Source organism: Rosa rugosa, chromosome 4, assembly GCF_958449725.1.
Source record: "Rosa rugosa chromosome 4, drRosRugo1.1, whole genome shotgun sequence".
NCBI lineage: Eukaryota > Viridiplantae > Streptophyta > Magnoliopsida > Rosales > Rosaceae > Rosa > Rosa rugosa.
In genome coordinates, this window is record NC_084823.1 from 36,916,834 (window position 1) to 37,039,702 (window position 122,869).

A 122,869-nucleotide genomic window follows, 5' to 3' on the forward strand; every position below is an offset into this window, starting at 1 on the left:
ATAGTCAATTACCATTCCAGCTTTTCCTCTAATATTTTCTGCATGATTTCTCACGTAGAATGCTGGAGCATGATAGGGGCTAGTGGATGGATGAATTAATCTCTTGTTCAGGAGATCTTCAATGTCTTTTCTGAATTCTTTTTTATCTTCCTCTTTGTACTGAGGAATGACTTTGACATGACAGATAGCATTCATATCATGTAATCTTAATTCACAAACCACTTGGTCTTTTTCCCAAAATTTCTGAGGGTCGACATCTATATTCTGTTCTAGCATTTTCTTGATTTTATCAAGAGTAGGAATTTTCTGAGACTCAAGCTTATTCTGGAAGTGCTTGAGGTTATGCTCATGGATGAAACTAGCTTCTTCATCTTCACTAGTTTCTTCTTCTTCAGAAGATTCTTCAACAAGTAATTCCTCTTGTTGTTTTATTTGTAGCACAGGTTCAAATCTGGGCTTGTAAGCCTTATAATCACCACTATTTTGTTGCGATCTCTGATATTGAGTTGTAAAGTTTGGACCTACTACACTTTTTGCTTGGGTTAGTCTATCGGCCCAAAACATTCTGTCTCCTTTTTCTAAAGCTCATAGCTTCTTCATCTTGAACAAATCTCTGTTGGAGAAGGAAATCATTTCCCAACAAGAAATCTGATTGTTGGCCTTCTGATTGCCAAAGAGTATTGATGATAAATGTTCCTCCACCAATGGTGATATGAACATCTCTAGCTACCTTTTTCATGGTTAAATGGCTCCCATCAAACTGGACACCAGTAGCTATTATTTTATTATCTTCTTTCCAGAGTTCTTCTAGAATTGCAAATCTCTTTGCAACTGTGAATCCTGATCCATTATCTACAAATGCATGTAGATGATATTTTCTGTGATTAGAGAATTTTAATCCAATCTCTATGTAATTGCTGTATTTACTGGTAGAGATGATTTTCAATTGTTGAAGCTCGTTTTCATGAGCTTGTTTTTGTGGAATGAATGGTTTACATTCTTCTGGAATATTTTCTGGTGGTTCAACTAGTTCTATATTATCGATTTTTTTCTTCCTTTATTTCTGAGGAAGATTCAACAATTTCTTGGAACAAAGTTTCTACTTCTTTCTCTTTTTGTTCACTGAAATATTCTTCATATTCTTGTTCTACCAATTGGCTGATAAGGCTATTCTTGGCTTTTCTTCTTGCTTCAGCTATGAAACATTCTTTGCGATAAGTCTTTTTTGACTCTTCACAGAACATAGGAAGTCCATCCTTTTCATGACATAGGCAGTAGTCACAAATGAATGTACCAGGGTTCACCTGATATGAAGACATTATTGCTTCTGTCTTACTTTCTTCCCAGTTTTTGACTTTAAGAACGTTCATCAATCTAGATTTTGATGATTCTTCTTTTTCTTGAAGAATTTCTTTTTTGGATCTTCATCTTGTTGTTTCTTGGAGTTGGAACTTTTCTTAAATTTCCAATCCTTTTTCTTATTACTCTTTCTGAACCGCTTTGAGTAATATTTTTCATTTTTCTTACGGAATTTGGATTCATGACATCCCCAGTTGGTAGACATATCCAGTATTCCATAACAGAAGTTTTCAACTCTTTTGAGTTGTTTCTTGGCCATTTTGGCTCTAAGATTTGTTTTGCATTGTTCTTTTAGTAATTGCCTGATTCTGTCGGCAATTCCCCTCCAACTGAAAATCTTTCAATTGGTTTTTCAGCTATGCTTTCTCTCACAGCTGTTCTCCATGGTTTAGGAAGTTTTCTGTGTAACAGGTTTACTAGATCAGGATTTTCTAGTTCACCTATCGTACAGTAGTATTCTTGAAATTCATTTAAGTATTCTTCAAAATATCTCATGTCACAAATTTTGAGAGCATAGATATTTGATTTGGCCGTTTCTTTAGCCTTTTCACTCAGATTTGAGAGATCTCCACAAAATTGATCGTACAGGGGTACTGCAAAATCATACGGAGATTTTGAATTTTTTATTTCTTCTAGCCAGTCTCTTCCTCTGGCAGTCTCTTTAAAAGACAAATAGTACTTTTTGGCTACTTCGGTGAGAGTAGTTTCATAGTACACCTGAAGATCTGGTACTTCAAATTTTCCAAGGGTAAGAGCAGAAGCCATCATGAGGCTATCTACCCATTGGTCAATAGCTTTTCTTTTATCTAGAGCCTTGTCTAGATTTAGCCATATACCATAATTTGTGATTGGCACCCTAGGCATATTGTCTTCTGGGACAAATCTTTGAGAATTTCTTTCTTCTTTTCTGCCTGTAGGAGCTTTCTATACAGGAAGTTTCAGTTTTCCCTTTTCTCTAATGATGAAAGTTTTGGAGCTTTCTCCATCTTCCATTTATATACCTTGATAAGGAAGGATTTTTCTTACCTTTCTTGTTTTAAAGTTTTTAATCTCTTCGATTAGTTGTTCTAATCGTTCAGTATTTTCGCAGGATTCTGCTTCATCATAGAGTAATTCGTAGAGCTTTTTTGCTCTAAGCATATTTACTGGTCTATTTAGATCAGCTTCTAATTCTTCTTCCGTAATAGGATCTGTTGGTTCTTCAACAGTGAATTTGGTACCACTAACACTAGCTTCTCTAGTGTTGTAGCATCTTCTGAGATGATTTTTGTTTATCTTGACATTTTCAGGACATACGTCACTTTTTCTGTGATCGTCAAATTTTAGACTAATATCAACGGTCTTTCTACTTTGGGCTAAATATTGTTTAGTACCCTGTGGTTTGGGTCCAAAATCAATTCAGTCCCTAGACTTTCAATTTCATCAAAAACACCCTTACACTATCATTTCTCATCCAATATACCCCTTCGTCATGATTCCGTTAAATTGAGCCGTTAAGTAGCTGATGTGGCATGCCAACTTGGCACTGGTGGGGCCCACATGGCAGGCAAAATTTCAAAATTCTAGACTAAAATTTCAGAATTTCTTTTTTAATGACAATTGCAGAAAATTTGAAATAACAAATTTGATTCCCTCTCTCTCTCTCCCCCCCCCCCTTCGGTTTCTCAGCAATCTCATCCTTAGATCTGCTGAACCAACCAATCTCACCACTCTGGTTTCTCCGTCGGCTGCTCCCATACCGGAAACAAAGCTCTTCGTAATAGTCTCACGCTCCATACCCACTACTCTAGTCATCATTTCGTCTGTAGTGAAAGCCCCAAATGGATCGAAAACCGGCGACTCTGATTAGCAATCGGACTCGGATTCAGAGTGGATGCTATCGCAATCAGAATCGGAATCTTTGAGTTTGGGTATTCTCTAGCGTCATCGGGACTTCATTGGCGTCGATCTGGATGTAATCTATGAGGATTGATTCTGGGTTTTTGCAATTTTTAATTTCCCAGAATTGCAGAGATGAGGGCTTGTCATCAGAGGCCTTGAACGGTGCGATCTGATGAGGCTCCGATTCCATCCATTCCGCCCCGATCCGCGTACGTCATCATGTTTTTCTTCGACTGGTTCTACGGCGTGCTTGCTTCCCTCGGTCTGTGGCAGAAGGAGGCCAAGGTCTTGTTCCTCGGGCTCGATAATGCCGGCAAGACCTTGCTTCACATGCTCAAAGATGAGGTTAGCCCCCCCCCCCCCAATCCCCTTATTCCTATTCCATTTTTTCCTTTACTTCAATTTCAATACATAGATTAGATTCTTCATTTATGTTTGAGATGAATTGGAAGTTAAGCTAGATTTACTAGATCTATAATTTTTATGCTAAAAACTAAATAGCTTCACAAACTGCTGGAGCTTGAAGCTGATGGGGTTTTGGATAGGTTAGATGATCTGGGAGACCAATTTGATATGAAAGCTTTGGTCTTTCACATTTCTGGAGTCTTGGGTTTTCTCAGTGTTTAAAAAATTTCGTGAAATATGTGAAATTGATGGTCTAAATTTGTGGTAGAGAGGGTGTGTTAAAAATTTAGATGAGAATGAATAGACTTCAGGTTTAATCTGTTGGTTTGGATAGAGAAAGATACTAACTTTGAAACTGGGTTTTCTGTTTTGATTAGAGTTCTGATAAATTAGGGAAATCCATCATGGATCTGAGATTCTCAGATCTATCCATCTAGGACTATTCATTTTATGTTTGCTAGGATTATTCATTTATGTTTGATCCATTTCCCGTTTATGAAGGTGCATGATTTTTGAATTTTTCCTTACTTGTGCAGTTTGAAAGGTTCGATTGATTGGACATCTTGATCTCAACTTCTCAAGGGCTGTTCATTAGTCTTCGAAAACACAAGAACCTACTCTCCAGCAACTAAGGTGTTAGCAGACTTAACAGAAAAAGAAATATGGCCTATAGTTTCTGTAACAATTCAATTTTCACAGATTGGTGTTATACATGTAGTACTTCTTACTTTAGCATTGTCTACTTTAGTTTAGTTTCTCATGGTTCATGTAATCTTGACTTCAGGTTGTTTATGAATACAAATGGCTATAGTCTCGCAGTGGATATATGGAGCTTGGGATGTACTATTCTTCAAATGGCGAGTTCAAAACCCCCATGGAGCCAATATGAAGGGGTGAGAAATACCGTTCAGAACCTATTCCTTTACAAAATTTCTTTTCCATTACTAGCATAATGAAAATACAAAATTCCTTTTTTACAATGTATATTTCATTATTTTATTTTGGAATTGTCGTAGAACTCACAAGCTGTAGCTGTTACACAAGCTCCGGTAGCATACTTATTTTGATTTATAGTGTAACAAATCCCACCTTCCATGAGTGACTAGGAGCAGTTGACATGTCTTTTTAGGAGCAACTCCATGAAAAGGAGCAGGCCATGCATGCAGGATTTGGAGATGAAATTACAAGAAAAATATAGAGAGCTGCATCCTACCAAATTAGATAATGAAGCAGTTAGTTATATGTTTATGAATTTTCTCTTGGTTGCTTTAGCTGAGCAATTTCTAAGTTTTACCCACTTTCGTAATTTATATATATATGAGTTCAGAAGACAAAGGAAGTTGCAGATGAAGTTTTGTTCATGGCAATCTTATCAACTTTGAGTCACCAATTATGATACTGTTGAACATCTGTAGAAGAGTTCCTGCTACAACATATTTGAATTCGACTAAACTACTATACCTTTTCCTCAATATTTCCTATCCATGTGTACGTTTCCTGTTTTCCTCCACAAATAAACTCCTACAACTTCCAACAAAATCAACATCTTGCACACACACCAGTCAATGATCATTTCCCTGTTCAATACCAAACATTAGGTTATGTTTTCAGTGTTATGTTCTTTCTTGGAAAATTTGATCTACAATTGTAGTAAACTATAGTAAGCTCTAACATGCCTAAATCAAAGTCTGAAAGAAATGACCCTTGCTTAGATCTAGACCATTAGCTATCATGGAATCTTCGTGCTTTATCTCAATGATATGTAGCTATAAATCACATTGCCCCTTTGTTCTCAACTGGAATAAAAAAAAAATTGCAAATCTGCTTTGTGTTCTGGAACCATTCCTTTACTCTTCTTTTCTGTCTGTTAGTTTTTATTTTGTGATGACTTACTACTGTTATGACTTGCAGTGAACCAGTCACAGCCAACCCCAGAGCCAACCGTGGACAGCTCCGAAGAACTAATGTAAAACTTTTGGTTAAGATTACAAATGTAATATATTTTTCTTAAGACCAACTATTTTTGTAACCAACATAAAAAACACAATGTTGGTTAGAATAGCAATTTTTCAAAAAATGTAAATAGATAAGCTTGGTTAGCATACCGGGTCTTGCTAAGAATTTCAATTTTTGGAATATGTAAATATACTGTTCAATTCAAGAAAAAAAAGAACCTGCGGCATCGCGCGGGGGAATGATCTAGTTGAATCTATTTGTCTTTGGATTTGTGTGGAAGGAAATATCAATGTCACTGCTTTGTAAAATTTAAAAAAAAATCCCAGAAATTGTTATTTCAAATTTTCTGCAATTTTGTCATCAAAAAAAAATTCTGAAATTTTATTTTAGAATTTTAGAATTTTGCCTGCCATATGGGCCCCACCAGTGCCAAGTTGGCATGCCACATCAGCTACTTAACAGTACTATTTGACGGAATCATGACGGAGAGGTCTATTGGATGAGAAATGATAGTATGAGGGTGTTTTTGATGAAATTGAAAGTCCAAGGACTGAATTGATTTTGGACCCAAACCACAGGGTACTAAACAGTATTTAGCCCTTCTGCTTTCATAAATTGCCACTTTAGCACTTTCTGGTGGTCTTTTTGGACCAGATAATTTCCATTCAATAGGAAAAGTTACTTCATTCCAAGTAACCTTGTGAATCTGTTGTGAATGGTTCTTCTAACTAGAGAGGAATCCAGTAGTAAGACCTGGGATGTTCGATATCCTTGTCTTAGATTCTACTGTGGTACTCATCAGTTTATAGTATATTATGTATATTATTGCAAGTTCTTGTATATTTTCTTTCATTGATATACCGTCTGTCTTGACTCTCAGTCTTAGACAGTAGGCTGCATCTTTCAAGCTGATTGCATAAAGATGCTGCTTCAAGTGTTCCCAACAGACTAGCTTGAAAATTTGTTAGTCTATTATCTTGTAAGACACATAGAACTGAACAATTTATGCCTTCTCGAGCCAGTAGTTTTATGCCAACTTGGACTGCTCCAATATGCATAAATTGATAATTTTTTGCCTTTGCTCTGGCAACTTCTTGAGGGGTGATCATCAAGAGATCTGTTTCTCCTGTTGTAGAGGAAGTTGTAAATTCCAATAATTTGAAATGATGGCTGTCCATCAGTTCAAACTTTCCTCTTTTATAGATTTGTTTGAAATCTAATTTTGGAATTGCGGAGTTTTTCACCTCCTGTTCTATTTCATTATATTCAAATTCTTTAGCATTTAGGAGTTGTACTCCTTTCTTTTTTCCAAAGATGCTCATCATCTTGACATCTCTTGCTACCAAGTGCTTTGGCTTTTCATATCTGATACTAGACAGACTAGTAGAAGGTTCTAGAAAAATCATGTTCGGAGCAGGATTCTTCTCAGGTTTTTCTAATGGTTTGAATCTATTAGCATTCTTTGATTTTACTGGAGGCTTTTTCTTATCCTTCAGTATATTTTTCATAGAATCCAACATTTCTCGCTGTTCATTGATTTTTCTGCCAAAACTTGTTAGCTGTTGTTCTTCCATTTTAGGAAGTTCTTTGATATAATCTATTTTGTTTTCCAATTTTTCTAATTGGTAGATTGTATCTGGTAACTTTTCTAGATGATCGTGACATCTAGATACTTCTTGTATCAGGTTCTGATGTTTCTCATCAGAAGATTTTAGTAGAGAATTCAACTTCTCTAATATCAATTCAGACATTGTCCCCATTAGGGATTCCCCTTTTGAGCTTTTTCAGCAAGCTCTGATACCAGTGATGTGCGGATCTAACCGATGCTCAAATAATCAAGAGGTTTTTGTTCCTCTTTAAGGATGAATTTCAGTTCTTCAATATTTTTCTCAATTCTATAAATTTTTTTTTTCTTTTTTTTTAGAGAAGCGAGAGGAGGACTAACTCATTGTCCTCTCTCGAAATTTTATTAATGCTCAAAGAAAATAATACAAACGGGATGGAGGACTCAGCCAAGGCCAAACCCAAACAAAGGTACATGAACAAATGAAAAACCAAACATAAAAAGGAACTTTCTAGAAACTCCATGCAAGTACATAAGTGATCAAGCAAAATAAACTCAAAAACCTAGAACAAAGACATGAGACGTCCATGATGAACCTGGGAACATAATTAAGAGAATCTATATGCTGGCCTTGAAGAGAAATCACGTCCAAAATCAGCAACCAAGAACGAGGGTAGAGACAACCACATATTCCCTCCGTCATGAGAGGCACCATAATTAGCCAAAGTGTCAGCAGGGGCATTTTCTTCCCTGAATATGTGTGAAACATGCAGATGCAAACCCTTTGCAAGAGCCAAACAATTGGACCACTGAACACAGAGCCGCCAAGGAACCAATTTTGGTGAAGCAAAATACCTTAAAACAGTTGTTGAATCCGTTTCGACCCATACGTATTGCCACTCTTTCAGCTTGGCCACCCTGATAGCCTCAATAAATGCCAATACCTCAGCATCAAGAGCACTAGGATCCCGCACACGTGAAGCAAAAGCCAGAACAAACGCACCGTCATTGTTCCGGGCAATGCCACCAAAGCCTGCGTGATCCCGATTTCTAAAAGACCCATCAATATTTATTTTTATCCATGGGGACGGCGGAGGCACCCATGTAACTCGAGTAAATTTAGGAGCACATGGTCGCAACGGCGACAAATGCAAGAAGCCAAACATAGGAACCCCCAGATTGAGAATTTGACGATGCAAAGATCAACCCAGCTGACTCCTTTAAAGCCAATAGTAGAAAGTGCATGAATTTGTGCCAATTAAACATACCTCCATCATGCCGCAAACGGTTCCTCTCTGACCAAAAACACCACAAAACATTGCACACATTAATACGCCAAAGTAGCTTTGAAGAAGTAGAAAGATGTGACATAAACTCCGAAGTAAGTAGGTCATGCAATGAGAACAATTGGGGGAACACAATGTTGAACATGTGAAAGCACCACTTCCAGACATCCAACACAATCTCACAGCCCAAAAACAAATGACGCCACTTATCATTCCCTACACCACAGAAGCTACACCGAGAACAAAGTGAAATCCCCAACTTTTGAAGCCTCTCATCTGTCAGAATTCTCCTATGAAAAATCTTCCAAAACAAATGCTCTTTCGCGGCTGAATTGCAGGATGCCATAGCAAAGAACCCCAAGCTAACGGAGGAGATGATGGAGCCAAGGCCAGGTAAGCCTCCTTTGATGTCAAAGCGCCAGACGAAGAACCAGACCAAACCACCTGATCCTTTGTTGGCTCTAAAGGAAGTGTAGTGGAGGTAAGGGCCTCTGCAACCTCAGGAAACACCTGAACAAAGATATCAGGAAGCTCCCATTTACCATGAACAATGAACTCACTAATTGTATTATCAAGGTTAGCTAGTTCCTGGGGACTCAAGTTGAACGCCTCCCCCAAAATCTCTCCCATCTAATTGTCCTTCCAAAGCCTAACCGAATTGCCATCCCCAATAATCCAACGCAGCTTGGAAAGCAAGGTCCTCCAAACCTGTTTCAACCCAAGCCAAACTGATGATTTTTTATAATAAGTACTAGGTTGGAACCCAACTGTGAGAAACCGGCCATGCAAAAAACAAGCAGCAGTGGAAACTTTGGAGACAACATCCCATCCTTTCTTCAGAAGAAGAGCCCGATTCAAGACAAACAGATTCTTAAGACCCAAACCACCGTTATCCTTGGGTTGACAAACCTGATCCCAAGAAATCAACGCAACACCTTTTTTTAAAGGATCCCCGGTCCAAAAGAAATTACGAATCCATTTTTTCACCTCCATCAAGAGAGATCGAGGCCAGGAATAAATATGAAAGCTATAGATGAGCATACTGTGAATAACAAAATCAAGTAATTGCAACCTTGCCGCTTGAGATAACATTTTCCCCTTCCAGGAAGAGAGCTTACATCGAACCTTGTCAGCAACTGGCCTTAAGAATTCAATCTTCGGCCTACCCTGAAAGATGGGAACCCCGAGGTAGATAAAAGGAAGCTCACCAATTTTAATACCCAAGAGATTATGAATAGCCGTCTGCCGATTAAGAGCATGCTTGCCAATGAAGAGAATAGATTTATTGCGGTTTACCAACTGCCCTGAATTAGCTCCATACTCGTCCATAAACTGAATGAGAGCATTAAGACCTTTTGGCCTAGCCTGCAAGAATATCATTACATCATCCGCAAAAAGAACATGTGACGGAGGAGAGCACATACCAGGGGCAGCAATGCAATCAATCTTATTGTCAGCAACTAACGCAGATAAACCCCGACTCAACACCTCTTCTGCCAGACAAAACAGAATTGGTGAAAGGGGGTCACCTTGTCTAACACCTCGCGTGCAGGTAAAGAAACCACAAGGCTGGCCGTTAACCAAGACAGAGAGATGTGCTGACTGAAGCACGCAATGAACCCAGTGCACAAAAGTTCCATCAAAACCGAAAGCCCGGAGCACCCGGAGAAGAAAATTCCAATCCATGGTATCAAAGGCCTTAGCGATATCGAACTTAATAGCGATGTTCCCAAATTGACACCGGTGATCCAAGAGATTCATGCATTCAGAAGTAAGAATAATAGGGTCTGAAATTGACCTACCACGTATAAAAGCACTCTGATTTGGAGAAATAATTCTTGGAGCAATCTGACTTAACCGATCCGCCAACAGTTTAGTTATTATTTTGAACACAAAATTTGCTAGTGCAATAGGCCTATAATCAGAGATGCCCTCAGCTTCAAGCGTTTTTGGAATCAGAATAATTAGATTGGCATTGAAGTGCGGAGGGATGAACCTCGTTTCAAAAAAACTCTGAACTGCTAGAATTACATCACTTGAAACGACAGACCAGCAAGTTTTGAAAAAGCCCCCTCCAAATCCATCAGGACCGGGAGAGCTACTACCATCCATTGATTTGACAGCCAAAGAAATTTCCTCATCACTGGGAATAGAAACAAGGGACATATTTTCTTCATCTGTGACCAATTGTGGGATTTCTCTCTCCACAAGGCCAGAACCAATTATACTTTGATCTTGAGTAAACATATTCGTGAAGTGTTGCACAATGTGGCTAGCAATTGAATCATGATCCTGCAAAATGACCTGCCCATCAGACAAAGAAGAGATCACTTTATTTAAGCGACGCACCTTAACCATGTTGTGGAGAAAAGAAGTATTGCGGTCTCCCTCTTTAAGCCATTTCACACGAGACTTGTCCCTAAGTAGAGTATGCTGCAGTGAGAGCTCAAACTGATAACACGTATTGGCTGCATCTTCACGTAAAAATCTATCATCTGAGGGCCCCAAGGCTGCAATTTCAGCTTGAATAGCATCCAGGCCTTGCCTAGCAGTATCCACCCGTGCATGCACATTACCAAAATGATTTTTATTCCATGATTTAAGCATAACTTTGAGAGCACGTAACTTGGAACACAGATCACAAAGATTGGGCAACCATAGAAATATAAACCTTCCCAAAAGTCTTTAACAAGTTGGATAAAGTTGGGAGCCTGCAGCCACATATTCTGAAACTTGAAGGGGGTCCGATGTGATAAGGAAAACTTTGAGAATGAGAGTAGAATCGGACAATGATCAGAGGTTGATCTTGTCAAAGTACTGCACCCCATAACCTGCCATGCCTCCAACCATTCAAAATTACCCAGAGTTCTGTCTAGCCTAACATCCGTCCGACAATTGGACCAAGTATATGCAAGACCGGCAGTAGGAATGTCCACAAGACCGCATACAGTACACATTTGTTGGAAGTCCGTACAAGAAACCAAATTTGGAGGATTACCACCCCGCTTTTCATGCGCACCCAAAACACAATTAAAATCCCTTAGGACCACCCATGGGCCCTGAACATACATGTTGCGAATAGCGGTAAGCTCCTACCAGAGAGAGTGTCTGCCCACTGTAGAAGTTTTAGCATAGACAGCAGTAATTACACAGAGCACACCCTCTAGCATACAAGAAAAAGTAACATGCTGAGAGGTAGAGGAAAGAATAGCAGGCCGAAGCCCTTCCTGACAAAGAATCCATAAATTGGGGGCTTGCAGACCCCGGTCATTTGTAGCAAAAGGAAAGAGGCGTAATGACCTCCAAAACGACCAATTAATAGAACTAAGAGGAACAAAAGGCTCAGATAAAGCCACAAAACAAGGACGATGCACACGTACCAAATCCAGTAACGCCCCCTGAGTGTCATCGTTTGCGATGCCACGGGCATTCCAATAAAGAACCTTCATTAATATAATTTATGCTTCGCTCCCTTTTGCACAAGAGCGCGTCCTGTAATAGACTTACGAACTGCAACTATCAAATTAGACTTTTTAATCTGTTTTTTGGTTCTCTTTGAGACTACTGGCGTAAATTCCCCTTCTTGCCTGGTTAGGGTAGGGTCCTCAAGTATCTGGTTTGCCGGTTCCGCAATAGAGTCAGAAGATACCAAATTAGCACCACTGGTAGTGTCAACCACCGGTGAATTAGTGATGCTAGCAGATTGAACAACAAAAGTCTTTGCCTGCTTCAAATTCTCTGGGGTAACCCTCTGAAACCCAGGTGGAACACTATCAAAAGAGGAGTCTTGATCAGATGCCTGCTGCACAACCAAATTATGTTCAACCCTTTCAGTCACAACATTAGACTCTTTAATAATTTGTTCAACTGTTCCAATCACAACTTTTGTCTCCAAAGCTGCCGCAGCTTGAACAGAAGGCACTTGTTGCACATTACCATTACTAAAAGAACAATCTTCAGAGGCTGTAGGTTGGACATTCGGACTGCGAGGAACAGAAACAGAAGCTTTCACCCTCCTCCTTCTAGACCTACGAGTGGAGGAGCGACCACGCTGAGGAGATGCGTCAGCAGTGGGAGCAACAGGAACCGCTACCCTACATTTGGCACCTAAGTGCCCAACAAGGCCACACCTAGAACAAACACTTGGAAGGGCTTCATATTCAATACCCACCAAAACATGTTCTCCATTTCCACGGGTCACTCGCAGTTGCTGAAGAAGAGGCTTAGAAAGGTCGACATCAATTAGAACCCTCGGGTAGAGACCAACAGACCGATCAGCAGTTCTAGGGTCAAGTTTCATGGGCATCCCAATCCCCCTAGCAATTTCGAAGATAGTTTGTTGCTCCCAAAACGCAAAGCCCAGGTCCCAAAGTCGCACCCAGACTTGTGCAAACGTGTTTCTAAAGGTCGCAGCAGAGAAGCTTGGAGTCCACTTTATCAGACGCAGAAGCCCTTGTTTCAGCCTTACTGTACGAATAGACCAAATCCTTTGCATGTCCTCTAAGGACTGAAACTGAAGCATGAAGAACCCCCTACCCAGAGGAGAGACGGACCAGTTGCTTAAATCAGGCCAAAGAGACTTAAGCTGCGACATCAAGTCATGAGATTTTAGAGGGAGGGCTTTCGGTGGAAGAACGACGCGACCCACAAGGTAGGTCTTACAACACTCCAAACCACGAAGGTAAGAGTCTTCTGAAATTTGGATTGAGACGACGCCGTCGTCTAGAATGGGTGAAGGCAGATCATCGATGTTGAACCTAGCGGAGGGGGCAGTGTTGATAGGAGAGAGGCAAATGAGGGCTTTGGGGTAGGGTGTTGAGGCAGCGCCATGCCGCCGCCGTGAAGGGCTGGCGAACTAGTGTGACGGGGGAGGCTAGGACAATTCTATAAATATGTTTTTGTACTAGGAAAATTCTATTCCAATAGTTTGGAGTTTCTCTACTGAGTCTAGCTCGGTAGTCTTTTGGTTTTCTCAACTTTTCTTGCTCTTCTGCGAACTCTTTACTGAATCTTAGACAGTTTGTTAGTAAATCCAATCTAGATAGAATACAGTCTAAATGCGCGATTATAGATATTTAAAGATTTAACTGTTTACCTTTGAAAATTAGAGGATGAAGTCTACTTGTAATTATTATCTAAACAGATAATTTCAAGATGGGCCCACCACGTATCATAAAAAAGGACAAGTACTATTCATAATAGTGAAAACAGAAATATATTAGACAAGAAAAGGTGATGAAAGGAAAAGGGTATTGATGGGATAAATAATGAGTGGTTTGAAAAGTTGGGAGAAAAAGTGAAAAGTTTTGTGTGAGTGGGAATAAAAATAAGTTTGTGGGGTGTATGGGAAGTATATTGGTGATTTTGGGGTGTATGAGCATTTCCCCTTTTTTATAAAGAGAAAAATTCATGAATAGTACCCAAAGTAAGGCCCACTATTAATTTCAGTACACCAAGTTTCAAAACATAAACTTTGGTACATCAGATTCCAAACCCAACCCAGTAAACATACACGACGTTAATGACGCCGTTAATTGTAGTGACAGGTGTCATAATATGAAGGGTAATTTGGTCTCTTCAAACTTTTTGCTCAGAGCACCCATTTCTCTCTCTTCTCTTACTGTGGGCACCTAGTTCTGTCTTTTCTCTTACTCTGGGCACCTAGTTCTGTATCTTCTCTTACTCTAGGCACAATCTCTCTCTCTCTCTCTCTCTCTCACCTGCTTGCACAATGCAGCACCACCACCCTTTCATCATCAGTTTCTCAAACCCCTAAAAGAACTCAATCCACACCTTTAACCGCTGAACACCGCTCGACCTTCACAACTGATCTCGAACATGACCGCCGGTTGTTAGCTCCGCCGTGAACGTCAGGTCTGCCGGGAATATCATGACGCTGGTCGCCAATGCTGCAACACCCAAACCAAATGCAAAACCCATATAAAAAAATACAATCTTGCGCAAGATTCAACACAAACAAAAACCCCCAATTGAAAGAAAAAGAAAACTCCTTCCTTCAATCTTGAATCAAACATACGAATCCCAACAAGAAACCCCATTATAACCAAATTGATCATTCACCCAGATCGGGAAGCCCTTTAATTGTTCGAAATTGACTATAATTTCAATTGGGTTTACTTGAAACTTCGACGGGAACAGGGCCATGCTGCATTTCTTTGAGCTCATCTTGCTGCTGAACCGTTTTTTGTTGCTTCATGGCTCCAGTAGCAAAAACTCATTTCATGGCTACGTTGATGATTTACTATTAAAGTAAACCTTCCTTTCTCATCAATTAATCTTCTTCCTTCTTTCCCCATCCCAAAGCTCTAGGTAAAAAGATGTAAATCAGAAAAGATGTATGGATATATGAGGACACACAAAGCCATATGATCTTCTTTGAGAGGGAGGGAGAGAGTTAGAGTTTGGATGGTGATGAATAAATGAAGCCTGGGGATAATGCATGAGACGAGGATCAGCTGGGGGGAGTGAGGGAGGGAGAAGAGAGGGGGCTAAAAAATGAAAAACCAATTTTGCCCTTCATTATGTGGGTAATGGCATGCGAACTGATAGAGTCATTGACGTCGTGTATGTATATTGGGTCGGGCTTCATATTTGATGTACCAATTAAAGTTTATGTTTTGGAACTTGGTGTACTGAAATTAATAGTGGGCCTTACTTCGGGTACTATTCATGAGATTTTCCCTTTATATTTAGTAAACGTTAAACAAAGATGTTATTGTTTTACATATTACGTTTTGTAGAATTATGAAAAGAGTCTTATTCATGAAAACTCAAACCATCGTATTTTATTCGTCCATACGCAATCTCCACTTTCATTTTGATACATAGTTGAATAGTGGATTCTGGCATATATACACATCTCATAAGATAGAAGTTTTGAGCAGGAGCGGATGTTTTGACTAAGCTTGTCTATTTACTTTTTTACAGTTTTTTTTTTTTTTAAATTGTCCGTGAACTGTGAATTGTTGGTAAATTATAATCCAACATTGTAAAAGTCATGTGCTCGATTCTCATTGACATATGTAAGGGTGAGGTGGGCTAAGGTTTTTATCTTTATTTTTATTTTTTAAGTTTTCAAAAAATTACAATCAGGGACAAAAGGGTCATAGAGTAAAGAAAATTGGGGGCAAAATGGGAAGCAGACTATTGAATGAACAGTACCCGTCTTCATTTTCCTTTAGTGTGTGTAATTTGCTGTTGCCGACTTCAAATCTTTATACTTATAATTCACTGGACCTTGCAACTTGGTTGCTCACAATATGTCTCCTAGAAAAGAATTAAGGCAATGTAAATTTTTTTTGATATATTTGTCAAGGACTAAATTCAGTTTGTCCCCTCCAACCGTAGGGCAAATATCAATTTGGTCTCTGATCTATTTTTTTAATCATAATGGTCCTTACACTTCCATTTTCCATCACGCGCATCCAAAATTCAAATTTGTCTTGAAACTAGACGTCAAATGCTCCATCGACAATACACAATTTGCGAATTGCGATGAAAAGAATCATAAAAAACCTGGCAATGTTGACTTCTGACGCGGCGTTCCACTAAGAAGAAAACGCAGCGGCTCACTAAGAAGAAAACGCAGCGGCTCTGGCCGATGGTGTGACGTTAATCCCAATGGAGGCTTATGCGATTGACCGGGGAATCAGTCCCCAGGGACGTGATAGGGACATCGAGATACTTCAATTCGACAAGCACCGCCATCGTGCTTGGAATGCCGAGACCTCTCGCCGTTTGGGTCGTAGCTGGGGTTGATGAAGGCCTTTGGTTCTTCTATGATGAAGATCGTAGTCTTGTTGGCTGCCGTTGTTGGAAGCTAGAGAAACAAAAGCAACAGGGGGTTTGTTGGATGACGAAGAGGAAGATAGAGGGCTTCCTTGGGAGAGTCGCTCGGGGGGGGGGGGGGGGGGGAGAGAGTGAGAGATTAATCTGATACTTAGAAGGGTAAAGTCGTCAAGGATAAAAAAATTTGAGGATGCAAGTGGCCTTACGAAGACAAAAAAAGTTATTTGACTTTATAGCTAATTAAAATTTTAAAATAACACATATAACTAATTTTCTAAAATAATTATTATATACTTGAGTAAATTACTTCTTGTATGACCATTGAACAAGCTAGATTGATATGCTACTTAACTTGAAATTGAATTTGTGTGTGCTATGAAATTCTATACAATGTTAGGATGGATCTGAACCCAAATCTCAGTTAATTTGCAAAAGTTTTCTCAAAAATCTCCTCTTTCTCTTGTTTAACAAAAGTTCTCTCAAGTGATGTTTCATAAAATTATGCTTTGTAGCTTGTTTTCACAACTATTTTAATTATAATTTTGATGATGAAATTTAGTATGTGACAAACTATTTTTCTTAGCATCTTTGTTGTGAAAATGGCAGTTCTCTTTCTACTCTTGACCATATAAGTAGTTAGAGACACAATCCTCTCCCTAGGCTTCTTAAATTTTTCCTCAGCTTAACTATAGTTGATGGGTTATTTTGAGAGGTACTTGTATTTCCAAGATTGATCATATATACTTGGTAAAAGTATATAAATGGTGAATAAAGATATGCTTCAGAGTAGATAGTTATTACTCACTTGAGGAAATTACCAGTTGCATGACCATTAAGCTAGCTAGATTGCTAGAGGGATATCACTTGAGTCGAGCCCAAAAATCTGTTAATTATTTGCAAAAGTGTTCTAAAAAATATCTCTCTCTTTCTCTTGTTTTACAAAAGTTCTTCTCAACTGTGGGTGGATCTCCATCACTTTGCTCCCCGTCTCTGTGCTGCTAATACATTCCCTCGCTCTCTAACTCCTAGAGTGACATTATCTCACCCTTATAGGGGTGGAATTCCCTTGTGCTAGCCATCACTCTATAGAGTGGTATTCCATCACTCCAATATATTGGAGTGGTATCCCTGGCAGCTGCTTGCTGCTTATGTTGTCTGCTGGGGAGCTATGCAAGAGAGGTTGAAATTGCTCAACTCTAATGGTCTTTGGGTGTAGAAATAAAATCAGTTATGTTCAAAAGGTTGTATAACTCTTGGGGTAGAATTCTTCTATGTTGAGAGAAGATATACAAGGGGTATCCTTTTGGTTACAAAGGCTCATGTTTGGTACAAACTTGAGTGATGTAATTTTGTAATTCTCAGAAGTGAAGGTGAAAACTCTTCAAGAACGTAAGTAAAGGATTTTTAGTGCGAACCTTGTTAAATCTTTTGTCTTTGTTGGCTTGCTTATATTCTATTATTATTTGTGTGTTGAGGGATCAATTTTCCAACGGCGGTGATCAAAGAATTACCTTATTTGTAGATGAAGAAAGTAGAAAGCCAAATTAAATGGATATAATATAGGACAGGAATTGTAATTGTTACTGAAATTCAAGCAAACTTTGGTCTGGTATACCGTGGAAAGCTAGATGCTGCATTTGTTTCCTGAGCATAGTTTATGATGAAACCCTTTTTCTTATGGAAGTGGAATTCTTTACTTGCGTTGTGTAGTTGCTTTTACTAATTACTTTGGCTGCGTGTGTTCCTTTCTGAACAATCATGGAACAAAGTTACAAGGGTGTTCAAATGATTCTTAGTCTTGTTTCTTTGTTATTCTAATATCTTCAATTTAGTCAAGATCGATATTTTGCTAAAAGCTGGAGATTTTCTTGATTCCCTTCAACCTTAATCAGAACCCAAATTTCAAATGTGTGAGCAAATGCTCTCTACTAGTAAAATTACAAAAGTTTCGTAGAATCGAAAGCTTTTTCAAATCTTTACGTATGAGTTGAGAATAGAGAGATTGCACCTTCATCAAGTGAAGGTAGAGTGCCATGAAAGTATCTTGGGGGCTATACATTTGCTCACTTATATATGAAAAATCTGGGCATCAATACCAAAATCCAAATCACAAAGCATTGAAATCCTAGTTTAATAGATCAGGCCTTTACTTTTCTTAAAGAAATCTCCCACGGTTTGATCTCTACATCACAATTCAATATAGCGACCTTGTTCTTAAACCCTCATATGACTCCCACATCGAAAACGAAGTTTTATTTATCTTCTTTTATATAGCCTAGTATTACAACCAAGCTTGTGTTCGTAGAAAGGAGAGATGGTTGGCATCTCCCCTGACAGGGACGGGAACAGTCTTCGGACTTACCTGTTACCACACATCCGGTTAAGGCTACCCACCCTTGTGGTGGATCTTACCCCAATTTTTTTTATTTTTTTTTATTGACTGTTCAAATATCTAGCTACTGTTTTGCTGGGTTTTAGATAAGGGTGACAACAAACAAAAACCCATCTCTGTTAGCAAAACACAGACACACCTTCATTCTCTTATGGCTGCTACTAGTACTAGTAGCATTCACTTCACTGTGAATTCCTCAGAAACCAAGAGACCCATCTTCTTCACTTCACCAATCAAACTAATCCCACCCAAAAGATTCACCATTTCTTGCAGGTCTACCAAGTCCCCTCCAAAATCTCCACCAGATTTATCACAACCCAATAACAAGAACACCACCACCAAAACCCCATCTTTGTCTGACCAACTCAAGCCTCTAACCACCACCACTCTCTCCACCCCTCCTCCCAAAGACCAACCCCAACCCCAAGTCCTATCCAAGCCCAAGTCCATCTGGGTCAACCCGGCCAAGCCCAAACGCTCTGTGCTATCCCTCCAGAGGCAGAAGCGCTCTCTCTACTCCTACAATCCTCAGGTCAGAGACCTCAGGCTCTTTGCCCAGAAGCTCAATGACTGTGACTCCTCTCAAGAAGCATTCTTGGCTGCTCTGGAGGAAATCCCACACCCACCCACCAGAGAAAATGCCCTTTTGATTCTCAACAGCTTGAAGCCATGGCAGAAAACCCACATGTTCTTCAACTGGGTCAAGTCCCAGAACCTGTTTCCAATGGAGACCATCTTCTACAATGTCACCATGAAGTCCATGAGGTTTGGGAGGCAGTTTCAGCTCATTGAGGAGCTTGCTGAGGAGATGATAAGCAATGGGGTTGCGCTTGACAACATTACTTACTCCACTATAATCACTTGTGCCAAAAGGTCCAAGCTTTTCGACAAGGCGGTGGAGTGGTTTGAGAGGATGTACAAGACTGGTTTGATGCCTGATGAGGTGACTTACTCCGCTATTTTAGATGTATATGCCAAATTGGGCAAGGTTGAGGAGGTGCTTAGTTTATATGAGAGAGGGAGGGCTAGTGGGTGGACACCTGACCCTATTGCATTTTCTGTGTTGGGTAAGATGTTTGGTGAGGCTGGGGACTATGATGGTATAAGGTATGTCTTGCAGGAAATGGCTTCTATTGGTGTGAAGCCTAATTTGGTCGTGTACAATACGTTGTTAGAGGCAATGGGGAAGGCTGGAAAGCCTGGTTTAGCTAGGAGTTTGTTCGAAGAAATGGTTGCATCCGGGCTGAAACCGAATGAGAAAACATTGACTGCACTTGTTAAGATCTATGGCAAGGCAAGGTGGGCTAGAGACGCGTTGGAATTGTGGGAGCGGATGAGGTCGAATCAGTGGCCTATGGACTTTATTTTGTATAACACATTGTTGAATATGTGTGCTGACCTTGGCTTGGAGGATGAGGCTAAGAGGCTTTTCGAGGATATGAAGCAGTCAGAGCACTGTAGGCCGGATAGTTATAGTTACACGGCAATGTTGAACATCTTTGGGAGTGGAGGGAATGCTGATGAGGCCATGGAGTTGTTTGAAGAAATGTCCAAGAAGGGTGTGCACCTCAATGTCATGGGTTGCACTTGTTTGATACAATGCTTGGGGAGAGCTAAAAGATTTGGTGATATGGTTCGAGTCTTCAATGTTGCAGTTGAAAGAGGGGTTAAACCGGATGATAGGCTCTGTGGGTGTTTACTGTCTGTTGTGTCATTGTGTGAAAAAACTGAGGATGAGGATATGGTCTTTTCATGCTTGCAGCAGGCTAATCCGAAGTTGGTTATCCTTGTAAAAGTGCTGCAAGATGAGAAAGTAGGGTTTGAGGCAATTAAAGACGAATTCAGGGATGTTATTGGTAGCACTGCAGTTGAATCCAGAAGACCCTTCTGCAATTGCTTGATTGATATATGCAGAAACAAAAATAACCACGAGAGAGCTCATGAGCTGCTCTATCTAGGAACCCTATATGGGTTGTATCCGGGTTTACACAACAAGACAGCAAATGAGTGGTGTTTAGATGTTAGGTCACTATCCATTGGTGCTGCTCACACTGCACTTGAAGAGTGGATGGGAACTCTATACAAAATTGTTCAGCGTGAAGAGGCGCTGCCGAAGTTGTTTTCTGCTCAAACCGGTGCCGGAACTCACAAATTCTCTCAAGGACTGGCCCATTCATTTGGTTCTCATGTGAAGAAGTTGGCTGCACCATTTCGGCAGAGTGAAGAGAAAGCTGGTTGTTTTGTGGCAACTAGGGAGGATTTAGTGTCGTGGGTGCAGTCACAGGCACAATCAATCACTGCTTAATATGTTTGTACTTAACTCTGTAGTTTCCAAATGTGAAATGTATTATTTGATTTGGATCATTGTACATTTCACTATAAATTTTATATATCAGAATAGTTTGAGGCACAAATGTGAAATATATTATCTGAACGCATTTCCTAAGAACAAGAAGATTGTTTATTGGCTCCCTTCCATACTACGAATGCCAGAACACGTTTTCGACTTCATATAGTTTGCTGTTATGTTATGCCCAAACTAGTACCTGCAGAGTTGACAATGCGCAGCTAAAAAGCACATGACTGTATTTGGTTATCCAAGCAGCGTTTTGCAACTGCTCGTAATTAAAAATCCCACAATCTTCTGTAGGTAGTTTTCCATCGAAATGGGAACCAATTTCACAAGGATCAGTCCAGGGTGACCTAATGCTAAACAAAATTAACAAGTCACCACTACACAAAGATGTTGGTAAAATTTTGAACTCTTCATATCCGCAATGGGTGGAAACCCCACCTTCAAAATTACAGCTGCTCAGGTATTGACAAGGGAATGCTCAAAGTTCAGTAAGTAAATTCTGTACCCCCACCAATTTACAAAACACATTTTCGGCTCCGGAAAAGATACAAAAGAGAAAGGCACAGATGAAATGGAAAGAGGCTGCACCTATTTGCAAATTTTCTATTTTTTGTTCTTTTAAGTCTAAAAGAAATGGGACAAAAATAAAACATTTTTTTCCCCTAAAGAGCATTTCCCAACTACTCCATCTGCAGATTCTCATTTTCATCACTGAACCCAATATCTTGCATCTATTTTGATGATGATATCTAACATCAGCCTTTCGCCATTACCATCCCCTACTAGTTGTATGCTTATGCTGTGAGACAGAAAACAAAACCTAATGGACCCCCATGGACTACGGTCAGCAGCAAAGCTTTCCATACTGCTTGCAGACTATCTCTAGCTGAAATTCGAAATTGCAATATAGCTTGTATAGAAAACATTGCTTGCTTGTGTATAATGTCGTCAAAGGTACTTTCCTGATGACTTCCAAATTCTTCCTTCAAGTGATATGACCATAACAGTAACATCATCGTGATACTTCCTGCGATCTCCTTGAGGGATGTCCAGTAATTCATGGAAATCCATTCCTGCAAACCAAAAGAGTTCAGACTCCCAACAATATAAGTACAATTGCTAATTAACAATAATGTAGACTCCCATTCCAGAATCCAACTCAATCCCTCCATTGACATGAATCCTGAAATACTGTAAGAACAAACTCCTTCCCACCATTTAGAAATACAACAAATAAAAGGTTCTAGTTAGTAATTACTCTGGTGCAAAGCTTGGAACATCATGCGACAATCAATCCCAAAGTTTGAGGCTAATAGAAAAATTAACATCTTTTATCATTTTCAATTTTAACTAATTGTTTAAGTCTATGTATGTCTTAGGCCAAAGGACCCTGGGGCATAAACCTTATATGAATGTTAGGTGCATAAGAAGGCACGTTCCATAAGCTCCATTAACAGCCAAAAACCGACTGTATAGTCAGATAGAAACAGCACAGGAAATAAACTAGCTATTACTGAAATCTAAATATGCATCATCACATGCATCCACGACAACCTCATTCACTGAAAGACGCTTGCATGTGCACACAACATATATGCATATATCAGGCTATCAGCATAAAATAGTAAATACATTAGAGAAGAGAACAATAAGTACAAACCACTTTGAGATACCTTCATCTTTCTTCAAAGAATATATTAACAAGCAGTACCATTAAAATAATCAAAATCTCTTCAAATTATCAGCATTACATTTTACAACAAGAAAAAATATCAAGAATTCACAGCTGATATAAGATCCAGCAGTCCTAAAATCCACAGGAAGAAAAGAAAGAATGGATTCTATGTAAATCTATTGGGCATTGAAGGCCAAAACTCAACAATTTCACCTACTTTACCCTTGAGGACCTTGACAAGTATCGTGAGTCTCACATAGAAAAAAAAATTCATATATGTTATTCTTTCTGACCAAATTGTTCCAACAAGGAAGATCTCTTTTTGTACTCTCGCACTCCAACACTAAGACAAAGGAGTGCAAATAGTGTAGTGCATAAGAGCAAAGACCTTTGGCAATAATCAAGTATGATATTAACTAATCAATGAATCCTACCTTAGGTTATAGCTCTTCAAAAGCACAAAGTATAACCATCACATTGGGTCAGGCAATAGTTATGGAGGTCAGTGCATTTCCGTTTTTTGGCACATTATCTTATTATTAAATAAATAAAAGTATTCCAATGCTAAAGTCGTGTATGTATTTTAACACCTTGCTACTACTAAAGTTACCATTCCAAATACTTTAAAAGGAGACCAAAAAAAAAAAAAAAAAACTTATATACAATTATGAAAACATTATTGTAAGGAGAAATGACAAAACGTACCGGCTTTCTTTGCAGCACGGAAAAGAAGCTCCTCTATCAGGTGTTGTGCAGGGTCTCCCTCGGGAAACTTCTCCATAAAATTCTCCACATGAGAAACAACTTCCTGATTGCTTAGATACTGATACAGACCGTCAGATGAAAGAATCAAAAACTGATCACTAGGGCAGAGTCTGTGGTGGCGAAGAGAAGGCAAACATGAGATGTATGGTTCGGTACCAATGTACTCATTCCGAAACATTTCCAATAGCGGAGCATTGAACTTGGGCTGCATAAACAATGCAGATCACATCATTACCAACTGTAAAATATTTTTCTTATTGGACTAGGCAAAACAAGCAAGTTGTACATGGTATGCTACATGCAGCAGTCAAAACACCAAATTTTAAATCGTTTTGGCCAACCATGACAAGTTTTAGTCTGTGCTTCTCAGAGATAGTAGTAATATTCTTATATGTAGCGGGATCAAGAGTTAACAGCAAACTACGCAAAAAGTGATATATATTAGGACAATTAACAAGTACATCCATAAGACCTGTTTCAGAAAGCCTGCCCCAAACGCTCTGGTAACCTTAAGACGACCTTTCACTCTATCATTGAGAATACAGTTTTTGTCATCTGGGTGTTCATTCTTGATTCTTATCACTTCCTGCAAATTGAAAACAGAATTGTTTAAAAGGTAAGTAGAACTAAGCAAAGATGCATCCACAATATGACCAGGAAACTAAAATATGATGTAGTGACAAAAGGAAGCTTGGGCTGGATAAACAATAAGAATAGAATTGTTCAAAGAAGAAACTCAACAGTCATCGTCAATGAAATAACAAAAAAGATTGTGCCACTGCATGTTATCGTGAGAAAGTTACTCTGGACCGCCGACGTGAAAACATAGACAAGGAGAAATTAACAGAAAACACTGCATAATTAAAAATATACGTAGACAAACTATATATTCACATGGAGACATTAAGCATCCAAAGGAAAAGGACATCAGCAAGGAAGGTTCCATACATCGTCCCTGTCCATTGGGGATCAATGTTGATGAAAAAGGAAAATGACAAGACAGAAATAAATATGGAACAAGAAAAGGGAAGATTCCTCAATTCTTTCAGCCTACCATGTCCCACCACAGGCAAACAAGGTGCTGATGTGAATTGAACAGGATCAGGTTTAACCAACAGATGATACAATGGGGTAGTCTTATACACAGTTGAAACATACTGCCAATACTTTCTTCTCCTCCAGTGGGTCAACAAAATTTGAAGAAGTAGAAAGCAAAGAATAATGGAAACCAAAGGAGTTTAGCCCAAACATAATATGAGAGTTTAACATCTAGCTCTAGCAGTCTGCACTAAGCACATGGCTAAAATGTGTGCTTCAGCCTGTAAAAACTCTCAACAGAATCTAAGACCAAGATGCATGAAAGCTTGAGCAGGAGATAAAACTGCCAAGCATGCTGCTTTAAATTGTAGGGAACAGCAACTAAAGAACCAAGAACTGTGTTAAACAATCACGTATTTGGCTTAAGCCCTTGAAAAAGTTGCTTATATTGATGTTGAATCTTGTAGAGCAAAATAATCCCCAGATATAAAATGCTAAACAAACTGTATGTCAAGTAGGTGGTATCAGAAATGACTGATCAAACCATAGTAGCATGAGATAATAAAGCTACATTACATGAGGACCAGAGAACTTACTTCTTCAATGCTCGTGCTGTGATCAGTGGACAGCTGCAATGCAGCCAATCTCATTGGTTGAGTAGGAGCCTCATCGCCCACAGCTGAGGATGCCTCAGTTATGTCCTCAGCACTCAACCCATGGTCCTTCTGCCCCCCTGATTTCACGCTTGTACCAACTTCCTCCGGCTCATAATGTGCAACAATCGCCCTACTATCCCCCACATTCATCACATACACATCTTCATCCCTCATTAGCACAACCAACAAACACGACCCCATCAAAGCAAGCTCTGGATTTGTATCAATGACCTTATCAGTCATATCCAAATAAGCAAGCTCCGTCACCTGTAAAGCCCTTGACAATGCCCTCAACACCAATTCATGATCGACCGGACCCTCCTTCCTTCTCCTACCAGGCGGAGCAGACCTCTCCTCCACTCTATTCTCAACCTCAACCTTCTCTTTATCCTCCAAACCAAACCTCCACGGAAACAGCTTCTTACCAGGACCCTGGCCATCCTTATGCTTAGATAATCCCTGTTTCAATTTCGACAACAAAAGCCACCTCCTACTCTCTGCAGAGCCAGCCGAACCAGCATTGCTGACAGTGAGGGCATCATCCACAGAAAAAGCAAACCTCTCCGAACCTGAAAGGTCAAGCCCTTCTTCGGCCTCAGCCTCGCGGAGTAACTCCCACAGCCGGCGCCTCCTCCCCTCCGGTTGAAATGTCACTCTCTTTGTCCGATCACCCGCCGCCGAGGGGTCAGAATTCGAATTCGACCCATTTCCAGCATCCGAAACTTCCCCATCAATTTTAGCCTCACCCTCTGAAGCAAGGTTTGGTGAGCTAGTAGTAGCATTAACTTCTTGGGCAACATCTGGTGGGTTTGTATGATTGCCTTCTTGGGCTTCCTCATCATCATCAACCTCCCAAAACAAGCCCTGAAGCTCATTGTAAAAAGCACGGTAAAGATTCCCCATCAAGAACTCCGGCGCATCAGGGCCGTTAAACCCATCATAAATCCCAACAAAGAGCCACCCTTGCTCCTCCGAAACCACCACATGTACCCGGTCCTCCCCGGCTTTGCCGAGAGCCCACTGGACATTGGTCTCGTTATTCCTCGCCGTCTCGTGCTCCTCCCCGTTCGCCGGTGGTCCCTCCTTCCGTCCGGCGAAATTATTGAGCACCGGCACCACCCACGGCCGTTGCTTCTTCTCGAAGTTGCGGTAAAACGCCTTCCGGATCCCGGAAATGCCCTTCTTCCTCCTCTTCTTGGCGTAAAGACCGCCGAGCGGCGCCGAGAAGTGGACATCGCCGTCCGGTCCGGGCGGGTTCGAGTCGAGCGGACCGGAGAGCGCCCCACGCTCTATCGGACCGGAGAGAAAGAACCCGCCGCGCTCCATTGGGCCCGAGGGCTCGCCTCCCCGCGGCACGGGCTGGAGAGGCAGGGCACTAAACGACGACGTACTCTCGAAACCATTGACTATGCTGCCCCTGACTCCGCCGCCGAAGCCACCGTTCACACTCTCAGTGGCATCGTCGTAAATATTGTCAAGCTGGAGGACAGTCCGGGGAGTGGAGCTGTTGGCACTGACGGAGGCGCCGGAGATGGCCTTGAAGCCGGTCTCGGGGAGGCCGGGCCGGGTGCGGGTCTCGTGCGGCGGCGAGAACCGGAGGGAGTTGGAAGGGGAAAGAAAGCGATCCGACTGAGTGGGGGAGAGGAAGCGGGCGGAGGACCTTACATAGCAGAAAGAATGGCCTAGGGTTTCGTCCAAGGGCTCGGAGGCGGAGAAGACGACGTCGTTGTGGTCGGGGGTCGGGTGAGCCGATCTGAAGCAAGAGGAGAGGGTGGAGACTCCACTTCCCATCACATTTGACTCGGCTCAACTGCCTTTCACCTAGCTCTGCCCTCACACCAAAACAAAGGAGGTTCCTCTCTCTCTCTCTCTCTCGTTTACCTACGCGATTTTCCGGCAGAGCTCAACAACCCAAATAGCACCAAAGGACATTTTAAAAAAATTGAAAAATAGAAAAGAAAGAAGGAACTGAGAGAGCCAAAGTAAACAGAGAGAGAAGGAGTGCCAGTGTTTTTTTATATTTTAGTTGAGAAGTCTCACTTACCTTCGTTTTTAACTTTTATAGAGAGAGCGAAAAAAGAAACTCTGTCTGTTTTTTTATCGTGTGATGTAGCAAACTAGCTCGGTTACGTAACTTACGTTAGTAACACACTTACTAAATCTGTATTTAGCTCGAGGATAACTTAGTAAAGTTAAATTAATCTCTCTTGCAGGCACACTAACCAAACCTGTTTGGGCATAAACTTGTGAGGAGAAATTCTTAGGTAAGGCAAAATGAATACCCAAAACATCCCCTGCTACACCCTTAATTGACTAGATGTACCGGCTACGTGACATTTTTGCCCTACCTAAAATTCTCTCACTGGTGTGAGTTGGGACCAAAATGCTAGTCTTGGTGGTTCCATGCTAGATTGCTTGACTAACTTTACCACACTAAATAGTTAAATAAACTTTTTTTTTTTTTTTAATACTTTTTGGGCTTTGGTAATTTTTTTGTTGTTGACGGTTACACCTGGCGCGTTATCTAGGTGGGGTGCCACGTCGGAAGCCACGTGTGGTGGTGGAGGAAAGTGGTGTGACTAATTTGACCCTGACCGGGGGCAGCCTCACTGTTGTACTCCCTACTGTTTAGGGAAAGGGGCAAAGGAAGGGCGGGACTGTAGGGTCAATGTGGAAAACCGAGGCGGGAGAAAAAGGGTTGTCCTTTAGGGGTGCTTTTGTCCTTTTCGTTGTTTTGGGATGACTGGGACACCACCCTGTGTTTTATCGACTCCCAGCCCAAGGCCCAATCTGGGGTTGACCACTACCTTTCTCTTCCATAGTAATTACTATTCTACCCTTCTTGGTTCTTGATGCATATTTGGCAAAAGCAATTATATGACAAAACTTTCCGTTTCAGTAATCTGGTTTCCCATTCAATGGAAGCAATTATAAGCCTAGTTGGAACTAAGTGCTACTTCATTTTAGTTTTGAAATTCTGTGGACTGAATTTATGGATAGTAGTCAACATGTATTAGTGTGCATGGTTGTTACGGTAATCTCATTTAATCATTGATATTTTATTAAAGTAGTAAAATTGCAATAAATTAGATTAGAGTGGTAAAACATATCAAACTTATCATTTATGATTTTCAAATTTTATTTTTTGATAATTGAAATTACTTGTACATGTGTCGCTCGATAACTCAGAACTTATTTTCTATGTCTTATCTGTCATGAGTTTTGATTCCCTTAATTATGTATTCAGAGGCGGAAAGAAACTCAACAGCGTGAGTCGCGTTGTGTTCAGGAACAAAACGTGATTTATTTTTTGAGCTTTTGGGACCATATTACTCAATCAATGAGAATCGTCTATATATAATCTCATTCAATTCAATGTGTAAATTATTAACCAGTAAGAATGAGTGAATTTTCTGATTTCAAATTTCATTTTCAAGTAATCGAAATAACTTTTACAATGTCACTAACTTAGACTTATTGTTTATGTCTGATCTGTCACGAGTTTTGATTCCCTTAATTAGTCATCTAGAGGTGGACAAAAACTCAACAACGTGAATTGTATTGTGTTGAGCAACAAAACATCATTACTTTTGTGGGCTAGAGAACCATGCTACTCAATCAGAAAGAACCATTCATATACAAAATAAGCAACCAAAGCTTTTCCATAAAACTATTTTGAAAAAATCATCAATTGGACTTTCATTTCGCTTCCATAGTCAAATAGTACGATAATCCAACAATGTGAATCGTATTGTACTGTGGGACCGTGGCATCATATGACTCAATGACAAATATTCAACCAAAGCTTTATTTTTAATTTTTTTTATAAAACTATTGTGAAAGCATCTATTGGATTATCTTTCATGAGTTTTATTTCGCTTTTTCATGGTCAATAGTTAGCAAGGGTGTAATATGTGTATGGTAATCTCATTTGATTCAAGTTGTAATTGAACCATCATGTTGCTAATCCTCTGTATTTTTCTGATGAAACTTTACTGACTATCAAAGAATGGTAAAATACCTCTAACATATCCTTTATGATTTTAAATTTTATTTTTCAGATAATTGAATAACTTCTACATGTGTCGCTTGATAACTTAGAACGTACCATTTATATCTTATCTATCACAAATTTTAATTTCCTTAATTAGTCTTTCAAAGACAGACAAAAACTAAATAGCATGAATCGTGTTGTGTTCATCAACAAAACGTGATTGCTTTTGTGCGCTCGTGGGACCATATTACTCACAATCACAAAAAATCATCCATATACAAATATCTAGGGCTGTTAATGGGTCGTGTCGTGTTCGGTTCTTGTCGGGTTAAGGTATTTGTCGTGTTACAAAAGACAAACCCAAATCCAACCCATTTAATAATCGTGTCGAAAATTTAAACTCAAACTCAATCTATTTATTAAACGGTTTACCCGTTTCAACCCGCTTAACCCATTTAATAAATATGTCGTGTCGTGTTGGATAAAATAACTCATTTCAGGGTTAACATGTGCGACCCATTTAACTAAAAAATTGCATAAATTGATTAAATTCACTAGAGAATTTATAGTATTAATGGTGAAGTGGTAACTCTAGTTTAAAGTGAGAAAAATACTTATTCGACCTTTATATACATATAATACTACTTTTTTAAATAGGTCGTCTATGCTGGTTATATATAATATATACTCCGACTCATTTAATAAACGGGTTACATGGGTTCACTTCGTGTTGGTGGGTTGACCCGTTTATTAAAAGGGTCATGGCGGGTTGACCTGCAGCCGACCCGCTTTTTAATCGTGCGGGTTCAACCTGTTTTATTTCGTACGGGTTTCGAGTCGTGTTATCGGGTCGTATCAGAATTGACAGCCCTACAAATATCCAAGCTTTTTTCATAAGACTACTGTGAATAAAGCATCTATTGGATTATCTTTCACGAGTTTCATTTCGCTTTTCCATGGTCAATAGTTAGCAAGCGTGTAATATGTGTATGGTAATCTCATTTTATTCAAGTTGTAATTGAACCATCATGCTGCTAATCATCTGTATTTTTCTAATTAAACTTTACTGACCATCAAAGAATGGTAAAATACTTAATACCTCAATCTTATCCTTTATGATTTTAAATTTCATTTTTCAGATAATTGAATAACTTTTACATGTCTCGCTTGATAACTTAGAATGTACCATTCATGTATTATCTGTCAGAAATTTTGATTCCCTTAATTAGTCGTTCAAAAATAGACAGAAACTAAATAGCATGAATCGTGTTGTGTTCATCAACAAAACGTGATTCCTTTTGTGCGCTCGTGGGACTATATTACTCAATCACAAAAAATCATCCATATACATTCACTTTTTTCATAAGACTATTGCGAAAGCATCTATTGGATTATTTTTCACGAGTTTCATTTTGCTTTTCCATATATGGTCAATAGTTAGCTAGCATGTAATATGCAAATGGTAATCTCATTCGATTCAAGTTGTAATTGAATCATCATGCTGCTATTCATCTGTATTTTCTGATGAAACTTTACTAACCATAAAAGAATGGTAAAACACCTCAAAATTATCCTTTATGATTTTAAATTTCATTTTCAGATAATTGAAATAACTTCTACATGTGTAGCTTAATAACTTAGTACGTATCATAAATGTCTTATTTGTTACAAGTTTTGATTCCTTGAATTAGTTGTTCAGAGACATACATCAAATTCCCCTAAACTAAATAGCATGAATCATGATGTGTTCAAAAACTTGATTCCTTTTGTGCACTCGTGGGGTCATATTACTCATTCACAAAAACCCACCCATATACAAGTATCCAAGGTTTTTTCATAAGACTATTGAGAAATCATCTATTGGACTATCTTTCATGAATTTCATTTCGCTTTCCACGGCCAATAGCCAGCAAGCATGTAATATGTGTATGGTAATCTCGTTCAATTCAAGTTGTAATATCTTGTTAGGTTCCGTATTTGGGATCCCGGAGGAGTGAACCTTGATGACTTGTTTCTACTTGGAATGGTCCTTACTAGCACATTTCTGGCTAGCGTAATAATTAAGGAAACTATTGTCATTTGGAGGCCAAGGATTGATCGATGTCAAAGATGGATTAAGTTCTCTTTTAAAAAAAGCTTACTTGTTATGCTGTGTTTTTACACCAAATTGAAGAGGTCTGGATCATCACAACTGAGTGCATTGGTAATGAGATCTCGTTAAATTTTAATTTCGTGTTAGAATGTTAATCATAGTAATGTAAGTTTGCTAAATAAGTGAGCGTCATTGTAATAGTCGATGGTACTGGTCTTTCCTAACTTGCTTAGCTGATAATGAGCCGAGGAAACCATTGTAAGTGTCGTTCTAGCCTTGGGATGAATGATATCTCTATCTTTTACTAAAAAAAAAAAACTCAAAAGGGGATGGGTGGGTGGACATAAGTTAACCCCAAAAGTGGTTACGATAACCAGGATCAAAGGGGCCGAAACTATAACCACACTACTTCTCTTTCCACAGAGCTACTGATGATGAATAATCCCAAGAGTCTCAATAACACCTTATAGACAACAACCAAAAAGGCAGCGCCCTCATCCGCACTGTTCCCAAATGTTCTAAAGTGCGTGTAAGAATAGCTTGTCAACATATTGAAGATAAGAGCACACATATTTTGTGCTAAGAGCATACCGATCTGCTCTACAACCAAACTTGCGCCCTAGACGACTACACCAAAGCAAATGACAAGATCATACTCTTGGTCTGTTGGCGACATTAATTAAAGGAATGTGGCGTCGCATATAGTTACCCTACCTAGCAAAACTCCAGTTCATCAGATGGGAACTAACGCCACAACCACCATGCACTAACAAGGCAAAGAGCCAGCACCAGTGGATGAGAATCCTCAAAATGTAGCGAAGAACTAGAATAATTTTGTTGTGCATGAGGCCTGTGCTAGACAATTCTATCAAATAAAAAATGATTGACTTTATTTTACGAGGACCAAACTATTTCATTAATAACATAGTAATATTACAGAGACGTAGTGGACGAACAAAATAAGCCTCTAAGCGCAATATTAGCCTAACATTTGAAGCCCAAAAAGTAAGGCTGGCCTCGGGTCGGTGTTGCCACTTCCAGTAAAGGAACCGAAACCAAAACTGATTACTGCATCTCGGTTCGGGTTTGGCAATTTTCAGTTTTAGAACCAAGATGAAATCGAACCGACCATGCTCAGGTCGGTTCCTCGGTTTCTCGGGTTAATTTCCTCATTTCCAGAAAGCAGAAGCATACCAGCACTGAGCTGGTTTCTGGCTTTCTGCATCTGCTAAATCAGCACAATACCAGCCTTCATGCTTTCCCAGCAACAACAACTATCAAACTGACCAAATATGCACTAACAATCCACAAAATATTCACAATGTTACCAATGAAACTAAAAACTGAAAATGAAAACTGCATTATGCAGTACTACATTGAACATAACATTTCAAAACCAAAAACTATCAAACTGTCAAAACATGAACTTTCTCAGCAACACCAACTCACAAACTGACCAAATAACACTAGCAATCCACAAAAATATTCACAATGTTACCCATGAAACTAAAAACTAAAAACTGAAAATGAGAACTGCATTATGCATTACTGCATTCAACACAACATTTCAACACCAAAAACTGAAAATGAAAACTGCATTATGCATTAATGCATTCAACACAAAATTTCAACATTAAAAACTGTCAAACTGTCAAAGCATCAATCACAAAGCTTATTTCTAGCAATTCAGTCCAACTGATAGTGAAACATAATAACAATATCTAAGCAATTCAATTTGGTCAAATATAGAAATCTTCCAGAACCACAACACCACAATTCAACCAAGTGTCAATTTAAATTATAAAAGCTAGAAAAAAATAAAACAATTCCATCAGCAATAGCTCCAATGCAACAATGCAGGCATGCAGCAATGAATGAACTGCATTAAATCAGCAAATCCATCCCCAATGCTCAACTCCATCACCAAATCGGCAAATCTGCAAATCTGTATTAAAAAAAAAAAAAAAACAAAGCAATTCATGAACACTTGAATTTCAGCAACACAAAGGAAAGCAATTCATGAACACTTGAATTCTATCAAAACAAAGCAAAGCTCTGAAAACTGATCAGACCTTTCCAAAACTCATTTTTCTGTTTTCTCTGTTTTTTCTTCTTGGATGTAGAAACTGTAGCAGCAGAAGCCTCAGAACTTTTGGTGGTTCGAGGACTTGGTGCAGAAATAGATGCAGCAGCAGATTTGTTTCTGGCCTTCTCAGCTCTCTCTGTCCTCTTTTTCATGTTCTGCACAAATCAAAAACACAACACAAAACTCAGATGGTACGATTTAAAAAGGAACAACAACACAACACAAACCAAAAGCAGAATGTTGAAAACACATACCAGCTTCAATGTTTTCATAGGACTCCATCTCCTCTATAGTAGGAATGTACTCCAACCCCATAATAGCATCAGACTTCAACCAATTTTGAAGACATATAAGCTTTTCAACAGTTTTGGGATTTAAGGAGCTTCTGTATGGATCTATCACTCTTTTTCCGGTGCTGAAACTCGACTCACTTGCAACTGTGGACACTTGTATGGCTAATACATCTCTGGCCAATGCTTGCAAGTTGGGATATTTACCTCTATTCAGCTTCCACCAATCCAAAATCTTCCAATCATCTTGTTGAAGTGGTTTTTCTATAGGGTCCAGTGAATACCTATCCACCTCATGTCCAACAACAGCTTCATTATTTTGTTCTAGCTGCCGGTTCCATTCTTCTTGCATAACTATCGTCTTCCCACTGAGAGGTTTTGATCTGCTTCTAGACTTGCTAGTTGCTGTATCACTATTTGGTGCACCTTTAATTAGACTTGTTCTGCCCACTGCTTGCACCATTTTGCTGACCATACAAGTCACAAAGATCGACAACAAGCTGTTTCACTTCATCACATTTCTTCTTGATCTCCCAACTACTCAAATTCAACATTGTTTCACTCACATGAGCAATGTTTCTTAATTTATACCTAGGATCTAAGACTAAGGCAACTAGAAAAAGTTGATTCATTTCATCCAAGGAACCAAAATACTTCGAATACTTTGCCTTCATCTTAACTGCCATATTGTACAACACTTTGTCTGCTTCGGTTGAATCGGGTCCTATACCACTAGAACTGAGCTCTTCAAGCTCTGCTTCGATGCCAACAATATCATGAAATGCCTTGTGGGCAGTAGGTGTAAGTGAAGCACTAACATTAAGTGTCACATCATAAAATACCTTCAAAAACTTCACAAAGATTGCTGCATTGTCCCAATCTGTATCATTTGGTGGCCTAACCCTTTTCGTAGCAGCCTTCTTCAGTCTCTCAGCTTCATCATCTTCCTCAAATTCCTCCTCTTCATCAAAGTAGCTTTTGTACTTTGTATCCTCCTCATCAACCAACCTAACAAAACCTTTTTTCAACTCTAAAGTTGTGTCCAACATAAGAAAGGTAGAATTCCACCTTGTCGGAACATCTAATATGCAAATCTTATTGCATTCAACTTTCTCCTTCTCTGCACAACTTTTGAATTCATCTAACCTTGCACCAGAACTTCTATCATATCTCACGAGATTCCTTATGCTACACACTGACTTCTCCATCATATTCAGTCCAGATTTCACAATAAGGTTTACAATGTGACCCAAACATCTCACATGCATAAACCTGCCTCCACAGATTGGTTTTACCTCCCAATTGCACATTTTCCTCCTAAGATAATCAATGGCGTGCTTGTTGGCAGAGACATTGTCAACAAAAATGGTTAAAACCTTATCGATTGACCAATCAATCAGACAACTTTCTAAGATTTTTCCTATGGTTACACCTGTGTGGTTTGGAACAACACAAAAAGCAAGCACTCTTTTGTGCATCTGTCATCCCCGATCAATAAAATGATCAGTAACTACCATATAGTTTATATTTTGACAAGAAGTCCATGTATCAGTGGTCAAACAAACACAATGAGAATTCAATTCCCTCCTTAACTCCTCCTTCTTGGCATCATACATTCCCATAAATTTTTTGACTATCACTTTCCTACATGGGACTTTAAACAAAGGCACATCAACACTGCAAAAATAGTTAAACCCGGGTTTCTCGATGAAAGTAAAGGGAAGTTCATCCACAACTATCATATGAGTTGCAGCTTCCACACAATTCTCTTGCGACCAATTCTACTAACTAAACTCCCCTGACCACCTTTTCTTCCATCACTAGTCAAAACATGTTGTCCCGATTCTACATTAACTCTACCAGGGTATCCTTTACAAACAATCTCAATGTGTTTCCTAAGAGATGATGTGCCATTTCCATATGAATTGCAAGCCAAATGAGTCGGACGATACTTACATTGAGCTCTTTTAGTATGGCCAACCACCTTCTCAACTCCATCGATAGTCTCGATTAAGGGATGATCTTCCTTCGTGAAGTGATCCCGAACCTCAGACCTCTGCTTCCCTTTCTTCTTCTCTCCCCTTTTTCTCTTCGCAGCAGTGCTCCGAGCAGAAGGAGCTTTCGTTGATTTTGGGACAGCTGTTGGTTCAGATGGTCCTTCTCCAGATGGTTCCAAATTGTTCTTGCAACAACAAGCTCATTGCAAGCAGATGGTTCGGATTGGGATGAACAGGTTGCAGACGGTTCGGAAGAGCTAGCTTCATCTTCGGCCATGATTTGAGATTCTGAGATGATGAAATTGAAGGAAGAACATAATAGATTTTGGACGAGTGATGATTTGAGGTGATGAATTGAATCAATCGAAGGTTCTGGTAATGAAAATGACGAGTGAGAGAGATGAAGTGAGATGAAGGTTTTGGACTTTTGGTCAAGTTTTGGAGCAGTTTGAGAGGTTTTGGTTGAGGCTAAGAGTTTTTGCTGGAGGCGCTGAGAGGTTTTGGTTGAGGGCTTGAGGTTTGATCTGAAACTTTGATCGAAAGGTTCTGATTTGGGGCTAGAAAACCTAATACCACGTGTATAATACAAAACATAATCGGTTCCTCGGGTTTTTTGAGTTTCCAGAACAGAGAACCGAAACAGAACCGAATGAAGAGAACTCAGTTCGGTCCTGCAACGAAACCGAAAACTGCAGCCTAAGAACCGCACCGAATCGGCCGGTTCGGTTCTGTTTTTCCAGTTCCCGGTGCAAAAATCCCACCCCTACCAAAACGTAAGTTGAAATACACGCGGCTTTAAAAATGTTTATCCCTATCATCTCATTTCACGACCAGCCAATCTCGATCAGGCACAACCCTTTCATCTGTCTCTACCGTGAAGAGTTGAACTAGCACCACCGCGAGCATCTAGACCACTCTACCTCAGCCCGACTCCACCACTAATCGCCAGCAAGAATACCATGGACGCCAACAAACGAGAAAGAGAGAAATTTCTATACATGTAGAGGTTTCTAAAAGTGATTGACTTTGAATTAACTTGGATTATGTTTAAACATTCAACAAAGAGGCATTGGAACCTTATTTTGTTTGGGAGACATCTAAATACTAGTACATATGATTCCTTTTCTTGCCATACTGCTTTAAAGAAACTCATTGTGCTGTCACTTCTTGACAATTGGACTGCTAAATTTATACTTAATTAGGGACCATATCATCCCCAATATTTTAAGAACGACCAAGTTATCTTAATTAACTGTTAAAGTGGTCAGCATATTAAAATAAAACTCCATTACAAGGAGTTAACCCCTTCCTACTTACTTTCTCTAAGAGATCATAGTACTTGGATAGTATAATACTCTTAAACGTGTTGTTAATTATAGTTTTTGTCTTTTGGTAAGAAACTTTATGTTGTCTGAACTAAAACTCCAACTTCACAGAGCAGATGAATTTACCATATATACCAAACCAAGCTGCTCTACAGGCATTTGCTTTGATATTATATTAGTAATTTAGAACAAGTCAATGAGAAGGAAAAGCAAAACACAATTGAGAACGACTAATGTCTTATATATAATTAATAGAGAGCACAAACTCAAGTCACTCAACATAAAATATGGATCTAGAGAGCTCTCAAAAAACAAAACAGAAAAAACAGAAAATATAGATGATGCAAAAATGATAGGCATTAAACAACTAGCTCAATGAACATGACATTTAGATAAAAAAAAATTAAGAAAATTAATTAGAATAAGTAATTTAAGGGGTTTTTGTTTTTGGGTGGCAGCAATGTTTGGCTTTATAAAAGAATCTGGAGGAGAAAGTTAACATAGTTACTGCAATTCCCACTAGTTCTTGTATTGTTTCTTTGTGTTTTTTTAAAAGAGTAAGATTCAACCTCAGCTACCAGGAATATGAGAAAAGAGCAACGTTTGGTCGACGGCAGCACAGTTGGTCAACGACCGATGTCACATGGTTGGATTCGTCCAAGATAGATCCCTTCTTATAAGTGATATTATGGGATTTCATTAATCACAAGTTGCTTAGGGTATGGACCAAAGTTCTCAAACTATGAAACCATGAAAAATAGAATTTGATATTATAGTGTGGGGTTTTTGTTAATAGAAACCAACATACAAAGTTAAAATGACTCATACATTAAATTTCAAAGTTAATTTGGACCAATATTTGATGGGTCAAGCTAACTAAAAAAATCAACTAATACCCCATTTAAAAGGACTAAATGATGTAGAACGGATGGTGACTAGGATCGAAGAGCCTTTGATAGCGAAAAATGAAAAATCGGTTTGCTGGAAATTTGTCATTCGGTGTCAAAATGCTAATTGATATACCTTTCGACGTCGTTTCGGGCCTCAAAACTGCAATTTACTATTTTTCCAGCAATTTAGGTTTCCTAATTCGATTTGGATTTGTTTTGTTTTAATTCGTGGGCTTTTAGGATTCATTGTTAGACGCTCTACGGTTTCATTTCTCTTCTATAAGCAATATTAAACGGCTGCATAACCTGTCTTTCATATTACTATCAATCAAATTGAGAGTTTTCTCAAATTTCTATGGTGGACTCCAGAATTATTGTTTAGGATCTATAGCAAGTTCAGGTTAATTCCGATTGCGTCACTAAATATGCTCCTTAGAAGACAATATGTAGTAAAGACACCGAATGACAAACTAGTGAGCCTTCAACCGCAATGTACTCAATTGTGGAACTGCCGAAAATTTTTTAAACGAAAGGACCATATACTGTTCGTACCTGTTTGCTAAACCATTACATTAAGTGATAACCGCTAGTGATAAAGCACCCTCCTTTAGAGCTTAAACGATTCAGCCCAAGAGAAAAGACAACCCAAGCTTTAATTGTAACTAGCGGTGGCCGGAAAGTCAAATATTGTTATTTAGCCTAGAAATCCGACAAAACCTGAAACTTAAACTAAAACCTAGCAACGATAAGAGTCAATCACTGCGGCAATTGCACAAGCTCGATTTAGGTCTTTTGGTTTGCAATAGCTACATATTTTTGCCTCTGGTCTTCCTACATTTTGACATTTGACCTAATGTTGGGCTTGCAAATTCGATCTCAATTAAGTCCTTATGAAACATGTTTTGCTTAGGCCTATTATTCGTGCTAAGTGGACAATCATGCCACGTGACACACCAGATTCATCGATAGGACTTCAAAATCTCATATCATAATTGTCCTCATCTATCATTGTTTGAAATGTGAAAAAATCTCCTTTCATAATAATGTAATTAATAGATAAAACTTTTTACATGATACGAGATCGTGACCGCATAATTAACCGCTCACTAATGGTGATTAGAAGATACAACCAAACTTCAAAGCGTAAGAGCCAAAGCTATGATAAATAAGTAAACTATATATCTAATGAACGAAAAGTAAAATAAACTCAATCATTTGATTAATCAAGGTGTATATATATATATATATATATTGAATAGGTTTAAGTGGAGTGATGGATTTTTTTTTTTTGGCGGGAGGAGTGATGGATTTAGTGCATCAATTTTAGGAGTGATGGATTTAGTGCATCAATTTTAGGAGGAAGAAAAGGGTGATTTGTGATCGGCAGATGGTTGACTTTGATCCATGTTACGTGCCGTCAAAGATTGGCAGTGCAACAACCACTCAAAACCCACTTTGAAAATCTTGAAATCGATCAAACCACCACATTTTTCATTTTTCTTTAAAACAAATTGAAAATTTAACCTACATGCACCATTACATGTATAATGACTAATCATGCTCATGCTACGTACCTAGACAAGACAAATTTTAACAACACATTTTGAATTTTATTATTTTAGAGAATGGAATCTAGTCTCGCATTTATTGTCGGGACTAAATTTCAAAATTTTAAACAGAAATCGGTTTTAGTCTCTTTGCATGGTCAAAACATTATATGGTTGATTCGGAAATGTTGCCCCCATCTTACTTTTCGATGAAATGATTTTTTGTCTAAATGTATGTAGATGCTGACAATTTAACAACTCAAGGCTTCATTCTGTACTTCATTTTTATAGCAAATTGTTCACGCAATTGACTTATTTTGAAGGGTTTATGGTGTCAACATATCTCATGTCAAGTGTGTTTGGTTTATTTTGCGCTCATGTTAAGTGTGTTTGGTTTATTTTCCCTCATGTTAAGTGTGTTTGGTTTATTGCAACTTCAGTGACAATATATTACATTACAACCATATAGTTACAAATTTATTAAGTCATATTGCAATCCTAGTTGATCATGACTGAATTACCAAGCAACTTTGATCAAGATCCATGGTTTACTCGAACTGGACCTTAAGCCAAAATCATGGTGTTGGAAGATGGAATCCGTGCTTAAAATGTATGAGACTAAAGATGGTGTCGGAATAGATCTCCATCGAGGAAGATGCTGAAGCGACAAAGAATCAAATTATCACCATATTTATTTCTTCTTTTAAGTACAGGATGTCAATATAACCCAAAGGCGTAGCGGGTCTCAACCCTACCAAAGCGATTCTGCTAGATGCCATTTTAGATGTACCGTACAAAGATTACTTAGTTTTGAGCATTAGGGTTACTGTTAGCCTGTTAGGTTCGCCTAAGGCTTCTAATTTAACCAAAAAATTAGTTAGTAAACGTTGACGGTTTATCAACATAATAATATATTTTTTCAAAGAAAAAGGAGAAAACAATCTATACGTCAACAGTTTGACAAAGAAAAGGGATAGAATGACTACAGTGGTGCATGTAGGTTAACCAACCATGTTTAACCTACATGCACCACTACATGTATAATGACTAATCATGCTCATGCTACGTACCTAGACAAGACAAATTTTAACAACACATTTTGAATTTTATTATTTTAGAGAATAGAATCTAGTCTAGCATTTATTGTCGAAACTAAATTTCAAAATTTTAAACAAAAATCGGTTTTAGTCTCTTTGCATGGTCAAAACATTATATGGTTGATTCAGAAATGTTGCCCCCCATCTTACTTTTCGATGAAATGATTTTTGGTCTAAATGTATGTAGATGCTGACAGTTTAACAAACAAGGCTTCATTCTGTACTTCATTTTTATGGAAAATTGTCCACGCAATTGACTTATTTTGAAGGGTTTATGGTGTCAAGTAGGGCTGTCAATTCCGACACGACTCGCAACCCGCACGAAATAAAGTGGGTTGAACCCGCATGATTAAAAAGCGGGTTAGCTGTGGGTCAACCCGCCATGACCCATTTAATAAATGAGTTGGCCATGGGTCAACCCGCCAACACGAAGTGAACCCGTATAACCCGATTATGCTATACTTCATCTTGAAATTTTGGACGTTGGGAGTATTTAATCATAGGATTAGACAATTTGAAATATTTTGCTTTATAATAATTGGATTTAATTATATATGAATTATATATAATTATTTATATTCTTCGTTTTGTGGAGTTTTTAGTGAATTTAATCAATTTATGCATTTTTTAAGTTAAATGGATCGCATTGTTAACCCTTAAATGAGTCATTTTGTCTAACACGACACGACCTATTTATTAAATGGGTTAAGCGGGTTGGAAACGGGTAACCCGTTTAATAAATAGGTTGAGTTTGGGTTTAAATTTTTGACACGATTATTAAATGGGTTGTGTTTGGGTTTGTCTCATGCGACACGATAAATACCTTCACCTGACACGAACCCAACCCGACACGACCCATTGACAGCCCTAGTGTCAAGTGTCAACATATCTCATGTTAAGTGTGTTTGGTTTATTTTGCGCTCATGTTAAGTGTGTTTGGTTTATTGCAACTTCAGTGACAATATATTACATTACAACCATATAGTTACAAATTTATTAAGTCATATTGCAATCCTAGTTGATCATGACTGAATTACCAAGCAACTCTGATCAAGATCCATGGTTTACTCGAACTGGACCTTAAGCCAAAACCATGGTGTCAGAAGATGGAATCCGTGCTTAAAATGCATGGCACTAAAGATGTTGTTGGAATAGATCTCCACCGAGGAAGATGCTGAAGCGACGAAGAATCAAATTATCACCATATTTATTTCTTTTTCTACTTCGTTTTTTTAAGTGCAGGATGTCAATATAACCCAAAGGCATTGCGGGTCTCAACCCTACCAAAGCGATTCTGCTAGATGCAATTTTAGATGTACCGTACAAAGATTACTTAGTTTTGAGCATTAGGGTTACTGTTAGCCTGTTAGGTTTGCCCAAATGATGAGGGAAGACAATAAATTGGATTAGAATTAGGCTTCTAATTTAACCAAAAAATTAGTTAGTAAACGTTGACGGTTTAACAACAGAAAGAAAAAGGAGAAAACAATCTATACGTCATAACAGTTTGACAAGAAAAGTTTACCAAAGTATATACAACATATGGAGATAGACCTAGTCCAGATTCCAATCGATCTGTGTTTTATTTAAATTTGATGAGACAATGAGAGAGTGAGAGGTTTGATTTTTCTGGGTTGACGACATTTTTTCTTATTTGTCTTTGTTCTAGTGGGGGACCTTAGAGTATCAAAAGGCTCAATTTGTCCAAAGCCACTGTAGTAACGACGAAAACTCAAAAGGGAAAGAAAGGAAAAGAAGCTCAAACTTTAGTTTGAAATCATCAAAAAAGGTCAATAACCATTTCAAAACACATCGCTGCTATAACATGAGTTCGTCTACTGTACATGAATTTACTGATACGTCAAGTAAATTAGTTCGACACAAAGATAGACTAGCTCGGTACAGAGATAAATTAATTTGAAATCAAGTTAAGCTAGTCTACTTATTATGGAGTCAATCTACCTCTATATCAATTCTAATTTACTTGATGTATTTCTATACTAATGTATCGTAAAATTTTCCCTATAACATTAGCTTATATATGCAGATAGATCTTTCAATGTAGTCACATTATTACGTGACCCAGATTTGGCAATTGCCATTGCCGTCTGCTATAGGCTGAAATTAAGACAGACCCAACCAAATCTTGGTCCCATTCATATATATATGAAACATTTTCACTATAACAAACATCAAGGAATGAGACTTGTCAAGCAAAACATTTTGTGATTCATAGCAGCCTTTGTTAGTGGTTCTGCATACTTGTAAGTGGTACATCACCTATAAATCGGTAGGCCTCCAGTTTTCGGCGACCATAAATAAAGACAATCACTACACATTTCTAGTGACCACTGTGGCGGAGCCGGTATGAGTATGAGGTCAACGGGGCGAGCGACCCCGTCGTAAGAACTAATTTGTTCCGGTGCTGGCAACCTGTATGTAAGTTTATGGTTTCGGTTCACCGGTTAACCACCAGCATAGCAAAGAAAATTGCAAAAGTGATTTCGATCATGTCACGTAGGATGTGAATAGAAGGCACTGTGCCACTGCTACATTATGCATCTAGCATATCTGAAGTCAACTTTCAAGCATAAACTAACCCCATTTTGGATGTCTCCAACAATATATACAAAGCATAATTCTGAGAGGTCTATGAAAGCTAAATGCTATTTCCAAAATTGGGTTCAACCCCTTCAGTCATTTACAGAAGATATTTCACTTTGAAATTGTATATACAGACAATGTTATTGCTGCTTTTAGTTTATCAGGGGAGTTAAGTAAACAGAGACTTCTAACCTTACAATCTACTCAGAAACCATACAAAGCATAAAAAGAACATAATTGCACATATTTCCTGGTTCGATGTATAAACTTCAATACTGCAGGTGGACAACATGGGGCGATCTTAGATGAGATTCCAAATGGTCTATACCACGCTCAAATCTGCCCTGTTCGTATGTCCCCATCAAGACGTTCTGCATTAAGGGTCCCTGGAAGCTCTCTAAAATCTTCATTGAAAATCGAATATGCACTGCGTAATATACCACAGAATAAGACACAGAAAAATTAAATGAGCAATTGACATTGTTCACTTATATATTTATTGAAAGGTAAACTAATGCAAAAAGATTTTCATCTGTGTAGTGACAGCCACAGAAGATAATTACAGAGATTACATATACACACAACAGGAAAGAGGGGAAGAAAGTGATGGGATGAGGATCAAGAAAAAGAGTGCATACCTGACATCGCCAGGCTTCCGCTGTCCTAGATTCAGAAGAATGATACCAAAACCGGTGCCAAGTATCTGAATATATAGCAGTAACAAACAACGACTTAATAATAAGACAAAAAAAAGATCATTTAATGGCAGACATTCAATTCAAGTTTAGGAGTATCTGCTGTAAATAACTGTTAGAGAAAGAGGCACAGCATTAATAAACAGTAGGAACTAAAAGAAAGAGAAAACTTACATATAAAGGGCCAAGATCCCATCTGTGGGCCACAGGTGCCAATATAAACCACAGAATGATAATTACCCACATCTTCAAACTGAGAGAGAAAATGGCCATCAAAAGGATATCTAGCATTGAAAACATAAAAGAGGTTACGTCAGTAATGTGGACTGTAACAGTTTAGTTTTACAAACTGTTCAACTTGATGCCTAGTTGCCCACCAGGAAGCTTCAACTTATCATGTAGAACAGCATATACTCTCCTCTTCCACCGGCTTGATGATTGGGGAAGCTGAAACTTCTGGTAATAAACATCAAGGAAAGACCATTAAATACAGTGCTTGAACATGATATTAACTCTTTTCAGTTGGATAACCAATTCAATCAGATTTGTACCAGATCATCTTCGTCGTCGTCCTCGTCAAGTCCATCCCGAAGATGCTTAGAAGGTGGCTTTGGTTTGACAGCAACGATAAGAGAATCTAGCAAAGAACAAAAATATGATAATAAATTCACTGCCACTACTAATGCCAAAACTGCAGTCTTGACTAAGAAATTGCTGTCTCTACATTGGCCTATGCAATTTGACACCTATTTACAAACTGTTGGCAAGTACTAACTGTTGTTCCAAACGAATAAAGGAGGTGACTATATTTTTTTCCTGTGATATATATTCATTAAATCAAGATATATTTAACTTTCTTAAATCAAAATCTGAATTGTAAGTATTTTTTCTGAGAAGTAAAAATGGGGGTGCAACAAGGGATTTCCTGAACATAACCAGTACTACTCTCTTCCAAACAAGCTTGACTTTGGAGTCTTGAAGGGATCCAGGGAAGTATTGCAGGTATAATTGCACCGAAGTAGTTGATTAAGTCAAAAGGTGGTCAGTAGTTTCACAGACAACCATCTCAAATTCTAATAGAGTAGGACAAATATACTGTGAAACTCCGAGCAATTTCCACAATTAAAGAAGCAACAAAATCAAGCAAAGCTTATATTAATTATTGAGAAAAATAAATATAATCAAGGGACTACAAAAATAATAAGACCAGTACCGCCATCCTTGAGTTGGAGATTCACATCTTGCCCACTTTTGCTGTCATGCAACACATTGCCTCGCATAATAAGCCTCAACTTCTCTAATGGTAACTGATACTTTTCAGCTATCAATTTTCTCAAGTCAAGCACCTGTTAAAGACAAAAAGTGCAACCACATTATTCTGATATGCAATGACACACCCCTTTACATTTTGCACAGAAATGCTATTGGACATGTATAGTCCATATAACTACATGCAATGAAATTACAATAAACACTAAACTCTTTATACACATTAGCATTCTGACGAGAAATTCTCTCACACATTTTGGTGCTGCTACAGATCTTTCAGAAAGCATGAGAGAATAAGTCGGAACCCCAGATACAAATACTTGATAGTGTTTTGAAAGGAATAAAACCAAAGCATTATATGTTTTTTGATAGAAACAGAAGAACCTAACCTTATCCAACAAAAACAGGATACAAGAACTCACAATCACACAAAACCAGGAATAGAACCTGCCCAAGATTCAGAAAGAGAATAATCTTAACCAAAGAAAATTAACAAAGAATCATGCAGTCCATGCTAAACATCCCAGCATGAATAAAAAAGTATTAAACTAGGGAAAAGTCTCTCAAATGTTGAGAAAAATAAGACCACAATGAAGCAAAAACCTTAACCCTATCCCAAACTAACTCCTCCAGTTCTTTCTATTTGAGGAACCATTATTCCTTTTAAACACATCTATAAGTCTATAACTAAGGAGCAAAGTTATTTACAATTTAAAAAGCATATCTTAGAAGGGAAAAAAAAAATCAACTGCCTATGAACAAGCCTTCAGATTTTCAACCGTACAAGCCAGCAAGAGAATCTGTCACAAATGATGATGATGATAGCAAAAATGAGAGGAAAAGGCTCCTAACATTAACCCACAGAACCACCCCCACAAATAAGTTTTCTATCCAGGGATAATAAGAATGAGTAATATTATACTGAGGCTGCTTATCAGTTCACTTAGATATAGAATAACTACAAGCAGAACTGAAAACAAAAAGAAAAACTACCCGGCAACCACAAGCAGAACTGTAGAACATGCATAGATATAGAATACATAACACATTGCAACAATTAATAGTTTAGCAAGTACCCACTGAGAAGGATTACTGGAAAAAAGGAAGGAAGACTTGAACAGGTTCCTAAAGTCAAACAGAGACTTGAGACAGGTTACAAAAATTACGAGCATTATGTACATTTAGACAATACAGGTCGTCCATTGCCTTCACCAAAATCAAGAACCCGCATTAAGTTTTGAGCCCTCAGACCTCATATGTAACAAGTCAAAGACAGTGAAGCTTTATTGAAAGCCATTCGACATTTAGGAACACCACCAGAGCATCACCAAAAATAATAATAATAATAATAACAATGGGGACAACAACAACAACAACAAGAAGCAGCAGCAGCAGCAGCAGGCATTGGTGATAGTCATAGTGGTGCAACAAATGGAGGCTTAAAATAAATACGAAACACTGCTCGGATGAATGAGTTTCCATCATTGGGCATATAAAACAAGAATGTGCAGAAACAATCCCAAAGAAACCACCAGATGGGGCCAATCTGATTTTCCACATAATCATAACACTATCTAACTTCTAGACATGGAGATGTAAGAAACACACATAAAAGTAGAAAGACATACCGAACCAAAGTCAACCCAAATATTCAAACTGTGCCATTGTATCCCATACAGGACCCAACTACCATTTGCAGTTGACAGGAGTCCCACATATAATTGAATTAGCATTCAACAGCACCTTTGAAAACAGATCACATGTGGGCCCAACCCTAAATGCAATCAATGATCCAAACTCCGAACTTGCCACTTCTTCTCATAAAAGATCAGATCATATTTATAAGTTTTCTTATTGAAAAAAAAAAAAAACTGCTCAACAGAATGATACAATAAAAGTGGACAAGAGATCCAGAAGGTCATACTTATAAGTTATAACAGAGTAATCAAACCAGAAACCAATTAATCATCTCACTCCACCACAAAACTAGACGAGCAGAGTCTTTTTACTAAGCGCATAATTGACAATATGCAGGCACAATTCTTAAATGCAGATCTAAAACTCGGATGTATCGGATCATCAGACCACGTTGTGAGGTGGGCCCCAACAATGCCATCCCTTTTGGTTTTTGTCAAAAGGGTACCTCTTAAGCAGGAAAATCTACATATGTGAAGTCCCCCTTCCCCATATCAGGCATGATGTCTTACCACACCATGAATTGAGACAGCACAACCAAACATGATTCCAATGCAGAAAACATAATGTTCACAGTCTTGCAAGAATAATTTTCTCTTGCCAAAAATAAAAATCAGAGAACTTATATCATATATTGCTTTAATTATTAATATCAATATTATATAATACGGAAACATACTTTGATTAAAAGGAAGAAAAATACAATAAAAGAAGTAGCTCAAGACAACAATGCTAGATAACAGAAATAGACAACAACTCAAGATAGAGTCTCTTCAGAAAAAGATAGCATCGAGCAAAACAATAGTAAACCACAATCATTCTATTTATAAAGAATAGCACGGAAAGAGCTCTGTCTGAATTCCAAAGTAACCATGCAGCCATGCCCCATAGAGATACCCAAAAGCAAACACTTTCCAACAAACACCCCAACTCGTCCCCCTTCACATTCTCAAAAATTCTTATATCTCCCCATCCAAATGACCCAAAATACAGCCATTACAGTGCAATAACGCCATCAAAAAATTGCATCTTTCATGCAATAACGCCACACAATCTACTGGGTTGTCCCAACTCAGATTAGACTCCCTGATACCCTTTTCCATGGAGTTAACTCAACTGGACATTGTAAACAAATGGTTAAAATATTCAGAACCATTTCTACACACTACACACCAATCTGGGAACCAACAAACATCAGGCCTTTCTCCTCTGAACCATGTCACAGGTATTTGCCATGAGCAATAAATACAGGGTCACTCAACTAACATCCTTACCTTCGAAGGAACTTAGCATATTACGGAAGAGGGAATCAATTGAGGAACTGGTAAATTCCGTGAGAATGATTTACACAAGAACTCTTCTGATGACTCCAGCAACCACTTTCTCTTGTCTTGTCTAGATGAACCAGCACAGCACCCTTTAACCCAGATAAGAAACACATAAGCTCCTGAACTTCCTAATCTCTCATGTTCCTTCTAACCCAAAGTCCCAACTCACTGGAAGAATAGAGAGATAAGAACACACCCTAGCTATGGGTAAATGATGATGACAATGATATGATATGATATGTATATAAACGTGGAAATGAAAGAGACAAAATGCTGTCTCCCCAAACCATCTCTCTTTCCAACGCCTCGCCCATTCACCATTACGCACCAGAAATGTGTAGCAATCGTTTACATGCAACCCACATTTACTTCTAATGACAGCATAGAGCATGTGTCATGGCATAGCAAGGTATTTTGTTTAAAATATTATCAGCAGCTCCAATGGTGTAAATCAATTGAAGCAGAAGCATATGAAGCTTACAGTATGGGTTATCTCTAACATGGAATGCAAGAAATTAATGCATTCTTAATTAGTTTCTACTGTAAACTATATCTTTCACATATCACCATACTACACACAATGTCATCTGAGAGAGAGGAGCTGCTAGAAAGGTTGTAAACAAACAAGAGCAAACATGCAAGAGGAATACAATACGCCTGACTAATTGGTGTGGGAAAGTGTTTCCTTTTTCTAATTTTTTTGAACAAATATTGCTGCACTAACTGACCTACAGGGTTCAGAAAATTAAGCACAAAGTTTGACCTACACCAACCAACTGACACTTTCTGTTGTGAGATATTCCAACCACTCAACAAGATGGGAAACCCGCGATAGGCAGGCTCAACAAGTAAGAGGCTCTATTAAATTGTAAACACAAACACTCACCCAGAGCAAGAGAGTTTAGCCTCATTGTCGAGAACAACCCATATCCTTTTAGTCCCAGAGGTTTTCTATCACATCACTCAATTTTTCTATATACCCTTTTCAATTCTTAATCTTTCAACGTAAAGTTCTCTGGGCCGGTTGAAGTCTCATTGAACTAGATCCGATACAATATCTTAATGCTATCTGGCCATGTCTACACTATAGAAATCAGCAAATAGATTAACTGAGACAATATCTGAATTGCTAGACTTAGACATTGTTTCAAATTACGCAACTTTCCTGCAACCAATTGCTATCAAACTCATCAGGGAATCACACAAAGGCTTCAAGTAATTTCTAACCTGAGCATCAATCAATTAGCAGAGAAAACATAAAACCAAACGAAATTTCCAATCAAGAGCATCTGGGTCGTCATCATGATCATGATCATGCATTCATGTATAAAGAGTGAAGGGTGAAAGAGAGGGCAGGACATACGTACTCTGATAGAAGAGGGGAGCTGAAGACGAGAAGGGGGAGCTGGGCCAATGGTCCGTACAACGATCCCAACATTGTTTCTGTGATTGATTGGTATCGGTATCGGTATCAGCTCCTCTTCCTCTACAATCTCAGCCATACCATATGCCAAAACCAAGAGTTTGCACAAGAGAAAGGTCCGATTGTCGGAGCCGTGTTTTTGTTTTGGGGCCTGGGTCTGGGCTCCGTGTCGCCCTTTATTTTTGAGTTTTTTTGGTGGAAGTTCAAGTCCTTAATGTTTCAAATTTCTCAAAAGGGACTGAATATGTATCCCAAATATATAATTTAAATAGAATTACAGATGGTTAGGTACGATATATCACTTAGGGCGGTGTATTGTATATGGAATTACTGGTACTTTTAAAGAAGTTCATGGAATTTAAAAGTCTAGGGCTGTAACCGTCCATAAAAGTTTAGGTGTATGCAATTAAGATTTTAAAAAATCTTTATGAATTCCACCAAAGTTTAGGGGTATTCAATTAGGACTTTTAAAAATGAATTGAAGTTTAGGGGTATTCAAAATATCATTCATACATACGGAATTAGAAAATTATGGAAAATCGTGGACTTTGTAGTGTTCAGTATAAATACCAAACTCCAATATTTTTCCAGCCACCAGACTATTGTTGTTATTGCTATTGTAGTCCTAACTCAGACTATTCTGCAGAAGTTTCTTTTCTTCTGTTGTTTGCTGCATCCATTTCTTCTTCTTATTTATTTTTTCTCTCTAGGTTTTCTATTTCTTTTGTACTTGTTGCCGCCGTCATATATGGGCCTGGTTGTCTTTGTTTTGCTACTGCTTTGCCCTTGTGGCTCTTTAAGTTTGGGTAGATAAGCCAAATGGTGGTTTATTTTTTCTTTTTCATGCCAGACCTTATTTTCTATAACTAAAATAGTGTGTGTGATTTTACCAATATAAAAACAAACAAGTGTGGATCCAAATGTAATTGAATGAATTATGAAAAAAGAAACATTAATCAAAGAGAAGCTGCCTGGGTAATAATCAATATGAACAATGTATCAAATTTTGCTATTTTTGTCTCTATACCCAATTGTCTGAGTTAGGGGTCATCATGGGCCGGGCTAGGGCCGGCCCTACCCTAAATTTTAGGGCTTAGGGTCGGGCCGGGCCGGGCCTAGTCAAAGTCAACAAAATTTAGAGCCGGGTAGGGTCGGGCCAGGGCTTAAATATGCTAACCCTTACCCGCCCGAAAAGCCCGATCCGTTAGGGCCGAAAAGGCCGGGTCGGGCCGGCCCTCAAATAAAGCCGAAATGGGCCAAAAAAGGGCCTTATTTTGTTTAACAAAAAAAAAAACATTATTTTTTTCTTCTCAAAATATGGCTTAATGGTATATATTGGTAATAAAAGACTCATTGTTTTTTATTGAACATATTTAATACACACACCGAAGGTGGAAGTCACTGAAATTTTTACCACTACCATATATTCATATACGGACGACATCCAACGGTGCATTTAAAAAAAATTCCATTTCGTCCCCCATTTTGCTCATGGAGGATAACAAGCCTAATAAACGAGTTATACTACATTAATAGGCATATAAGGATTATGTGCGATCCAAAAATTTTGAAATGGAAATAGACCAATCTGAAAATTCTCATATGTTTATACAACATTGATAGGTATTGTGTAAAAAAATTAGGCCGATCTGCCATGAATAAGGCGCCCAACGTAGCGGTCAACGCTTTGCACAAGCAAACTTCCCTAAGGGGAGCGGCACCATGCGCGGACAAACGTTGCGGAATTTTGACATCCGTAAGTAGACCTCCTACTCATGAGAGTGTGGGAGCTGAAATATCGAAAAAAGTGAATTGCCAAGGACTGGTTAAGAGCATATTTGTTTTATGTTCTATTTAGGGTATTGAGTTGACCGGGTAGATCGAGGTCCAACCGAATGCGGAAATTGTTGAAATTTCTACCACTAACATATATTCATATTCAAACAACATCCAGCGGTTCATTTTAAAAAAATTCCATTTCGTCCCCCATTTTGCTCATGCAGGGTAACAAGCCTAATAAACTAGTTATACTACATTACAAGACATATAAGGATTATGTGCGATCCAAAAATTTTGAAATGAAAATCGATCAATCGGAAAATTCTCATATGTTTATACAATAGTGATAGGTATTGTGTAAAGAAATTAGGCTGATCCGCCATGAATAAGGCACCTAACGGAGCGGTCAACGCTTTGCACAAGCAAACTTCCCTAAGGGGAGCGGCATCATGCGCGGACAAACGTTGCGGAATTTTGACATCCATAAGTAGACCACCTACCCATGAGAGTGTGGGATCTGAAAGATCGAAAAAAGTGAATTTCCAAGGACCGGTTAAGAGCATATTTGTTTTATGTTCTATTTAGGGTATTGAGTTGACCGGGTAGATCGAGGTCCAACCGAATGTAGAAATTGTTGAAATTTCTACCACTAACATATATTCATATTCAAACAACATCCAGCGGTTCATTTTAAAAAATTCTATTTCGTCCCCCATTTTGCTCATGGAGGGTAACAAGCCTAATAAACTAGTTATACTACATTAATAGGCATATAAGGATTATTTGCGATCCAAAAATTTTGAAATGAAAATCGATCAATCGGAAAATTCTTATATGTTTATACAATAGTGATAGGTATTGTGTAAAGAAATTAGGCCGATCCGCCGTGAATAAGGCACCTAACGGAGCGGTCAACGCTTTGCACAAGCAAACTTCCCTAAGGGGAGCGGCACCATGCGCGGACAAACGTTGCGGAATTTTGATATCCATAAGTAGACCCCCTACCCATGAGAGTGTGGGAGCTGAAAGATCGAAAAAAGTGAATTGCCAAGGACCGGTTAAGAGCATATTTGTTTTATGTTCTATTTAGGGTATTGAGTTGACCGGGTAGATCGAGGTCCAAACGAAGGCGGAAATTGCTGAAATTTCTACCACTAACATATATTCATATGAAAATAACATCCAGCGGTGCATTTTAAAAAATTCTATTTCGTCCCCCATTTTGCTCATTAAGAAGTTAACATTACATTGGTAAAATGGTTTCAACTCGACCAATTGATTATTTTTAGTTATGTTGATTACTTGATTTATTTCAAAATTGGTATTACATGAATATATTGTCCAATTTGAAATAATAGCTTTGTAATTATTACAGTTAATTAGTTAACAGTAATTATTGGTAAATATTAAAATACCCATAAGATTATATTAAAACGGCGGTGTTTTTGCCGAATTAACGGTTAATTCTTTAAAAAAAATTATTTTTTTTCTTCTCAAAATATGGCTCAATTTAAAAGACTCATTTCCTAATATGGCAGATTGAAATAATTTTCTACACTTCCATAGTTTTATACATATAACACATGTAATAGAAAATAACAAAAATAAAATATAAATTTTAGGGCCGGGCTTTTAGGGCCGGGCCGGGCCTAGCCCTTACGGGCTCAATCGGGCCGGGCCGTAGGGTAGGGCCGGGCTTTATTTGTGTGACCCATACCCTACCCTAAATAAAAAAGGGTCGGGCCGGCCCGCCCTAATGGAAGGGCCGGGCCGGGCGGGCTTAGGGCCCAAGGGCCATATGATGAGGCCTAGTCTGAGTTGGTTCCTTTTGTATGCTTAATGCAAGTTTAAAGAAAAAACAAAACCATGTACACGTTGTCAAACCACAAGTCCACAACCCCATAGAACTTTGGCCTTCTTCCTTAACTGAAAGCAGAAATTACTCTTTAAGCCACCCAACTCTACCTGGCTTCCTTAAATGTTTGTGATCAATTCGACGCTATAGTACAGTGCAGAAAAACATGACCAACACTCTCTCCCTCACTTTTACACATTAGACGACAATGATAGTACTGTAAGCAGGTGAATTGCAGTAAATTTCAAGATAGAACCTGCTAATCTTGCTTGAAATTTTTTGTTTCGGGCTGGTGTTGACAAGTCTAAGATAAATAAGATGCAGGTCCACTCTGAACTGATCTCTGGTTTGTTTTCGTTGTTATTTTTTACATCGGACTATAGGAGCATATAACTACAAATATTTTTCTTAATTCATAAGAAACAATGGCGAGTTGTAAATTAAGACGTGATAAGCCTAGTTCACATGATTTGAAGAGTGATTGGTGATGAGCTAGTTTCACATTTATTGTTTCTTTATTGTGAGGTACATATGAGGCATCTGTGGTAGATTATATTTGGATGTTTTTCCTTTATTTTCTTATTAGTTTGTTTCATGACATTATTTGAGCTTCTCTGATTTCTACGCTAATTGACGTTAGTTAACATAGCTATTGCATCATATTTTTATTCCCTGACTAATAAACTAGCTTGATTTTATTTTTATAAATATTGTGAAATCTATAGAAGTCATTCATATAAAGTAGGGGTGGGTTCGGTTCGGTACCGGACATTCAAGACCAATACCATCTACCGTACCAGACACTCTTGGTACACAAAATAGGCTACCATTACCGGCCACAAAAGTCGGTATACCAACTTCTCGGTATCGGTTGGTATCGGTTGGTTGGGCCTCCAACCGAGTTTAAGATTGGGCCAGCTTTCAGCTATGGCCCAACTGAAATTGTAAAGGCTCAAACCTGTCAGCAATTTCCAAACAAAGGCCCAACCATAAGCAAAAAACCTGTCATACATTACTTCAGTTCATCAGTTCAGTTCATCTCATCAATCATTCATCACTTCATAGTTCATACAAATTATAATTCAATAATTCACAGTTCATCTCATCAATTCACAGTTCAATAATTGACAGTTCAACTCATCAATCATTCCTCACTTCATAGTTCATCAATCATTCATCACTTCAGTCAATGAATAAGAATTTAGGTAGTTTCTGCAATTTCAATCAATGAACAAGAAAGCTGAAAGCTCAAGATGTAGGCTGCGAGGGCAGCGAGGCAGTAGTTTGTGACTGTGTAGAGCTGGTATTGGTCATTGTTCCCGCCACTCCTTGATTAAAAGCATTCTCTGCAAAATAACAAAGAGGAGGTTAAAAGCATTTTCATCATATAACATATAACATTTTCATCATCTAAATTTGCAATAAAAAACTGACCTACCCTCTTTCTCCAAACTAACCAAATGATGTGCTCCTAAACCTCTTGAATTGTTGAGATTGGAGCAACACCTGAAAATTAGTAATTACAGTAAGAAAATCTCAAGTCAAATACAAGTGAATTATACATTCATACAATCACTTTGCATAATATGAATTATACCTTCAGTTGTGCAGTCACTTTGCTTTCTTAGTCCTCGGTCCTCCTGTTCCTGCAAGCACAAAAGGGAAACCATGAAACCCAGAATAAATTGGTAAAGAAACTAAGAAACTAAGAAAGAGTCCAAACTCACAGGTTTAGAACTCACATATACAAGTAAAAAATCAAGATTCCACTTCAAAGAGACTGATTCCACTTGAGATTAAGTGATTAACTGCAGCAAGATGCAAAAAAGTAAAACCATTACAATTTTAGAGATTACTCGGTCTAGAATCCAAAGATTAACCAAAGAGAAAACTCAAATCTACCAAAAATTGATACGAGAGAGAAAACTCACCGGCCGTAGGCCATGAATCGAATGAATTGATACGAGATTTCGGGGTTTGAAGCTTTGAATCGAATCGAACTTCAAAGGAGAGGTCGAGAGGCGAAGAGTTCTAGGTTAGAATCGAATCGAACTTCGGCCGTAGGCCATGAATCTCTATTAGATACGAGATTTTTTGGGTTTGAAGCTTTTATCGAATTGAACTTCAAGCCTTCGAGGCCTCGAATCGAATCGAATCGAAGAGTTCTGGGTTTGAATCGAATCGAGAGCCGGAGAGGGTTTGAGTGATTGAGTCTGAGAGAAAGGGGTCGATTTGAGCCTCAAGCCTTCGAGGCCTCGAGGGGCTGAGGGAAAGACCGAAAGAGTGGTGGGTAGTAGTCGTATTACCCCTTTAGGGTTTGGAGAGTTATAGTCTAATCGACGGTTATAATTTAATATGAAATAAAACTATTAATAATCAACGGTTTAGATCGATAGATATAAAATATATTTAAATATATAAATAATATATATAATATACGGTACGGTACGGTATACCGTATTTTTCAGAAAATCAGTACCAGTACCGTACCAATATGTTCCTCTCGGTTCGGTATTACCGTACCAATACTTCGGTAGCCAACATTTTCGGTAACCAACTTGTTTGGTTCGGTTGGTACACGGTTGGCTGGTTTGTCTCGGGAGGATTTGCCAGACCTAATATAAAGTCTGTAGATTTTTATGAATCAGTAAAAAGTCTGTGCTAAAAGTCAATGGTTTTAAGAAATTAATAGAAGTCTATGAACTTTTTATAGAGTCCATGGACTTTTAAAAAAGTCTATCATTTAAAAAAAATCCACAGAAATCCAAATACAATTCGGCCCCCTTAGAAAATAAGTAAGTAATTCCTCTATTTAGAAAGAAAAGAAATCCCTTTATTATTTTGGTGTACGAGAATTAGATATAGTTCCTCAATTCAGTTGGAAGGTGTAAGATAATTCAAATCCAGAGTCAAGTCTAGAAGTGCAGCCCAAAAATCAAACTCATCCAGGTCCCAAATGCAGATACGTCCTGGGTCTCGCATTCGAATGCCAAAACCCCTTCTGGATCTCATGTATAGATTATTAAGCCAGATCCAACAAAAACAATGAGAATGGATTGTCACCAAACAAAGAATAGGTCATCCAATCAATCCCAACGCTCGCCCACAAATAGCACTGTCCACCAAAACATGACATCCAACAACCAGTGGCGGTGTCACGTTGGGGCATGGTAGGTCCTGTGCTCCAGTGATTATATATGTACAATGTGATTGGTTTTGCGTTATGGGCGCTTGATCAGTTTCCAAGAAGGAGGTCTTGGGTTCGAGGCTTCCAAGTATTGATAACTTTTGTGGGTTTTTCGTTTTTTTGGTCTAAACGTTTATGTTTATACATAATATGATATATGTTTTGAAATCAAATCTTGATCCGCCACTGTCAACAACGAAGCACCAAACCCAAATAAGCAACACCTTCGACAAAATCACTTTTAGTTATGATATATGTTTTGAAATCAAATCTTGATCCGCCACTGTCAACAACGAAGCACCAAACCCAAATAAGCAACACTTTCGACAAAATCACTTTTAGTTCAAACAAGAACATAACTACACAATTGTTATAACAAATTCTAGGTGCAAACCTCGAGGCCATGATACCATCCAATGATTACTTGTTAATAATTCACAATGATTTACTAAACTCTCATTAATCCTTTCTCATATAAGTGAAATTATTGACACTTCCATTAATCTTTTACAACTATCTATACATGGGCTGATTTAGGCCTTAGTAGGTCCAAAAAAAATAGACAAATGAGGTCTTTGTATTGTGTCTTAGGATGAGGCTCTTGTTGCCAACCATTCATCCAAGATAAAACGACATATCCTAACTCTGTGTGCCCCTACTCTTTTCTTTCATAACAGCCTTTGAGGTTTGAGATAACCCAAGCAAACCTCACACAGACACAGAAGAGAGATAACGTAGCAAAACAATGGCAATGAAAATGTGGGTTTCTTCTACAGCAAATGCACTCAGAATCTCTGGTGCCTCCAAAGCTCAACTCTCCCCTGCATTTTCTCTCTCCAGATGCTTTTCCACCGGTACTACTTCTCAGTTTCTTTAACTTGGTCATTGGCTTTTTTTGTCTTCTTTTACTTTTAGTGCTAAGGGTCAACTAGAACTGTCGTCTAGATTATAAAGTACCTAGGTTTTTCACTGGAATCAAATAATGCTGCTAATGCATGTATGACTATTCTCTCTAGTGTGTAGGTTATAAAAATTTAGTATAGGCAATTTCAGACCTCTGAAACATAATAAGCTAAGGGTTTGGGTATGTATTCATTGGTAGACTTTGAAAGAATTGTAATGTTCTTTTTTGGGTTATGTTGGATATGCAGTTCTGGATGGGTTGAAGTATGCATCTTCACATGAATGGGTGAAGCATGAAGGCTCAGTTGCTACAATTGGTATCACTGACCATGCTCAGGTTAGTGTTATGCGTAGAAATAAATGATGTACTATATATAAGCTTTTCCACTAGTCTGAAGTCTGAACCTTATTATGGTCTGAAAAGGAAGAAAAGGTCACCAAATAATGTAGTGCAGAACCTAATCTACGAGAAATAAATGAAACTCAGAGCCGGCGTATATTCGGATATTATTTGATGAACAAACTTTTGGTAAGCCAGTTTGGCGAGTGATGTAATGTTTGAAGTAGCAGATAAGAGTGACTAGATGAATCCTTTTCGTTTCAGGACCATCTTGGTGAAGTGGTGTTTGTGGAGCTGCCAGAACCCGGTACAGCAGTCTCCCAAAGCAGCAGCTTCGGAAATGTTGAAAGTGTGAAAGCAACCAGTGATGTCAATTCCCCAATCTCTGGTGAGGTTGTTGAGGTTAACCCGAAGCTGAGTGAAACACCTGGTTTGGTAATTGCTTTTCCTTAATTTCGCAACTGTATTTTCAATAATGTGACTTGTTAAGTTGTTAGACTCTCTATCTGAACCAGCCAACCAAATAAAATTTAAGACGGTTTTCAGATTGAAAATTTGACAACATAACATAGCCAAATATTTGTATTTGACAACATATTCCTTTGTTTACACTCATTCGGTGTATTTTCTAATGAAGATCAATACAAGCCCATATGAAGATGGATGGATGATCAAGGTGAAGCCCAGCAATGCATCAGAACTAGAATCCTTGTTGGGTCCTAAAGAATACACGAAATTCTGCGAGGAAGAAGATGCAGCCCACTAGAATGTAATCAAAATCTTGCAGGCTAGGCCAAGTAATCTTGAACTGTCTGATTTTAAGAATCTTGTTTGACAAGTTCTTGTCAAAATATTATTACAGGTTCTAAGTTAAATGTGTTTTCCCTCATTTCCCTTTCAATTGTACTATGTATCATCTCTCTAGCACTTGCCTGCACTGCTTTTCTTGGATCATGCTTGATACTTGAGACTTAGCTTTAACAAAGCAAGGGGGACCATACTTGAAGAAATCTACCCTCAACAATTTATTCAAATGTCTACTACTATTATTATCGTTTTCACTAGACAAACATCGAATCAAGGGATGCAATAGGGAGATAAATACATGTTTATTATACAAATGGAAGAGAACTTATATAGATGATGATAATGGAAGCTTCTTAATGTTTGCAAGGCAATTGTCTTCTGGTCTTGTATGAGGTAAATACCTCACTTCACATCCAGGATTAAGTCGTTCGAGCCTGCACTCAAGAAGTTCAATGTCAAAGACTTTATCATTTATTGTTCATCTGGTTGCAATTTCAGTGCCATACAGAGTAAACAATAGTATCACAAGTACATTTGGATGGAAGAATTGGTTGGAGGAAAAGGATTACAAGATATTAGGATACAATGCATTTGAGACGTCTTCGATAACATATACCATTAAAAACTGAAGTGACTAGATACAACGAATCATTTGAAAGTTCATGGATTAGTATCAAGTATTAGATTATGAGTCTCACCTTCCAGATGGACCAATGCATTTTGCACTTGGATATATGAATTTAAGTGGGGAGATTGAATGTGATAATTCAACTTAAAATGACAACCCTTGATCGAAAAGCAAGGGAACTTACTCATAATTAAGGAGAAAATAGTGAAGAAATGTAGTAATTTCAAGCTTGGTCAAATCACTTCCAGGGCACTGCCTACTTCCTATTCCAAAGGGAATGTAAGTCCCTGCCTTGGCTTTACTTTCCTACAAAAACAGAAAAGAAAAAAGAACGAAACATGTTTACTTTGTGAGATGAATAACTTTGCTCAGTCATACCAGTAATGCATAAATTGATGAATATGCTATACAAAGACATCTAATTCTGTGAGTTATCTGGCTTACATTCCATCTTGAGGGATTGAACTCCTTTGGATCTTGATAAATTTCTGGATTCAAATGAATTCCTCTGAACCACATCATCACTTTCCATCCCTTTGGTATTGTGTATCCTTGAATACACAACAGTTTCTAGTAAGTTTCCTTACAAGAAACAGATGCAAAAAGAAATGGAGAAAGTAGAGAGATTAATTGCTTACCAGAGATGTTGACATCAGTTGTAGCCTCCCGGTAAGTATACAGCGAGATATTAACCACACGCATTGTTTCGTCAATTACCTTTTTGCCAAGCATTGCTACTTGTTAGTTGCTGAAGTTGAGATATGAGATTATGCGGCATATGCTTAAGATGATGATGCTAAATTTGGTAGTGTACTTATACCTTAGAAAGATATTCCATCTGTTTAGTCTCTTTGAAGCTCAATCCATTTTCTGGTGATACACTTTTAAGAATCTCCTCTTGCTCTGCCTGAAAGGTAAGTAATTTACAACAACAATGAACAAAGTCTGATAAAAAAAATCTGAAAGATAACCACAGTTCACAACTGGAAGGAAGAATGTAGCAACTGCAGACAAACTTAAAACACACTTAAGATTAACTTGGTTTCCAAGCAAATGGTCTCCACACTAACAATTTCTTTACAGACACAAAACTTAAACACCAGACACATGTTTGAGTTACTAAATCGGCACCTACACACCTTGGCTTTTTGGTAGTATTCTGGATTTTGATGTAAGAAGAGAGTAGCCCACATTGTGGCATGGGCTGAAGATTCATGACCAGCATTTAAGTACATGAGGATTATGTCTATGATCTCCTCATCATATAGTTTTCTACCAGTCTCATCTTTGGCTTCCAGTAACAAATCCATCAAATCTCTTCTTTCCCCTGATAGATTACCCTCCTTTCCTTCTCTTCTTTGATCGACAATCGCTTGAAGAGCCTTAACCAACCTTTTTCGAGCCTGATGCATGCAAGAATATCAATGAATCACGTCAAATGTTTTCATTAGACTGGATAATCAGATACATAAAATGGGGATCTGGCATGGATTCTCTGGCCTGTATTATAAATTTAGGATGGGTGAACATAAGAGTGATGGATTTGAAACACTTTGCAATATAGGACTACAATTGAAGTATACAAAAAAAAAGCATGGTAGAGAATCCATTTCCATATTAATGTGACCCTTCTTTCTCTCTTAATAAAATAATGCATTGTTTTTCTACTTCTTTAGTTTGCGATAAACTCTTATGGTATCAAACCAGATAAAAGTATCACAACAGTATTCAAAGAAAAAAGATGAAATGAAACAAAGAAATCTGACCTTGAGTGCTTTATGATAAGCAAAGCCAGGAATGTTAATGGCCATGGATCTTAGTCCATGATTGAGAATAGTATAATCGTTTTCTAAGGTCTCCAACATGGGACCAATCTCAGAGCTCAGAAAAATGTGCATGACTATTTTGAAAGTTAACTTCCTAATCTCTGTCAAGAACTCAATTGGCTCCTCAGATTTAGACCATTCATCCAATGAAGTTACTATGGCATCCTTGATGTATTCATGGTACATAGACAGTGCCTTGTGACCACTGATTGGAGCGGCGGTCAGCTTGCGAAGGCGCTTGTGTTCCTCTGCAGAACTGCCCATAAATGCCAGCTTTCCCAGTAGTTCAGTAGTGGATTTTGGCCAGCCAGCCTTGAATTGTGTATCATCAGTTAAGATCTTTCTACATACTTCAGGTGCTGTAGCAATGATGGTTGGCTTTCCAAACAAATAGGCCTTGTAAATTCCTGTCTGACCATATCTGGTGTACGGTGTACCAATAAAGAAAGTATGTATTATCATCAGAAACTCTAGGCATTAAACATAAGGACATAATAGAGTTTTGATCATTTCACGTGCTCGTTCATATGAAGATCTTGCTATATATAGCACCATGTATGTGTGTGTGTATATATATATATATATGAAAAAATTTCACTAGGCGCATGGGCCGTTACTGGGTCCGCCTGTGGATCCATATGACTATAATCAAAGAAAGACGAAGTTGGTGCTTTTCTTAACCAAAATATATATAATGGCCAATCAATCTAATCTACTGTATAGCTATTACATGTATGAAAAAATAAACAGGTGAAATCGTTAAGTCCAAACATACAAGACTGTTTAATTGACAAAGATATTTTTTTTTTTTGAAATAGGACGTCAAGCCTTTCATATATCAAATATAAGTGATTACACAACATGACTTACCCCCGAAAGGGCCACGTCAATATCAAGCCATGCAGGCTACCCTAGAGCAACCAAATGAAATCACTATGGTAATAGGACCAAGAACCAAAACCTAGATAATGTTAGGGCAAGAAAAGAAAATAAAAACCCTAACTTATTCAATGGAACCCAGGACCTCCCTATGCAGAGGGGGCATCCCCAGGATCCATAGTAACCAGACACAATGAGGTGTCCTCCTCCATAGCAGCCTCAGTCACCGTCGTAAACTCCACCATTGCTAAAGCTCTTATACCACCAAGAGCTGAAACCCAAAGCCTACGACCAAACACCAAGGCCCAAAACTGAACACCAAAAACTATAGCCCTAAGCCCAGATCCACCAGAAGGATCCAGACCCGAACCAGTCCCAGCATTGCTCAGATCAAGAGCTGCGGCAGCACCACCGCCCTTCCCCGACGTGGGATCAACTGCACCATTGCCGACGTCCGCAAAATCTGCGGATCCACCATTCTGCAATCCTGACGTGGTAGCACTACCACTTCCACCAACCTCTGAGCAGCCTACAAAGTCGTCAAAACTGGCTCGCAGGCCTCCACCACCGCCATGAGAAGCACCGCCAAGACAGCCACCATCAGGACCCAACATCATGATCAATAGATCCATACCCGCCTCAGATCCATCACCGCCAAACACAATCGTCGTACCGCCTACGACCCAAGCAGCACAACCAGCATTAGACGACGTCCTCCCAATCAAGAACAGGTCAGACCACCTCGACCCGAGTGAGAGGGAGAAGCCACTAGCATGTACAGTCCTCACCAAGCCACCACTGTCGTCCAACCCAGCCCGGTCGCCGTAAATCACAGCACCTTGGCCAGACATAAAAACGATAGAAAGGAGAAAGGCAAAGCCAACCCATGACGCCAAGAAGAGGCAACGACAGACAAGGCGACCCCCGAGGCCGGCAGTCCCAAACCCATGCACGATCAATTTGACGGCTCGGTAAAACCCTAGCAGAGCAAAGAGACGCAAAACCATATTTTTCAACGTTTAATTGACAAAGATAAAAAATAAAAAAAAATGTTGAAGATACATATTTAATTTAAATTTTTTTTTTTTTGAGGTAAAGAGTTCATATCATTAAATATAACCCTTAATCATACGCAAAGAATAGTACAAAGAAGACTACTCTACTTAGATATTGGTAGCTCAGAGTAGTCTATACTAACAAAATCAACTCGCCCTGTAGGCAATCTATTCTATCTGATCTCAAACGCCGAGCATGCCATTATGGTACGCTAAAGCCAAATATTTCTACAAAGACTTCTAGAGAAGCTTATACTAGCATAGACATTATTCTAACTAAAACACCTAGGCTATGACAATAGAGGTCAGAGCTGTCAACAGGTCCTAATAGCCCAAAATTGAGACCAAGCCCAAAAGCCGAATTCCAATCCCAGGCCCAGACAAAAGCAAAGCTAGCAGGAGGAAGACCCTGCATCTCCTGCCGATTCGTAGCCGCTGCCGCTGCCGCTGCCGCCGCCAAGCTTTCCGGCGGACAGCTTTTCCAACACCGCATCGAGGTCGGAATCCGAAAGTAGCTCCACTATCTCTCTTGTGCAAACACGATCGACAAATAAATCACCCCAAAAACCATTGCACACAACCAAACCGCAGCAACACCAAGAGCAGATCTGCTTGCCTTGAACCCACCGCCTCTGCAAAAATCTGAGTTCAACTGTTCGAAATAGTCGCGCCGCCAAACCAGCCTTCTACGCCTCCAAACCAGCTTGGATCACTCCGTTAGCACCGCCATAGTCCTTTGCAGCAGCCAGCTACCAAGAACCACCGAACTCACGAAGAAACCGTACAACGTCCTTCAAGCTAGGCTACGCAGCGGGAAACAGGAACTTCATCGCCGTTGGCTGAAGAAATCCAACCCTAGCAGAGCCTAGGATTTTCTCTCCTCTCTCGTCAAATTTATTTACGTATAATTGAAGATAGATATTTAATTGTTCATGAATGTTTTGGTAAAATTAAAGAAATGTACTTAACTTCTTTTTAAGTATTCGAAAAAATGAATTGGAAGTTTAATAAGTAGGAGAGGTCCAATTAGAAGTTTAGAACCACTCCAAAATTTTCCAAGTAAAAAGAAAAAAAATATAAATTAAATCAACTATGATAGTTGACTCACCTGTAAACTGTTGAAAACTAATCTTCAAAGTTGAGCTAATTAGTAAGTTTGTAACTGTAAAGAAAGAGATATTCTATTTCTTTGTTTAATATATGTGGGCTAGAAATTCACTTGAGCCTATGAAATTTCATATACAAAGGTCCACACTTGAATAGAGCTTTAGAGTTGGGGATTACATTGTTGTGGAGTGGGGGCAATGATATAACTAATTGTCAAAATCAGTATAGTATGTAAAGGTTTTGAAACTGATATAAGGGCATCTCCAACTCTAGTGTTAAAAGCCATTTTGGCTTCTCTAATTTAAGTCCAACATCTCCAACCCAATAGAAAAGGGAGTCAAAATGACCCCCGAGTCAAAAGCTTAGTCATATTGACTAAGTTTTGTAGAAGGAAAGCCAAAATGGAGAATAAGGGAGAGGAGGTGGGCTCATGATCCATTGAGATTATGCTATCTTTTTTGACTAAAAGGGGTTAGAGATATAGAATCTGAATAAATAGTAATGATACTAAAGGTGTCAAATTCATGAAATAGCTATGACTCTTGATGCCCCAACAAAACTAAATATTACACTTGGGGCAGTGGCCCCGTGAGCCGCCCGCCCATGACTACATGGATACATGTGACGATTTTCCTGTTCTTTATTCTGCAACAAACTAAGTAGACAATGATCAAACAGTTTATTTTTAGAATGAGAGAGAAAGGAGAGACAGACCTTTTGACATAGTTGGAGATGAATGAATCAGGATGGCCGTATTTTAGAGAATAGAGGAAGGACAAGGTGTTCCCAATGAAAGGCCACCCCATATCACCTGGAGGCAGACTTTCACCCGACCTACTCACTAAGTACCACTCATTTGCTCTCCTTAGGATCAAAGCTAGAACACCAAAGCCACCAACTGAAGCTGTGAAAACCAAACACCAGAAACCCAACTCGTCCATCTTCGATTTTCTGGGATTTTGTTTTACAAGTTTAGGCAACTGTTGAGAGTACTAATAGGACTAGCAGAGTGGTTTTTTGGAAAGAAGTAGAGGACTCTCCTCCTAGCATTTGTCCTTATTAACTTTTCAAGATACCAGGCATCTAAAAAAGGGCAAGAGGCTTTCGGCTTTCATATTATTATAAACTTCAGAGAAGAAATTGCACTTGACCAGTCATTCTAAATAATGTGAGAAATTTCCCTGCCAATACTAGAGGAGCTAGGCATGTGTCAAAGGTGGTGTGCATTAGAAAGAAATTGTTTTTTTTTTCTTTAGAAGTCATTTTAAATTTCAAGTATATGTAAAGCCATACTTCTCGCAATTAGGTACAAATGTAGTGGTATTTTATATTATGTCGAATGAAGTTCAAAGTTTGATACCTAGCCTCTTCCTTAACCCCGAAACCAAGTTTTGCAGAGAGTCTAATCGTCCATACAAGTTGAAAGGCAACTGAATTACAACACCAAAGAACACCCCCTTTTCATACAAACACCATGCCACCTGTCAAACACTAGTAAACAGTTTCGATTTTGCTAATTGATTTACAGGAACGATTCTTGCTGAGGGAAGTTCTGCAATCAATGAAATGGAGGGCTGAAGCGTGGAAGACCATTAGCTACATATTTTTTCTTTCTGCCCTACAACTTTCATTGTCTCTGCTTGACGCATGGTTATTTAAACGTAAGATCAGTCAGTCTTTTAAATTAAAAAAAAAAAAAAAAAAACGGTTGAAAGCGGGAGCCAATAAGGCCACCGGCCGGCGCTGATTTAACAAGAATAAACAAGTAATTAGCGCACACCTGCATCTGCTATTGGAAAATGACAATTTGACTAATTATATGAACATCTGAGAGAGTTTACTGGGAAGAAATTTTAGGTTTCTATATGCTGGAGAAAATGGACTCTAGCAACAGAAAACCAATCATGCATAGTTCTTGTAGTTGTTTATCTAGTGGTGGTTACATGCTAATATATAATCCTTTCTTTGCCAATAGTAGCTAGCATACTATAACTAACACGCCATTTTGCCAAAGATACACGTCATGTGAAAATTACATATCGTTGGACTTCGAAAGGTATCAGGTACTGGGCGACGAGTTCATTGTCTCATCAAGTGGTCGTAACCTCCTAATGGTAAGATTAAACAAAGTGTCGCCGGTCTCCATTCCAGTCGGCAACATAATGGCAAAGCCACACTACTTGTACTGATGCTTTGGGTTCGAGTTATCTCTCAGTTATGTCACCACTATGTCAATTCCAGTCGCCAACATAATGAGAAAGCTACACCACTTGTACTGATACTTTGGGTTCGAGTTATCTCTCCGTTATATGTCACCGCTATATCAAAGCAAATAGAGTAGTCAGTAGAGCACTCTTTGTTAGTTGGTGCATGTTAGAATACATAGATTTTGTAGAAATTCTTGATATTATTTCAGGACGTTCTCTTGTTTAGACTAGCCAAGAGTTGGTACTTAAGGACAACCACACAAACCTTTTGCCAAAAAGAAGAAGTACCAGAGTAGCAAAAAAAAGATACCATTTTAATCACATCACGAGAAAAATCAACTTATAAACTTATATAGACTAGGGAGTTGGGACATCATTCCATTTTCCATTTCAAGTGACTAATATCTGGATTGGAATCTCTGAACTAGAAAAGTTAACAAAATCAAATGGCTGTATTATGATATTGTGAAAGCTTAACCACTGCTACTAACATCTAGATAAGTAATGAGAGTAGTTTATTCATAACCATTGATAAAGAATGAACAGATGACACAAGCTCTCCAAATTAATCTGAGTTGCTTATGGGCTCTTACAATATGATAATAAAGACAGCAATAGACTCGATACATTAGGGAATAATACTAATAATTAAGTAGTAACTACTATATGAAAGTGTCAACTTAATTAGCATAGAAGCATGGAGAAACCAATAACCATTACCATTCATCATTATCCTTATAAGGTTTATCACACTAATGACACCAGGTGTCTATCAATGTAACTTATGCTTTACATTTGACATCAGAAATGACGGAAAACAATTGAAAACTTTGCAATGTAGAGTTATTCATAGTTGAAAACGGAAGGGGAACTTGGCATTGGTAATCTTTATGGTTTTCCAGTTGAAGCTCATAAGTTGTATATATCAGGGGACTCATAAGAAATAGAAATCAGGTCAGACCGGTACTGCTCCGATACATCACCATTTGACACTGCAAGCCCGTCCACAGGCACGAAACTCAAATCACGGACCTGATCTCCAACAGGGTGAGAAATCGCAATGAGCAACTCCCTAGTCGTTGCCAGCTCCTCAGAAACGTCTTTATAAGGTGCTCCGTTATCCATAAAATTTCAACTGTTGCTGCATTTCAATCCAAAAATTCTTCAAAATTTCATCACGTTGTGATAGAGGTTGCTCAATTAGATGATTAAGGAACTAGTACCTAAGGGACCCTAAATCCCATTCAAAACAACAACAAAATACTGTTCCATCTAGCAAGACTTTAGAGCTATTAGCACTCCCATCAAACTAATAGAAAGATGACCATACCAAGACCAAAGTGTCAGGACATTTGAACACTAGCATTTGGCTTATGACAATATATATACAAATCTGGTCCTTTTCAGCTAAACTTTAGAAGGGTTTTGGGTATACTTCTAGGAGGATTATGTCTACTCAATTCACAGTTTAACAACGAACATAAAGATAAAAAAAGAACATACGTCGTGCCAATCAATTTCAAAATTCTGCAAGTGATAGATGAAACAAAATAAATTTACTTGACGCCGAAGTGTTGGTGGTAATATAACCACACTACTACTCTTATGCAGCTGCCATGTGTTATCACAAATAACTATAGTTAAAATAAATCGGCAGTTGTATAACGCATGACAGTTCACATAAAGCAGTGATTGTATCACCACCAACAATTACAAATTCATTTCCGGAAACATAGTTCTAGAGATTTCATGATCTGTCAAAGATTTTACCAGCCAATTCCAATCAGATCCAGACATGAACATGTTTAGTGAGTGAACAGTCTCCAGTTCTAGTTTTAACCATAAATCAAAGCAATTCAGAAGGAATGAAATAGATGACTCACACAGTGTACAGTCCAAGATGATGATCGACGAATGAAATTGAAAGAGAGAAAGTTGGTAATAAAAATTAAATCAAAGAAAGCAATCTGGATAATCTTTGTTGTACCTGTGGGCGCCCTGCGTCCGTCTACTGTGTCTTCCTCTCTCTCTGCAACAAGTATTTGGTTTTCTTTGGACCAGTGAATTTGGTTTTGGCTTTATCTAAACTGGAAATTATTCTATATACCGACGGTGCAAGTGACCCAACCCTTATAAAATAATCTCAACCCTTGATATTTATTATCAACTTTATTTTTAATAAACAAAAAGTGTATTTAATGCAATCTAATCATTCATTTATGTTGGTGCAAGTGCACGGCGGTGCTCTGAATAATCTCTCTATCTAAACAGGGAACGAGAGTTTGTTTCCTCGATCTGCTCCGTATTTTTAGCGCCCCAATGGCGACTTTAACCATCTACAATGTAAAATTCTCTCCCCCCCCCCCTATTCCCCACTATTCCTGGGAAGCTATCTTTTAGTCAAATTTTAACAAAAATAGTTAAAATATTTTCTTTTTTGAAAGAAATGAAGTCATCTAAATGGTCTGTACGGTACCCGACGTTTGCCTCCTTATAATTTTTGGTACCTGAACTTAAAAAAATATCAATACGGTACCTGATGTTCTCTGCCCGACCGAAGATTGGTACATATGGCCGTTAGCTCCGTTAGGACGTCTGCCAGCTTGCAATTTTTTAAGGGTATTTTCGTCTTTTCATGCCTTAATTTTTTTTTTTTTAAGCATATCTATCTCTCTCTCTCTCTCCACCGCACTAGAATTCCCCCGCCTACATCTGATGAACTCAATCTGGGTCTGACCAACTTCCGTCCCAGCTCCGACCCAACTTTCTCCACTTCCTGATTCCTGATGACAGATGCGATTCCGGCGAAGCACGAGTTTCAGAAGTGTAAGGCAGCCAACGAAATTCAAGAACAGGTGAAGCTTCTGATGGTGGTGGAGATGGCAGAGGGACGAAGATCGAGTCCGCGCGCCGCTGTCGCCCATTCTCTCCCACGCACAACCCGCACTTCATTTCTCCCATCAAAGCTTTCTTCTTCAACATTCTTCTCCGGCAATGTATTTCTCCCCAAACCAAACTCATGCCTCTCACGATTTTCATTAAACAAGTTCTCTACACCATCATGCCCATCAAAGCCTTCTTGCTCAACATTCATCTCCTCAATTTTTAGATTTGATTTTTCTCGAAATTTTATGAAATTGGTACGGGGATTACTTTTGTTTCTGGGTTTTGATTGATTTTAGTTCTGGGTTGTTTTTGTTTCTCAAAATTGCATCTTGATATCAAATTTGCATAGGTTAGAAGAATTATACATGCAAGGATTTTGGAACTTTGTGGAGTGGTTTCGGGGAGAAGAAGAACATGGATGCAGATTGTATCCCAAAATATGTCGAGTTCAATCCGAATTGGGTTGAGTTTGATATACGTATCGGCACATATGAGAAGATGGTTATAAGTCAATATCCTTGAAGCTTGACACCATCAGTCGCTTACCGGACCGGGCTTTTACTACGGTGATGAAACATAGCAGATAGGCTATGGTGGGAAGGGTGCCGAAGGTTAATTGACATATTTGTGAAGGGTACATCAACTTAAGGCCACTATGCATTTCAGTACATCAAGTTCCAAAATATAAACTTTGGTACATGAGGTTTCAAAATTGACCCAGTTACATACACGACGTCAATGACGCCGTTAGTCTCGTGTCAGCTGTCGTATTTCAAGAGGTAAAACTGTCTCTTCACATTTTTTACTCTGAGCACCCAGCTATCTCTCTTCTCTTATTCTGGGCACCCATCTCTCTCTCTCTCTCTCTCTCTCTCTCTCTCTCTCTCTCTCCTCCTCTCTCTCTCTCTCTCTCTCTCTCTCTCTCTCTCTCTCTCTCTCTCTCTCTCAAAATAGAGGGCACAGCTAGATGGCTCGTAGCTCGCACCTATCTGCTTCAGACCCAATTTCTCCGCCACACCACCACGCAAACTAACCCACCTCGGTCGCCCAAAATCTCATCTTTGACAACAATTTATTGATGTAGAAATTGCCCACCATCGCCCACATCGAATTTTCCATGAACTTGCCCACCATCGTTGCCCAAAATCCCATTTATATTAATCTTGGCATGTTTTGTCTTCCAACATTTACTGGAGACTCTCCAAATGACGTTGCAGTCTTCTTCTCCAATATGAAAGCCCTCTCACTTCCTCTTCAAGCTCAACCAAATAGTTAGAATCATACACACCCACCAAATCAGGAAGAGAGAAAAAGACAGACACAATCAAATCAAAAGCAACCCATCTGAGTAAGAAAAAAGAAGAGGGCAGAGGTTTCAACCCATCACAGCCACCAATTATTCCAGATCAAGCAAACGAGAACCAAAGGAGGACGAGGAGGAAATGGAGGCGGAGCAACGACGGTGTCACGCCCCTGATTTTTAACACAATAAAAATCGATATATATAATCTCATAATTATACATGCGTGAACGTTCAACCATCAATACAAATACTTGAAATCTTTTTCCCTTTAAACTAAACACGTATTGATGCCCTGAACCCACTATGTCAATATTGACCCGCTCCGTAGAGTCATATATTACATAAACTTACAAATTAAATTGTCAACAACAAAATAAAACGTAAATGCTCCTCAGAGTTTTGCTACATAGCGGAAGTCATAACAATGGCAAGGCCAACAAAATTTGCTTCCTACCCGTAATGCTGCCAGCACGCCACCTCAGCTTCAGCCACGATTACCCTGACCTGCAGGATTAACCCCTACACAATTCCATTGAATAGTGCACCGGGTTGCCACACAACAAACCCGGTAAGCTTATGAAGCTCGTATGAGTAAACTCAAAACCACAAAGCAAAACACATTTCTTAAGTCACCTCAACCTAAATACGATATGCACATAGCTCACACCTACGACCATCAATTCCATAATCTTCCATATCGTGCCTACATAAGTCAACTGGTGACTACAGCCTCATGCTTAGATTCTCAACTAGCGTCCCATTACACAAATTCAATCAAACAAGGCTTCCTCAAGCAATGTTTGATACCATTCTAACGCCCTACGGCGAACCCCAAACCACGCTCATTCCTTCCCTACTAGGAGCTTTTGTCATCAACATGACATCAAAGGTGAAAGCAATAAATCACCTTCCTATCCTCACACAGAGTACAATCGTCATCACTATGACCTTAAAGATCAATCAAAACCATTCATAGTAACCCCTGCGTGCAATTTAGTTCAGGAAGTCACAGCAAAACAAGCAAAACAATTCATAGTAACCCCTGCGTGCAATTTAGTTCAGGAGGTCACATTAAGTCAAGCAATTCAAGTCAAAGTAGTCATCGTAATCCCACACTCTAACGTCTATAGGTAGCCCCGACCATCACAACATTCTTCTCGATTATTGTTAACTTAATAACAATTCAGCTCCGCTACCGAGTTGTCATCACACTGATCATCACATAGATTTCACCGATCATCACACAAATAGCCATCATCCTACTGATCATCACACAGATATCGCCAATCATCACACAGATAGCGATCATCCAACTAATCATCACACAGATATCACCAGTCATCACACAGATAGCGATCATCACGCATATTCATCACACAGATATCGTCGAGCATCACACAGATAGCAATCATCACATAGATTCATTGCTAGTCATCACACAGATAGCAATCATCACACAAATATCCCTACACAAGCTACACAGATATTTCTACACAATCTTTACATGACAATCATCACAAAGATTCATCATACTGATGTCATCAATTCATCACACAGATATTCCTACACAAGCTTCACATGACAATCATCACAAAGATTCATCACACTGATTTCAACGATTCATTACACAAATATTCCTACACAAGCTTCACATGGCAATCATCACAAAGATTCATCACGAAATCACTAATACATGAATACATATGTATATATATATACCCCATAATATATATATACACACACATAGTCATCCACCCAGAAATGCCACTAATACCATCTATAGTCACAGTTAATCCCATAACTCCAAGACAATACGGTAACTAGGCTCATAACACATATCGCGAGATTTACTCACCTTGAAACTCCCGCTGCGTCTTCAATACAGAACAAAGCAGCCAATCACAATAGCCGTCCACAGAATACTTCGTCAAGTACCTAAGGAAACACAACTCTGATTCAGTTAACGAATCACAAGGAATAACGTTCGAAACCCTAAATCGAACCAAAATTCCTAAGGTGACGCCAATCGAGGCGAAACCACATCCGAGACCTCCCAAAGTCTCCGGAACACTTCCACGATCGATGTGTCCAAGCCACAAGTCGATCCGATGCGTAAATCCTCAAGGATTTGAATAAATTCACCGATATGAAACGGTGAAAATCATAACAAATCCATACGAACTCCAAAATCTGCATATTATATATCAAAACGCTCGTATCGACGAGTAGAAGACATATAATACCAGAAACAGTCCCATACATGGCCGGAACACCGCCGGAACGCCGCCACAGGCGGTGGCGCACCTCTGCCGGCCAAAACTCAATATTTCACAAAACTCCCAACATCAAAAAGCTTCATCTAAGCATGATTATGAACTTTCATAACTAGCTCGAAGTCAGAAAACAAGCATAAAGGGTCGAAAACTACCTCACAAGCCGTGAACAGTAATCCAATCTGAGTTGACCCAAGTTTTACGTGAATCGATCCAAACAACCACCAAGGATCGATCAAGTATGTTGTTCTGAGCTCCCCAAGCTCAACATGAAGCCCCGCCGACGTCGGAGATAAGTTTTCCGGTCGGGTCTGATTTCCTCAACCTGTGTCGCCTTGCAGCCCCTCCGTGAAGGAGAATCGTAGCTAGAGGCCACCACAGAGACGACCGGAGCAAGGAGGCGAGTCGTTCTGGGCTGGTTTCACCGGTAGAGGTCGCCGGAGTTGCAAGTTCCGGCCGGGTCGGAAAACCGGGTTCGGGTCAGGTCAGTCGCGGGCGAGGAGAGAGAACGGAGCGTTTCTGATTTTTTTCGGAAATGGTAAATGTGAAATGTAAATAGTAAGTTTCCGAAAATGGAAACTCCTATTTATAGAACTTTCCCAAAACTTCAAATGCTCATAACTTTCACATACGAACTCCGATTGACGCGTTCCGCATGTCCACGAACTCATATCGACGCGCTCTACAACTTTCGTGAAGGAATTTTTTAGAGATACTCAATATATCAAAAGTCAACCTTGAGCCCCCCCCCCCTAAAGTCATACTTTCCGAATAAAAATTCGTCTGAAATACTTCCGCTCCATCCACGAGCCACGAAATTGTCCAATAACCACAATTTAGATTCAGGAAAATCCTCGGAAAATAAATACGAATTTCCGGGGCATCACAGACGGGGAGATTTCGGCGACGGAAATTCTGGGAATTCTTCGATTTGGGGTTAGGGTTCTTCGTTTGGGGCTTTTCCATTCTGGAAATTTTGGGGTCTGATAGAGAGTGAGAGTCATGGGCGTTCTGAAGATGGTGGAGAGATATGGCACCGACCTTCTGCAGGTGGCCTATCTCTGGCCTATTAAGCTTCCGGTCGCGGCCATGGAGGAAGAGAAAGGGGATGGGTTTGGAAGGTGGAAGAGATATGGTGGTCGTGGACATGGAGGAGAGAAAGAGGATGGGTCTGTGTACATAGAGAGAGAGAGAGAGAGAGAGAGAGAGAGAGAGGAGAGAGGAGAGTGAGTGAGTCAGAGAGCGTGTGAGAGTGAGAGTGAGAGACTGAGGAAACTGAAAGTACTAAAGTACCCTTAGACAAATGAATAATGACATAAGGGTTAACACCGTTATTGACGTCGTGTACATATATTGGGTCGGGTTTGCAATTTGATGTACTAAAGTTTATATTTTGGAACTTCATGTACAGAAATTAATAGTGGGCCAAACTTCAAGTACTAATTCTGAAATTTTCCCATTTGTGAAATATGAACATGGGAGATTACAAGAAGTGAAGCATCTCCTTTTAATTGGTTGCTATCGATACCAACCCATGAACACAATAACATGGGTTCCGAAATAACCTGTGTTAGAGAACTTGGAAACTTTGTATATGGATCTTTGATCTGGAAAGAGGGAGAAAGGAGAACACGGGGTGAGGGAGGAGGGAGAGGAACTAAGCAAAACAATAATAATAATAATAATAATAATAATAATAATAATAATAATAATAATGATAATAATAATAATAATAATAATAATAAAGGGTAAATTGGTCATTTTAAGTTTAAAATTGCCAGCTGGCAGACGCCGTAACGGAGCTAACGGCCATATGTACCAATCTTCAGTCGAGCAGAGAACCTCAGGTACCGTATTTATATTTTTTTAAGTTCAGGTACCAAAAGTTATAAGGAGACAAACGTCGAGTACCGTACGGACCATTTTCCCTAAATATAATTCAGCAAAATCTAACGACAAACTCTTATAAGGTCGTAAAAAAGAGTCGTCTTACAGTACCAAAACTTATACTACCCCAAAACTTATACTACCAAGGCAGAATAAGCCCCAACACCACCAGTAGATTCACAGTTTAAATCTTCTGCACTTTACTTCAAAAAAAAAAACAAAAAAGTCCTCCGAAGTAGAGGTAAAATGGGTGAACAGAGTGACCAGTCTTCTTGTGACCTAAAAACAAAAATTAAGCAATAATAGGAGAATATGAAACCATCTCCTCCTTCTCACCTACAATTGGAGTAGTAGTCCCCTTCCTTGTAGTCACCTCAGACGAAGCAGCAACCCTATTCATAGATGAAACAGATTCATGCTCAGTCATCTCAACTCAAGCTTAGCTTGGCTATTCCATTTCTTGTTAGTTTTTCTTTCAGTTCCTTAGCGCCAACTCTTGAGCCACTTTATGTATGTTCTTACTTCCTTTGGGTCTCCCCAATGTCCTTTTCTTCTGTGGAGAATTAAGCAATGTACCATGGTTATGCTTCAAAGCCAAACCCACCTCCTCCTCAAGCTGTAATGTTGGATCAGGCAAAGCGAGATAACCCTTGCCAGTCCTGTCTAGCTCCTCCTCAACATGGTGTTTGCTTCTAGTCAACCTGAGAGAGTCCACCATCGATACGCCTATATTCTCCACCTAATTATCCCCATCAATCACTGCCAATGGTAGTAACCTTGGGTCCCGTACCACAAATTGATGGTTAGGCCTCGGAAACACCAATCCTTTCAAAAAACATGTTGCATGAATCCCAACCTGGATCTATTTCGAGAAAGCAAGAATCCAAATGTTTTGAAAACCTGCGACACTTGGACTCCCAACGACTGTTGGGGTCCCTGAGGCTTTTGGACTCCTGATGACGACGGAATTCCATAACAAATGTGTAGCCCCTGCTTCTAACCTTGGCCTAATGACGACGGTCCAACCAAGTTACCCCGAGATGCACCCTCGAGACTACTCACAACCAAAGAGAGGTTGACTAGTGCCGCCAACGGTGGATGAGCCAGCAGCTCCTCACTTTCCTTGGCTAGGAATTTGTCACAACCTATTACATCATGCATAAACAACCCACAATCTCTACAAAAGCCTTTGATCCTTCCATGGGAAAAAGGTCAAATCTAGTTTAACAATAGGAGAAATTGAAAACCTTTTCCAAACTCTAATTCTTCTGCCAGTATCAAAGTCGAGCTTGATTCTCTGTTCTGCCTCCTTTCGCTTCAAAGCAGTGTTTGATCAAACCTGATAACATGTCCCATTGAAGATCCAACTATGGATAAGGCTGCAGAATTACACAGCGCAAGAGCCAACCCTTTCATCGAAACCCAAGTCTCTAAAGTGCGCAAAGGTACAACCTCGGCATCTCCTACACCATCATATTCTCCTAAAGCAACCATAGTATTCTTATAATACCAAGGACCTCCATGCAAAATTCGATTCCTTTCATTCTCAAGATCAAATTGAAAAATATACTTGTCTCCCACCTCACTCACAGATAGTCCCATCTTGATCCTCCAAATCGACGGAATGATACCAATGAAACTGAGGAATTTGGATTTGGGGCTAAGCAACAGACCCACCAAATAGAAGTAATCATCTTGAATTGCAGTCACACCTGCCATCCGAGATCTACATGCGCAAAATCAGAGAGTTTGGAAAGCAGCCGCGAGACTAGCTATGGCATCAGCCATAGGTTTGGGGAATTTATCGGAGAAGAGAGTTCTTCAAGGAACCTAGCAGAGAGAATGGCTAAGTCAGTAGTCCAAATTTATTGGATTAAAGTAGTTAAAATGTTATTTTGGCCGGATACTTTTGAAATACGCCTGCATCAATTCTCTTTATTTTAACTAGTTTTTAATTTATATTATTTATTAAATTAATAAAAAATAATTTAAATATATTTATAAATTACATTGAACAACTGAAAGAGAATATATATATATATATATATATATATATATATATATATATATATTTTTTTTTTTTTTGAATAAAAGCCTGGTGTGGCTGCCCTTAAGCCTTGATTAATGAAATTACCGAATACTAGGGGGGCGATATTGAGCCTAATCTCCTGATTACAACAAGCATCTAGAAATGTCCTAAAATGATATCAGGCGTCTCTACCAAGTAAATGTATTGAACCAGACACCAACTAGCAAAGAGAGTTGTACTGGCTACTCCATTTAATTTGACATAGCGGTGACATAACAAAAAGATAACTTGATTACAACGAAGCATAATTACCAAAAGCACAGCTTTCCTACTATGTTGTTGCCAAAGGATGAGTCCGAAGACACTTAGCTTTCCTACTATGTTGCTGCCAAAGGATGAGTCCGAAGACACTTAGCTTTACCCTGCCACTAGGAGGTTGCGACAATTTGATGAAGTAAAGAACTCGCTGCCTACCTAGAGTAGACAAGGCACATTGAATGCGCACACATGCAAAAAGCCTGACTTGCCCTACATAACACGTACATGTAAGGAGCCTCATCTCGCTCTTTATATTTAAGAGCGAGATAGCTAAAATCTAAAATCTAAAATAATGGGCCGGTGCAGGGATTGTCTCTCTGAAGTCTGAATCATGTCGGAGCAGCGTGTCCCCAGCAGAGCCAACAAAGTGGAGAGGTGACGCCAGAGGTTCAGGCTACTGGGGTGCGATCAAATTCGGGTTTGTCTTCGCTAGTTTTAGGGGAAACGTTATGCATACCCTCTCCACCCTGTTCTTGCGATAGAACAATGTGCTGCGCGCACTAGGTCTGAAATGGGTTGTCGTACTCAAGTAGGTTTAAAAGCGTCAATCGTCGATGGAGGTGAGGTTGCTTGTTGCTGGTGTGCGGAAGGATCGAGATGAGGAGTTGGAGACTGCTCCGAAGAGGAGCAGATTTGCCCTTGAGCTGGTTCTTTTGACCTGGGTTGCAGAGAACTTAAGATTGGCTTGAACAGATAATAGTTTGGTGGAGGTACTGGTGATAATGGCTGGTGAGAAGGAGAAGGGTCAAGGATGTCAGAATAGACAGGAGCTAACATAGGTGGTTAGTGAACCAACTATTGTACTCCATCCTCCTCCATTTCTCCTAATTTCCCATTCTCTTCAGGGAAGGGGAAAGAGAAAAGCATAGGTGTGTGGTCTTTAACTGCTTTGGCTACTATATTGTGTGGCAAACTTTGGGTGGGATGAATGGCACTTAGTACCCCAATTACGTGCATTAATTAACGAGATTTTATTTCGTCCTCCATGGAGTTGTGTAGTTAGGGTTTAGTTTGTTTTCTGTTCTTTCTAATTTTGTTTATTACTGAATAAGTGGACAGTTAGTTCTATAATGGAGTCTAGTTGCTAGGGCTCTATATCCCATTTAGGCCAAGTAACCATAACAATAGTTATTACGGAAACTTAAATTCTGATGTTTTCGTGGCAGCTTAATGAAACCGTGCAAATATATACATAAAGTCGTTCAGAAGCGGACATCCGCAGAATATAAAAAGTGCGGACGTCCATCCTCACAGCTGCATTAGGCACCGACGGCGGCGCTGCTCTTGCCAGACGGAGACCCTGGGCATCCCGGAGGGTGTCACCATGAAGATGAAGACGAAGGCGATCGAGGTCGAAGGTCTGGGCGGCTAGCCCTCATGCACCATCAAGGTCGACTGTAAACTCGTAGCAGACAAGTCCACCGACAAGAAGAAGCTGATACCAGGCTTTGATCCTCTATCTGGCAAGAGCAGCGCTGTCGTCGACGCCTGATGCAGCTGCGAGGATGGACGTCGGTACTTTTTCTGTTTTGTGGACACCCGCTTATGATCGAGCCTATATATAAATATATATATATCCACTTTCCATTAAAAAAAAAAATGGTACTGACGTAAAATTACACTCCAATTATCTATAAAAATTGTATTATTGTTTTATTTTTTATTGATTTTGAAAAGAAAACTCGCAATGTACATAAAGGTTTGTGTTTTCTCCAACAAAAAGGTTTTCAGGTCTCTACTCTGCTCACGGAATCCTAACTCAGACCTCCCCCGTCCCCTAACCCCTCTCCGATCACAGCCGACCACATAGAAATGGCTCCAAAGAAGAAGCAGCCGCAGCAGCAGCAGCCCAAGAAGCCCAGCAGTAAACCCCAACCGGCCTCGTCGGGCCAGAAGCCCCAGCCCAACACCGCCAAACCCCAAACGACGTCGTCCGGCCCCAGGCTCCAGATTTCCGCCGAGAACGAGAACCGCCTCCGCCGCCTCCTCCTCAACTCCGGCCGGTCCGCCGCGGTCCCGGTCGACGAGTCGCTCTCCAAGGCTCAGAAGGCCAAGAAGCTCAGGGCCGTGTACGAGCAGCTCTCCTGCGAAGGCTTCACCAATGATCAGATTGAACTCGCTCTCTCCGCCGTCAAGGTAACTTTGATCGATCTTCACCTTCAATTTCACTCGCTGTAACTTTTCTCTGCTTAGTTTGGTGAATTAGGTTCTTGCAGAATTTTACTGAAACCTAATTGAAATTTTGTTTGAGTAGGAGGGGGCTACATATGAGGCTGCTCTGGACTGGTTGTGCTTAAATGTGCCTGGGAATGAGCTTCCACTCAAGTTTTCGAGTGGTGTTTCGATGGCTGCAAATGAAGGTACATTTGAACTCATTGTGTTGTTTGTATATACAGTGGATTATGTTGTTTAAATGTGCTATGCGGGGTGTGGACGGGGTGTGGAAATTGGTCGTAAATCTGTTGTATGCTTCCATAGATTTAGGGTATTGAAATTGAGTGTAATTGTGCTATGTTGGATTTGATTGTGAGTTCCTATAAGCATGCTGTGTGTCAGGTGGTTCTGTTGGTATTGTACTGACTTCTCGGGACGACTGGACTCCGTCGGTGGATACGTCTGCCAAGATTGATGAGGATACGCCGGGGATTGCTATTAGGACCAAGGGGCAGTGGAATGATAAAACACTTGATTCATGTCAACCGTCTCAGGCAGATTGGATCAGACGATATGTTGAGCAGCAAGAAGAGGATGAATCGAGTACATGGGAAGATGATGTAGATGATAAGGGTATGGGTGCTAAGGTCAGTAAACCAAGGTCATATGATGTTCTAGCCAAAGAGTATCACGCTGCGCGGTTGGAAGCTGCAGAAGCCAAGCAACAAAAGGACAAGAAAAACCAGGAACGGGCAGGCAAAATGATACGTGATCTCAAGCAAGAGTTGGCTGCTCTAGGCTTATCGGATGACATCTTGGCATCAGAATTTGAGCAGGAACAGTCGATAGAACAAGCTTATTCTGCTTTTGAGGACACAGATGCTAGTTCAAAGCCTTACAAGCAGTCTGAAGGACTCCATGCTGATGAATTAAAAGTAGACGGTAATGATATGGAACACTGCAGCTCTGTTCAGCTCCCAACCAACTCTACTCCTTCAGATTTACCGGTTCAGGAAAAAATTGTTGCAGAAGAAGAGACAACTGATATGGAAATTGGTAATTTTTTCTTGGAAGATGCACCATCTAACGAATTCCTAACTCCTACTATTTTGGAACTACAGAAGAAAGAAAAGTTGAGAGAAATGCTCAGTGAGAAAAATTTGGAGAAATTAGATGGTATTTGGAAGAAGGGGGATCCTCAAAAGATTCCCAAGGCTATTTTTCAGCAATTATGTCAAAAATCAGGATGGGAAGCCCCAAAGTTTAATAAAGTGCGGGGAAAGGATAATAGTTTCTCTTATACTATCAGTGTTTTGCGTAAAGCTAGTGGAAGGGGTAAGAGCAGAAAGGCTGGGGGTTTGGTCACTCTTCAACTTCCTGATCACGATGTAACTTTTGGTTCAGCTGAGGATGCACAGAATAGAGTGGCAGCATATGCTCTTTGTCAACTGTTTCCTGATCTCCCAATCCATCTTGTAATTACTGAGCCTTATGCTTCTCTAGTTGTTCAATGGAAGGAAGGGGAAACAATAACCAATGTAGAAGATAGTGTTAAGGACCGAAGAGCTACTTTTGTGGATTCACTATTGAAAGCTGATGGTTCTACTTCAACTTCTGCTGCTAATGTTGTATATGATTCTGATTCTCTTCCTAGAGTGGTTCCACAACTCCAGGTTCAAGAACCTAGAAATGCAGAACTAAATCCTCGCAAAGATGCAGAGAGCTCTTATTTGAAACAAGAACTGGAGAATAAACAGAAAAAGCAGAAATTCAAGGAAATGTTGAGAGCTAGAGCTGCACTCCCCATTGCTGGTTTGAAGGGTGATATATTGCAACTGTTGCAGGATAATAATGTTCTAGTAGTTTGTGGGGAAACGGGATCTGGAAAAACAACTCAGGTTCCACAATTTATATTGGATGACATGATCCAGTCAGGACGTGGTGGACACTGTAACATTATATGCACACAACCAAGGAGAATAGCGGCTATTTCTGTGGCTGACAGAGTCGCTGATGAGCGTTGTGAACCTTCACCTGGTTCAAATGGTTCTTTGGTTGGTTATCAAGTACGCCTTGATAATGCAAGTAATGAAAAGACTAAGCTTCTTTTTTGCACGACAGGTATTCTTCTGAGAAAATTTGTGGGAGACAGAAACTTGACTGGAATTACTCATGTCATAGTTGATGAAGTACATGAGCGGTCTCTTTTGGGTGATTTCCTGCTCATAGTTTTGAAGAATCTGATTGAGAAGCAATCAGCTCTTAACACACCAAAACTGAAAGTTATTCTAATGTCTGCAACTGTTGATTCCAATTTGTTTTCAAATTACTTTGGTGGTTGTCCTGTGATTACTGCAGAAGGTAGAACACATCCAGTGACGACTTATTTTCTTGAGGATATTTATGAGCGCATTGATTATCGGCTTGCATCAGATTCTCCGGCTTCCATGGTCTATGGAACTTCGACCGAAGGGAAGACTGGTCCCGTAAACAACAGCAGAGGAAAGAAGAATCTTGTTTTATCTGGCTGGGGTGATGATTCTCTACTCTCCGAAGAATATATTAATCCAAATTATGTTCATGATACGTATCAATCTTACAGAGAGCAAACTAGACAAAATTTGAAAAGATTGAATGAAGATGTCATTGATTATGATCTTCTTGAAGACTTGGTGTGCCATGTTGATGAAACTTGCGGCGAAGGTGCTATTCTTGTCTTCTTGCCTGGAGTATCTGAAATTTACACCTTAGTTGATAAACTAGCTGCTTCTTACCGGTTTGGTGGAGCAGCTTCTGATTGGATCCTCCCGCTACATTCATCTGTTGCATCAGTTGATCAAAAGAAGGTGTTTTTGCAGGCTCCTGAGAACATACGAAAGATTATTGTAGCCACTAATATTGCTGAGACCAGCATAACAATAGATGATGTGGTCTATGTTATTGACTGTGGAAAGCATAAGGAGAATCGTTATAATCCTCAGAAGAAATTGTCGAGCATGGTTGAGGATTGGATTTCTAAAGCAAATGCAAGGCAACGTCGAGGACGAGCTGGCCGTGTGAAACCTGGAATTTGCTTTTGCCTGTACACCAGTTATCGATTTGAAAAGCTGATGCGCCCCTTTCAGGTTCCGGAGATGCTTCGAATGCCATTAGTAGAGTTGTGTTTACAAATTAAGTTACTTTCTCTGGGCCACATAAAACCATTTTTGTCCCAGGCTTTGGAACCTCCAAGGGAAGAGGCTATGACTTCAGCAATTAAGATATTGTATGAGGTTGGTGCTCTTGAAACGGATGAAGAGTTAACGCCCCTTGGGCATCATTTGGCGAAACTTCCTGTTGACGTATTGATTGGGAAGATGATGATATATGGTGGAATATTTGGTTGCTTATCACCCATTCTATCAATTTCAGCATTCTTAAGTTACAAATCTCCATTTGTCCATCCCAAAGATGAGAAGGAAAATGCTAAAAGAGCAAAATTGGCACTGTTGACTGACAAGCTAGATGGTCCAAGTGAATCAAATGATGTTGACAAGCAATCTGACCATCTCATAATGATAACTGCATACAAGAAATGGGAAAAGATTCTACGTGACAAAGGGGTTAGAGCTGCGCAGCAGTTTTGCAATTCATATTATTTGAGTAGTTCAGTGATGTACATGATAAGAGACATGAGGATACAGTTTGGAACACTGCTTGCTGATATTGGACTCATTGATCTTCCAAAGAAATATCAGGTTGATGGAAGAAAGAAAGAGAATCTTGACGCTTGGTTTTCGGATGCATCGCAACCCTTCAATATGTATTCAAACCATTCATCAATTGTAAAAGCTATCATATGTGCAGGTTTATACCCTAACATTGCAGCCACTGAGAAAGGCATTGCTGGAACAGTCCTCAATAACCTTAAACAGGCTCCTGGTCACGCAACTAGCCATTGTCCAACCTGGTGTGATGGAAGAAGAAAAGTCAATGTACACCCTTCTTCTATCAACCATAATGTAAATGAATTTCGGTATCCTTTCCTTGTCTTCCTTGAAAAGGTTGAAACCAACAAAGTATTTTTGCGGGACTCTACAATCATTTCTCCCAACTCTATTTTGCTGTTTGGTGGCTCCATTAACATCCAGCATCAGACTGGACTTGTTATTGTTGATGGATGGTTAAAACTGACAGCACCAGCACAGACTGCTGTCCTGTTCAAGGAACTCCGTTTAACTCTTCACTCTGTTCTGAAAGAATTGATAAGAAAGCCTGAGGTAACATTCTTTTTGCTTATAAGTTTCGATACTTGGATTATTTATTTCTTGTTTTGGCGTGACGTTTCATTCATCTGTATTGTCTAATCAGTTCTGTCCCATGCTGGATTTCAATGTCCCAGATGATCCAAAGAATCTAGATGTTTCGTTAATGGATCTGTAAATTTATTTTTACGTAGCTGCTACTTTAGAGTGCTTAATCTATTAACCAGAATACTGTTTGCTTCTCTAAGCTCATACTATTTTTGCATGAGTGGCTTTCAACATTGTAGCGATATTATGGTTAATTTTTGAACTTTGTTTCCAGAATTGCACTGTTGGTCATAACGAGGTTTTAAGGTCTATTATCCATTTGTTGTTGGAAGAAGACAAGCCTCCTCCTCAATAATCTATCAAACTCGAGGTATGCTTCCATGCCCTTGCTTCAACCTGTAGCTTGACTATTGATACTATACTGGTGGGATACATATTTTTCTCTTCATGGTTTTGTGGTTCATTCTTTTTAGATTCACACGCGGGGTTCACTCAAGCTCTTTTCTGTGTTGCTGCTTTCTGTTGACTGAATCAAGCTGACCAGCATCTGCCAAAAACTGCCTATTTCGCACTCGAAAATCGTTCCCATCTCTGTACTGCTCTACTGCATTCTTGTTTTCATGCTGCGTATGGTAAAAGTTATATACAATGACATCATTGCAAGGGAAGGAACACCAAGGACAAAATATAGGGTAATCTTGACTTTCATATCTGGCTGAAATATGGTGCTCGTGTGTCATGTGGACACAGTATTCCACCATGGACTTTGGCGCGGTATACGGCTTTACTCTTCTCTTCTGATCTATACTGGATTTAATGTGAGGTCTTGTGGGAGGCAACAGACGCAACTTTGACCTCAATCAGGGTGAAAGCAGAGGCATATATATTTGACATGTACAAGTAAAATGATCTGTTGTCTCTCCGCTGCATTTTGTATCAAAGTTTTACGAAAAGAAAAAATGGATTCTGTAGATCGGAATATTGTCATTGTTAGCTTTTCAGCTCGTTCGCCAAAGATGGCCATCAGGGTATTTTAAATTTTATAGGGCACAGTAAATGAATCTATATTAATCTAAAGTTATTTTTGGCATTTGAGAATCAAGACCGAATTATGAAAGACTCAAATGAAATTCATAAGATGTGTATAACAATCAAATTCATAGGCAATTCTATTATTGTAGCAGAATTATGGTACGATGAAGATGACTATCAATCTATCATCATCACAAACTAGTTGATACAGAAACTTCATCAATATCTTGCAAACGTATTTGGACTCGGTGGGAACGAAGCAGAATTAAGTTTTGGATAGATTCAAACTTTTCATTCATGACGAGATGCTTATTTAAACATGCTACTTGGACAAACAAATAAATTTTGGTTCATATTCTTCGGTCACAATGACTCGAATCTTTTCATCGACAATATAATATAAGAAGGGTGGTGCTATTCACATATTTCTTCTAATTTTCTATTACTTTAATTTAATATATTTTATAAATTACTCTAACTACCCTCCTTTATAAATTTTTTTTTCTTTTTTCTATTTGGCAATTCAATTATGAATCAAACATCATTATACAATAAATCAATTTTTTTTTACCTATAAATGAAGAAAAAATAACGTTTATTAAGTGGAATGACGTGTATTATTAGACAAAGAATATGTTTTCCAGGTAATCAATTTCACCCAACTGAATCCAAATTGCAAAGTTTGTCCTCATACTTTGCAAAGTACCAAACTCAATGCTTGTTTATTTATGACTCTTGATCCAGGTGCATCATCCTCGAGAAATTTTAAATACACACCCTCAATTACTCAATGCACATCCCTTATATTTTTTGTTTCATTTTTTCAGCAAACTTCCATCTATGTCCCTCGTCAGTAAATAAATAAATGAGAATAACTTTTAAAAAAATTAGGTCGGCTATGTATCATAAATTTTTATTTAATACATTTTTTTTACTATAATTGATTTATTGTGGAATTAATTGCTAATTTATTCGGGAACATATCAATATGGCAATTACTAATTACTTTCCTTCTTTTTTACATCAATGAAGTTGGTATATATATCGCTAGAAAATTGAATAACATAACTTTCTTAATTTTGTTGTTCTTCAGGTTGAAAAACTTGCTGCCTCTAAGATTTTAAAAGATTCAACATATGTCAATATCTTCATGATCTATATAGTCATAGCCAATAATAAAATCGGTAAAGAATGAGCCAAGGTTGTTGTTTTGCAAACGCGCGAAGTGATTGATGATGATGTATTCATGTATCCAAGATATATTTGATGGTTTTATAACCTCTTTCGATATGTTTCAACCAATTTGGTTGCTTGCTAATTCTTCAGGTGGACTACAATTATTTCATCTGTTATTAACGTTCACGTATGATATTGAAGAGATGTCGATTGTATCTTGAAGGCGAAGAGAAAATTTAACCTATAAGAAAATTTAATTAATAGTTTTTATATAAAGCATTTAATTCTTATTTTATTTTTGTGGAATCTTCTTTATTTCTATTTTTGTTTGTTTATTAATGAGGAGGGGTATAGATGGAAGTTTGATGACAAAAAAATATAGGGGATGTGCATTAAGTAATTGGGGGTGGGGGGGTGTGTATATAAAACTTCTCATCATCCTCAAATAAATAAATAAATAAATAAATAAATAAATAAATAAATAATATATATATATATATATATATATATATATGGAATCAGCGATTTATCCACTTCAGCCACAAGCTTCCACACTGCAGCTGATGATGTACACAAAATTTGGAAATGCTCTACATAATATTGAATGCAATGAGTTGAAATCTTCGTGTGGGGACAAAATTATGTTCTACTAGCGTAATATAGTAGAACAAATCATGTTTATAATCATAAGGCCATCATTATTAGGCTGTTGTAAAGTTCTATAGTTGTTCAATGGATTCAAATACACCAAATAATTTTAGTTAGAATCTTACCAGGAATAATAGATTCAAAGGGATTCATTTTTTTTTTCCATGTCTCCATTGCAAATCAAATGTAAAATTTTCTCAAAAGATGGGTCTAAAGTTTCTTGTTCTACCATGATTAAACTTCAAAGCATCATATTAGAGAGATAGAATGACTATGCTAGAGAAGTTTGATGAAAAAGAAAAGGGAATCGAAAAGAGTTTTGAAGTCTTCTGTGTCTGAAGGAAAATAAGGGTTTAGGATTTGAGGATGATTGACTTACCAAATAGATAAAAGAAAAAGAAACCTAATTATAAGAAAGAGTAATTAGGGTAATTTAAAAAAAAAATTGAATTAAAGTAATAGAAAAATTAGAAAATTACATAATAGCACATGACCAAAGATGTAAACACAGAAAACTCACTTGCAAAAAAATTTATACAAATAAGGACATGAGCCCAGGCCCAAAAGCCAAATGAATCAAGTATGATTCCCAATTTTAATGGCAAATGACTAAAATACTCAAGTTTCATCATAATTTACGGCACTGCCACTGTCCAATACCCAAACTAAACCGAATTTCATCAATTTCCAAACTCACCGATTTGGAAATCCTTCAAATTCTCCTTCCACAGTGAGAATTTCAGCTAGAAGCTTTGAGGGAAGATGATCAGTGACTCGAGACGCTCCTAATAGGACCGGTTCACTTCCGGAAGTGGCCGGAAAATGGAGAATTTCGCCGGAGAACACAAATGCTACAGTGACGGTTTTGGCCAAAATTGATGGTTTTCTGGCCAAATCGCCATGACCCACAGGTACCAACGTGTAGAGGAGAAAGAGACGGTTCTTTTATGGGTGGTAGCGCGCCGTTTGGTTGCCGGATGCCGGAGAAATCAAGGAAAAACGGGAGAGGGCCGACGCGGGGGAGAGAGAGGAAGAGAGAGAAAAGTGGCTCCTGACTTACCCACAGTAACTTTCCATATGTATACTAATTACCATGAACAGTAACTTTCGTATTTCGCTTATAACTTTTGCATACGAAATCCGATTTTTACGAACCAAATATGCACATGCTCGGTTTAATGTCCTCTATGACTTTCATGAAGAAAAACTTTTTAAATTTTGACCCGGTCAAAAAAGTCAACTTTTAGCGCCCCCTAAATTATCGAAACTTAAATAAATTGTATAGAAAATCGTCATTCCTCGTTTAATAACAACTAAACATGAAAATTTTGATTCGGGGGGTAACAAAGGTTCTGTAGTTTACTTTGATATACATGAGAAGCAGATTCATGAATTTAGTATCACTAAGGTTCTGTGGTTTACTTTGATATGATCGGCTACTGTCAATGATATGATTTGCTAATATTCAAATTGAATTTATCTGCTACTTTATAGTTTATGGTTTATGTTAATGATATGATATTCATTGTTTATGGTTCAAATTGGCTACTGTGTGGAGGTGCAAAAGGGTGATGACACAAGAAATAATCGAACAAAACCAGTGAGAAAAAAAGCTCTGGCACGTAGGAAAAAGTGTAGTAGCAGAACTGGACGAGTATGAGTGCAGCGAGTGCAGTAGCAGGATTGGACGAGTGCAGTAACATGATTAAGCGATGATGAGTGCAGTAGCAGGACAAGAGTACAAGTGCAGTAGTAGAACTGGACGAGTATGAGTGCAGCGAGTGCAGTAGCGGGATTGGACGAGTGCAGTAGCAGGATTAGGTGATGACGAGTGCAGTAGCAGAACTGGACGAGTATGAGTGCAGCGAGTGCAGTAGCAGATTGGACGGGTGCAGTAGCAGGATTAGGCGATGACGAGTGCAGTAGCAGAACACGAGTAGCAGAACTAGACAAGTATGAGTGCAGTAGCAGGATTGGACGAGTGCAGTAGCAGGATTAGACGATGATGAGTGCAGTAGCAAAACATGAGTAGCAGAACTGGACACGAGTACAAGTGCAGTAGCAGAACTTGACGAGTATGAGTATAGCGAGTGCAGTAGCAGGATCGGACGAGTGCAATAGTAGGATTAGGCAATGAGATGAGAGTAGTAGGAGAGTGAGATCTGAGATTCTTTCTCTTAGCAACGTGTAGAAGAAAGTTTTTTTTTTTTTTTTTTTTTTTGCTTTTGAGAAGTAACATAAATGGATTATTCTCAGAAAAAAAAATATAAACAGATTATTCTCAGAAAAAAAAAAGTAACATAAAGGGATTATTCTCAGAAAAAAAAAAAATTAATATAAAGGGATTAGAAGTCAAAATGAGTAGTTAAAGGGGAAAAAAAAGTAACATAAACGGATTATTCTCAGGGGAAAAAAAAAATAACATAAAGGGATTATTCTCGGAAAAAAAAAAGTAATATAAATGGATTATAAGTCAAAAGGAGTAGTTAAGGGTAAAAAAATAAATTAACTCATGACATGTGGCAAGTGGAGAGCAGATTGTCATTATTTGTAAGATTTAATCCTTATAAAGGGATTACAAGTCAAAATAAGTAGTTAAGGGTAAAAAAGTAAATTATCTCATGACATGTGGCAAGTGGAGAGCATATTGTCCTTAAGTGTAAACTTTTGTCCTTAAATGTTCAAAACCAAATGTTGTGGAGTTTTTTGTGTTTTGAAATCCTATCAAGGGGGTATATGTAGTTTGCTATAGAAAAATATAGGGGTGTGTGAATAGAGAAAAATGGTGTGTGAATAGCACCACCCTATAAGAAAACAACCTGGAATGACTCTATTGTCCCTTCATATTCAATTAGCCTAGCTAGTAACAAAGTCTATGTCTACGATAACATTAATCATCTTTATCTGTAATTTGGCAGAAGCTGCTTATTTATATGACAGCTGTAATAAAATTAAGAAAGAGAAATGGGAAAAATAAGAGAAAATGTGGAAACGCTTTCTTATCATAGTCGATATATCTGTACCTCCTAAGATCGGCACCGTCCATTGTAGCTTTGGACTCAAGCAACATTTTTACAATGACAAGAATGACCTTGTCCAAACCCAAGTAGGACTGGGAGTGAACTCTTGCTATAAAATAGTAGACTCATTTCTTCACATCTCAATTTCAGTGGAGAGTGGAGAGAGTACTCAAGTAGGTATGTTCCTGCTACGGTTTCTTGCAGATCACGAGGTAACCAATATCGCTTCTTGAATAGTAATCAGGTCAAAAGTCAGTGGCAGAAGAAGACGCCAACACCAGTTTCTTCCTCCAAGATCGAGTACGTACGTCTATCTTTGAGATCGTTCCATCTGGGGTTCTGTCTAGCTAGGGTTTTGTTCAATGGAGCAATACAAGTTCATTAAGCAAGTTGGTGCGGGTAGTTTCGGGCGTGTGTATAAAGCCATAGACAAGACCACCGGGGAGTTCGTCGCCATCAAAGAGTTGAAGCACTTCTGTAAGTCTTCGTATCTAGAGCTACCAGAAGTGCAGGCACTGACCAAGTTGAAGCACCCAAACATTGTCAACCTCAAGGGAGTCCAGAGGCAATACGGCGTCGTCTTTTTCATCTTTGAATACATGGAAGGTAGCCTGTCCCAACTCATTCACCTCAAGCAAAGCGCTGGGCAGCTTTTCTCCGAAGCCGAAATTCGAGCCATGTGTTTCCAGGTCTTCCAAGGCCTTGTATTTATGCATGACCAACATGGCTACATCCACCGAGACCTGAAGCCGGATAACTTGTTGGTGAACCAAGGCGTGATAAAGATTTCGGATCTTGGTGCTGCAAGGGAGATCAACTCCGGCCCACCATTCAGTGATTACATCACCACACGGTGGTACAGAGCTCCTGAGATGCTGCTAGACTCTTTTATCTACAACGAAAAGGTTGACATGTGGGCAATGGGAACGATCATGGCGGAGTTGTTTCTCATGCACCCTCTGTTTCCGGGTTCGAGTTCGCCAGATCAGATGTATCAGATTTGTAGAGTCATTGGGGCTCCAACGAGGAATACATGGAGGGAGGGATGTCTTCTTGCAAGCCATATGAACTATGAATTTCCGCAGCTTGATAGTCTTGGTCTTAGAGCAGTAATGCCGACATGGGTTAGTGATTCTGCAGTAGAGCTCATCGGGTCGCTTTGCTCTTGGGACCCTTTGAAGAGGCCAACAGCTGCACAAGCTCTTCACCATCCTTTCTTCACTGGAGGCTACAAAGATTCAGCTTCTACCAATTACTCAGCTAACAACGTTGGAAATGTAAGCTGCCTGCAGCAGCCTATTCTAGTCTAGAATTTAGAAATTGTCCTGATTGTCTATATGTAAATTCTATATAAATGACATTAATTCAAGGAAGGTTCATCTAGGACAAAATTAATAGGGGAGGAATAAGTGGCAGCTTTGGCCTTCACATTTGTCTTTGATATGTAAAAGCAGAGTCATCTTATTTGTACTGTGATATGTAAAGTTAATATTTGTCTCTGTACTGTTTAGTTTGTACCAAATACAAACAAGTTTAATGATGGCCCAAAAGTCATAAAAATTTGGTTTCTGTATTTCTATTGATCAAGGTTCGAAAAATCGCTAAGCGCTAGTCGGGCGGTGGCCAAGAGACTAGCGCCCAAGCCCCTAGGTGGTTTTGTATTTTTTAATTTTTATAGCTTTTATTTATATGATTAAAAATATATAAAGAATTAAAGAGTAATAAAATTGGGACAATTTTTAGGTTCACCCCTTAGGGTGAACGAGTATATTCACCCCCATTGTCGATTAACATACTTTTACTTAATAAATTTATAATCCAACGGTCCATATATATCATAAATTAGTCTTTAAAAATCATCTCTGTAAAAAATCAATCGAATAAAAAATCGTTTAATTATCTAATTGAATCAAACAAATGGATGGTTCTAACAACAGACCAACAGTACTTACTACTGTTATGATGAACCGTCCATGTATTTCATAGAAATGAATAACTAAAAGGTCTTCAATTTGATTTATTTTTTACAGAGCTAATATTTGTATTACGTTATACAACATGAATGGTTAGATTAGAAAATTATAAAGTTATTATACGTTAATCGCAAGAGAGGGCGAATATGCTCATTCACCTAAGGGGTGAACCTAAGAATTGTCCACAAAATTGCATCTAGAATATTCAAATTTCAAAAGAGCCCTCAAGAATCAAAATAGGGAGAGAATGTTAAGCAATAAGCATACAAATATATCAAAAAAAAAAAAGAAGCCCAAGTGCAGCGCCTACCGCCTAGGCCGCCTGGGCGCCCACCTAATCCGCCTGGGATCCCGCCTAATCCGCCTGGGCGCCCGCCTAAAATCCAAACACCCAGAGTCACCGATTCTTCATTAGTCGAGGCGGAGAGGCACCGCCCAGCGCCTAGGCGGCCTGGGCGGTCGAGTTTTAGAACATTGCTATTGATTGAAGTAGTGTCATAGATAGCTTTTTTTTTTTCCTAATTCTCTCACAGAAGAAGGGCACTCCACCCGTGTCAAGCACAAACTGCTGTCCTGTTCAAGGAACTCCGTTCAACTCTTCACTCTGTTCTGAAGGAATTGATAAGAAAGCCAGTGGTATAACGTTATTTTTGCTTCTAACTTTTCATACTTGGATTATTTATTTCTTGTTTTGGCGTGACGTTTCATTCATCTCTAACATGAGTCTTCTTATGTCTAATCAGTTCTGTCTCTTACTGGATTTCAATGTCCCATGATGATCCAAAGATGCACTTCTCAAAGCTCGTAGTATCTAGATGGTTTAGTTTATGTGCGCGCGCGCACACCCACCCACACACACACACACATATATAAATAGCTGCTACTTTCGAGTACTTGATCTATGAACCAGAATACTATTAGCTTCTCTAAGCTCATACTATTTTCGCATGTGATGGCTTTCAACATTGTAGTGATATTATGGTTAATTTTTGAACTTTGTTTTTAGAATTGCACCGTTGGTCCTAACGAGGTTTTAAGGTCTATTATCCACTTGTTGTAGGAAGAAGACAAGCATCCTCCTCAATAATCTATCTACCTCGAGGTATGGCTTCAATGTCCTTGCTACAACCTGTAGCTTGAATACTGATACTATACTGGTGGGATACATATTCTTCTCTTCATGATTTTGTAGTTCATTCTTTATTCTTTTTAGATTCACACGCGGGGTTCAGTCAAACTCATATCTGTGTTGCTGCTTTCTGTTGACTGAAATCAAGCTGACCAGCATCTGGCGAAAACTGCCTATTATGTACTCAAAAATCGTTCCCATCTCGTTACTTCTGTACTGCATTTCTTGTTTTGATGATGCGTATGGTAAAATTTCTATACAATGACATCATTGCAAGGGAAGGTACACGTACCAAGGACAAAATATAGGGTAATCTTGACTTTAATATCTGGCTAATATGTTGCTCATTCGTCATATCGACACAGAATTCCACCATCGACTTTGGCGCGGTATAAGGCTTTACTCTTCCTCTCTTCTGGGATCTCTTCTGATCTATACTGGATATAATGTGAGAGTACTGTGGGAGGCAATAGTAGCAACTTTGACCTCAATTAGGGTGAAAGCTGAGGCATATATATTTGATATGTACAAGTAAAATTATTCGTTGTCTCTCCGCTGCAATTTGTATCAAAGTTATACGAAAATAAAAAATGTATTCCGTAGTTTGGAATATTGTCATTGTTAGCTTTTTCAGTTCAATTGCTGAAGACACCATCGATCAGGGCATTTTACTCTTTAATGGGTAAATTTCATTTTATCTTCCTGATCTTTTAATTTCATCACGAATGCCTCTGTACTTACCAATTTCAATCAATCTTGTCTAGCCTTTGGCTTTTTCGCCGACTATTGTGTGATGTATTTTGAAATTGTAGTCACATACGATATAATTATGCCACATTAGTGAATCGTCATCATATCTGGAGCATGAGGATACCACTCTAATGTTACATCAAATTCAAACCCATGACTAGCTAATCTATGTGCAACACTATTGGCAGAAAAAGGAACATGCTGGATTCCAGACTCAAGTTGAGAACACAATCCCATTTTGATATCTTCAACCAAATTCACATGGTGCTTATTTTTTTCTAGTAGGTCATTAACCGAGTAGAATTGGTCTTCAAAACTAACCGACTAGAATTAGCTGTTGTTTTTTGTTTTAAAGTTTTTAGTTTTTGTTTTCTTGGTAGTCGGTGTTTGTTGGTAATAAGGCACTATCAAGGGTGTGGCAGAGACAATCTTCTCTTTCGCCGTCTGGAGGGTCGTTCCTGTTCTGGAGTTGGGTCAGTAGTGGTGGCGAAAATGTCTAGCTGTTGCATAGACAATCATCCTTGGCCTTCTAGTGGGTCGTTCCTGTCTGGGTTCGGGTCGGAGGCAATGGCGATTTGGAGCAGTTGAGGATTAATGGTGTTGACAATAGGGTGGTGACGGTGTTGGGTTTCCTTAGTCCCAAGTTTGAATGTCTGGCAAACCTTTGGTCGGGTTTAGGTCACAACGAGTGTCGGCTTGGTCGATCAAAGCTGGTCAGGAGGACTCTGGTTGGTGAGTTAGTGTTGACACAAGTGAGTTGTCTAGCTTTAGAGTACTTACTGGCTGGACGAATGGTGAGATGTCAAGGATTCACTGCTCCTGCGCTTGTTGTCTTTGTCATACAGTTGTAGTGTAAGTTTGGAGTCAGTCATTATAGAGTTCCAGTGTGAAGTCTAGTGGCCATTTCTGTGTTAGAGATGTCGCCAAAAACTCGTTGTAAGCAGTTCATTATTAATGAAGTTCTTATTTGATCAAAAATTGAGCCACTTATACATGAACTACATCAATCTTTTATGATGGAATCAAACTCTAACCGAATGGAATCAAACTCTAACCGAATCAAGGATTAACCAAAAACTCTAAATTGAGATGCCAACTCCCTACCTAGCCTTTGGTAAATCGTTGACCGGCTAGACTTCATCTCCAATTCAAAGAAAAGCAATATCTTTCATGAGACTCTCTATATTGTATATATGCATCAGTAAATTAACCTAGTATATATAGGGTTTAATTGACTCCTTATGGAAAATCTTCACCAAACGATTCAAATTTCAAATCTAAATTGTAATCTACTTAATAAGCTAACCACATTAATGCTATTGTACATATAGAATGAAATCTACAAAAGAATCATGCTATTTAATTATTTATCGTGTATAGAAAGTAATTAAGTACTCGGTTAAGGGATTGTATCTGGAAATATACTGCCTAATCAAGAAATTTTTGAAAATGCATAACGCCAATATATAGATTCTATAGAACCAAAAATGGCAACCATAAAAATAGAAACAACAGCCGAGCATATTTGTTGTTCTCCTTTTCTAGCCTACTAAAATGTCTAACCATAAAAGCCTTTAGACCACTAATAACTACAGATTGAAGAAAACAATTCCTCACGGCTCTCCCTAACTTGATTTTCCTGCCAACCAAGCCCCTCGTCAAACCCTTCCGGAATGATGACAAGAAAAAAGAAAATCGGAGTGAAAACTCATGAAGACATACCTAAATCCCCAAACTCAATTACATTGTAATTTTTCATCTGAGGTCTAAACTTTGCCACACTAATTGTAGAACTTTTGACAGATTGCATTTTGGACTGCCCATTAGTTTTTTTTTTTCTAATCAGCAATGACATTCACGAGAAAAATTAGTTTATTGTATAATGATGTTTAATTCATGATTGACTTGCCAAATAGAAAAAAAAAAAAAAAAAAAAGATGAAACATAATTACAAGAGAGGGTTACAAGAGAGGGTAGTTATGGTCATTTGTAAAAAAATATTAAATTAAAATAATAGATAGATAGAGGGGGTGTGTGAATAGAGAAAATGAGTGTGCAAATAGCACCACTCTTGTTTTAACAGTTTTCTTAATTCAGCATTCTCTTTCTAGCAACCATGTCTTTCATACATAATTATTCTCTTTCTATGTACCAAAAAAAGATACCCCAAGATGTATTCTTCAATTTTCTGGTAAATCATTTATTCGATTAGACTTCATGTTATCATGGATCGGCTTCATTGACAAAATTTTTTTTTCACATCATATTTAATTACCTTTATTTCTTATGTTTGTTATTCTCTTTTTATAGGCCCGGAACGTGCGGTTGTGTGTATCCATTTTTTTTCTTTTGCGTTTATTAATAATTTTCACATGTATAGTTGAGCTATGTCTAGAATCAGGCAATGTAACTGGTTAATTTGTATCTTTTTTTTTTTTTACAGTTTTCTGTACATTTGGAAAATTTCAAAGAGGCAAATGAGATCTTTCAAAATTTTGACAATAGATGAGTTCTAGTTCAAGTTCAAATTCATTGTAGTAAGGCGGAACTAGAAAATTGTAGATTCGAGCATTTATATGTTAGCAGATCGACTGCATTTTTTCTATAATTTTAAGACCATTTGTCAATCTAAAAGTTTTCGGAAATAATACAAATTTTAGCATAATCCAAGTATACATGCATGCAAGATTCAAGTTCATAGGACAAGGGTCAATGCATTTTTCATTTGTTAACTTAGTTTTTTTAATCTAGCCACTCAAGATTAACTTCATTGTTGCATGATGCAATTACTACATGTAATACATGTAATATTCTTCCCTCTTGGTAAGAGATATAGACATTTTCTTCACTTTGAATAATTATCAGTTTATTACCATAAATCAAATCCTAAGCAATCATACAACGGTGATTATGCACTTGTGTTAGAAGATCTTATGTATGTCTGATAAATTCCAAGATTGCTTTTTGGGTTTTGTGCGCTAGTTGTTGGTAACCCAGAAATTCCTGTATGTAGAAGTCCTTCCCTTTTGGCATAGTGAAAGTAAACACTGTTACCTCTCTGTTAATACATCTTATTTTCCTTATTCGGCCTGATTTTTGTTCCTGCCCATTGTGGACTGAGAGCTGTGATAATTTTGAAACAATCTATCTATTTGTAGGGCATCTAGACCGGCTTTACTTGTGCCTCGGTGTCCGTTGCGATGTACATCACAACGAAATCATTATATGAGGACATTATTGGCTTGTGATTCTGTGCTTTACAACTGGTTCATAGTGTTGGAATTTTAGATATAATATTTTAAAATATAATATTATTTATTGAGTTTAATCGTAGCCAATTTTTTTTTTTTTTGTTGAATTGAAGTTGATTGGTATTCAATAATCAACAGCTAATTGGTCATAGCTTACAAAGCTTACATAAGAAAAACCGGTAAGAAAATCCGGTAAAACCTATCCAAGCTACAACAAACTAACTAACATCATTGGGAAGCTTACAATTAAGCAAGCCTATCCAAGAGTGACAAAGCTTCGCCTCCTACGGAAAGAAATCATTCAACTAGCCCTCCCTTGCCAATCACACAATTGTGGTACAAGAAAGAAACTAGAAACGTCATAGAAGACTCATAGCTAGAACGATCAAACAATAAGCAGCTCCTTCCCATTCGAGTTGGAGCATAAATCCACACCGACATCATTACCTTCCGCTTTCTTTGGAGATTGTAACTGTTTAGCCAGGCGTCCAGGCGGACGACCCTTCTTCTTTGGAGCTACTCCCATCGAAATCGGAACCTCCACTAATTCACCCAGTTGGAATTCCGGAGGAATAATTGCCAGACTAAGTTTAAAAACCTTTTTTCTCACACCCAAGCCCAAGTTTGGGCTTTTTCCAGCAGCAAGCCCAGCAGAAAACCCAGCAGACTTGGACCCAGTCAAACTTTGCTCCCCGGCCCAACAACCCCAATCAAGCCCCCAGTCAAACCTAATTCAAAATTAGGGTTTCCCGCCGGTTTTTCCGGAGCAGCCAGCCCAGATGCGGCTTCTGCAACCTCCAACTCCGAGCCACCCACCGTCACAACCTGCTCACCAGCCGCCTCCGCCACCAAACCCAGAATCTCTGACACCAGAGAAAGCACCTCCGGCCCCACGATAGCAGCCACCGGAGAATCCCGCGGTCAGGACACCGAGCCCAAGCCCTCCCTGTTCGATACCTCACCGCCCGGCATCACCAGCCCGAGCGCCTCCGCCGCCAACCTTCCGTCACATGTAGGGGTGGGCAGAAATCGAACCGGAGACCAAAAACTGGCCGAACCGGCCCGGAAAACCGGCTCGGGGATCGAACCGGATGAAACAGGGGGGGAAAAAGACTTGACCGAACTGGACCGGATATATACGGTCCTGAACTGGGTTCAGCTTGTGAACCGGCCGAAAAAAACCGAACCGGTCCGAATAATTAATATTTATTTAAATTAATATTATTTATATTTATATTGATATTATTTTTAATAGTTGTTGAATTCTGATTGGTTCAAATCCGGTTACACGTACTCCTCATTACACCTTATTGCTTTCATTGAAGAAAACCTAGCTGACTCATGTCGACTTTGCCTCATTTCGTCGAGACCCTCATCTCTCTCAACTCACAGCGACAGCCGCTCTTCTCTCTCGACTCGCAGCAATCGAACAGCGACCGAAGGCGCCGACTAAGGCCGACGACGCCGACTAACTCCGACCAAGGTCGTCCTCTCCTCTCTCTCAACTCACAGCGACAACCCTCTTCTCTCTCGACGAACAGCAATCGAACGCCGACCGAAGACGCTGACTAACTCCGACCGAGGACGTCCTCTCATCTCATCTCCGGATGGAATCGGTATGGGTTCACCTTGATTTTGAGTTCGACTTCGAATATGGGTTCACCTTGATTTTGAGTTCGACTTCGAATCGATTTTGGGTTCAGCTTGTTTATGTTATCTCAATTCTTACTTGCTTGCTTCTTCAGTTCTTCAAATCGACTTGCTTTTGTTATTACTGCTTCTTAAGTTTGTTTGAGAAGTCTGAAATCATGATTGGGCTATTGTGTGGATAGTGATGATTTTGAGTTTGATTTCAAGTCTTAATGCTGTTGATTTGTTGATTTCAAGTCTGGTTGTTGTTGATCTGTTGATTTCAGTGTGGTATTTCCTTTTTTTTTTTTTTACAGAGTGTTTGATAATTGGTTTTCATTAGTTTTCCTTTACAGAGTGTTTGATAATTGATTGATAATGACTGTTTGAGTGTTTGATAATTGTTTGACAATGAGTGTTTGTTAATTGATTGTTTCATTGTTTACTATTATTGAGCTTCTAGTACAGCAAATTAGTTGAGCATCGCAAACTATGTTCATTTCTGCTAAATTATGTGTTTGATTTCATTGTCAGGGAAGTGGAGCATCGCAAACTCCCAATGCGACACCAACTGGGTCAAGCACGGGAACAACACCAACTGAGACGCTGACAGATTGTTAATGTTATTTATCTAGTTGAGATGTTGATTTCATGAACAGGTTATTTGAAATGTTCATTACTTGATTTAGTGAATAGATTATGATTTGTTTATTTTGTTGATATTTTGATAGTTGATTTTGCTCATTTTAGGACAACTAAATTTATCGACTTTGGTCGAAAATATGCGAAAAAAAAGAAAGCTGAACACAACCGACACCGATCCGCACCGCACCGCAAAAGGGTGTAACCGAAGTAAGCGGTGTGGATTTTTAAAATGCGGTTGCGGTTTTAGATATAGCACAACCGAATGAAGCGGTTTGGTTGCGGTTTTGGCCTAACACCGATCCGCACCGAACCGTGCCCACCCCTAGTCACATGGACCTCCCCCATGGCCAAAAAACCACAAGCCGCACATAACCCATGGAATTTTTCATATTGCAACTCCACCATCACTGAAACAACCGATGAAAAGACAAACCTCCGTCGTGCCCAAATCCTCCGGCGAACATCATGAATCACACGGATCCTCTGGACATGATCCTTTCTCTGCACCGCCCCCTGATCAACTCGAACAAAGTCCCCCAGTACGCGTCCGATTAGGGTTAGGGCTTTCTCATTCCGCATCGCTATCCGCAACCCTTTCACAGCCACCCACACAAGGAGATGCAGCGGCGCCGCTCCTAGGTTAAAGACTCCGTCATAATCCGCCAGCAACAGCATGGAGTTGTTATAGAACCAAGGACCCCCCGAGAGTACCCGATTCTTCACCTCCATCTCCTTAAATTGGAAGACAAAGATGTCCTCCTCCTCCTGCCGGATCAAAATCCTCTCCTTCAATCCCCAAACATTGGAGATTGCCGTCGAAAACGACGAAAGCACCACCGCCTTCTTGGACAGAAGTCGGCCACAGAGATAGAAAAAAGAATCATGGATAGCATCCTCTCCACCAAGCAGGCTCACCACGGCCTCTTCGAATAGTAATGACGGAGCCACCGCCGCCATCTTCTTACCAAACTCGATCAATTGGATGGCTAGAGCATGAAACCCTAGCAGAGCCAAAGTCGACCTATATGAATGGTTTTTATTGTTAAAGCTTTCTTTTCGTAGCCAATTATTTGGTGCTTTGTTTTCAATAAAACCTTCATTGCATAAGTTGGTATATCCTTTATTGCTCACTACATCCGTTACAATTGTGAGGCATGTTAATTGCTTCTTTATCCATTGTTGACCAGTAAGTTTTTCCATATCAGTTACAAAAGCCAACATTATGAATATTGATGATCATTATCATACCTTAATTACTAGTCTTCTTTGCTGAGTCATATATATACCCTCGTTTCCTTCCTATTATGTTTGTATGTGTATGATCATCATACATTCTCCTCAAGAGTTCTTTTCTCATATTCTAGTCAATTTTATGCCCTCAAGTATTGCGAGTGTACGCTTACAAGGATTAACAGTTGTTGTACCCTGGAGGGTAGGGCGCTAGTAACCTGCTACACCGAGACATTGTCTCCAAGGGGCGAAATCTACTCTTAAGGGCAGTGTTTACACGCCTCAACCTTAAACTCTTTTCGAGTAACGTGTCCTTTGGAAGCCTATAAATCTAAGAGATAAGTACTATAATCCTTGTTATTTAATCTATTATGACAATAATATTATGATTACTATTTGTTATTAATGTATTGTATTTTTGAGATCTTGTAGGAGGTGAAATCTGGTGACGGAAGTAGCATCCATCAACGAAATTTCCAACACATAGTGCTTGTTGGGTGTAAGATAATTTGGCCTGGTAACATTCGTATATATAAAAATTCAAACCTTTATCATGTCATGCTCACACAAATGCTTTCAACCCATCAACAAATTTTTGCTGAGTTTTGGCTCAAAAAGCATCCTGAGGAATTTTGAAGAATTTACCATTAGGATATGGGAAAGAAGAAAAGAAAGGAAAAAAGATTATTACTACCATTTATCGTGTGGATTTCTTGGTTTCAATGAAAGTGGTAAATGTTAATTAGATGAATCATAGATAAATAATCAAGCAAGATGTTAATTGGATGATCAAGTTCTGAACATAGCATTTGGTTGATGTTAATTTAGCAACACCAAGATAAATTAGTTCTCCTAGATGTTCAAATCTCTATTTTTAATTTTCTCACTTCCTATACTTGCTTTATCAATGTATAATTGATGTGTACTATGGTTATTAAGGGTCAACACAAATTTTATGAATTTTATTGAGAGTAAATATATGTTTTGGTCGTTTATTGAGGGTCAAACAACGGTTTATTGAGACCAAGGAAGTTTACTAAAGTTCGGTAATACTGTTATTGGGAAAATTCTACAAAATGTTAACGTATGACATGCATACAATTGCCTTAAAAGTGGTAATTTGAGTCCTCAAAATAGTAATATTAGTCCTCAAAGTTGTAACATGAGTCCTTAAAGTGGTAAATTTTCTTAGTTACCACAAGAGTCCTCAAAATAGTAATATTAGTCCTCAAAGTGGTAACATGAGTCCTTAAAGTGGTAAATTTTCTTAGTTTACCATATGAGTCCTCAAAATAGTAATATTAGTCCTCAAAGTGGTAACATGAGTCCTTAAAGTGGTAAAAATAGTTGATGTATGAGAAATGTTAACATACCATAGCTTTACCCACTGTTATTGAGGGTCAATGTTGCATTTGATTGTTTTATAAGGGTCAATAAAGTTTTATTAAAGGCCAGTAAAACTTTTATTGTTTTATTGAGATTTTTTTATTTTGAGTAAATGAAGATTTCATTGATAATCGCAGGACAAAACGGCACTTGCAAATTTTCCAGAAATGGGAATGGTTCATGATTCACTTAAGACATCGAAGCTCACTTAATCAAGGAGCCTAGCAAACTACAACATTACCCTACAAAGAGATAATTTTGTGTGAAAAGTTCCTTTGCCAATGCGCTCAATTGCGGTGCTCCAAAAGGTTCCATTATCAAAATGTAAAAGAAACATCATAATCTGCAGGCTAAAAAACCACCTAAGCGTAGTTATTTGGAATAATCGGATCCCAAATATGAAACCCCAAAGCACCAGAGGCCATCAATTGGATCCAAACCCGGGCAATAACTCTCGTATCCTTCCCAATTGTTTTGGACACCCAAAACACTCCAAACAATGCTGACCCCCAGACTACTTTGGGCACCCAGCCTGTTTTGGGCTTCCAGTTCGAATCGGGCACCCTTACATGAGAGGGCAGCCCCTCATTCTTGACCACCGAAATCTCGGCTTCCATCAGGACCACCACCGCTCCTTTCAGACTATCTGCAGCCACCGCCATTGTCGTTGAGGCCTCGCCCGTCGTGTTGCCATCAGATCGGAATTCGATCTTTGCAAATCCAAACGCCAGAGTTGCTCCGCTTTGGGCCCGGGAACCCCTCTATTGCCATGATCGATTCACCAGTGCTGCGTGGCCAGCAGACCAGACTATTGCCGTCAGCCACCATACTGGGTCGGTGGTCACTGGCCTTGTAATTGCAAGCACCGCCGGCTTGGCCCTTAAGTTACTCCACACAATTCTTGCCATACCTCCTTACCCAGACCTCCATAGCGATGGCTGCACATCATCGGCCTTGAGCCACGCTCTATTTGGTCGGATTCGACCAAAATCTTGATTGAAAACCTCTCTGGTTAACGTTATCCATTGTGAGAGTCCGGATTCTTCCTAGTAGTTGGTTGTGAGCTCGGCGAAAGAGATCGACAACAGATTTTAGAAGCAGCCTAGAGGTTGCTTTTAGAAGCTGATGTGGATCAAAACACATTCTGCAGTTATTTTATGTACTAACAGCACTTTTAAAAATATTATTTACCAAACACGAAACTATTTTAATTCACAGCTGATTATTCTCACAACACAGCAGCAACATTTTTTTTTTAAAGTCACAGCAATCCCAAACTAGCCCTTAATGACCTAGACCCAACCGTTGGAAACAAACATAAAAAAGTAACTTGTTTTATTGAGAATTAGTAATGGATTTGATTATCTTATGAGTGTCAATAAGCATCAATGATGCATTCGGTTGTTTTACTGAGGGTCAGTAAAACTTTTGTTTGTTTTATTAAGGATCAATTTGAATGTGATTGTTTTATTGAGGGTGAGGATGGTCCGATGGTGTTGTTGAATGTCAATAATCCATTTGGTTGTTTTCCTGAGAGTCAATGAATTTAAAGGGTCAGTAAAACTTTTAGCTGTTTTATTGAGAGTCAGTAATGAATTTGATTGTTTTATTAAATGTCAGTAATAAATTTGCTTGTGTTATTGAGGGTCAGTAACGAACAATTAATTTCAAATTTTTATGTGTAGATAGAGAAAACTTAAACACACAACAATAAGGAAAAACAAAAAACAGAAAAGAGAAGAAACAGGAAGAAGAAGGATTAGAACCTGAAGTTCCAAAAACAAAAGGGACAAATCAAAAAAGGATAAAAAAATTGAAGAAGAAGAAACGGAAGAAGTCTTCATACTATTCTTTTGTTTAATCTCATCATTCTCTATTTGATTTTATTTTGAAATTTTTTTTTTAAATAGTCTTAGCTAGTCATCTTTTTTTTTTTTTTGAGAATAAATAATTCTATTAATAACCAAACAGATTACATAACATTAGATCCATAATTACGGGACCGTCAACATAAGTGACTTCCATGAGCCAAAAAGGCTCAACCCCTAACCAAATTTTACGCTCATACCCTTGAGCTACAATGAGGAACCACCTAACATATACCGATACAACCCAGTCGCCAACATTACGATGAACTGTTTCCACCCGTTCGGACACCGCGATCCAAAACTGCCAGACCACGCGTGTAAGGGTGATTCACCATCACGTTGATAACCAAAAAGCACCGACAAAAGTCCAGACCACGACACACCCATGAACCCAAAACAAACTAACCCTCGCTCAAGTGAGGAGGGACTTATTATACCTAAACAAAAACCAAAACGGAAAAAACCTAACCAAAAACCACCAACTATAAGTAAATAACAAGCCCAGGCCCAGAGAGCTAAGGCAGCCAAGCCCCACCTCGTTAGCCCAGTCCAGGAAGGCACCTGAACCAACACGCCACCATACTCGCCGCTCCGCCCCCGATGTCGGACCTCAACCATCTGCGAGCCATCTCCGCCGTCGAACCACCGGCCAAGACTACCCACCCACTCCACCACCCCAGCCCCACACATCCTCACTCCGGATATCAGAACCAAACCGGACCGACCTCCGATCCCAACCGGTCCCAGCCAGCCTGTCCTTCCGCCTCCCATCTCCGATCTCCCACCTATCCATGGTAGCGTCGCCGTCAGTCCCACTGCAGCGCCATAGAGCCAAACAACATCGATCCCACCTAGCAGCCACCAACCCGATCCACGTTCAGCCGCCTCCTGCACATGAGCACGACGAGAAAAGCAGCTTCCCAACCCTAGCCACTGAGCCACAAGCATGCCAACGAACCAGACCACCCGTCCGGCCGCACGCACCGTGCACCGGCGAGGCCAGAGGCCAGCGCCAGCGCCGAGGCACAGCCGGACAGGCAAGAAGGACCACGCGGCTCCCAAGATTTTTTCTCTCTCTAGGGTTTTTTCTCTCACCCTTCGTGTTTGATTATCTTAGCTAGGAAAATAATTTGATTTACATCATAGTATTTGTCACAAATATAGTAATAATGTAAAACTCATGGGGAAAATGATATTTTTGGGGTAATTTCTCTTTCTTTTCTTTTTTTTTGACAAAAATGAAAACCTTTATTGAAGAAAATACTGACGATGAGTACAATTGTAAATGAGTGCATCCAGGATTATATCTGGAGCATGAGGATACCACTCTAATGTTACATCAAATTCAAACCCATGACTAGCTAATCTATGTGCAACCATATTAGCAGAAAAAGGAACATGCTGGATTCCAGACTCAGGAAGAGAACACAACCCCATTTTGATATCTTCAACCACATTCCCAAAGAAAGAGAGATCAGGCGAGCTATTTTGGGTAATTTCCCTTTTATAATAAGTAAATGCATGTTGTCGGTGAGCCGTGGTCTGTTGGTTAGCTAGCCTAACTAATACCGTGAAGGTCATGGGTTCAAATTTCACTGACATCATAGGTGGGAAGTTACATTATTGTCCAGAATAATAATAATAATAATAATAATAATAATAATAATAATTATTATTATTATTATTATTATTATTATTATAATAAGAAGAATAAATGCATGTTATAACGCAATCAACAAAGATGTACATGTGAATCGAATGTAGTTTATAAGCTCAACTCTTCCACCACGTACATTAAAATTACCAATTAAATTAACAGAAGAAAAAATCATTTGTACTCGTGTTGAATAACGTTGAATTAATCGTGTGTATCCTAGTATGCTCCAATTTGTATTATGATTGACAAAGGCTCTTAACATTTGTCTCAAATTGCAGTCTCCACGTTAGTACAATAGTACAACGAACTTGAAATTGAGCTCATTTACTTTGTCATCAAAATTTAGAGATCAGAACTCATTTGTATGTGTTGTTAGAATTTCCAATTGTACAAAAATTGTGAAAAAAAGATATATATGAACCAATTAAATTACCTGATCCTAGTTTGATGATGAAGAAGATTCTTGAAAACCTGAAGTCTAATCGGATCAATGATCTACCAGAAAACTAAAAAATGCACATGGTGCTTATATTTTTCTAGTAGATCATTAACAGACTAGAATTGGTCTTCAAAATTAAGCCACTTATACATGAACTACATCAATCCTTTATGATGGAATCAAACTCTAACCGAATCAAGGATTTACCAAAAACTTTAAATTGAGATGCCAACTCCCTACCTAGTCTTTGGTAAATCGTTGACCGGCTAGACTTCATCTCCAATTCAACCAATTCATAGAAAAGCAATATCTTTCATGAGACTCTGTATATTGTATATATGCATCAGTAAATTAATCTAGTATATATAGGGGTTTAACTAACTCCTTAAGGAAAATCTTCACCAAATGATTGAAATTTCAAATCTAAATTGTAATCTATTTAATAAGCTAACCACATTAATGCTATTGTACATATAGAATGAAATCTACAAAATAAATCACGCTATTTATCGTGTATAGAAAGTGAGTAAGTACTCAGTTAAGGGATTGTATCTGAAAATATACTGCCTAATCAAGAAATTTTTGGAAATGTATAGAATCAAAAATGGCAACCACAAAAAAATAAACAACAGCCATGCGTATTTATTGTTCTATCTCCTTTTCTAGCCTACTATAATGTCCAACCATAAAAACCTTTAGACCACTAATAGTTATAGAAGGAAGAAAATTAACTATTCCTCATGGCTCTCCCTAACTTGATTTTCCTCGCAACCAAGCCCCTCTTCAAAGCGTTCCGGAATGATGACACGAAAAAATTATCGAGGATGCGGCTTGGTGAATAACGAAAATCGGAGTGATAACTCATTAAGGGAAAGCTTTAGCGACGAAAGGAGTCACTACTTACACAATGGACGGGTTACAAGTTTTTTTTCTTTCTCATTTTTATAAAAGAGGATCAAAGGGTTTCACTCCTGCCCCCATGGTGACTCGAACCCATGACTTCGTACATAGGTAGTGGGTGCTCTAACCACTGAGCTAACACCACTGAGCTAACACAATGGACGTGTTACAAGTACTTACACCAATACTTGACGAGTTTACCTCGCACAACAAGAAGATTTTGATTGAACTAGTTCAGACTAGAGGTTTTTGTTTGACTTGGGAAAATTTGCGATACTCTCATTTGTGGAATGCGAAAGATTATAAAAGTAATTTGTGGTTCCAGCACCAATCTCCCTCTCCATCGGAAGTCATTGACCGAGCCACTCGCTCTCACCATGAGTTCATTCAATCCACAACAAAGTCTCGGATTACGCTCCCCATCCTTCCTCCCAGACAGACCAGATGGTCCCTTCCTCCTGCTCATTGTTTCAATATTAACACAGATGCTTCTTGGCATCGAGAGTCTCTCAATTGTGGCCTTGTTGCCCTCGTTCGCGACTCTTCCGGCACTCTTCTCGATGGCTTGTCTGTTCACACTACGGCTCCATCCCCATTAGTGGCCGAGGCACTATCTCTTTCCTTAGTCTGTTCTCTAATTACAAAGTTTCTAGTTTCTACTCCAAGTACTGTCGAATCTGATTCTCTCCCCTTAATCCAAGCAATCTACTGTCACCGACTCCTAGTGGATTGGTAAGCTCAACCACTAGTTTTGGGCCTTCGTCTATTTGCGAAAGCTGCCCCAAATGTTAGCTGGGCTTGGACCAGCAGAGATGCCAACAAAGCTGTAGATCATGTTGCTTCCTTGGCTCGTTGGAGAATGTGTCCGGCTTCTTGGCTACAAGAACCATCTCCCTCCTTATTTTGTTGTTTGATGGGGACCCTCAGCCCCTTAGTTTGTCTTTGTTTCATTTGGTTTCCTTTTGCCAAAAAAAAAAAAAGATTATAAAAGTAACAGAGATTAGAATCGACAAAATGTAAAGATGTTAACAGAGGAAACTTGAGATCGTTGGACCGTTGGAGTGCCTGAAAGGGCCGGCTCTAGGCCTATAGCCACAAAAAAAGTCATATATAAAAATGGTACCCCTTTGCTGAGGAAAATACAGATTTATTGAAGTGTTCCTTGGGAAACGTCTCCAATAAAAAAAAATATTTCATTTTTCTCGATGAGTTCGCCGCAAGAGACATATTTTTGGACGAGAGATGAGATTTGTAAAATAGAAATAAAAAAATTGACGTAGATCGAGAGTCGTACAATTAGATAGTTGAAATTAAAATAATAGAAAGAAACTCAATCCCAATCGTAATCAATCCCAATCCAAAACAACCAAAACGATTCCAGAAAAGCTCAAATAAGTAGAAAGAAAAATAGTGAAGCTCGCGCACTTTCTACCTCGTCACCGCTATTCGAGGTTCCCAACCTTCACCTTCCTTGATAAGCTTCTTCTTCAATCCCTGCTTTTTGATCTTCTTCTCGACGACATTGAGAATCGAGCCATCACCAGCTTGTCGATACCCTAGATGCTGTCGCGAACGGTGTCATTTCGCTCCAGCTTTTTCCAAAACCCAATCGCCGCCTTGATCTCATCGGATCTCGTAGATGCCTTGACCACGAACTCGCTAGATTTGTTGGAGGTTTCGAAGACTAAGTCGGAAATTTTGGCGGTTACGGAGGCAGATGAGCTGGCGGTTTCATATTTCTTGGCCGCTTCATCGATGAAACTCTTAGTGGTCTTTTAAGAGAGAGAGAGAGAGAGAGAGAGAGCTGGCGGTTTCATATTTCTTGGCCGCTTCATTGATGAAACTCTTAGTGGTCTTTTGAGAGAGAGAGAGAGAGCTGGCGGTTTCATATTTCTTGGCCACTTCATCAATGAAACTCTTAGTGGTCTTTTGAGAGAGAGAGAGAGAGAGAGAGCGGGAGATTTAGACGTAGACATTTCGACTAAAAAAGTCATAGACACGGCATGCTTTAGCTGCACGCCTTAATTTTTTTTTTTTTTTTTTTTTTGAATAAAGGGCTGGTGCAGCTGCCCTCAAGCCTTGATTAATAAAATTGTCGAATACAAGGAGGGATCATTGAGCCTAAACCCCTGATTACAATAACCGTCTAGAGAACATCTTGAAATACTATCATGAGTCTCTACCAAACAACTGTATTCAACTAGGCATCAACTAGAAAAGAACGCTCTACGGCGACTCTATTTGCTTTGACATAGTGGTGACATAACGGAAAGATAACTCGATATGTAACCTGATTACAACGTAGCATAATTACCATACGCACAACTTTCCCACTATGTTGCCACTGGAAAATAAATCCAGTGACACTTAGTTTCACCCTGCCACTAGGAGGTTGCGACCAATTGACCAAGCAAGAAACTCGTCGCCTACCTAGAGCAGACAAGTTACTGCTACTAGGAGGTTGCGACCATTTTCCAGTGCAAGAAATTCGTTGCCTACCTAGAGCAGACAAAGCACACCAGGTGCATAAACCGGCACGAAGCCCATCTCGTCCTACCAACCTTTGGCAGAGACTTATTATAAACAATAAATAAACGGGGGGGGGGGGGGGGGGGGGGGTGAAATTTGCACACCCAAAATTGCAAACCACACACCCTTTCATTTTTTTAATAATATTTGATCTCATATCTTTTTACACTTCCTAAAATACCCTCGAAGTCAGATTTTTTTTTAGGTCTTCTCTCTCCCTCTCTCTCTCCTCCAAAACCACGACAAAAGTTTTCTCTTTCTGCTCTTTGCCGTTCACTCTCTTCCAGATCTTACCGAACAGCCGCCGTCGCCACCCAGCAGCTGCCACGTCACCAACCTCACCACCACCCCGCCGGCGCTGCTCGAACCCTCTTCAATTTTGCTTCCCCAAACTCCAAGAACCAATCTTCCGGTACTCCCTCTTATCCATTCCACTTCAATTTTCTTTCTTACAAATCAAGACCCAATTTTTTTCAATCGCATATAAGATATGATGTAAAAGTAAAAAACCCAATTGGGTTTCAATATGTATCTGAATTTGTGTGAGGGATGCAGAAGATTAGGGTGTTTTTTCATGTTAAAATTTGGTTCTTGATTAGTATCATGTACAGATGAACACAGGTCTCCTCTTTCAACGAGTTTGGGGAGTAGGCGGTTTTCCAGTAACGATGTGGGTCATTCGAGATTAAAGACCCTATGCTGCTTAATGCTTTTAAGGACTTGATGGCTGCAAGTTGGGATGAGCTCCCTAAGCTCGTTGTCCGTGAAGTTAAGGCAGCATTGTCTAAGAACACTGATGACCAGACTAGCAAAGAGCATCTCACCAATTTTGGGTCCCATTTACGTTTCAAACTAGTAAGCATGAATTTAAGAGCATTGGAGGAATTTGGCTTACACATGAGTTTGACCACTATAGCACATCTCGAGTCGAGGTCCAGTTTATCTTTAATTCTTTGAGAAAAACAGGCATTTGGCCCATAGCGCCCTTCCAAATACTGGCAATCATCATCGGTAGGTTCAAAATCTTCACTCATCGCAGCACTAGAGTGAGGAATAGGGTTGAGGAGCATGGTTGCATAGCTCTGGGTTTGCTTTGGAGGAGTCTCAAAAGGCTCAGAAACATGTGTTTTGTTCAATTGCTCACAAATTGAAGTTGGTGTATCAGTGCGAATACATTTTTGATAGAGGAGATTGGAGGTCTCTCCGCTACTCCCAGAGGAAGTGGCGGAGAAGGTGAAGATGGGTGTCGACGCCGTTCCAAGAGATGTCGGAGAAGCAGGAAGTGCGTGAGGGAAGTGCACTTGTCGTGGTTTTGGAGGAGAGAGAGAAGACATAAAAAGAAAAAAAATAAAAAATAAAAATATGACTTTGAGGGTATTTTAAGAAGTGCAAAAAGATGTGAAATGAAATATAATTTAAAAAATAAAAGGGTGTATGGTTTGTAATTTTGGGTGTGCAAATTTCACCCCCTAAATAAATAGCAAAATAAAAACTATTATTTAAACAACTAAAGCCAATAGCCCACCAGCAAGGGCTTAATTCCAGACCCCAGGCCCAATTATGCAAGGTCCGTCCCAAAGTGTGAGAAGTCTATGCCAGGCCCAGAAGTTCTCTTGCATCCTCCCTACCCTTGCACCACCACCAACACCAAGCCGTTGCTCGCCCGTCACCACCTTCATAGCACCACCAGCAATACCAGCCCACACGTCTGACCGGGGATGACGACCCCATTTAGCCAGAAAAGAAATATGGTCAGGGTTCGACGTCACCAACCTACTCGGATCAAATCGATCTCGCCTGGAATTAATCCAGATCAGATCGAATTCCCATCCCAGCCGCACTCCAACGATCCCATCTCCAAGCAGGCATCTACCATCTCGAGCCGCATCGCTGCATAACGGTGAAGTCTGACCTCCCTCACTGTCCACCTCCATCCACCGCCATCGACTCCGAAACAACTTCTGCCCAACATCTCCCTTCCCCATCTTTAACATGGATTTCAGACCTAAAGCTGACCAAAGACCAACAGTGCAGTCAAGAGAGGTGCTAACAATCACGTCTTGTCCGACGACGACGTCGCTAGGATGTGCTGCTGGACGGAGAGGAAAAACTAGACTAGAGGCTGCAAGCTCATGGAGGCGCGTTCTAACAAAGTTTCATGTCATTTTCATACGGGGCTCCGATGGGCTCAAACCCGCCTTAATTTTTTCTTTAAAATTGCAAGTTTTATGACGTGTGATAAATTCACGTTGTAAATGATAGTCATTCATGGTGTGCATTTAATGCACGCCGCGAATCTCGCGTCGCGGATAGTCCTTTTCCTATAGTGAATGATTCTTCGGGAAAACCCCCGCATAATTAAGAGCAACTCCAATAATTTCTGTATTATAGGGAAGCATAAGTCAAAGTTTTAGCCTTTTTTTCTTCTCCAACTCCAACAGATTCCCTATTTTACAGCAATTTCTAAAATCTCCATATTCTTCCTTAAAATTTTAGAGATTGCTGTAAATATAGGGAATTTGGTTTTCTCTTTCCTCACTTTCCCTAAAATAGGGATAGTTATAGGGAATCTGTTGGAGCAAAAGAGGCTAATTTTTCCCTAAAGTAGAGAAAAATCAAAATATGGGGAAGCTGTTGGAGTTACTCTAAATAAAATAAAAAATGATGTACTTATGACAATGAAGATTTTCTTCCATAAAAAGTTATAAAAAAAAACACTTACCGAGGGATTATTCGTCGGGAAATGTCATGCATGAGAAATAAAATAGAAAGGAACAACGGTTATGATCAACAATTTTATTTAGAAAGGACACGCTTTTACATATTTTTTATACTCGCTGCTGTGGTTTTTATGGTTGCCATTTCAGGTTATATTCTTGGTTAAGCACTTTATTCATCAGGCAATAGTACTGCGTGGTATTTCGGAATCATATACTAATTAGCATTTTGTTTCTATACACGAGAATAACATGATTCTTTTTATGGATGTCGTTCTATATGTCATGCTATTTTACGACCTATTCGTTTAATTAATAGTTTTCTTAATTCGGCATTCTCATTCTAGCCAATGTCTTTCATACACAGTTATTCTCTTTCTATGTATGAAAATAAAATGAATGATTTTATGGGTGTGATTCTATATGTGCAATAACACTTGATGTGGTTAATTAACTTAATTGATGGATTGCAATTTAGATTTAAAATTTTTGAATCCTATGGTGAAGATTTCTTAAGGAGTTGTTTGGACCCTCATATATACCAAGTTTACCGGTGCAGACAGTATGGAGCTTATATGAAATTTATTGCTTTTCTAGGAATTGGTAGAGTTGGAGATGAGCTCTAGCCGGTCAATGATTTATGAAAGACTAGAAATTGAGATATCAAGTTAGAGTTTCTGGTAGATCATCGATTTGATTAGAGTTTGAGTCCATAAAAATCCTATGTTTATAAATTTGCTCAATTTTGAAGACGAATTCTAGTCAGTTAAGAGTATCTTTAGCAGACTCTATTGTGGCTCATTAGTTATTTTGGAGAGCATGTTTAGCTTTTTATCTATTTTAGCAGCTGCACCAGACTCCTAAGTGACTCTCCATTATAACTTTTAGCTATCTCGCTCCTAAATATAGAGAGCGAGATGAGGCTCTCTATAATTTAAAACATTCCATTTTGTTGATTCGATTAGATTATTTCATGTTTTCATGAATCGGCTTCATTGAAAAACGAGATTTGCATAGATTGCTTATCATTTTTATAGGCACAACAGGTGCGGCATTGTGTATCAATTTCCTTTTTTTTTTCTTTTTTTTTTTTACATTTATTAATAATTTTCACATGTATACTTGAGCTATTCTAGGATTAGGCAATGTAACTGGTTCATCTGTATCTTTTATTACAGTTTCTGTACATTTGAAAATTTTCATTGTATCTCTTTTTATAGTTTTTATAAATTTGGAAATTTTCAAAGACACAAATGAGATCTTTCAAAATTTTGACAATGTAAGAGTTTTAGTTCAAGTTCAAGTTAATTGTAAAATGCGGGACCGAAAATTGGTAGAACTAAGCATTATATGCTAGAGCGCAGATGGACTGCATTTTTAATTTAATGTTAAGACCATTCGTCAATCTAAAAATATTTGGAAAGAAGACAAATTTTAGCATAATCTAAATAAACAATTAAACATGCATGCAAGATTCAACTTCATAGAACAAGGGTCAATAAATTTTTCATTTGTTAACTTCGTTTTTAAGGTAGCTTTGTACATCTTTGTTGATTATGTTATAATTGCATGTACATAAAATATATGTGGTCTTGACTTAATGCCCAAATTTTACTCAAAATATTCCCACTCACCCCACCAACAAATTAGAATTCACTCACCCCAATTTGGGAGAAAAATACAATGTTGAGCTTCTATAATTAAGAAATTACAAAACATGCCCCTCTCTCTCTCTCTCTGATCGCCTCAATTGATGTCAGCTGTCTCGATTCAATAGAAAATTGTCGTAGCCGTCGCATTCTACCTCGAGGGTCATGGACTGGGTGGCCTAGGCTGTCGCACCAAGCTGCGTCTCTAAGTCGCTTAACTTCGACGGAGTGCTTCGGGGGAATCTAATCCGATGGGGCAACAATCGTTGATCTACAACTTTGTGGCGAGGTTTCCGGTGAAGTCCGGAGTCAGGCAATAAAACTTTTATTGAGAAGCGATAAAACTTTTATATATTGACTTTTATTGGGGGGACAATAACAGCTTTTATTGAGAGTCAATAAACCTCATAAAACTTTTATGAGATCTCTAACAACCTCTCCGTGGACCTCCAACGAGGTTCCGGCAAGGTCCGATGACCCTACTCTCTCTCTCTCCCCCCACTTTATCTCTATGTGAGAAAGGGGAATAGGGGAAAATAGTCCCAAAAATAAATAAAAAACTATAAATAAAAGAGGTTAATTAGGTATTAGGGAACAAAATCAATTATCTTTATGGGTACTCCGGAAATCCATAAGTTTGGTAGGAAAAGGGGGAAGAATTAGATTAGGGTATTTGGGCATTTTCCTAGAATATATTGGAGGTAGTCTCAACTAGATGCATAGAAATTAGTAGGAGCTTGTAGTTTAGGCTTTAGTACTCTAGGTTAGGGACCTTTTCATCCCTAAATACATCAGCTCTGAAATTTCTCTACCGGCCAACATCTGAAAGTATTACTACAGCTCTAAAACGGAGAGAGATGAAATGTTATCTTATGCGTACGTACACTCGCAGCTAGCCCTGGTCATTCTCCAATTACTTGGCCACTTTAGTCCATGCGCGGCCACCATTTTAGCATTTCCTAGCAAAGCAAACACGGATCGACCTCATTAGAATAACATGCAGCGTTGGCTTCAACAAACACTTGTGCTACAATGTGCTCAAAATCTATGCAGAAAAAATCCAGAAGACTGCAAAATATTAGCGCATACCGCCCAGAATGTTGTAACCTTTGGATTTGCCAAATAAACTTAATTATGAGAACACGAAAAAGGTTATCATCAACAAGAAATGGCTTGGGTACGAAAGTGACTGCAGCAATTCTCCGACTGCGTGAAGGAGATTGGTTTTGTTGTTGACAAACTCCAAAAGTCTGTTGATAAATTTGGCCGTCTAGTTGAAGACTCCAACTTCGGGGTTCAAATCGCTACTATTAAAGCATTTGTTCGGGATGCACACACAAATGTGAACACCTGCTTGGATCCCCTTGGCAAGTTCTACAAGACTGGCACACTGGTGCAGGTTGGACATAGACATATCCAGAAACTCCTGTTTTAATTTGACAGAAAATTCCAGCTTAACCATCGACGATTATGAAGACTACCACTATGCCAGTCTCCATCGCCATAGATTATGTTTGGTTATTGCCTTCTTTAGGGAGAAGTCACATGATATCGTATCCAAGAGGATGTACTCTATCAAAGCGCACTACACCTGGGACTGGGATTTTGCTTGTAAACAAGGTCAAACAAATGGAAATGACATGAACATTGTTGCATGATATATATACTTGTTGTAATATTCTTCCCCCCTTGGTAAGAGATATGGACATTTTCTTTTATTTTCTTTTTGAATAATTATTAGTTTATTACCATAAATCAAATCCTAAGCAATCATACAACCGCGTTTATGTACTTATGTTGGAAGAATGGTCTAGGAGGGTGCTAATTTGTAGAGATGATATGATATATGTCTGATAAATTCAGAGATGGCAGATTTATTTTTGGTTCATGTGAGCCAGTTAATGGCAACCCAGAAATTCCAATAGACAGAAGTCCTTCCCTTTTGGTACAACTGAAACTACAGACTACAGTCGCCTTCCTGTTAATATATATACCTCATTTTGCTTATTTGGCTTGAACTTGTTTCCTGCTGATTTTGGAATGAGAGCTGTGATAATGTTCAAACAATCTATCTATTCGCCGAGCATCGGAGTTCTGAGTTCACATAGACTGACTTCATCTGTGCCTCATATGTCCGTTTGCAAGGTATACCACAATGAAATCGTTATATGGGGACATTACTGACTTGTGATTCTGTGTTTCACAACCGGTTCTTAATGCTGGTTGGGTGCAAGAGATTTTGGCTGGGTAGCATTTGAATAGGCCATACAATCGTCATGCTCACAAAAATTATGCTCACAACCCATCCTGAGGCATTTTGAGGAAATTACCATTAGGATCTGGGAAAAAAGATATTACTACCATGTATCGTGTGGATTTCTCGGTCTCAATGAAAGTGGTAAATGTTATGTCTCCCATTCCCAGACAATCAACTAAATGAACGTTAACATACAAGAACAGATAATTTCTTGTGAAACTACTGCAATATGAAAGCTTGTGAATATAATCAGGATGATTTTTGTAGAAATTTCTGAAGAATTCTATCAACCACATTACACATTTGCCATTTTGCCTAGTACCTTACTTCTAGTCTAGTCACTTTTGCCCAGCAGTAGTAATGAAAAAGGGGGCCTATTGATTTTTTGAGTATATAACAATACCACCTTATAAGATTAACCCCGCCAGATGCTGTGTCTCTTCGCTTCAAAGGCTGCTCCGTCATTAAGCATGTCCTGAGCATCAGTCTCCATTCCGAGCTTTGAGAGTGCAAGGGCCTGCAAGTAGAATGCAGTTGGCCACTCTGGTATGCAAACCTGTGCCTGCATAGCATCTCTCAAAGCAAGTTCTGCTTGGCCATTCATCAAGTAGGAAAAGGCTCTTCTCGCAAACACAGTCGCAGAAGGAACAGACATCATAACGATTAACTGTTTATTACACAAAACAACAACGACAAAAAAGGTATCCTTGAATAATTAGGTAACCATATAATTAAAATTATTATTGATTTCTGTAACTCGGATGCACATGAATAATGTGTTGAAGAGATCATAACTACCAGATATCTGAGTACGTTACCATTTTTTTTCCTTTACTGAAAAAAAGAATAGAAACAAAAATAAACAAAAAACTAATGCAGTAAATAACTAGACTGAGAAACCCAATGTTATTCTGCCTCCTAGGATTCAACCATCTACAGGTACCTGTGCATTGTGCATATTTATATTCGGGTGTTAAGATTTGAAAAGTCCTTGAATAGCCAGGAAATTGTGGAAATTGAGCACAAGCAATCATTCCATTCTTAAGATGAATCTTAGACAGATAAGAGGAAACAAGTGCATGTACCTTGGAATAATACTCAATTGCATTCTTGAAATCCTTGTCTCTAAATGCAATATCTCCAAATTTCTTTGTGTTCAACATGTCTTGGACTTGCTGTGTCCATTCTTGAAATGAAAGCTGCAAAAATAGATCACATTGTAAGAGCATAAATGAAGTGTAACTCAACAACTTAAGAACTCAAGATGACAACCAAATAAGGACAATTATGAAGAAAAAGTGCAAAAATAAACCGCAGATTGCCATAATGTGTATATTTGTGCATGTATACAGGCACGTTCCATGGGGGAACGACGGCACTGAGGACCTGGAGCTAATGCAGGGACTGGTTAGGGTTGCATATTTGGTTGCAACCCTAAATTGGGTAACACCATTCAATTTTTTTTTTTTGGGTGGTGGGGGCGGGTGCATACCTCCCAATCAATGCATTCATGTTCATTGGTTGGATATCAATGACATATATATAAGGAGATCAATACTATAAAGCCACCCATATTTATACGGCTGCAAGCTACACTTAAGGTAACAGATTAAAAATAAAAATATTCTAAGATAAAACATAGAGATCAAGAACTTGAATTCACTACAGCATGAACTACGTTGCCAAATTTTGAAAGCCCAATAAGATAGAATTTTAAGGTGTGTTCTTTTTGAGAAATCAAAATCTGCAGACTATTTGAGAACTTATTCTTAAGTAGTCATGCCATACGTTCAAGTGAAACAGACAATAAAATGTACCTCATTTTCTGCACCTTCTTCGTCTCTATAACCAGTTTTTAGCAAAATATCATGCACAGCAGTAAGATCCATCCTTGCACAAGCCTTCCCAAGAGGAGAAAGCATGGTTGGCACCACAACTGTATTTTTGTTTTTTGGGAGGCCCATTAAAACATGAGATGCCACCTTAAAAACCAAAATGACAATCAGAACATGTATAGAATAAAGGAGAATATAGTATGAAGCAAAGTAGAGGTTTCCACATCACACACAAAATGATTTGAGGATAACACAATAAATCACCTCTTTCTGCTTTTGAAGTGGTGCAACAGCTGTAAGAAGACACTTAATATCTCCTCTATCCCTAGCCTCAGACTGAAGACATTTGGAAGCAAGTTCAACCAATTTGGTAGCATCATCATTCTCATACTGTCCTTCCAATGATGAATCCATCAACAACAATACATTCTTTCCCCTTATCAAGTCGAGTGCCTGAAGATAAAGTGGTCCCTTATCATTTATTCAAAATAAAAACTAAACAGAAAACTGCACATCCATGTATACCTGTCCCACCCAAATATTATATCCTAAAACGTACCAAAGAGATTGCGTAATCTACTGTAATACCCATACTGAAAACTATCCTATGAATGTCATTAAGCAGAAATCCAAAATTCCAAAAAGAGTTTGAATTCAATGCATTTGGAGCTCATAATCACAAGAGATGTTGAACACTGCACCAAAGACTCAGAATAATGATTTTAAAATAAAATTAACGAACCTAAACTGTTTGTGGAGTCCAATTCTCACTTTTATTGTTTCCAAGAAATAAAATATTACCGAAACCAAACATATCAAAATTATAAACCATATGCATTATACAGATGCAAACTAAAATAAATTGGTGACAAAGACATTTAATTATTTCAGTTGCATGGAATGCTAATGAAAATTCAAGTAGGATCCTGAAAACATAGTATACAAGAGAGATTTAGAATCTGGAGATCACGCATTCAAACAAAAAAAATATATAAAAAAATCTTCCACATAACCATGCATCAGAGCTGTACACAGTCCAGAAACTATACACTATAAATGTCACATGGATTTACATAAAGATAAAAGGTAACAAAAATCTGTACCACACAACAATAATAATGAAAAGGCTTATGGAATAACGAAATTGAAATCCACGTACATGGAGCGGAGGAATATGCTTTCCACTCAAAAGGTCCAACAGGACAGTTCCATAACTGTAGATTACACTCTCTGGGATGACCCTGCCTGCAAAAAGTTTGACACTAATCAAATATAATAGAAATCAGTTTGATACCTACACCCATAACAAAACTATCATACTGCCAGGGATACTAGTTCTAGGAGAGTTGCACCAATAGGCTCATAAGCAAGAAAATCTGAAAACATAAGGTCCGTACCATTTCCTAAATTCACAAATTTTGAAAGAACATAACAACCTCAAAGTTGATGTGCATTGACGTAACAAAAAAGAACTATCCTTACAACAAGAGTAGAAAAGTTCATATCTCAAGGTAAACTTTATCCCGCGATATGTAAGCAGCTTGTGTAAGACACTCTTATTGTTTATAAAATTTCAATTACAATTTTATAATCATGTACTTCGACCTTCATCAGAATCTTGTGATTTGTGCTCTATAAAATTTTTCTGTCCTTACCTGTCCGTAGAAACTCAGGTGGAGTGTAAGCTAAATTAGTACTGTAGCTTTTCCCATCTCGACTGTTTTTCATGAGGCCAAAACTAGACAAGCGAGGGTCACCATCCTGACACAAATTCGTAAGTCAGTAATAATCTAGGATGAGCTAGATATGTTTGACATTGAAATATTCACTATAATGATATTAAAGTGCATGTATACACAAAGGAAAAACTGGCACTCATCCATTTCGGTGATAGTCTATTGTTGAATGCAATAGAATGATGTTTAAGGTAGAAATAACAAAGAACAAAAACAGAAACTGTATCAGAGGTCAAGTTTGAGGAAAAATTTACCCTGCATCTCCTTAAATAGAAATGGGAAAAATGAGCAAACATTGGCCCAAAACAACTAATTCATCACAATTTGAATAGTTGTGATAAGGCATGGTTATATTTTGTCTTTTTCTTACATATGCATCAAGAATTCCCTTTGCTTTTGGATCCTTCCAAACTTCTTAGTGCAGTTTATAAAGAATACAAGCACTGAAGCACCTTGTCATGGCACACCACATAATGCTAACATGGCGTGAATGAAAAAGCACAAGAAAATGTGGTTACATAGGTACACTAGTCCTTTGGTGCAAGTGCTTCTGGAATGTGGAGACGTCACTAGTTGATGGTGCAAACTATATTTTACAAAGTAGCAAACAAAGTAATTGCGTCTACCAAGATGAGTGATATACAAATGTGCAGCTCAACCGCAGACACGGATAAGTAAAACAAATACTGGCATGCAAAACGTAGAGTCCAGTGCATCAAATTGGAATAATATGAAGGCATAGGAATGACATTCATAATCCAATGAACAAAATTGCTAGATTCTTCATTACAAATTCATAAGCATACCTCGTCAAATAGAACTCTATATGCATTCAAATCATGATAGATCTTCCGGTTTTCTGTATTACAATGATCAAGTGCCTGTGCAATATAATATGCAACTCTAACACGCATTTCCCATGGCAATGGCTGCTTATCCCCTAGAAGAAACCATAAGAAGCCATTATGAGAAGAAACCATAATAGCATGAGCAGGGGTATTTGCAGCATACCAACTAGTACTGATCACTAAAAAGTGCTACATATGTAAGTATCCATCAATAAATAACATTGGAAGCATAGACAAAAAAATTTACAAGGCAAACAGTGTAATCAAATAAACTAAGTTTGGGTATGTCCCTTAGAAGCTTTGCTTTTGGGGATTTAAAATTATGAAATCTTCAGAAGCTTCTACCTATTACATTTCTTTCAAAAGAGGAGTTTTATCTTATGGGTGCACAAAAAGTGTTGGGTAAAAGCAAAAAGAAAAAGAAAAAGAAGAAAAAGGTTTTACCCTGCTGGGTCACATAAAGTGTTGGAAAAGAAAAGCCAAAAGCAAAAAGACGATATTTTTGCAGCCACAAAAGTTTAGCAAAATCTATGGTATGCACTGAAAATAATTAGAAACAGCAAGAGATAGAGTGGCAGTACAATGGAAGAGATGCTTGGAAAGAGTATCATTGGACATGTACTGAGCCACCAAGAGGCGTTCATCTCCCTCGGCACAGCAACCAATCAGATTCACTAATCTCTTGTGCCTCAACTTCCCCACTCCCGCAGCCTCAGCCTGCCCAATCATAGGCATCAACATCAGACTCAATGCCAAACTATCCAATATTACCATAAACCCACATTCGTTGTTTTTCGATAAGAAAAATAAAGGAAAAATCAAATGTGCTACGAAACTGCTCAAAAATCCAACACCCAGGACTTTGCTTTAATTCTTGCTCATTCCCTCCATCATTACCAGATCAAACGAAAACCCAAAAAGGAATAGAAACAATGAACGTTCTCTGTACAAAAGTATTAATCATTCTATCTTTATTGGAGCTAAAAATTAAAACTCTCCTTTTTGGTTCCTATAACTACTTTCCCTTTTCAAAAATTTTCTTTTTGGTTCCTATTTCCTTTTCATAATTTCCTCACAAATAAAAAAAGAGAGTAAGGAATATGACCACAAACTGCTGGGCGTCCGGCCAAGACTGCTTGGAGAAGCGTTTTACAGCAACAAGGCGATTGCTTTCAAGCTTCCCTTTGTAAACTACATTAGGGGCTTTTTCGCCGCTCTCAGAAACTATAAATTCAGAGCTGAACCCATTGGTCGCCTTCCGCAGCTCGTTCAGACTGTACTCTTTGAACGCCGGCACTTGGTCCCCAACCTCAGCTTGATCCCCATCAGCTTCAAAATAAATAAAAAAACCCTCAAACCCAAATCAAGAACCCAATTAATGCGGGGAAAATAGGAAATTACAAGGAAACAAGATAAAAGAGTGGTACCCGGGTCGGGTTTCTGAGCTTCGGGGAGAGGAGAGGGGTCGTCGGGGGAGTGGAGGTGGGCGGTTTTGGAGTGAAAGCAACCCATTATTTCAGTGGTGTTGAAATTGAGTCAGCTAGGTAGGCAGGCTTACATAGAAGAAATGGAGTTTGGACACGAAACGACAACGGAGTTGATAGGAAGTGTTGCAGTCTTGTACTGTTGGAGGTGCAGAGACTGTGACTGAGTGAGTGAGTTTTAGGAGCAAGTGAATCTGTGAAAAGAGACAAGAGTGGGTGAGGAAGGAGGTCACGTGATGGACTCTATCATCACTCACGTGCTGGTAGTGCGACTCAGGTCAAATCACACTATTAATAATAATCAAAGGAAAATTAAGTATCGGATTATTTCACTCCCAATGAAGAGCAGAATTTTTTGGTTATAGAAAATTGAAGAGCAGAAGTTGGGTTAATTTTGTGTTCTAATTTCTAAACGGTGGGTATTTGAGATAGGATGTTTCTTATGGTGGCTTAAGTGGCTTCTTTTGATTCGACTGTGAATACTCGAAACTGAAAAGATGATCCTAAAAGAAAGTTAAGGGGGGGTGGTAATATAGAAAATCATCCAACACAGAAGGAAAAATTATAAGGTTAATATAAAAATTGTAAGATTATTTCATTGTAGTATAACCGTAAGATAGAGCCCCTTCAAACATGACTTATTGCTATTGATTCAATGATCCCTATAGGGCTAATTTTGTAGTTCAGTACAAGTGATATTACTTGCAAAAAAAAAAAAAAAGACGTTCAAGCAATATCTAAACTAAAAAGTTTGAAAATAAAAAAATTGTATAATCTCGTACCTAACTATATTTTATGTTGTGGGGATCAATTTCGAGTCCATAGTAACCAATTGCACTATACTTTGGCATTGCATCTCAGGCCTCTTCTTCGTGACCATTTTTGTCATTGAGCATATCAAACTTGTTTTATTCACCGTAAGATTAAATGAATAGTGTGAACTTTTAAAATTAAAATTTAATGGTTGGTAGACGAAAAAAGTTAGTTCATACTTCAAACCAAAATCTTTCCCTTTATGAATATACTTTTACACATCCATTTATTCAAATCGTGTTTACCTATGAATCTATGATCAAAGAAAATAATATGCTTTTTGTTATAGAAAAAATCTATTCAAATCGTGGGCCTATTCACCTCATGACACCACTTTATACCTAATAAGGCAATTATGGTGCGTAGCGTGTTCTCCGCGTTGGACGGTGGCTCAGCCACCCAGCTCCCTAGAATGAGTTGGCCTAATATAGAACACCATCCAACACAAAAGGAAAAATTAAAAGGTTAATATAAAAACTGTAAAATTATTACATTGCACTATAACCATAAGTTAGTTACTATTTCAGTACAAGTGATATTGCTTGCAAAAAAAAAAAAAAAATGTTCTAACAATTTCTAAATAAAAAAATTGTATAATCTCGTACCGGACTATAATTTATGTTATAGGGGATCAATTTCGAGTCCATACTAACCCATTGTAACGTATCTCAACATTGCGTCTCAGGCCTCTTCCTCGTGATTATTTTTGTCATTGAGCGTATCAAACTTCTTTTATTCGCCATAAGATGAAATGGTGTGAACTCAAAATGGTAGGCAGATGAAACAAGTCCTTCAAGGTTCAAATCAGAGTCTTTCCCTTTATGAATATACTTTTAGACTTTTACACATCCATTTATTGAAATCGTGTTTACCTCTGATCAAAGACCTTTTGTTATAGGAAAAATATATTCAAATCGTGGGCTATCCACCTCATGACACCACTTTATGCCCAAATTTGAACAAATAAAAGGCAAATATGACTGCAAAGTGGTGGTAGCGTGTTCCCCGCGTTGGATGGTGGCTCAGCCACCCATAGGGATGACTCAGCGTCTCAGCCATAGAATGACTCAAAGGTGACT

At 38.8% G+C, this 122,869-nt stretch overlaps 10 protein-coding genes, 3 long non-coding RNA genes and 1 other non-coding gene across 18 annotated transcripts; 6 read left to right on the top strand and 8 right to left on the bottom strand.

Annotated features, from left to right (window-relative positions):
* The first annotated feature begins 2,969 nt into the window (after window positions 1–2,969).
* Window positions 2,970–5,853, top strand: LOC133741832 (uncharacterized). 3 transcript variants are annotated; one of them, XR_009862169.1, is made up of 5 exons: window positions 2,970–3,585; window positions 4,182–4,278; window positions 4,430–4,538; window positions 4,775–5,133; window positions 5,557–5,853. It is a non-coding gene; the product is annotated as an uncharacterized LOC133741832 (long non-coding RNA). The 3 variants fall into 3 exon arrangements; XR_009862168.1 differs by having other exon boundaries at window positions 2,985–3,585; window positions 4,775–5,853; XR_009862167.1 differs by lacking the exon at window positions 4,775–5,133 and having other exon boundaries at window positions 2,988–3,585.
* A 6,046-nt stretch (window positions 5,854–11,899) lies between these two features.
* On the bottom strand, window positions 11,900–13,045 carry LOC133744740 (uncharacterized). The gene has a single exon (XM_062172795.1). The coding sequence runs from the start codon at window positions 13,043–13,045 to the stop codon at window positions 11,900–11,902; it is 1,146 nt and encodes a 381-aa protein (XP_062028779.1).
* A 5,510-nt stretch (window positions 13,046–18,555) lies between these two features.
* On the top strand, window positions 18,556–18,683 carry LOC133707575 (U6atac minor spliceosomal RNA). Its single transcript, XR_009845190.1, has one exon. It is a non-coding gene; the product is annotated as a U6atac minor spliceosomal RNA (small nuclear RNA).
* A 29-nt stretch (window positions 18,684–18,712) lies between these two features.
* Window positions 18,713–21,016, top strand: LOC133706831 (pentatricopeptide repeat-containing protein At5g46580, chloroplastic). The gene has a single exon (XM_062132388.1). It carries the CDS (start codon window positions 18,804–18,806, stop codon window positions 20,955–20,957), a length of 2,154 nt encoding a protein of 717 aa, XP_061988372.1. The 5' UTR covers window positions 18,713–18,803; the 3' UTR covers window positions 20,958–21,016.
* A 382-nt stretch (window positions 21,017–21,398) lies between these two features.
* Window positions 21,399–27,167, bottom strand: LOC133706830 (protein phosphatase 2C 29). The gene is made up of 4 exons (XM_062132387.1): window positions 25,083–27,167; window positions 23,921–24,034; window positions 23,389–23,653; window positions 21,399–22,081 (listed from the first exon to the last, which is right to left on the bottom strand). The coding sequence occupies exons 1-4, from the start codon at window positions 26,931–26,933 to the stop codon at window positions 21,957–21,959; spliced, it is 2,355 nt and encodes a 784-aa protein (XP_061988371.1). The 5' UTR covers window positions 26,934–27,167; the 3' UTR covers window positions 21,399–21,956.
* Window positions 27,168–43,099: 15,932 nt separating this feature from the next.
* LOC133707020 (uncharacterized) lies at window positions 43,100–49,696 on the bottom strand. Of its 2 annotated transcripts, none has more exons than XM_062132565.1 (7): window positions 49,419–49,696; window positions 44,973–45,105; window positions 44,311–44,396; window positions 44,137–44,215; window positions 43,934–44,043; window positions 43,703–43,767; window positions 43,100–43,491 (listed from the first exon to the last, which is right to left on the bottom strand). In XM_062132565.1, exons 1-7 carry the CDS (start codon window positions 49,551–49,553, stop codon window positions 43,398–43,400), a joined length of 702 nt encoding a protein of 233 aa, XP_061988549.1. In that variant the 5' UTR covers window positions 49,554–49,696; the 3' UTR covers window positions 43,100–43,397. The 2 variants fall into 2 exon arrangements, with proteins under 2 accessions (XP_061988549.1, XP_061988550.1); XM_062132566.1 differs by lacking the exon at window positions 49,419–49,696 and adding an exon at window positions 46,657–46,808.
* Window positions 49,697–54,542: 4,846 nt separating this feature from the next.
* Window positions 54,543–55,392, bottom strand: LOC133742496 (uncharacterized). Its single transcript, XR_009862604.1, has 4 exons — window positions 55,040–55,392; window positions 54,851–54,916; window positions 54,706–54,754; window positions 54,543–54,614 (listed from the first exon to the last, which is right to left on the bottom strand). It is a non-coding gene; the product is annotated as an uncharacterized LOC133742496 (long non-coding RNA).
* A 1,555-nt stretch (window positions 55,393–56,947) lies between these two features.
* Window positions 56,948–58,439, top strand: LOC133706418 (glycine cleavage system H protein, mitochondrial-like). The gene is made up of 4 exons (XM_062131947.1): window positions 56,948–57,149; window positions 57,447–57,535; window positions 57,803–57,973; window positions 58,176–58,439. Exons 1-4 carry the CDS (start codon window positions 57,041–57,043, stop codon window positions 58,302–58,304), a joined length of 498 nt encoding a protein of 165 aa, XP_061987931.1. The 5' UTR covers window positions 56,948–57,040; the 3' UTR covers window positions 58,305–58,439.
* A 144-nt stretch (window positions 58,440–58,583) lies between these two features.
* Window positions 58,584–64,875, bottom strand: LOC133706417 (ent-kaurenoic acid oxidase 2-like). Its single transcript, XM_062131946.1, has 8 exons — window positions 64,555–64,875; window positions 60,740–61,220; window positions 60,113–60,376; window positions 59,794–59,880; window positions 59,612–59,690; window positions 59,418–59,524; window positions 59,158–59,279; window positions 58,584–58,779 (listed from the first exon to the last, which is right to left on the bottom strand). Exons 1-8 carry the CDS (start codon window positions 64,779–64,781, stop codon window positions 58,671–58,673), a joined length of 1,476 nt encoding a protein of 491 aa, XP_061987930.1. The 5' UTR covers window positions 64,782–64,875; the 3' UTR covers window positions 58,584–58,670.
* A 1,864-nt stretch (window positions 64,876–66,739) lies between these two features.
* LOC133745870 (uncharacterized) lies at window positions 66,740–68,132 on the bottom strand. Its single transcript, XR_009863844.1, has 2 exons — window positions 68,035–68,132; window positions 66,740–67,188 (listed from the first exon to the last, which is right to left on the bottom strand). It is a non-coding gene; the product is annotated as an uncharacterized LOC133745870 (long non-coding RNA).
* Window positions 68,133–78,450: 10,318 nt separating this feature from the next.
* LOC133742627 (DExH-box ATP-dependent RNA helicase DExH7, chloroplastic-like) lies at window positions 78,451–84,282 on the top strand. The gene is made up of 5 exons (XM_062170313.1): window positions 78,451–78,879; window positions 78,998–79,103; window positions 79,300–83,156; window positions 83,464–83,559; window positions 83,663–84,282. Exons 1-4 carry the CDS (start codon window positions 78,556–78,558, stop codon window positions 83,542–83,544), a joined length of 4,368 nt encoding a protein of 1,455 aa, XP_062026297.1. The 5' UTR covers window positions 78,451–78,555; the 3' UTR covers window positions 83,545–83,559; window positions 83,663–84,282.
* Window positions 84,283–89,268: 4,986 nt separating this feature from the next.
* Window positions 89,269–90,375, top strand: LOC133744742 (cyclin-dependent kinase F-4-like). The gene has a single exon (XM_062172796.1). The coding sequence runs from the start codon at window positions 89,428–89,430 to the stop codon at window positions 90,373–90,375; it is 948 nt and encodes a 315-aa protein (XP_062028780.1). The 5' UTR covers window positions 89,269–89,427.
* An 8,310-nt stretch (window positions 90,376–98,685) lies between these two features.
* Window positions 98,686–99,399, bottom strand: LOC133744743 (uncharacterized). Its single transcript, XM_062172797.1, has one exon. The coding sequence runs from the start codon at window positions 99,397–99,399 to the stop codon at window positions 98,686–98,688; it is 714 nt and encodes a 237-aa protein (XP_062028781.1).
* Window positions 99,400–114,700: 15,301 nt separating this feature from the next.
* LOC133706443 (serine/threonine-protein kinase BSK2) lies at window positions 114,701–121,171 on the bottom strand. 2 transcript variants are annotated; one of them, XM_062131975.1, is made up of 11 exons: window positions 120,921–121,171; window positions 120,599–120,822; window positions 120,075–120,210; window positions 119,452–119,585; window positions 118,565–118,670; window positions 118,069–118,154; window positions 117,174–117,362; window positions 116,892–117,056; window positions 116,160–116,273; window positions 115,481–115,741; window positions 114,701–115,124 (listed from the first exon to the last, which is right to left on the bottom strand). In XM_062131975.1, the coding sequence occupies exons 1-10, from the start codon at window positions 121,003–121,005 to the stop codon at window positions 115,490–115,492; spliced, it is 1,491 nt and encodes a 496-aa protein (XP_061987959.1). In that variant the 5' UTR covers window positions 121,006–121,171; the 3' UTR covers window positions 114,701–115,124; window positions 115,481–115,489. The 2 variants fall into 2 exon arrangements, with proteins under 2 accessions (XP_061987959.1, XP_061987958.1); XM_062131974.1 differs by lacking the exon at window positions 114,701–115,124 and having other exon boundaries at window positions 115,298–115,741.
* Between the last annotated feature and the right edge of the window lie 1,698 nt (window positions 121,172–122,869).

Excerpts from the sequence above, each read along its gene's own strand:
- LOC133706830 (XM_062132387.1), bottom strand. The coding sequence starts at position 26,933 with ATGGGAAGTGGAGTCTCCACCCTCTCCTCTTGCTTCAGATCGGCTCAC. Across the intron at positions 24,035-25,082 it reads ACAGCACGAGCATTGAAGAA|GAAGTGATAAGAATCAAGAA; the intron begins GTAAGTTCTCTG and ends TTCAATTTGCAG. Across the intron at positions 22,082-23,388 it reads CCGTGCTGCAAAGAAAGCCG|GAATGGATTTCCATGAATTA; the intron begins GTACGTTTTGTC and ends TTTGGTTTGCAG.
- LOC133706417 (XM_062131946.1), bottom strand. The coding sequence starts at position 64,781 with ATGGACGAGTTGGGTTTCTGGTGTTTGGTTTTCACAGCTTCAGTTGGT. Across the intron at positions 60,377-60,739 it reads CTTATCATAAAGCACTCAAG|GCTCGAAAAAGGTTGGTTAA; the intron begins GTCAGATTTCTT and ends TGCATGCATCAG. Across the intron at positions 59,691-59,793 it reads AGATGGAATATCTTTCTAAG|GTAATTGACGAAACAATGCG; the intron begins GTATAAGTACAC and ends CTTGGCAAAAAG.
- LOC133707020 (XM_062132565.1), bottom strand. The coding sequence starts at position 49,553 with ATGGCTGAGATTGTAGAGGAAGAGGAGCTGATACCGATACCGATACCA. Across the intron at positions 44,397-44,972 it reads TCTCCAACTCAAGGATGGCG|ATTCTCTTATCGTTGCTGTC; the intron begins GTACTGGTCTTA and ends GTTCTTTGCTAG. Across the intron at positions 43,492-43,702 it reads CGGAAGCCTGGCGATGTCAG|TGCATATTCGATTTTCAATG; the intron begins GTATGCACTCTT and ends TATATTACGCAG.
- LOC133744743 (XM_062172797.1), bottom strand. The coding sequence starts at position 99,399 with ATGGCGGCGGTGGCTCCGTCATTACTATTCGAAGAGGCCGTGGTGAGC.
- LOC133744740 (XM_062172795.1), bottom strand. The coding sequence starts at position 13,045 with ATGTCGCAGCTTAAGTCTCTTTGGCCTGATTTAAGCAACTGGTCCGTC.
- LOC133706443 (XM_062131975.1), bottom strand. The coding sequence starts at position 121,005 with ATGGGTTGCTTTCACTCCAAAACCGCCCACCTCCACTCCCCCGACGAC. Across the intron at positions 118,155-118,564 it reads ACCTGAGTTTCTACGGACAG|GCAGGGTCATCCCAGAGAGT; the intron begins GTAAGGACAGAA and ends AACTTTTTGCAG. Across the intron at positions 117,057-117,173 it reads CACTTCAAAAGCAGAAAGAG|GTGGCATCTCATGTTTTAAT; the intron begins GTGATTTATTGT and ends TTGGTTTTTAAG.
- LOC133706418 (XM_062131947.1), top strand. The coding sequence starts at position 57,041 with ATGGCAATGAAAATGTGGGTTTCTTCTACAGCAAATGCACTCAGAATC. Across the intron at positions 57,536-57,802 it reads GTATCACTGACCATGCTCAG|GACCATCTTGGTGAAGTGGT; the intron begins GTTAGTGTTATG and ends TTTTCGTTTCAG. Across the intron at positions 57,974-58,175 it reads TGAGTGAAACACCTGGTTTG|ATCAATACAAGCCCATATGA; the intron begins GTAATTGCTTTT and ends TTTCTAATGAAG.
- LOC133742627 (XM_062170313.1), top strand. The coding sequence starts at position 78,556 with ATGGCTCCAAAGAAGAAGCAGCCGCAGCAGCAGCAGCCCAAGAAGCCC. Across the intron at positions 78,880-78,997 it reads TCGCTCTCTCCGCCGTCAAG|GAGGGGGCTACATATGAGGC; the intron begins GTAACTTTGATC and ends TTGTTTGAGTAG. Across the intron at positions 79,104-79,299 it reads TTCGATGGCTGCAAATGAAG|GTGGTTCTGTTGGTATTGTA; the intron begins GTACATTTGAAC and ends GCTGTGTGTCAG.
- LOC133706831 (XM_062132388.1), top strand. The coding sequence starts at position 18,804 with ATGGCTGCTACTAGTACTAGTAGCATTCACTTCACTGTGAATTCCTCA.
- LOC133744742 (XM_062172796.1), top strand. The coding sequence starts at position 89,428 with ATGGAGCAATACAAGTTCATTAAGCAAGTTGGTGCGGGTAGTTTCGGG.